Below are 144,179 nucleotides of genomic sequence, written 5' to 3'. Positions count from 1 at the left end.
AAATCCTCCATGCCTGCTATTGGATGAGCCACAGCTTCACAATAAAAGTATCTCCAATCAGAATGTTGGAATAACACATGATGACATTAAGGCAAGTGACAGCATCTCAAATGTCAGCAGACGTTATGGTCCAAAATCTAGAGCCACCAGTATTCGGACTTCAAGTTCCTCTACTACCTCCACTCGTGTTAGAGCTGAAGCTGACATGGCTGCGCTTCTCGCTCGTCAACGATTGCTTCAGGACAAGCATGATCTTGAGCAGGAGGAGGAGAAGATCAGGAAAAGGAAAGAGCGATTGGAGCTTGAAGTGGAGATAGCAGCTTCAAAGGCTAAAGTGGATGTCTTGAGAGCTTCAAGAAGTAGCGTGAAGGGCAGCATATCGCATAAATCTGATGCTATGCAATCCTATTTTGACAAAATGGATAGAAGTGCCCATGCTGCTGCTCTTAATGTTCATGCTGATACATTTGTGCCTTCTGGGCAAGGACAAAACAATCCAACCTCAGCCAGTGCTCTTCAATCTCATTTGACTAAGCCTAATGAAACAGACTGTACTGTGGGTGATCAACCTCAAATACTCCAGCAGACATCAACCAAGTTCAGCATGGCTTATGGTGTAACACCTGACATTTCAACATCTCAGTCTGGAGGTGTACATGTTCCTGTTAATGCTGATGATAACAACTTGTTGTCCATAATGGCACGGCAAAATGACATAACTGCTATGCTGGTGCAACAACAAAGTCTCTCATCTTTGCCAAATAGAGAAATTCAAGTGTTTGATGGAGATCCTCTAATGTTTCATGCTTTTATGAGAGCCTTTGTGCAGAATATTGAGCAAAAGACAACTGATGCAAGTGACTGCCTGCACTTCCTGGTGCAGTACACCAGAGGTCAACCACGAGAGCTTGTTAGAAGCTGTCAACAAATGCCTGCAGACAGAGGCTATATCAAGGCGAAAGCTCTGTTGGAACAACATTTTGGAAATGAGCAAAGGATCTCGTCAGCTTATTTGGACAAAGCCCTCTCATGGCCAATAATTAAAGCAGAGGATGTGAAAGCGCTCCAAGGTTATGGACTCTTTTTAAGAGGATGCTGTAATGCTATGGGTGAAATACAGTACATGTATGAGCTCAACATGCCTGCAAATATGCTGACAATAATAAAGAAGTTGCCATACAAATTAAGAGACAACTGGAGGACGGCGGCATGTGATATTCAAGAAAGGCATCATCGTAGAGCTGCGTTCCCTGACATTGTGGATTTCATTGAGCGTCAGGTAAAAATAGCAGCCGATCCTGTATTTGGTAATATACAAGACATTCAGAGAACAGTGCAAAGCAAAGACGGCAGCAAAGATAATTTTCAGCGTCGTATACGTGAGAAAGGAAGTAGTTTTGCAACTTCAGCCACTTCTATGGATGGTAAGGCCTATAAGAAGAATGAAGGAGGTTTACTGCACAAAAGGGCTTGCCTGTACTGCAAGGGTGAACATGCACTGGAGTTGTGCTCTCTATTGGGAAAGAGGGCACATCATGACAAAATGGCCTTCCTGAAAGAGCATGGAGTCTGTTTTGGCTGTTTGTGCATAGGGCACATGTCTAAGGACTGCAGGAGGCGATTGTCATGTAAAGTATGTGGATCCAGACATCCTAGCATGCTTCACATTCACCCAAAAGACAAGGAAGCAGAGAAGAATCATGCTGTTGCAGCTGATGTGACCACAGCGGTGGGCAGTGCTCTGGTGGCGGTGCAAACTAGTGCTCTCACTGGGGCCGGTGAACCGGACTGCAAACTCTCCATCGTCCCAGTCAAGGTCAAGTCTAAAAAGGGCCATACAATTGTCCAGACTTATGCCTTTTTGGACCAAGGTAGTTCAGCATCGTTTTGCACCACAAGTCTGATGAATAGGCTGGACATCTCGGGAAGAGGAACAAAGATTCTCCTACGCACTATGGGCCAGGAAAAGGTTGTGGGAAGTTGCATTGTATCTGACCTTGAGGTAGCTGGCCTGGAGAGTGGCCTCTACTGTGATTTGCCAGATGTTTTTACACAGAGGAAAATGCCTGTGAGCAGGAGCAACATACCACAACAACAGGATCTGTTGAGATGGCCATACTTGCATGGAGTAAATCTGCCTGAAATTGACTCGGATGTTGAGCTTTTGATCGGATTGAATGCACCTAGAGCTCTGGAACCCATAAAGGTGATTCCAAGTGAAGATGGAGGACCATATGCTATTCAGACCATGCTGGGCTGGACTGTTAATGGGCCATTGTGTACTGGTGGAGCAGACTGTGATCAACCTAGCATCACTGCTAATCGTATTTCAGCTGTGAGATTGGATGAACTGTGGAAGCAGCAGTTTCAAGTGGACTTCCCCGAGTGCAGCCAGGAAGAACAACTGGGTCCATCAAGGGAAGATTGTCAGTTCATGGAAATGGTTGAAAGCACCGTTAAGATGGTGGATGGTCACTACACCATTGCCTTACCTTTAAGAAAAAGAGATGTGTGCATGCCTGATAACCGCAAGCTAGCTGAGCAACGTGCCCTGAGTCTGAAGAGGAGGTTCCAGAAAGATGCCACATTTCATGCAGACTATGCTGCCTTCATGCATAATGTCATTGCTTGTGGTTATGCTGAAAAGGTGCCTGCTAAAGATCCGTTGTACAGTCATGGCAAAGTTTGGTACATTCCGCACCATGGTGTATACCATCCAAAAAAGAAGAAGATCAGAGTGGTGTTTGACTGTGCTGCATCTTTCCAAGGGACGTCATTGAACACACAGTTGCTGCAGGGACCTGATCTCACCAGCTCATTGATCGGGGTCATAACCAGATTCAGGAAGGAACCTGTTGTTTTGATGGCAGACATTGAGGCCATGTATCATCAGGTGCGTGTGCCAGCTGAAGATTCTAACCTGCTAAGGTTTCTCTGGTGGCCCAGTGGGGACTTTTCTCAACCCATGGAAGAGTACAGGATGCTAGTCCATCTTTTTGGAGCAACTTCATCGCCAAGCTGTGCGAACTTTGCTCTTCGAAAGTGTGCAGAGGATAACAGAGACTCCTTCAGTCAGCAGGTGGTGGATACCATTATGCACAGTTTCTATGTGGATGATTGTCTCACTTCAGTGCCCTCTGAGTCTCAGGCTGTAGCTCTCTATCGCAACCTTCGAGCCATTTGTGCCAGAGGCGGCTTTCAGCTAAAGAAATGGACAAGCAACAACCGAAATGTGCTTGCTGCTATACCTGAAGAGGAGAGGGGGAAGGAAGTGAAAGAGTTGGACTTGGATTATGACACACTCCCTGTTGAAAGAGTATTGGGCGTGCAATGGTGTGTGGAATCTGATGCATTCAAGTTCAAGATCACAATTCAAGATCGACCTTTAACTCGTAGAGGGATCCTGTCTATGGTCAGTTCAGTCTACGACCCACTTGGAGTGCTGGTGCCAGTGGTGTTAAAGGCCAAGTTAATCTTGCAAGAGCTGTGCAGGAAAAGCCTTGGGTGGGATGACGTCATACCTGAACCCATTGCAATGGAGTGGGCAAAATGGATGCAGGAGCTCCACCTACTGGAGGACTTCAAAGTCAGCAGATGTTTCAAGCCTGTGAAGTTTGGAGCTGTGACTTCTGCCCAATTACACCATTTTGCAGATGCAAGTGAGGTGGGTTATGGAACGGTTACCTACTTACTGATGCGGAACATCAATGCACAGTCTTGCAGTGTCCTTATCATGGGAAAGGCAAGGGTGGCTCCCTTGAAGCCAATTACCATCCCCAGATTGGAGCTAACAGCAGCAGTAGTAGCAGCACGCATGGACAGATTGTGGAGAAAGGAGTTGCAGATGCCACTACTCGACTCTATCTTCTGGACTGACAGCACCTCAGTGCTGAAATACATCAACAACGAGACGTCCAGATTCCGAGCATTTGTAGCTAACAGGGTCTCTGAAATTCGTAAAACATCTCATGTAACTCAGTGGAGATATGTGAGCACCTCATGCAACCCTGCAGATCTTGCTTCCAGGGGACTTGGAGTGGAGTTGTTCCTCAAGGATGAAAAATGGCTATTTGGCCCACAATTTCTGACGCTGCCAGAGGAGCAATGGCCTACAAATCCAGATGGTTTGAAAGAACAAGAAGAACTTCCAGAACAAGATGATCCTGAGGTCAAAACAAGTATATTGGCAAATGCAATCTGTGCCAAAGAAGAGATTGATTCAGTCTCTCAGTTGATCAATCGTACCTCATCCTGGAACCATCTGAAAAGAGTCATGGGTTGGGTCTTACGATTCAAGAACCTACTCCTAAGTCTCTCGAAGAAGAGGAAAGAGGTCAATGCAACACTGGCACAGACGAGGCCAGACGAGAGAAAAGGGAAAGATATTCTGAGGAAAGAGCTGCAGAGCGTCAAGGATTTATTCCACGTTTCTCTCACTGTGGAAGAACTAAGGGAGGCTGAGCTGGAAATAATTGGATTCTGTCAGAAGAAAAGATTCCCAGAGGAATTTTCCAGCCTCCAAAAGGGACAGAATGTGAAACAAACAAGCCACATATACAAACTGAATCCAGTGCTTGATAATGGTGTCTTGAGAGTCGGTGGACGGCTCAGCAGGGCATCCATGCCTGAAGAGGCAAAGCATCCGGTCATACTGGCCAAAGATCTGCATATCTCTGATGTCATTCTAAGACATGTTCATCAGGAAGTCGGCCACAGTGGTAGAACTCACATGTTGGCAAGGCTACGCCAGAAGTATTGGATTACTGGGGCCGGTGTGGCTATAAGAAAGATCTTGGCAAAATGTGTTGTGTGCCGACGGATACAAGGACGTCCAGGCAGCCAACAAATGGCAGATTTGCCTCGCAACAGAATATGTCCAGATGAACCACCATTCACTTCAGTTGGAGTAGATTGTTTTGGTCCATTTGATGTAAAACGTGGAAGATCTCAAGTGAAAAGATATGGAGTTATATTCACCTGCTTGGCTTTGAGAGCTGTCCATATCGAAGTAGCAGCATCAATGGATACTGATTCCTTCCTCAATGCCTTGCGTCGCTTTATAGCAAGACGGGGCCAAGTCAAAGAACTCTGCTCAGACAATGGTACGAACTTTGTCGGCGCTGATCGAGAGTTGAAGAGATGTATCGACCAATGGAATCATTCTCAGATCCATGAGGAACTCCTACAGAGAGGTATTAACTCATTCACTGCCAATATCTGACTGGCATTTTTGGCACAGGCCAAGTATTTCCATAATGTTTGGTCATCTTTCAAGACCCACAGTAAATTCTGTACTAGGACTACAGTGATGTCCAATACCTCGAAATGAAGATCTAAGTCTCTACTTTCACCCCCAAAAAGAAAGTTAGCTTTTAGCATGTTCTGTACTCTACTTATAACCCTTTTTATACACCCCATGTTCACCAAAAAAGCCTGTCTGGGAAGAGAAAAGGGAGAAAAAAGCATTTTTGTAAATGACACAATCTCAGGCAGAACTTGCTTTCAATCCTTTTATTTTGAACTGTATTGACATAGGATATGTAAATACTATTTGTTATGACACAAATGACAAAAAAATTAAATAAAAAATAAATACATAAAGTGTTTTTTTTTTACATAAACCATACATTTGCACTTTGTATTTACATTCAACAAAACAGTTTAGTGAGCAACGTTTTGGGAGCTGGTTGCCTCTAACCTTTCTGACATTCTTGAGATCACTGTACCCTGTTCGCCTGTCTCTCTTATTTTGAATGATTTGTCCAGCCTGGGATTTTTGTTTGTAATGCTGGTCCATTATGTTATGTCTGTCTTTTTCTTGTTATTTTCCTTTCTTATTTTGTGACTTCTATTTTATCTCGCTTTCATTTGTACATTTTGCTGTATTGCATTGAATGCTCATTGTTTTGAAACAATTGATAATAATAATAAAAAGAAAAATATTTGATCACAAAAAAAAAAAAACAGTTTAGTGCAGGGCCCATTATGACAACATACAGACTATCCTATGTCTGTCTCTACCCTTGGTAGTCCAGTGTGTCATGGTAGATCTCAAAGCAGGGGTTCCTGCACAAGGTGACACGGCAGTCGTTACACTGAAAACGTGACTCCTTTCTCTTATCGCTGGCCGCACACACCTTGCATTTCCTTGATGGCGCGTTGTTTCGGGTGGTGGGGTCCTGGCGGATAAGGAAGTGGTTTGCCCTGTTGGCAGCCAGCCTACTCGCACGGTCAGCATATGGAGCTCTGCATAGTTTTGTAGTGGTGGTCCACACCTTGATCAGGCTCTCCTGGAACGCATACATGTTCTTTACACTGCCCTGTGGGTTTTTTGCTCTGTACAGGACAAATGCGTTGTGGAGGCAGATTTGGAACATATAGAAAATAAATTTAGTGGTCCATTTATACGACTTCCTGACAAAAGGGTAATAAGAAATCATCTGATCTAGCCTGTCGACACCATTCATATTGTTGTTGTATTGGATCACCGAGACAGGCTTCTCTTTGACCACCCTCCCCCTCACACCTTTCTTCCATGTCAGGACCTCCCCCATGTCGTCCTGGTGAAACGTGGACACCATCCTCACTACATTTGTGTCCCGCCATGCCAAGCACAGAACACGGTCAGTGTGGAGGGCAATTTGGTTGCCTGGTTGCAGGGTGGCCTTCTCAGCATGGTGTATGGCTGGTGGCTCTCCTCTATTTTTCCTCAGTGTTCCACACACATGAGTACCCAGGTCTAGCAGCAGGTCACACATTTTTACTGAATTGTAAAAGTTGTCCATATACAGTTTGTAGCCCTGCTGTTCTAGCCCCACCAGGAGACCACACACTGTATCAACAAGGGATTTACCATCTCCACAATAAGGCATCAAATTATAACAGAACCCGGTCTTGGACTCGCACAAAACATAACTTTTGATGCCGTAACGCACAGGTTTCTGTGGGTTATACACTCGAAAAGACAATCTTCCTCTCCACAAGAGGGTGCCCTCATCGATGGAGATGTTCTGGCCTGGCACGTACAGTTCCTGGAACTTTTGCACCAGAAGATCTACGACTGGGCGGACCTTGTATAACCGGTCATCACCGTTTCTCACCTCTGAATTGTCTGTAAAGTGAAGGAAACGAAGGATGATCTGGAACCGGTTTCTCGCCATTGTCTTTCCAAAATAGGGGGTCTCCACCACCTCGTTTGTGGACCAGTATGCCGCCAGCTCAGGCTTCACAATGAGTCCAGTCAGGAAGAGCAAGCCCAGGAACGTTTTCATTTCGGGCACGTCGACAGGCTTCCAGGCGTCGACCCGAACACTTGTTCCGCCTGCCTCAATGTGCTGCTGAGCATAGAGGTTGGTCTGGTCGACTACCAGCTGGAGCAGGTCATCAGTCAGGATCAGCTCCAGGAAGTCGACAGGCTCTGTTGACTCCAGCTCAGCAGCACCGTTGAGGGGTCCAGGATCACCGGTGAAGGGGATCTCCCTCGGTTCCCATGCCGCTTCACCCATGGTGAACCATTTTTGCTCTGGATAGAGCATAGGACAGAAAAAAAAAAAAAATTAAACTTAGCATAAATAGCACACTCACACGCTTGTAGATCTATTTTGGGCAAAGTGGGAAAATGGAACATACCTTTACACTACATACATTACAATACATACACAAGCTTACACAATACATACCCTGAGACGTAGCGGGCCCTTTTGCCTTCTTCGAAGGGGCAGCAGCATCAGCTCCACGGCCTGTAAATACATAAATATTTATAATACACACACACGCTTGTAATAAAATACAACGCAAAGTGGGAAAATGGAACATACCTTTACACTACATACATTACAATACATACACAAGCTTACACAATACATACCCTGAGACGTAGCGGGCCCTTTTGCCTTCTTCGAAGGGGCAGCAGCATCAGCTCCACGGCCTGTAAATACATAAATATTTATAATACACACACACGCTTGTAATAAAATACAACGCAAAGTGGGAAAATGGAACATACCTTTACACTACATACATTACAATACATACACAAGCTTACACAATACATACCCTGAGACGTAGCGGGCCCTTTTGCCTTCTTCGAAGGGGCAGCAGCATCAGCTCCACGGCCTGTAAATACATAAATATTTATAATACACACACACGCTTGTAATAAAATACAACGCACACACGCTTGTAGATAAGCTATTTTTTGGCAGAGGTAAAACCTACCTTCTGAGCGCCTCTCAGACTTTCCAGAGGTAGACTGCTCACTGGCTGCTGGTGCGTCAATCAGCTCATCTGAAATATAAAACATAGCTGTGTTTCAATGATCATAGCACAGAGAGACAGTGTAAACACACACACACAGTGAGTTTACAGGCCACCACACTGTGTTGCAGGATGTGAATGACATGTGTCATTCAACCTATGCCCTCTAAGCAACATCACTGCAGCGTCACACACACACACTATTGAAATGCACCTTGAAGAGAGACTACTGCTAGCTACTATTTCGTTGTTCTGAAACCTCTTTCTGTGGCAATGACAAATAAAGCAATACATTCTCACACACTCACACACACACACACACACACACACACACACACACACACACACACACACACACACACACACACACACACACACACACACCTGATATGGCCGCAGAGAAGTAACGTTGCGCCATACCAAACAAAAAAAAAAGGCCATTTCATGCCTCCTAGCGAGCAGTATACTATGGCTATATGATCACATCAAAATGACTCTTACCGTGAACATCGGCATCTTGGCGCAGTGGAAGCCAGTCTTCCTCGAATTCTGGCGGGGCAATCTGTGGCGCCACAATCTCCTCCTCAGAAGACTGACTTGGTTGGGACTGGGAGTCGAAGTCACTCTCCGCATAATCCCTTCGAGTTGTTCGACGCAGATGCTCTCTCCCTGCCCTGGAAACCTCCTCTCCGCTCTCCTCGCCGTCACCGTCAGACAACCCAAACTCCGATTCAGTCTCCGGGTCTGGCTGGGAGACAGCCTCGGGGTCCAGCTGGGACACAGCGACGGGCGCTGGAACAGGAGCGAACAGCTCATCCAGCGTTCGCTGGCCTGGACCGACAGCAGGACCGCGCACCCGTGGAGCACGGCGCCGGCCGGCTGGGGGGTCCTTGCTCTTAGCGGAGGTTTTCCCCATGATCGATGATGATCGACGATCCCTACCCTAGCCCTAACCTAACCTAAAATGGACGACTATACTACAACTAAACTGACTATAGGCTACCACTAAGCTACTCTAAACGGACAATGCACCAACTAAACTATAAACTGACTAGGCTAAAACTAGACTAACTAAATCAATATCTAACACTAAAATATAACTAAATATAAACTACTAACTAAATGGAATAAACTATACTAAATGGAATAAACTATACTACAGGATCAGACTCAAAACTCGCTAAATTCTATAAGGCTCTTCAAAATCACAACTGGCTTCTCTCTTCTCTTCCTCCGCACACAAATCCTTTGTCTGCTAGTCCACTCCCCCAACACATCCAAGCAATGGCGTTTCTCCTGTCTGCACAAGGAAGCGTCACCCGTTCTCTGCTTTTCCTCCTGCTCAATTTCAAAACAACAGCTGCGGTATGTGTTTGATCGCGTGCTGTCGGCTACCCTTTGAAGGCAGGGACCTGTGTCTGTGTGACAGGCTGGGCAAGTGTTTGCTGCAGGCGCTGCACCAATAAAAACAAAAACACGTCAAACACGTCCTTGGCAGGGAAGGCCATTGCTGATAACACGTGAAAGACGTCATTGGCAGTGAATGAGTTAAGTGGACATTTAATCCCCCAACTGGTTCCCACCATGGAGGTGCTTGGGAGAGACTAATTCGCTCCATCAGGAAAGTCCTCAACTCAACTTTAAGAGTACAAACTCTTGACGATGAAGGTCTCCACACAGTGCTGTGTGAGGTTGAAGCTATTCTTAATAGCCGACCAATAACAAAGGCATCCACAGACCCAAATGACCTAGAGGCCCTGACTCCCAACCATCTTCTGCTCCTCAAAGGTCAACCATCTTTACCACCTGGTGTCTTTGTAAAGGATGATTTGTATGCTGTCCGCAGATGGAAACAAGTGCAATATATGTCCAATTTGTTTTGGAAAAGATGGACAAAAGAATATCTGCCACAGCTTCAGGAACGTCAAAAGTGGAACAGAGTCAAGCGCAACTTCCTTCCTGATGACATCGTACTCATTGTTGACGACTCTGCACCCCGGAACTCTTGGATCATGGGGAGAGTCATCGAGGCTGTTCAAGACAAAAGAGGACTTGTACGACAAGTGAAGATCAAGACCAGGACAAGCTGTCTTGACAGGCCTGTCACAAAGATTTGTCTTATTCAGGAAGCCGGGGAGTCCTGATGGATTACTCAATGACTTTGTTTGTTTTTTACCCTGATGGATTACTCATTGACTTTGCTTGTTTTGACGTTGCGTGACTTTAAGCATGATGGACAAGGTCGCTCTTAAATGGCTATGTGCTAGCAACCTCTGGCCTAGAGATTTGACCTAGAGACACTTGAAGATCGCGTTGAATCGGACATTGAAATCGAATCGGACATTGAATCATGTACTGATTTAAAAATCAGTTCCACTTGATCATATAAAAAAAAAAAAAAAAAGATCATTTGTATGTTTTCTACATGAATTATTCTGTACTGTAATTATTCTGTTATAATAATTAGGGGCCGGAATGTGGGAGCAAGGAGTATGTTTTGCTTGCACCTCTGTCACTCGGTCACTGGGGGGAGTTGTGGAGGTGTGTGTGTCACTGGGGGGGGGGGGGGGAGGAACAGCAGTAATTAAGATCACTTACACCTGCTTCTCATTCAGTTTTGTTTGTCAGAGAGAGGGAAGTAGGAGCTGATAATTTCTGTTGACCGCAACACAATGCAATGCTAAATGTTATATCTTGTTAAGCTTATGCAACAATTAGCTACTACATCTTGCAGCAGAGCATGTAGTGTTTTATGTGGGTTCAAATAAATACCCTCAAAATGCAGCTATGGACTCATGTCTCCTGTTTCTGGACTCAGCGTGTCGGACAGATCCCTATGTACCCTCTCAGCGACTGACTGGTAACACTCTTAAATAGTCGCACTTCAGTGCAGTCGACGCTGGCGATTTTGCGTAAACATAAAACCAGTTTAACAAGCAAACACATACACACAAGACTGGCTCCCTTTCTTCTTACATAGTGCGCTGTGAGCGGCTAGTGTATGACAGCTCAGCAGACTGTCTCTTCCACTGAATACACATTTCCTTCTGTTGCTCCCTCTAGGCCAGTGGTTCTCAATGTAGGGTCCAGGGACCCCTAGGGGTCATGTTTATTATCTTGTTGATGAATAGCTGTTTTGGTGTGAAATAATCAGTATTTGTAGCCTCTTGGCATCTTCCATTAATCAAGCAAATTACACTTAAAGGGAAAGAAAGTCTGAACGTATCATTAATATTCGTATAATAAAAATTATTATTATTATTATTAAAGGAACACTCTGCCCATTTTCAACCAGCTTTGTATCATTAGAACATCAGTAGTATATCAGAAAACTGTAAACTGTTTTGAAGTCTGTCATTTAATTTGACAGTTATTGAGTATTAAAGTGTGGACCAGTGACATCCCTGGTCCACTAACTCAAATAAATAACTCGTTAACTCAAATCAACTCTCAATAACTGTCAAACTAGATGAATGACTTCAAAACAGTTTACAGTTTGAGAGTTGATTTGAGTTAATGAGTTATTAATTTGAGTTAGTGTGACACTCAATAACGGAGTGTTCCTTTAACTGCACAGAGAGGAAGACAGAGTGAGACAATAATGTATGGATACAATCACACTATATGATGCACTTGTGCCCCATTGAACAAGACAGAGATGATAATTTAATGATTTTAGCCAAAGGACACAAGGCAGAAAGCCAAAACAATTATATAATTGCGCACTGTGCGTCTAGCTTCCCGGACGCATAGGCCAGGTTTTACGCACGATTACGCACAGTTTCACAGGTCTGAAAGAAGTGTGTGGAGCTGTCAAATGCCTCGAAGCGATGCAAAATACCAAAGTACTGGTCGTACAGATTGTGCGTAAAAGTGATATGGATCGCTGCGTTCTCGTCAGAATTGATATGAGAGAGAGGGAGAAAGAGGAAGTGCCACACCGACGCACAACAGCAACCAGCACCGCTGATACAAGATGCACCAGATTAAACCACTAAACCATAAAGCAAATACTGCCCTGCCCTACTCTGCAAACCTATCTCATAATTTTCCAGATTCCGTCACAAATCACAACCAGAAAGACTACAAACATGGGCCTACTGCACGGCGGCAGAAGTAAACAACAACAACAACAACATAATGGGGGCATATATGCAGGGGGCGGGGTCAGCATCTTACCTTATGAAGACGGTCAGCATCTTACCTTATGAAGACGGTAGCACTCCAAAGGTGGACTAACTTGCGCTCTGGAGTGATGCTGATAAATTCCCTCATAAGGCCCTGGGGATTCATGTCATCCAAAATGTCTTTGTGGACATGTAACGCTAGTAAAGCCATATGAGTTAGAGTTAGTCTCTTCTGAGTGACACTGTTGCGGAGAAAGATCTCGCTGAGGAAGCAGTGGAGGACACAGGTAAACACAGACAGGTGCTGCTGCTGCTGATGGGAGTGGGAGTGGGAGCGGGAGCGGGGACGTTGACGTTAGCTGAGGAAGAGCTAGCATTAGCCAGGCAGGTAACGCTAGCTGGCTGGATGTCCGAACTGCTGCTAGTGGCGCTGATGGTGCTAGTAGCAGTGAAGCTGCATCATTCCTCCTTAAAACTTTCGCTGGAGGGTTTTTGAAAAAGTCAGAAATACTCTTCTGCATTTTGAAAATCACGAGACGACTAGTAAACAAAGCGTGTTGCACGCAGACAGTGTGTGTATCAAAAATACGTCCCCCAGGCAACATGTGCCACAGAAAAAGAAGTCCCTCAGGTGTGTCATGCTGTCATAGACACTTTGAAAATAAGTAAGTCAAACATAAAAAATAACATCTCTTTAAACATAACATAACATAACATAACATCTCTTTGCTTTGCTCATAGTCTTCACCTAAACCCTAAATATCGCAGTATAAAACACATTTTAGTTATATCTAGGATTAACTATTATTAATTAATTATATATATATATATATATATATATATATATATATATATATATATATATATATATATATTCTCGTTGTAATTCCAATACTAAACAGCTGAGGATGCAGCATGTGAGTGCACCATGTGGGAGACTCAAGGTGAACTGAAAACAATGCCAGGTTTAAAGTGACACAGACAGTTGTAAGCAATACAAGTTATTTGCCGTTTCAAAATATTTGTTTTCGTGTTGAAAAACTGAACAAGTGCTTCCAATATCTTTCCCGATATGAGATCATGCATTTTTCCCACCTAAAACATGGTGTCCCTTTGTAGGCCTATTCCCTGGGTGAAACACACGTTTTTTTCCTTCTACTTAAGATAAATGTTTGACATCTTGTATACATTCTGATTAGTTATTTTTGAACACATGGCTTACAGATGCTGGCTAATCACGCCTTTTTCCGGGTTCTGCATACGACCTAAGGGATTTCATTCACCATTAATTTTTCCATAGACGTTTAGAAAAATCCTGATAAAAAGAGTTTTACTTTGTCAAATCAAGCAATTCAGCTATATTAAAATTAGGACAGACAACAGAAAATTTCACTCGGACCACCAAAAACGTTTTATTTTTTTATTTTTACCCTGAGTGAAATATTTCTATGGTCTCTCCTGATTCTGAATATAGTTGAATCACTTGGTTTGAATAAGCTAAACTCTTATTACAAGAATAAAAAAAATGTCTATGGAAAAACAAATAGCAGATTAAATCCCTTAGGTCGTATGCAGAACCCGGAAGAGGGCGTGACTGTGGCACTCTAAACAGAAAAATGAATCTGAAAATCATGTGTTCGTTAATATTCTTGTGTAAATATGGATTTCAAATATATTTTCTTTGCATAAGGGCTTCATGATCCGAGTCTTAACATCTTAAGAGTATTTACAATTATTTTTTGTTGATGTCAAATTGATAAAAGAAATTAATTCATGTGGATGTTTTAATAACACTAAACATGAGGGATAGAGAGAGCTCGATTTAAGTTGTGCAGTTTTCTAATGTGCAATAGAGGAGGTTAGAGGTGCATGTCAGAGATGTTTCCGGTGGGTTTATACATTTGTGCCAAAACACAGTGACCCAGCTTAATTAGTATGTGTTGAAATGAAAATAGAAAAGCAGCCAATTTGTGCAATTCTAATGACACAATACTGACTGTTATGGGACATAATTCTATAATGACACAATACTGACTGTTATGGGACATAATTCTATAATGACACAATACTGACTGTGATGGGACATAATGACACAATACTGACTGTGATGGGACATAATGACACAATACTGACTGTTATGGGACATAATGACACAATACTGACTGTTATGGGACATAATGACACAATACTGACTGTGATGGGACATAATGACACAATACTGACTGTGATGGGACATAATGACACCATACTGACTGTTATGGGACATAATGACACCATACTGACTGTTATGGGACATAATGACACAATACTGACTGTGATGGGACATAATGACACAATACTGACTGTGATGGGACATAATGACACAATACTGACTGTGATGGGACATAATGACACAATACTGACTGTTATGGGACATAATGACACAATACTGACTGTGATGGGACATAATGACACAATACTGACTGTTATGGGACATAATGACACAATACTGACTGTGATGGGACATAATGACACAATACTGACTGTGATGGGACATAATGACACAATACTGACTGTGATGGGACATAATGACACAATACTGACTGTTATGGGACATAATGACACAATACTGACTGTGATGGGACATAATGACACAATACTGACTGTTATGGGACATAATGACACAATACTGACTGTGATGGGACATAATGACACAATACTGACTGTGATGGGACATAATGACACAATACTGACTGTGATGGGACATAATGACACAATACTGACTGTGATGGGACATAATGACACAATACTGACTGTGATGGGACATAATGACACAATACTGACTGTTATGGGACATAATGACACAATACTGACTGTGATGGGACATAATGACACAATACTGACTGTGATGGGACATAATGACACAATACTGACTGTTATGGGACATAATGACACAATACTGACTGTTATGGGACATAATGACACAATACTGACTGTGATGGGACATAATGACACAATACTGACTGTTATGGGACATAATGACACAATACTGACTGTGATGGGACATAATGACACAATACTGACTGTGATGGGACATAATGACACAATACTGACTGTGATGGGACATAATGACACAATACTGACTGTGATGGGACATAATGACACAATACTGACTGTGATGGGACATAATGACACAATACTGACTGTGATGGGACATAATGACACAATACTGACTGTGATGGGACATAATGACACAATACTGACTGTGATGGGACATAATGACACAATACTGACTGTGATGGGACATAATGACACAATACTGACTGTGATGGGACATAATGACACCATACTGACTGTTATGGGACATAATGACACAATACTGACTGTTATGGGACATAATGACACAATACTGACTGTGATGGGACATAATGACACAATACTGACTGTGATGGGACATAATGACACAATACTGACTGTTATGGGACATAATGACACAATACTGACTGTGATGGGACATAATGACACAATACTGACTGTGATGGGACATAATGACACAATACTGACTGTGATGGGACATAATGACACAATACTGACTGTTATGGGACATAATGACACAATACTGACTGTGATGGGACATGACACAATACTGACTGTTATGGGACATAATGACACAATACTGACTGTTATGGGACATAATGACACAATACTGACTGTGATGGGACATAATGACACAATACTGACTGTGATGGGACATAATGACACAATACTGACTGTGATGGGACATAATGACACAATACTGACTGTTATGGGACATAATGACACAATACTGACTGTGATGGGACATAATGACACAATACTGACTGTTATGGGACATAATGACACAATACTGACTGTTATGGGACATAATGACACAATACTGACTGTGATGGGACATAATGACACAATACTGACTGTTATGGGACATAATGACACAATACTGACTGTGATGGGACATAATGACACAATACTGACTGTGATGGGACATAATGACACAATACTGACTGTGATGGGACATAATGACACCATACTGACTGTTATGGGACATAATTACACAATACTGACTGTTATGGGACATAATGACACAATACTGACTGTTATGGGACATAATGACAATACTGACTGTGATGGGACATAATGACACCATACTGACTGTTATGGGACATAATGACACAATACTGACTGTTATGGGACATAATGACAATACTGACTGTGATGGGACATAATGACACAATACTGACTGTTATGGGACATAATGACACAATACTGACTGTTATGGGACATAATGACAATACTGACTGTGATGGGACATAATGACACCATACTGACTGTGATGGGACATAATGACACAATACTGACTGTGATGGGACATAATGACACAATACTGACTGTTATGGGACATAATGACACAATACTGACTGTGATGGGACATAATGACACAATACTGACTGTTATGGGACATAATGACACAATACTGACTGTTATGGGACATAATGACAATACTGACTGTGATGGGACATAATGACACCATACTGACTGTGATGGGACATAATGACACAATACTGACTGTGATGGGACATAATGACACAATACTGACTGTTATGGGACATAATGACACAATACTGACTGTTATGGGACATAATGACACAATACTGACTGTGATGGGACATAATGACACAATACTGACTGTGATGGGACATAATGACACCATACTGACTGTTATGGGACATAATGACACCATACTGACTGTTATGGGACATAATGACACAATACTGACTGTGATGGGACATAATGACACAATACTGACTGTGATGGGACATAATGACACAATACTGACTGTGATGGGACATAATGACACAATACTGACTGTTATGGGACATAATGACACAATACTGACTGTGATGGGACATAATGACACAATACTGACTGTTATGGGACATAATGACACAATACTGACTGTGATGGGACATAATGACACAATACTGACTGTGATGGGACATAATGACACAATACTGACTGTGATGGGACATAATGACACAATACTGACTGTTATGGGACATAATGACACAATACTGACTGTGATGGGACATAATGACACAATACTGACTGTTATGGGACATAATGACACAATACTGACTGTGATGGGACATAATGACACAATACTGACTGTGATGGGACATAATGACACAATACTGACTGTGATGGGACATAATGACACAATACTGACTGTGATGGGACATAATGACACAATACTGACTGTGATGGGACATAATGACACAATACTGACTGTTATGGGACATAATGACACAATACTGACTGTGATGGGACATAATGACACAATACTGACTGTGATGGGACATAATGACACAATACTGACTGTTATGGGACATAATGACACAATACTGACTGTTATGGGACATAATGACACAATACTGACTGTGATGGGACATAATGACACAATACTGACTGTTATGGGACATAATGACACAATACTGACTGTGATGGGACATAATGACACAATACTGACTGTGATGGGACATAATGACACAATACTGACTGTGATGGGACATAATGACACAATACTGACTGTGATGGGACATAATGACACAATACTGACTGTGATGGGACATAATGACACAATACTGACTGTGATGGGACATAATGACACAATACTGACTGTGATGGGACATAATGACACAATACTGACTGTGATGGGACATAATGACACAATACTGACTGTGATGGGACATAATGACACAATACTGACTGTGATGGGACATAATGACACCATACTGACTGTTATGGGACATAATGACACAATACTGACTGTTATGGGACATAATGACACAATACTGACTGTGATGGGACATAATGACACAATACTGACTGTGATGGGACATAATGACACAATACTGACTGTTATGGGACATAATGACACAATACTGACTGTGATGGGACATAATGACACAATACTGACTGTGATGGGACATAATGACACAATACTGACTGTGATGGGACATAATGACACAATACTGACTGTTATGGGACATAATGACACAATACTGACTGTGATGGGACATGACACAATACTGACTGTTATGGGACATAATGACACAATACTGACTGTTATGGGACATAATGACACAATACTGACTGTGATGGGACATAATGACACAATACTGACTGTGATGGGACATAATGACACAATACTGACTGTGATGGGACATAATGACACAATACTGACTGTTATGGGACATAATGACACAATACTGACTGTGATGGGACATAATGACACAATACTGACTGTTATGGGACATAATGACACAATACTGACTGTTATGGGACATAATGACACAATACTGACTGTGATGGGACATAATGACACAATACTGACTGTTATGGGACATAATGACACAATACTGACTGTGATGGGACATAATGACACAATACTGACTGTGATGGGACATAATGACACAATACTGACTGTGATGGGACATAATGACACCATACTGACTGTTATGGGACATAATTACACAATACTGACTGTTATGGGACATAATGACACAATACTGACTGTTATGGGACATAATGACAATACTGACTGTGATGGGACATAATGACACCATACTGACTGTTATGGGACATAATGACACAATACTGACTGTTATGGGACATAATGACAATACTGACTGTGATGGGACATAATGACACAATACTGACTGTTATGGGACATAATGACACAATACTGACTGTTATGGGACATAATGACAATACTGACTGTGATGGGACATAATGACACCATACTGACTGTGATGGGACATAATGACACAATACTGACTGTGATGGGACATAATGACACAATACTGACTGTTATGGGACATAATGACACAATACTGACTGTGATGGGACATAATGACACAATACTGACTGTTATGGGACATAATGACACAATACTGACTGTTATGGGACATAATGACAATACTGACTGTGATGGGACATAATGACACCATACTGACTGTGATGGGACATAATGACACAATACTGACTGTGATGGGACATAATGACACAATACTGACTGTTATGGGACATAATGACACAATACTGACTGTTATGGGACATAATGACACAATACTGACTGTTATGGGACATAATGACAATACTGACTGTGATGGGACATAATGACACAATACTGACTGTTATGGGACATAATGACACAATACTGACTGTTATGGGACATAATGACACAATACTGACTGTGATGGGACATAATGACACAATACTGACTGTGATGGGACATAATGACACAATACTGACTGTGATGGGACATAATGACACAATACTGACTGTTATGGGACATAATTCTATGACACAATACTGACTGGGGACATTATGGACATTGTGCAAAGGCCAGTACACAGTCAGGCACAGGGTTGATTTGCAGCAAGACATGTTCATGTGCTGCACTCTGTTCAAGCCGGATCTGCAGTCTGGATGTAATGCTGCCATGCATGTGCAGACTTCTCCTTTCAGACACAATAGTGATATTCCAATGCTGCTTGGGGAATCAGACTGCACTGCTATTGTTTAACTGGACGAGAAATGGGATCTCTGCCCCGAGTGAAAGAAGGGACGTCTGACTGCTACTGTAAACCACTACAGGATATTTGCCTTGTAGTATCTGTCGTGCAGAGTTCTGTAAACAGATTATGATTTAGAGTACAGAAGTGTCATTAATGTATCAAGTAAAACCAATGTTATACTGGTGTAATATATGTAGCAAAAATATGTGCTTATTACAACTAAGCAATTTATTTCTACCCATAAATGTTCTTTGAGGATTGTTTATGCCACTTTTGAAGATGAAATATTAAAGATAAAATCACTGCCAGGCTTTTGGTTTTGACTCATTTCTGTATCAAAGGCTTGTGTTGGACGGGCATGATATTTGGCATATTTGATATGACTTGTAACATTGTTTCAGTGATGAGGAATACTGAAAGGGGGGAAAAGAGAATGAGAAGACTTAACAGCTATTAGATATAAAGCCAAGTAAAGGCTTTTCTCATCACCACTGCCATATCATACGTAAATATGGCATGCTAAGTTTTGAGAACTTTAGAAATTTCACCTCTGCCTGTCTAATATACAAAGTTCTACATGGACTGCCGCCGCCTCCTCTTGCTGACTTTATCAAATATCGTGCGACCGCCAATTCGACCCGTGTCACCCGGGCCATTACGAACAAGGTCTGTGAGGTCCCCTTTAGAAAAACTTCCTTTAGTCAGAGGACCCTATCCTTCATGGGAAGCACTCTCTGGAATAATCTACCTCCCTCGATCAGAGAATGCCCGAGTCTCGCCACCTTCAAAGGCCAGCTGAAAATATGGCTCAGATCAAACCAACAATGTGATCACAATTAACATTTGCCATGTTTTGCAGCATGCTCTGTGTGTTTTATTTATTTTAGGTTTTACTAACCTTTTATACTACTAATTTTTGTTGTTGTTGGTATTATTAACTGTGTGTTTTAATCATTTTTGGTTTTACTAACTTTCTGTACTTTTAATCTTTGTTGTATTATTAATTTTTCTTTCGCTTTCATGATTACACCAACCTGCCATGGGACTACAGGTGGAAACTAGCCCTTGGGCTACAACCTGACATATTTACTGTACGGCTGTACTGTTCATCAATGTGTAAAGTCCCATTCTTTAAATAAATGAATCTGAATCTTTATGTCGAGGACACTTTCATGGTAGTTACATTTTCCCAGGTGGTATTTGAACCGGTGACCCTCCAATACAGTCATGGACACCTCTCCACAGCAGCCCATACACAATGGAACGCAAAGAGATTCAAAAGTTATTAATGTTGTTTGATGTTCCATGATGGCATGAAAGTTGGCGATCAGTACTGTGCAGTGAAATTCTAGCTCCACCTTGTGGATGTTCTTGTAATTACATGAACTCAAAGTCATTGCCATCCTCTGTCAGGGAGACAGAGAAAAGAGACAGAAAACACACTGGACAGTCAATATTATATGGAAGCTATTTTTTGTATACATCAGTCATAACGCATCTTCTTACAGGTAAGCGTTCAGTACAGAACAATGTTGAAGCAATAAGGATGTTTTAATACCACAAATTGGTGAATAAGATGGTAAATATACTGTATGAGTAAGCTTGAGTATGTGATTGTAATACAAAATAGATTCATGATCACAATTACAACATCATAGGAAAAATATTAAAGTCGTAAACTCACAAAGACAGGTTTGCCTTAAACTGAGAATAAACAGGGAATAGAAACATTGCATGAACAAAATTACCCCCACACCCTAGCCTGGGTAAACCCAGCCTCCACGTGACCTGCTCTCAGACTGAGAGCAGGTCACGTGGAGGCTGGGTTTACCCAGGCTACCCCCACCCCAGAAGGGATTAATGTCCACACAACTAGAAAGTGAGGAAAGTGAATGGCACTTGGCATAATAACGCATGTACGTATATGTATCATTTACTATGCCTGGCTTTGCCATGTGATCATAAAACAAATTACTTCAAAGTACAAATCCTTCAAACGATATTCCATGTTATCAGACAAGGTTCCTCGATATGCATTAGCAGTCGCTCTTTGAAAACTGAACAAATTCTCAACATTATCGCTGAAGTAACAGAAACTGCAACTGCAGTTGTTCGGTGCGCCATTTTAACGAATTACAAGACATGATCCAGTGCTGTGTGGTCAAGTGTTCCTGAGTGTGTACGAACACCTAGATGAGTGTCACCTTGGATTTGGTCAAACTGTATTTTCCTGATACACTTAAACACAAAGACAAGAACCAGTAAAGGAGTTGTATTGAGTGTTGTGTTGTCTAGTTAAAATTCCAGTATTCCTTCTCATTTTCATCCACCCTAGCCTTACCCTTGGAGTGTCAGAGACAGTCATATTAGAGCACAAAACACAATACAAAGAGTGGTTAAAACACCAAGCAGAATAATTCAACACTTAAGTAGGAACTAGACCCGCCCCAGGCTCCAGGCTACAGAAGGTCCAAAAAAACAACACGAGTTTACATTCAGATGAACCTCGGCCCTTTGGGAGAGGAAGAATTCAATTATAGAGCAGTTAAAACATTTTAAAATATAGATTGAAGCATAAATTGCCCAAACAGCAAGAAAACTGTTATAAATTATAATGAATAGCATTCATGATAGGAAAGAGAGGCTCAAATCTCACAAGCCGCAAAGTGCACGATGTATACCAGAAATGATCAGGATCAGGATCAGGATCTCGCGCGAGCCTGAGTGAACGGCCATGAAGCGATGCAGACGATGAGGTAGGACTGGGCGATATGGACCAAAAATATCATCTCAGTGTTTTTAGACCAAATGGCGATACATATTTCTGTATTCTCTACGAAGTGGGCTAAATGTTCAGTTATAAGTAGGGCTGGCTGATATGGACTAAACCAAATATCACAATATTGTTTTTCCAAATACATATATTATATTGCAACTATATTGTAGGGATCACTATTGGTGCTTTCACAAAATATTGACAAAATGAGATTTTTGGATAAATAATCATACGTAATGTGGATATAATGACTTAAGTGGGTAAAGCCAAATAACAGAACAGCTAGAACAGTCTGGTAAGTTCAGAAAATGACATCACTTTACTGTAATGCGGCCTTTCAAACTAGGAAGAGACAACACTAATGCTATATCATGATTATTTACCATTATCCAAAATCTAAGATAATGGTATTGCCTAGCCGTATGATGAGGGGAGTAAAACTTCTGTGGCATCTTGTCTTCCTCGGAGGTATGAGGCTTCGCTCTCTGACGTTGTGTCACGTGCTTGATAACAGAAAGGGTGAAAGACAAGGTTGAGGTCCGGTAAGAGATCGTGTTAAGGCCGGGGGTATCGCAGGATCGCTCAGGCTTTTGCTGGTATATGAATTACTGCAAGGTAGGAGGTTTGGTTCACTCTCCGTCTTGCAAGCAGAAGTCAAGCACGAGTTACCACCAGCATGTACCAACTCAGATAAAAAGGAGATGCCGTATTTGTTACTAAAGTAACCTTTAGTGTGTGTATGTGCGCGCGCATGTGTAAAAGAGTTTTAAGCAGCTAAAACAAAACGACACTGTCACTTTGATCCGCTCCTGTCTGAGTCTGCACACGTCAATCCATGGTTCTTCACTTGTGGTCATCTCATTGTTAAACAAAACTACCATACTGACCTGGACTCACCATGCCTCTCTGAGTACCAAAGGGATCACACACAAATAAAAAATGAATCAGATGGACAGACGGATGATTATCACTGCTCCAATATCAGTATTCCCACTTTGTGAACACAGACCCAGAGCAGCAGATGAAATATCCTACCCAAGGCAGGTTTATAATTATTATTTTTTGTCCATCATCAACCGAGGCTGCCAATGTTATACCTCAAACCTCATATTTGTGGAACAGAAAGGGATGTCCAAAAGTGTCAGGTACAGGTAGGATAGAGAAACGTATCAGGGTCTGGCTGGTGGCTGCTGGTTAATTCCCACCCCTTAAATAAATAGACGGAACATTTCTTGAAGATATGGTTGTGCACAGTGCCATCTATCTCAAGCCGGTGAAGTTGTTGCCTCCAGGAGGAGATATGGTGATGGAGTCCAGAATGGGACGGAGAGCCTGGCCAAATGGCCTGGGGAGGCAAACACAGCAGACAGGAGTTATACTGCATGTGAACACAGCAGACAGGAGTTGACACAAAGACACAAAAACAAACTAAATGACAAAGACAGAACAGAATGAGACAGAGGCAAAGAGCCTGGGCAGTGTAAGCACTGGGCAGTGTAAGCACTGGGCAGTGTAAGAACTGGGCAGTGTACGAACTGGGCAGTGTAAGAACTGGGCAGTGTAAAGAGCCTGGGCAGTGTAAAGAGCCTGGGCAGTGTAAGAACTGGGCAGTGTAAGAACTGGGCAGTGTAAAGAGCCTGGGCAGTGTAAGAACTGGGCAGTGTAAGAACTGGGCAGTGTAAGAACTGGGCAGTGTAAGAACTGGGCAGTGTAAAGAGCCTGGGCAGTGTAAGAACTGGGCAGTGTAAAGAGCCTGGGCAGTGTAAAGAGCCTGGGCAATGTAAGAACTGGGCAGTGTAAAGAGCCTGGGCAGTGTAAAGAGCCTGGGCAATGTAAGAACTGGGCAGTGTAAAGAGCCTGGGCAGTGTAAAGAGCCTGGGCAATGTAAGAACTGGGCAGTGTAAAGAGCCTGGGCAGTGTAAAGAGCCTGAGCAATGTAAGAACTGGGCAATGTAAGAACTGGGCAATGTAAGAACTGGGCAGTGTAAAGAGCCTGGGCAGTGTAAAGAGCCTGAGCAATGTAAGAACTGGGCAGTGTCAGGTGTCACAACAGCCTCATGAAGCTTAGTGAACACAGTTGACTCACGTGGACAGAATCTCAGACGGAAGGTCGGTGATGTAGGCGGGGATCTTGGCGCCTGTGAGGAACTGAGCCACCTCATCGGTGAAGGTGTTGCAGTTGTGTTCAAACAGGTGGTACCTATCGTTTCTGTGCCGAGAGAGAGAGAGCAAATAGAGAGAGAGAGAAATTCAGAGAAAACATTCGAAGTAAGACAGGGTGGAGAAGTGAGACAGGGTGGAGAAGTGAGACAGGGTGGAGAAGTGAGACAGGGTGGAGAAGGGCGGGTGAGGAGCAGGAAAAGACAAGATAGTGACAGAGAAGATTTCGACAGGGAGATAAAGTGTTTTTTCTAACTAGGGCACCGGGAAGCTGTTGAAACAAGGCAACGCGTCAAAGACACTCGAGATGCAAAAATAGGTGTTCGATTGTTTCTTGCCCCATGGGAGAGAAGCTACAGTTTTCATTGGTACAATGCATTTAAGTGACATCGTTACAAGATAACACCGATGAAGAATTTTGTGTCAAAATTGATTTACAGGCATCTTGTCTAGGGTTGCAAAATTCCAGGAATATTCAAAGTTGGAAACTTTCCATAGAAGCTAACAGGAATATATGGCAATTAACAGGAATAAACTGTAAATTTTGGGGTAATTTATACTAACAATTTAACTTGTCATATACAGATAGAAATATAGTAAACATTTTGTTAAAAAAAATCTAATACAAACGTTTTAAATTATATTTTTGACTTAATCTATTTGTGAGTAGGACTTTGATGGATTCTTCATTGAACAACAAAAAATGGTCCATTTCCTCCATCACATTGAGGAGGATGTTGATGAAGTCCAGCGAGGCAGCTGGATTCACGCAAGATCACTAATATCACACGGGAAATACATCTTGGCACGCTCCAATCTATCTGTTTGAATTGGAAGCACCAGTGGTTTGTCATTTAGGTGTGATCAGAGCAATTTAGAGAGAGTGGCGTCAGCGGAGGACTAAATGCGTGACTCATTAGCCAATGAACAGCCAGGAAGGGGTCTCGCGCTACTTTTGGATGCTAAAATAAAGCTGATAATGCACAATTTGATTCTAAAAAAAAAAAAACTTTCAAAGTACAACACAAACTGTCCATTTTGCTGCAACTCGACAGTGCTGCTTAATCCAGGACCTTACTTCCTGGAACTCTTGAGAGTAAAAAACTGGTCCATTGGAGTGAATGGAGATGTCGCGAGTCTTCTAATACATGGCTCTGGGTGTGATGACAGCGAGAAGCGAGCCTGTGATAGACGCTCATCCAATCACCTGCCAGGTATTTTATGAAAGTGCCCGCCCCTTTGATATGGTTTCCCAAGCGACTTGTCAGATAGTTCCTTGAAACAAACCATCTCATCCGGCAGTGTCATGTTAGGGGGGATCATAGGGAATACATTTATTTTATTCAACATTCAGGATTTTTGTTGTTCAATGAATTGATTCGATCCATTAATGTTATACTCACAAATAAAGTCAAAAATGTCATTTCTGCATAATAATACTGTATGTTTAGTTATGACAAAACAAAATGTTTATATTTATGTCTGTATATGACAAGGTAAATAGAGTTAGTATGAATGACCCCAAAATTTCCAGTTTATTTCCATGAAAGGTTTCCAAATTTGAATATTGAGAACACGCCAAAGAAATCAAGGTTTCTAAAATTCCCAAGCTCCCCTTTGCAAACCCAAATCTTGTCATTTTACATGAGATGTATACCTCATAAAAATTGTATAGGAACTTATCAAGAGTGTAGGAGTTTGGAATCTCTGCTGATGTACTGTAAATGAGTGGGGGATGTTGTTATAAGTGATGTCTCTTCTGGTTAATTCTCTTTTTCTTCCTCCTTGAACTAAACTCCCATTGGCTGCTGCCTGCTTCTCTCTCAGATTCTGGGCAAGTCCCTGTACAAGTCCAACCAGACTGGACCAACTAGATCAACCATGTTGGAAAAAATCTTGTGGTGGGAAAGTCTCTTGAGTCTGCAGTGTTGTCGAGCCTGTTCACACTACAGGATAACATGCGCCGGCCGTATCAGGAATTGTGTTGAAATAGTGTAGTAGTGCGACTTAGCCTTTACCTGTATGTGGACTCTCCTAGTGAAGACAGGTACTCCATAAAGATCTCCTCTGTCACCTCAGTGTTGCCCAGGTCCACTATGGAGTTTGGCTGTCCCAGCTGGGTGCCACCCTATGACACACACACACACACACACACACTCAGAGGACACCTCCTTCCCGGCATTTTGTTCAAGTCTTTGACTAGCACTTTTTGAACCATCTCTTTATAGATATTTGTATTTTCCTGTATGCCAACTATAGAGCTTGCGGAGTTGTGCCATGTTTGTTGAATACCCTAAAGGTTGTTTTCAGGTGACGTCACATCTAGATGGCGACCGGGGCAAGACCATTGACTTGTTTGCCAACCACGTGATCGTGCTGGGGGGCAACCAGCAGCAGGCTACATAGAAAAGCGCTAGCAAAATCGGACAAGTAAGATTCAATATTTATTTGCCATGTCAACAAGTTGATTGGGATTTGTCTTAGTGAGCTCAGCTCACATACAAAGACAAGCACATAAAGTCATGCATTCACAAAACAACAATGGAAAGAGCATGATTTGACCATACTGCATCGTAATACATTACTGCAACACTGTAAACACCATAGAAAGGGGGGGGGGGCAACACTATGTAGTGTTTAAAGTGCGATGTAGGCCCCCTGGAAGTGCATTATCTGAATTGTACAGTTAGTGTGTGTGTGTGTGTGTGTGTGTGTGTGTGTGTGTGTGTAAGATTAAGGGTGTTTAGAAGGCAGACAGCTTCAGGGTATGTGCTGTTGTGAAACCTGGATGTTTTCGTCTGAACACTTCTGAATCTTGTCTGAGAGGGCAGGAGGTTAAAGAGGTTATTTGCTGGGTGAGACGGGTCTGTGAGTGCAAAACAGGTCCCATAAAACTTTCAGGGCCTTCTTTTTAAGCCTACCCTTGTATAGTTCTGCTAGGGGTGGGAGATTGCATCTGATGATTTTGGATGCACTGTGCACCACTCTATCTAACTGTCTCCTGTCCTCAGCACACAAGTTTCCAAACCAAACCATAGGTTGAGGCGATGCCTCATCATAGACGCCGGGTTAGCTGGCTCAGCCTGGCTGGGGGCGTGGTCAGGGTGGGGTAAATCCCCCGTTCTATCCATTCAGCAAAGTTAGAATTTAGCTGCTAGCCCAGCGCAGGCAGACACGATCGGGGATTTAACCACTGCAGTAAATGCACACCTGAGCAGACGTCTTGTGTTGCGTTCTAGAACCCCCAAACCTGTAGTTTAGAGCCACAGCACCGTCATTTGGTGAGTCAGCCCATTGAGATATATCGGCGGTTTTACCCCACTCGCGCGCCAGCCATATAACATTTTGTGGGCGTTCCCACACTTGCCGACTGTCTCTATACGTGAGGATGCTCTCCACTGCTGCTCTATAGAACTGCACCATGCCAATCACAGAAATATGATACTTCCGCTGTAAACCGCTTCTCTTCAATGTACCGTAAATTCCGGACTATAAGCCGCGGCTTTTTCCCCGTTTTTTGGCCTTTTTTGCCCCCTGCGGCTTATATAACGGTGCGTCTTATCTATGGATTTTTCCAGCAAACGGCCACTCGGGAACCTCCAAAATCTATGGATGTTGGTATGAGGCAGAACGAGAGCAAGACAGACATTATGAGAGCGAGACCCTGATTGGATGATGTTGCAAAAAATGTGCCCCCGCGACCTGATTGGAGCACTGTGCCACTACTCTCTCTCAGCCACTACGGTAAAACACCCTCCCTCCCTCCTCCCTCGCTCCGGGGGGAAAAAGGCAGCGATTGAGCCTGTAAGACAGTCTGAATGAAATTGAATGTAACATTCCCAATTCTATGTATTACATTCTAAAAAACTAACAGCAACATTTTGGAAGGCTAAGCCACACAACTAGCTCGTTGTAATCTAACATCATGCTTCAAAAGATGGAGAACTGGCTGTGTTACGACGATGGCGGCGATTGAGCCTGAAAGCCATGTCTGAGACAGTAGCGAGACAGGAACAACAACAGCAGCAGCAGCAAAGGATCATGCACAAACCCGAGACGAAAGGGACTGTCCGTCAGGGCGCGGACGACTGTGTGTCAGCAACTCCCTCCCGACTACCAGGAGAAAATTACAAACTTCGGCGAATTCACACAAAGAAAGATCAAGGAATATTCCATCGGACCGGAGCAGATCATAAATATGGATGAAGTGCCTTTGACGTTCGACCTGCCTCTCACTAGGACTGTTAACAAGAAAGGTGAATCGTCCATCACGTTGAGAACCACAGGTCACGAGAGAACGAATTTCACTTGTGTTCTTGGCTGCACAGCAGCTCCCGCCGATGGTGATTTTTAAGCATCTCACAATGTGTGATTTTGTCTGGGGATTAGTGACCTGACTTTTGTTTTGTTGAAATGTTAATAAATGGGAGCTTCCCCAAACAGCCATCTCTTTCCCGACAATCCCCTCTGTGCACGAAGCCTTACATATGGTAATTAAACATCAAAACACCCGCGGCTTATAGACCGGTGCGGCTTATAGAAGAAAAAAATAGTCACCTTTGAAGGTGCGGCTTATAGACCGGTGCGCCTTATAGTCCGGAATTTACGGTATATGGAATGGATCTATCCTATATGTTTCGTAATCTTCTGGCGATACCTGCAGCATGGAGTGGCATCCAACACTCTTGCATACTCGCTTTCCTCCATAGTAGCTCTGGGAGAGCTGCCCCCCAGCGACGTCATCGGAATCACGTGGTTGCAAACAAGCTATATGCTGAGAACAGCGGGAGGAGCACCATGTGGGAGGAGCACCATGTTTGCTGAATACCCGCCTATAGGTTGTTTGCAACCACGTGATTCCGATGACGTCGCCGACGTCACTGGGGGGCAGCTCCCCCATAGCTACTATGGAGAATGGAGAAAAGCAAGTATGCAAGAGGTTGGATGCCGCTCCACGCTGCAGGTATCGCCAGAAGATTGCAAAACATATAGGACATGATCCATATACAATGAAGAGAAGCGATTTTTCCAGCAACTTTGCTAATGCTTTCCACATAGCCTGCTGCTGGTTGCCCCCCGTTTGCAAACAAGCCAATGGTCTCACCCATGGTCTCGCCCTGAAAACAACCGTGTGATGTCAACTCTAATATACTGTCATACTGTACATGGCATGCTCCACATCACATGTAAAGAAAAGTATGAAGATGATTCTTACAGGTGGACAACTAGCGATGCCCTCTCCTCCATAAAAGAACTCCTCTCCATGGATCACAATAGCCGTGTGCCTGCAAGAGACCAAAACACCGTTTCCAATACAACCAACCATTGCCAAAGAAAACAGTTAATTCAACACAATCAGCTGGATTGTTCGGGAAAAGGCCGGACAACTGAACTCACCATATCCCATCAAGCTGTTTCCCTGTGATGATAAAAGCAAGAGTTGAGTCAGAGTAGGGCCTACTGCGTCTTACTTACTTCATGCATTAGTTAAGTTAATATAACGTAGTTAGCAAATAGACGGGCTCAATTGTTAGCTTGAATCCCCACTCCCTCCCTCCCGGTTGCCCTGGGCAGGGTGCTCTCTGCGGCTTGCCCGAGACGAGACCAACCACCGCTAGCCTCAACGCGAGACTCATCATTCATTCTTCTTTCGAATGATGAGTCGCGTAAACCACCTAGCAGCCAACGCTAACTCACCTAGCATGAGAGGACTGAGCTGGCGAGCCATGCCTCTTGACAAGTCGTAAATGTACAGTTTCACCGGGTACAACGGGCTGGTTTGATCCATGATTCAGAGGGTTTTCCTCAAAACGATGAGTTAATACAACTGCAGGGAAATTAAAAAAAATCTATTGGTAATACACGTTAGCCGCTAGCTAACAAGCTAGCTAGCGACCAAATTAAATTGTATGAAGTTGGCTAACCTATATCAGCCAAACAATACTGCACGTCAACAATAAATAATACACAAATAATTTCAAATAAACACGATAAAAATAAAGAAATTAATGAAGCTGCAGCTAATGTAAACACCGCAGTGACAGCTAAAGCTAGCCGGCTGACAGCTGTCTTCGGATGGTCTTCGGATGGTCTTCCTTCTTCTTCTTCTGTTTGGTTTAAGGGCGGTTGGCATCCAAAATGTTGCATTACCGCCTCCTTCTGGATTAATCCATTCACTGATTCCCTCCTCCGTCTCTCTCTCAGTCTTGTGATTAGTAGGCTTAGGCTATACTAAGTGTTCCATTCAAATTACTGTGAACAATTCTCAACCTACTTTATGATTATTTGTTCTTTCCTATTAGCCCTTACAGCCTATTTAAGAATGTATTTAAGAAGTGCATCCCAAGCCCCATTAGCATAACTCCACAAAGTAACCAACAAGACTGTAACCACAGACATTAACTGTTTGAATGTGTGACTTAACTCTGTCTGTCTACCATACAGTACTACCATACTTACACAAAGAGAAGGGCCACATATTGGACATCATACCTGCCAACACTCCTGATTTTCGTGGGAGTCTCCCTATTTTTAACCCTCTCTCCTGCTGTTATTGGTATGTGTGTGTGTGTGTGTGTGTGTGTGTGTGTGTGTGTGTGTGTGTGTGTGTGTGTGTGTGTGTGTGTGTGTGTGTGTGTGTGTGTGTGTGTGTGTGTGTGTGTGTGTGTTTTAGGACGTTGGGGGCCGGATTGAGATGGTCCAGGGGCCGGGCCGCATTTTGCCCATGTGTGAGTTAAAGTGTTTCAGATCTGTCACTGAGTATATACTGTAGGCTACAGCAATTTATATTGTAGCCTATTATCATTCCTAAATACAGTAACGATTAATTTTGTTGCAGAGCAATGCTGTAAAGGTTAAATGGTTGTGTGTAAATGGTCTTGAAAATGGTCTCGCATTTGCCTGGTCTTGGTCTTGGTCTTGGTCTTGGTCTCGCCCGCCCTCGCCCTCAACACTATTGTGACCCCTAGTGGCCACGCCGTTAAAAAAAAGTGTGAGCTGAGTTGTAGTGCTGACCTCCACATTCAAAGCTCCCAGCTGAACAGGCGTCACACAGCAGTGTTCTGTCCTGTCCCTCACATCCACCTGGTCCTCATCAATTGGTCTTGGTTGTGGTGAAGGAACCCCAAACACCCCTGTATCGAACGTCCAGAGATGAGCGATCCTGACAGAGTGCTGACAGCAGCTTCACAAAGGCCTTGTCCACACAGACCGTAGAAATATTGATCTCCTCCAATGCTGATTTCTTATTCTTTTTAACCATGGTGAGGAGCGTCAGGGCACCAGCGTGCGTCAAGGGGTTATGGGACAACCTGAGGTCCCTGAGGGTGGCGTTGGCCGCCAGGCCCTGGCACAGCAGCACGACGGCCTCGTCGTCCATGTTGTTGTTGCCGAGGTCCAGCAGCTGCAGGGTGGTGTTGTGCTTCAGCGCCTGTCCCAGCGCCTGAGCCCCTTGGCGGCCAAAACCGTTGAACGACAAATCCAGCTGCTTCAGAAACGAGTTGACCTTCAGCCCAGCAGACAGAGCCACCGCACCACTCATCTTAATGTGATTCCAGCTCAGATTTAGTACCTCAAGACCTTCATTACTGACTAGCAAGTGACCCAGATGCGCTCCTCCATTCTCACAGAACTTGTTGTGACTAAGATTCAGCTTCTTTAAATAAGTGTCACTCGCTAAAGCATCAGCCAAGTATTTAGCGGCTTCGTCGTTGAACTCATTTCCTGAGAGTTGGATGGATTTGAGGTAAAGATTATCCGCAAGTATTTTGGAGACTATGTCAGCTCCTGCGAGGCGCAGGCGATTGTTGGACAGATTAAGACTCTCGATGGTGCGGTTCTTTTTGAGCATCTCCATCAAAGGGTACATCCCTTCTGCCAGCAGAAAGTTCCCCTCCAGCTCAAGGCTGGTCGTGTGACTGTCATGCAGCAGGGCCATGGCTACAGCTCTGGCCCCCAGGGGTCCCAGACCATAGTTGCTGAGGTGGAGAGAGGCTGTGCCCAGCTGACGCAGACACGGGGATGCAGGAACAGCACCCGTCTTCCGGCAGGCCTGCAGGTACACCTCTCTGCAGGAGACATCCTGGCCAGTGCCACGTGTTTCCGAGGCATCTGCTTCCAGATCAGTGTCCCACTCGTCTCCACTGTCCACCTGTGGCCCTTGGGTCAGTTCCTTGACCTCGATCTGATCCTGGACTCTGGTCTCTATTGAGTTAGAGGCGCAGTCAGACGTCTGCTCAGACAACTGCTCAGACGACTGTGCCTTTTCCTCACCACTCTCCAGGACCATGCCTTCTTCCTCCTCATGCTGAGCCATCACACAGACCTACAACTCTCACCTGGACCAAAAATACCAATAAGCCCTGAGTTGTGATGTCATCAGTGAGGTCACAGAGTAATTGATGTCATCAGTGAGTGATATGTCACGAGTGATGGCACTTGAACAATTGTGATGTCATCAGTTATGCCACTCTAGCAAGTGTGATGTCATCAGATGTCATCAGTGATGTCACTGTGAGTGATGCCATCAGTGAGTGATGCCATCAGTAGGTGATGTCTTCAATAATGTCATCAGTGAATGACAGTTCAAGACCTGCCTCACATTCTGTGAGCCCACATTCTCCGGGGAGACCACCTCCGGCGGGCAGACCCCCCTGTGCCAAAAAGTGATTTGCGTTTTGAATTGGATTACCAGGGGAACGAGGGTCTGGCGGGGCGGGAGTCTGTGTGTAGCCCGGGGAGGGGTGGGGTGCACAGGTTCGGCTAGTGCGCCAGGTGCTGCTCCCCCAGAGGTGATCTCCCCGGAGAAGGTGGGAGCTGGTCCGGGTAGGCAGACTGGGTGGTGAGGTTGGGTCGGTGCCCTGGGTGTCTGGGGCCGGCCATGGGGCTGTAGCGGGCTATACCAAAAGCTGTGCGTGTTTCAGTCAGGGTGGCAAGTTCATCTGAGCTGTGGAGCTCTTAGCTTTCTCACAGAAATAAAAACCCAGCTAGAAAGAGACATCCTTAAATTAAGTAACCCTTTGACTCAAGCTCTCCTCTCTCTCTCTGGAGGAGCTGCAAGGCATTCTCTGTTCAGGTCAAAGTCCAAAGTTTAATCCAAAGGCTATTATTCATTTCCCCCCAGACCAATATAGCTGTATGCAGAAACCGACTGCATCTGTTTCAAGGGGATATTCAATATTGTTCATGTGGATTCAGAAAATGCTGAGTGGATTTTGAATATTCCTGATTTAGAAAGGGATTATAGCTTCAACAGATCATCACAAAGCAGAACCATATCTGGGGGACAAACCTGGTCCATTTTGGACCCCCTCCCAAAATACGGATTTGCATCTGCTACTGCATGATACACAGTACATAAATGTTTCACTGATTATTCATGAGATCATCGACTCTGTTGGCATTCCATCGCATCATATGGAGACTCATCCAAAGACAGCTGGAACTCATCGTGACACTATTTTTGAGGTACTGCGGAAATCCACTTATTGCCCAAGATGGCAAAATGACAATTTCTCCTTGCTGGTCTTAGAATAGTAACATGTCGTCACAGCCTATCCCAATAGTGTCATGAATCTGACCTCATAATCTGAATGTTAAATCCATATATACTCATAATTCATACATAAGACTTCAGCACACCATGTCAAACCAAAACAGGTGCATTACCAAATGATACGCCTACCTGAAATTCAGCTATACCAAGCCTAGAAATCTGTGCGCTCTTCTGGAAGTATTTGACAGTTTAGTCCATCTACATTAGCAGTAATCGGCTACACAACTGATAACTATAAGTAATTATAATAATATAATGTAACTCAGCAGTCAAGCACTCGTTGTAGCCTCGGACAGCAGTTAATGTTGTCAAGTAGCTTTGATTTGTTCAACTCATCAAGGCTGACAGTAACTGATGGGGTCGAGTTCCCTGTAATTAAAGCCATGCATCAGAATAAACCTACATAACAAACCTGATTTCCTTCACAGAAACAGACAATATAGCATTATTAATATATAATAATAATAGAGCATTGGCCAGTGATTACAGTTGAATGTTGATCACTAACGTTTTCAAGCAAGCAACCGCTTCCTAAAATAATTCAAATACATCATAAATATTGATCCCTCACGTCATTCCGAGGCATAACCTGCGTTATCAAATCATTCTTTGTGACCCTTTCAGAAAGTTGTTAAAATTACAGTATTACAGTCAGAATTTTTGTTACTTTTATTTTAGAAAATGTCCTTTTAAAGTGTGGCGTTTCAAGTCACATTTTGTTTAAAATACAGAAAATACAGACACTTGTAGAACATGGATACAGCAAAAAGGAAACGATGACAGAAAATCAAGCTAACAAGCCTTTCTGACTGCTCTAGTTTTCTCTTTGTGAAGAAATGGAATTGAAGGCAAAGGAAGGAGGGTGGAAAAGAAAAGGCTTTAGAGGACATGTAGGAGGGGAGGAGAGGGGGCAGAATGAGACAAGTTAGTTCAGGAAACTATGGTTGCTTTATGGTTCATGTTTAAATTATTCTTTATAAAGTCTAATTTAAGATTTAATCTTTCCTCTTTCTTTTTTGTCTTTTTCATTTAATGGTATTTTGATCTTCCGGACCCAGGGCCCTCAGCGCTCCTCCTCGTGGTCTCAGACTGAGACCTAGTCTGTGCCCGCGTGGCCTTCCCCGGCCGGGCCGAGCCTCACTGCCCACTCAAGAAGATAAAGTGGAGTCCTTGTGTGTTTGCTGTGCTTGTGTACGTTGCTGCATGGACTTCTGACTTTCCACGTCTCGAAAATGTTTCTCAACCTGCGGGGTGGGGGGAAACAGCATTTATGAATTAACGAGAAAAATACAACGCCATAGGTGCCACTTTGACAGAATGATTCATTACACTTCAGGTATGTTAATGAGGTCATCGGATAGTTCATGCATTAATTACCATTTATTTCCAAGGCAACATATTTGTCTTTGCATAACACATGGGTGCTATTAATATGAACTCGAGTTATAAATAAAAGGTGTCAAGGAAATGTGTTTCTCCCTATTTTTAGCAACACGGTGCTCCAAAATCTACTCTGCAGACGTTACCGTGGATTCAAGTATGACTTCCTGATCGTGTATTGCCCCGGGCCCCACCCGTTTTCTCCCCAATTAATACTTGGCCAATTCCCCCTGCTGTCACGGTCGTGGCTCCACCCCCTCTGCCCCTCTGGAGAGAGTTGTAGACGAGCACACCTCATACAGGGTTCAGATGGGGGCGTGTGCTGTAGGGCTGGCCTCTAAAAGCCCATTAGTCCAATCATCAGTGGAGAGAGCCGTGAGTCGACGGAGGTTCCTCAAGTCGAGCAGTCGTTTTTTTATTGCCCGTCTCATTATTCAGACAAATCCATTATCCAATAGCCCGACGTCGGCCATTCAAATATTGCACGATCATAACAGTCTCTTATTGATTTTTAAATACTCATGTCCCCATCACTCTGTTGCAATGACTGTTAATGTGGTCGAAATAATCACCGAAGATAATCTATACATTTGTCTTCATACAATTAGTCGAATACTCATATTGGGACAGTCGAATCCGATTCGACTGGCAGAATTCTGAGTCGAGGACAGCCCTAGTAGACTAGCATCCTTCCTCTGAGAAGATATGTGCAGTCGCCAGCCGCTTCTTTTCACCTGACCGCAAGGAGTTTCACCGGCAGGATGTAGCGCGTGGGAGGATCACGCTATTCCTTCCAGTTCCCCCTCCCCCGAACAGGCGCCCCGACCAACCAGAGGAGGCGTTAGTGCAGCGACCAGAACACATCCCAAGCCGACCAAGCCGGAGGCAACATGGGGGCTCAAACCTGTGACCCTCGTGTTGATAGGCAGGGAATCTACCGGTGCACTACGCAGACGCCCTATCATGTATTGTTCTTGAGTTATTGGGTTCACAAATACAAACGCACGTCACCATGACAACAGAATATCCCACATACAGTAAGATGTACCGTGGAGGAGGGACAGAAGTGTTGAGGTAGGAGTAGAAAGCAGTATACTTACTATTTTGCGTACATGACTTAAAGCGCTTCCCTCTTTGCCTTTGCAGTTCTCAACCTGGTAAGGCGGCGAGATTACAACGTCATCCATCACAATGATGTTCTTCTCCTGCCATTTACAGTCTTTGATGCTGCGAAGAAAAGGCATGATTTGATCTATAGTTGAGTAGACAGGAGGGTTTGTTTGTGAAGCCAACATCTGGATGGATGGACTTGAGAGAAGCCAGTCTCAAATCCATCCAGAGACACACCTGTAGAGTCTACAGACCTGTAGAGTCTACACACCTGTAGAGTCTACAGACCTGTAGAGTCTACAGACCTGTAGAGTCTACAGGTGTCCTGATATTTCTCACTTCTCTACATTTTCTGACACATTTCTATCAAACAATTTCCATGACTTCTCTATGACTAGTCGATGACAGAGAACAGTTTCCAATAATATCTGAATCTGAAAAGGTTTTGCATGAGTGTGCCATGTGGGGAAAAAAGTAGTGATACGGGTTAGAACGCTCTCTCTCAAAAATGATCTAAAAAAAAAACTCAAACAAAAAAAAACATGGCATGACATTTGTTGAAATTGCATCCGACCAAAAAATAGGGATGGGCCTATAGTGGTGTGCCATATGCAGCTAAAATAGGGCATCAGATATCTGAGACTTTTGTCACTGCTAAAATCTGTTACCATGAGACACGTCTAACATGTCAGAATTGAACACAAAGTGAATTTAACACCAAAGTGAAAGGGTTTTCTGCATTCTTTCATACATTGAACGAGTTTAGATGTCTAATAGAGTACGGTATATTCTTTTTCAAACGCATGACCTAACAAAAGCAAAAGCAAACCCTTACCCCACCAAATGAAAAGGTATAAATCTGCATTGTAAAAGAAATTGATTACGGTATTAAGAATTAGAGAGGTGTGGCAGGGGGAACTTGGCATTGATTTGTCTGACATTGTATGGGGTAGGAGTCTGTCTGTGATACAACTCAACAATAAGTTGCTTGCTCATGGTCTTCACTATTCTAAGCATAGGTTGCACAAGTTCTTCCCCTCTGTCTCACCACTGTGTGACAGGTGTCAGAGGGCACTCTGTCTCATGCCTTCTGGTTCTGCCCTTCACTGTCGGGATTCTGGGCCAAAATATTTGACTGGTACTCTAAGGTTTACAAAATTACCCTTCAGCCGGAGGCAGAACTCGCCATCTTCGGCTGCTCCGAGACCTCACTGGACTTCCCCCCCAGTTGTGCAACAGTCTCTGACACTGGGGGCACTGTTGCCAAAAACTTCATTCTGAAAGAATGGAAGTCCCCCTCTTCACCTTCTTTCCAACTGTGGTTGACGGACATGATCTCAGATCCCTGAGAACCAACTCACTTAAAAAGTTTCCAAGCATATAAGCACCTTATATGGATGGTAGCACCACTTTATGATAACTGTTGATATATGTATGTTTTTTTTTCTTTACTGTGTCTGAGCATGTTCATTTTTGTTCATATACAGATCCTTTCCCAAAAATTAGAATATCATGGAAATACCATGGATGACCGTGGCTTCAGCGGATTGTCAAGCAAAGACGATTGAAAAATTTGGTGGAGATTCAGAGGGAGTGGACTGAGGCTGGAGTCAGTCATAAGTGAGAAGTGACTGCTGATTTTCTTCACACTATTCTAATTGCTTGAAATAGTGTTTTGGGGGTTTTCTGGAGCTGTAGGCCAAAATTATGAAAAATGAAACAAATAAAGGCTAGAAATATTTCACTTTGTGTGTAATGAATCTATTATCTATGAAAGTTTCACTTTTTGAAAGGGATTATGGAAAAAAACTAACTTTTCCATGATATTCTGGAGGATCTGTACTATATTGATAACATTGAAAATAAAATATATATATAAAAAAAACATGCACGCCCATCTATCTGCATTTGCGGACACTTATTATGAGCCAATATCTCGCCTGGACATTGCCTTGATGAAAAAACAATGCAGCTAAAAGTAAGAAGTGTGACAGTGTCAGTGCAGACCGCGCACGACTTGAATTTCCACTATATCGGCCTAGGCTACGCACCTTCATCTCTTCCACTCCACACCTGCATTAGCTCTCCTGCACTCGCTCTCGCCTCCCATTTGGCTTTATTTTGTGGTAAGCATTTTGATTAATCTCCTGATATCATACGAGCACTTTTTACCTGCGCTAAATTGACAGCCTACGTCGGGCGAATCAATCAATCGCTCGCGCTTGTTGCCCGACTGCATTTCATTCCATTATCACGTTTGGTAGCCTATACGGGAGAGCCATTAAGGGCTTTAGTTGCCACTAAGCTGTGGATTAACCTGTGGACTAAACTGCGGATTACTTGGCCCTTGTGTTATTAGCGCTGTTGCAATTCTAATGAATTATCTGTGTCTCTGCTCGTTTGTGAAGCGGTAGTCTAATCTGCTTGACTCTGCGCTGGGCCTGGCAACATCTTATAGGTCACAAGATATTAGGATAGCCTCTAATATGTCATTCATGATTGCATTTAGGTCACACAAGATTAGGCTATTTAATATGCGGTTAATTAATTAATTAATTAGGCATATTTCCAACCGGCCACTTTGGCCGTTGACCTTTAAATCTGCCGGCTCACTGCACATGATACCGGAATCCCTGCTGCCAACAGAGTGAACTTTCTAGAACAGTAGAGCTGCACCGTACGGGATCTGCAGGTACTGTACAGTTAGGTCCATAAAAATAAACATTTGGATATATCGATCATCAACCCACTTTGTATCATTATAATTTCGGTAATATAAGCACATGCGCAGAGTTTACCTTCTTGCTCCGTTTTCCTCACAGAGAGCTCCCATTTCCTCCTCTGGCAAAGTGCTCCGTTGTGACGCGTTTTACGTCACAACGCCATCATCAAGACCTCATACTTTCATCTCCGCAATATTGCTAAAATCAGACAGTGCCTCTCCCCCCCTGCTGCTGAATCCCTCATCCACGCCTTCATCTCCTCCCACCTTGCCTACTGCAACTCCCTCCTCACCGCCATCACCTCCCGCTCCCTCCATAGACTCCAGATGTTTCAGAACTCAGCCGTCCGCCTGCTCACTCATACCCGGGCCCACATCACTCCTGTCCTCCACTCTCTCCACTGGCTCCCCATCAAAGAACGCATCAAGTTCCAATTACTCTTCCTCACATTCAAAGCCCTCCACTGCCACTCCTTATCTGACTGACCTCCAGGCAGAGAGGGGGAGCATTTTTCTCCGTGAGGAAAACCGAGAGAGAAGGTAAAACGCATATTACCGAGATTATATATGATACAAAGTGGGTTGATTATCGGTAAAGCCATCCTTTAAGCAGCATGAATGACTGTTAACTACAGTAGTACAGTACTTGCTCTCCTTAAGTACTCGGTCGCTACTTGTATTGATTCAGAAAAATTGCTATTGGTGCACTTTTACAGATGAGTGCTGGTTTCACAGAACGAAACGCCTCCGATTTTGACTGCTGCACACATTTGGGTCGGGATCTGTGGATGCTCTCTGAATGAACAAGTGGATGAAGTGCTCACGTTTTGTGAATGGTCTGGAATAGCTGCTGGCCCTCCACAGAAACCCCAGCACTGATTGCATAGGCTTGGGACAGCTTGTCCTCCTTTTCCGTCCGTGCTCGATTGGCAAGCTGTGGAAGCAAAAAAAAAAGATAAAGAATAAGAAAAGATGTGGCTCTCTTTACATCAATTTTTTTTGCACTACATTAAAACATTGTTTTGATTAGCATTGATAGAATTATTATTCTCTGCTAATTTCTTAACGTTACCAAGGTAAAACATCATCCATCCAGTCTTGGTTGAAGATTTCAACGACATGCTTTTTCAATTTCAATACTATTCGGATTAGAGGTGCACCGATCGATCGGCACGCGATTGGATATAATGTATATTTGAGGGCAGATATTGGCCTCAAATATGCGATCGGCGGATTTCCGATATTGCTTTATTGTTGCCGCTTGCATAGCCAATCATGATGCACGTGAGAAACATGAGACGGCCCTATCGTTTATATATTGTTGTGTTGCAAATCACTCTTTACGCCAATATTTTTGCATCATTTAGATGACACTTTGCGTTCGTCAGTGTTTTTCTTTACTCACCTCCACACACACCAGTCCGCACCAGACTGTCAATGACTCAACTCGCCCCTTGAGTCCCCATGAGTCACACAAATCAGCCGGTGAGTAAAGAGCAGGGAGAAGTGACCTCCAGTCCTCCACTACGTCAGCTTACCGAGGCATTTGCACTGTGTTCAGTCCGCGTTTGATCCATATTTGCGTGTGTCCTCGTAACGTTAAACCTGGCAAAACATCTCTCCTCCTCCCGTCATCTCAAGGAAATCCATTGAGGAGACGACAGCCAAACGTCTCCAGTCCAGAGACTTGACAACAGCTGTTCTAATCTTGTGATCAACTAGTCAACTAAATTAACTAACCTGAACTAACAACAGCTGTCACCAGCTGTGCGTTGGCAAAAGATGGGTGACCACGTGACAAAGCTTTGGGTTAGCTACGGTTAGCTTTAGCTTATATATCTATGAAATAGTTTCCTTGGGTTTGAGTTGTGTCTGTTGGATATCAGGGAAATCCCAGAGTGGAGTATTTTTGTTCCTTTATAAACTGAACTGAGGGAACTGGACTGAACTATAGAGAACTTTTTTTCTACCCGTTTTGTCTAATAATCTTTGAAAATGGAACTGGTGATTTGTCTTGTAAAGAAAATAACCAGGCTTCACCTGTCTTCTGAATGCATGGATCCTTTGTGGGCTTTGACATTTGCTCAAACTTTTGACTGGTTTAAACTTGGCCAAACCGCTACATAAATAAATGGCCATGTGGTCATTTTATATAAACTATTTATTCATTGAATTTGCAGAAAATATGCTATAGCTATATTGTGATATATATATGAAATGACCTATAGCGGGAAGGACATGAGATTTTGGTCATCTTGCCCAGCCCTACTCAGATTCAATCTTTTTGTTGGCGTTTATCCTTTTCAAACTCATGGTTAAAATGGTTTGCTGTCCCGCCTGCACCTGTTGCTCGCTCCTTTTCTCTCTCCCTCGATGACGGTCGAGAGACCAGCGGAGGGGCAACTGAAAAGTCTCATTTCTCTCTCTCTTATAAGTAACATTCACTTAGCCTACAAAGACTGAAACAGATATATTTTCGGAGTGTCTCCATTTATTTAAGTCCACTCAACAACACATGCACATGTCAACAGTCTTGTGCTCCAATTATCTCACACACAAAAATGTTGGTGGTTTCGCTTACACAATATAAAATATTGATGTAGAAAAAAGAAAACGTGCTGCACTTTCAATTTGATGGATGAAATGTAGGCCTATGTGTAAAATTGAAACTGTTCTATAATAGACTGCTATAGAGACACTGCGGAGCACGTCATCATTCAGAAACCACGCCCAAAACGGGGGGGGGGGGGGACGCCCCTCGCCAATCCTCTGCATTCTCCTATGTCACAGAAGATGAACACTCCAACTTACTTCCTTGACAGCTAGACCCACATTTTTCTTCTCGCCAATTCTCAATGGCTTCCTTGTTTTGCTCGGGAGTACAAAAAAAACTTTAATTGGCCATTTTTTTACATTTGCTGTCTGCCCAGCCCACCACACAACCGCTTTTAGCTGTTTAATTCAAGGAAAATGATGCTGGTGTTTGGAAGTGAATGGAGAGCTTTCCCCCGTGATGGGCGTGGCCTATTTCATGCAGTGTCTCAATAGACCCTTTTACGGTGGACGTCACAGGGTTACTTGCGCACGCATCGCGGTATCCAAAACTCCGCTGAACTCAAGCCGAAACGAGAGAGATCCCCAGAATACAGGAAAAAGACGTCTTGTGCGTATGCGTATAGACGCCGGACATTCCCACTAGGAAGATGACGATGTGCGGCACTGCAACTTTGGCGATGTTTGGATCCTAGACCCATCCTGACAGTGCGTAAGGGTCAAGAAACCTCACCCCATTGAAAGAGTTCGCTTATTTGTGTAAGGTAGCCTGTCTGTTGCTGGCAAAGCTTTAAAATACGTGGAGGAGGCGTCGGCATCTTTCATATTTCTATGACAGCTGAACCGCTAGTTGTAACTCTTTGCAGTGAGTTCGGTTCCACCCACGAAATATGTCATCACTGTTTACAAAGGGTCTATAGCTGCTTTAAAAAAAAGATGGGGATTGGTGATCGGTCGGGAAGATATTTCTCATAGGCGATCAGTGGCAAAAAACGTAATTGGTGCACCCCTAATTCAGATACCGTACATTTTTACTGACACTGAATAAGTCAACATTAACGGAGATGCAAACCACCAAGACACCAAGGAGAGAGATAGCCGATGAAGGACTTACCTTGCTAACATTCAGTGATGCTAGTGGAGGCGGAGTCTCAGTGCGGTCATTTATTGTTTCCACATCAGAAACATAGGCTAAGTTGATCAGGATGACGTCATTGAGGTTTGGCTTTCCGCTAGAGGAAGCACATTCTTTGGAGGAACTCAAGTCAAGGTAAAATTAATACTGCAGCATAACATAAAATGACATTAAAAACAAAACATGATCAACCTGAACTGGACAAGATTGCACAGGGTAGCCTCTGATGCAGAGAACACAGGGTAGCCTCTGATGCAGAGGACACAGCCTCTCTGGCAATGCTGACAGTGAGAAAGTAGTGCCAGTCACAGCATGCTGCAACAGCTATCAAGGGCAATGCTGCCACCTAGAGTCACCACGGATGAATAGATCCATGGAGCCATGGAACAATGTGTGGAAAGTAATTTCTATTATGGCTTTATATATATTTAGATATACATGACAGTCAGGGATAACAATGGCATCAATCCATGTGACTGTGTTTCTATTTGCTTGTGTTTAACAGGCTGGAGAGCTGTTGTGTTTAACAGGCTGGAGAGTCGTTCTGAATGGCTCTCACTGTTGAAAAACAAGACCAACAAAGCCCACTCAATTGTCTTTTTGTACTCTGAGCTTAGAATGACTAGTGGTTAATGATTACACTGGATGCCGTTTCAACTGCGCGACCCACGACCCCACCCCACCAAATACTTAGCCTGTTCACATACATCACACAAAGACGACCAAAAGACTAATTTGGTGAAATCTTGACTGCAGGGTTGCCACTCTTTATTGTAATGCTACTTTTCAAAGGCAAGCCAAGGAAAGAAAAGAGAGAGAGAAAAACAAAACAAAAATGTATCCACCGCAAGTTATGGTGGATACATTTTTGTTTTTTCTAGATCCTAGGTGACCAGCCGCATATTTGCTCTAAGAACGCCTACGAGAGAACACAACCGCCAAGGAACACAGCGCGGCGATTAGAAATAGTGATACTGTACAGGAAAGAAAGTGTATCAAGCTTGGCCCGGCACTACTGATGACATAAAAATGGTATCCTAGGTGAATTTTGAGATGACGGAGTGCAGAAGGGGAGGCTCAAACTCAGAGATTCCAGTAGGACCTCTTTATTCTTTTTTTCTTAAATCCAAACACTTAGTTTCAAGTACTTTCCAGACCTGTGGCAACCCTGTGACTGATTTTATGTAGTAACTGATATGAGGTTACCTAAGGCCTTGACGTCAAGTCAAGTCTTCATTATCCCTAGGAGGGGTATTGGGGTGATGGCAGCATCAACATTTAAAACATTTTTAAAATACAAGAACGAATAGAGAAAGACATAGAAATACTAAAAAACCTGACAGGTTATACCCAAAGAGATCAGTTTAGAGTAAAGGTGCATACCGTAAAACAGCATTTAATCTCTCAAAAACAGTAGCCAAAATGCTTAGTGCGTGTGGTTACTGGTTACCAACATAGGCACCCATACAGAGACTGCTGTGCTGTCATCCTGTTTGATTTTGTTGCTTTGGTGTTGTATACAGGTTTGTCACTGATTTTGGATTAAGTAGTTCACCAGTTATTTCGCTGGCATATTGAATGGCTGTTTTCCAATTTTGTTTTTGTTGTTTGCATTAAATCAGAAATACAAACAAGGTACAAGAACACTTGATGACAGCGTGACGTGATCAACATTAACGGACCTACAGTACATTTAAAGAAAATTAAACCGTTGCTGCAAAACACAAAGCTTCCTGATCGAGCTCAGATTTGGGGCAATGTTCCAAATGACTAAGGCCTACAACAGAGAACTTCATGAAATTATTCAGCACATGGCTTACCAAGTGCCTGACAAAGATGACTATTGAATTCACATTCGTCTGTAACGTTACCTCAAAGGCCTACCTTCCTTCAATAGGAAAACGGAACTGTCACAATTTCCAAGCAAACGGACAATTTTTCCAACCATCAATAGGCCACGATATTTGTATGTCCTTTCTACATTTCTTTACTGAAGTCATAGGTAATGATGGCACCCGGCATGTCACCCTGTTAAGGTCCATAACACACCCATCAAATGGGTGTAGTAGACACTGTCAGTCAATAGCTCACCAGTCACCAACTAGCCAACGGTAATGAATCGTACTATGATGCTTCTGTTCTAACAACCTCGAACTAACATGTTTAAAATAAATCGGGTTACAGCATAATTCACCCAACAGTTACCCAATAAGAACAATATCACCCTATTCAGACTAAAGATGGGAAAATGGAAGCTGCCACGCTGGTGAAGCTAACGCCGTTAAACGAGGTGTTAGCGGCAGTTGACTGGCCATAGCTAGCGAAGCTTAGCATGCTAGCTACGCTATCAGCAATATGACAAATAGTTGGGGAGGATATTGCCATTCATATTTCGCTTAAAAATACAATCCGTTACACTTTAAAGCAACGTCACGCAAAATACGTGAAACGACTCGCCATGGCCCAAAGCTAGATGCGTTACATGTCATTTTAGCTAGCTAACGTTAACTAGCAACGGATTGTGCCTGTGGATACCACACAGCCATGATGCCTTACTAGAATTCGTTGCCAGATAGTGATCCATGTTGAGGGCTGGCAATACAATGTGTGGAATCAAAACACATGCACGTCGTATTAACAAATGTGAACCACTGGAATAGCCCCGGCAACATCAACCATATCTACAACAGATGAAGGATGCGTAAATGTCTAAAACCGACACATTAAAATGTATTTTAATGTGCAAAGCTAAGCAACTCAGCTACCACAAATTACGCCTGCGCGGATCACTATTTGACACATTTTCGGTTACCCTACAGGCCCTTGCAGCCAGGGAGGCCAGCGAGTCATCCGTGCCCCCGAAACAAACAAAGGATACTCAAAGTTAACATCTTGGACTGGTAGTCAAATGCGACCACCTCTCCTTGTAGACGTTGGCCCAAGCAGGTGAGGCAAGAGACATGGCTCCCGACGCTAAAATACTCCCCCGGTCCAGGAGCCGCCATCTTCTCCGCCAGGAAACCGGAGCGCCTGCTTTACGTAAAGCTACGCGATGGCGTAGTCAGACGACACTTGGGCGTGTCATAGAATCACGTCGTCGCATTATGTCCATTCATTCTATCATAATGTTCGACGAGGATCTATATGCATATCATTCGATTTATCCATTCACGCTTCGAGTCTCGGTTCAATGCAAATGTAAATTATATATTTCATTCACCAAAGTGAAATATTCGCTTTGTCTACCACCTTTCAACGGAAAGCCATTGGTATTGCTCCCCCTGCTGGAACAAACGAGGTATTATGAGTATATGCTGCACTTCTGCTGCAGCGCCACTACAAAGCAGGACTGTATCCCGTTTCCACCATCACGCTTGTATTGCATTGTATTGGGGCATTAAGAATGGATGCATTTCATACCAAAGGCATTTGGATGGCCGAAAGTCTTCAGCTGAAGACGATGAGACAAGAGAAACTTTGGCAGACTGTCACTCATATGGGGGACCCAAAGGCAGCCTTCCTGCTCTTCTTTCCTTTGGCATATTTCATCAGCAGGCGAGCTGGAGTAGCAGTTCTGTGGGTAGCTGCTATTACAGAGTGGCTAAATTTGGTGTTTAAATGGTAAGGGTTGTCAGTCAGAAGAAGCGGTGTGCTTAACATGTAACGTGTGTATGTCCTCATCTCAGTTATCTTTAGCACTGGCATGTGAAGCTTCTGTCCACACCCATATGAATCAACTGCAATCATGATGCAATGGATTGTTGTCTTTATAAATGCAAGAGTGAAGATAGAAATAGTGGAAAAAGTGATTGACAACCCAGCTTCCGGGGTATCAAACGTTGTCCGACACTGATTTCTATCCGATGTGAAACAGTTGGCGGAACGTTTTAAGTAGCCCCTGGTAGTCATTACATTGCATCTGCTCTATGTATTTTTTCCAGGATGCTCTTTGGAGAAAGGCCGTTCTGGTGGATAGGAGAATCTCGTTTATTTGTCAATAACCCGCCCAGAGTTCAACAGTTTGCCTCCACCTGTGAAACTGGCCCAGGTAATGTATAAACAAGTCTTTGAATGGAAGCTTTCCTAACAGTAGGGGGAGAGTGTATGAGCCTCTTTTTTAATAACAGATTCTCCTTTTCAAAACGTATTTTCCACTAACAAAATGAAACTAACCAGATCGAAAGTTTTTCAAAATTTCTGCTTCTAACATACTAAGATAATAGGGACCCTTCCCCCCCAATTAAGGAAGATACATCTATTAGAAATCTAAAGGTGGTCCTATGGCACATTATCAGATACAACCCAATTTCTTCTGCATCATACTGTATACGTCTCTCCACAAGTGTTCCATATTTTCAAGTTATATGAAAAAGGATATCAGTTAATACATTGAAATGCATTTTGATATATCCGATATTTTGCCTGACACCTTAATTATGGGTAAGTTGTGAGCTTTTGGCTAATTTTACAGCCACCATAAAAAAAGAGGCACAGTAGTTTAGAACTAACCTTTCGCTAGTTAGTTCACAAATCACCAGGATGATGTACATATTTTATTACACCCTTATTCCTGTATTACACCCAGAACAAGCCTGAAAAGGTGAGTTTTTAGTCTCCACCGAAAGATGGGCAGCTATATATATATATATATATATATATATATATATATATATATATATGTCAGCCACTTTACTCAATGGCGCTCATCTCTTACCCCACTTGCCCCTACACTTAGAGAACAGTGAAGTAACCTTATTTTCAGCCACCTGATTCCACATTTGATAAGTTGCTGTGTCTCTCAGGCAGTCCATCAGGACATATGATGGTGACTGCAGCAGTCTGGTGGGTGATGGTGTCGTCCCTTGGTTCATTTCTCTACTCCCGTACTCACAGGTTTGCCCAATCAAACAGATATTACATGATTATATGTTGACCTTAAACAGATACAGAGATGCAGATATTAGCTAAGCACAATAAGCTGTATTCCAGTGTCTTCTGTGTTTGTTTCTCTTTGGTATTGTTACTTCTCTCTCCGTGCCTCCAGTATGCTGATAGCAGCTGTTCCATACCTGCTGTATGTTGTGATGCTGGTGGCAGTTGGACTCTCACGGATCTTTATCCTCGCCCATTTCCCTCACCAGGTCATCGCTGGCTGTATAACAGGTCTGACTGCAATTCCATGTTAGCACTCTGTTTCAGAGGCGAGGTTGATGCAAATGACCTTGATGTAAATAAGCAGAGCTATGCTGAGCTGACACACTTCATGGAGGTTCTTAGTATTGATCCTAATATTCATAGTGTTTTTTTTTTTTTTTTTTTACTGAATTTGCCAGGTTTCATTCTGGGGATCGTTCTGGGCCGCAGAGTGCCGGAAGGTCGCCCCCTGCTGTTCTTTGTTTGCTCCAGCATCGGCCTGCTGCTCACCGCCCTGCTGCTGCATGCTGGACTAGAGCAGCTGGGAATTAACCTCTCCTGGTGAGTCTGTTATAATATATACATATAGATAGATAGAGAGAGATCGATCGATCAATATCTGTAATGTGTATGATTTTACTCTGTGAGGTGAAGCTGAAAAAGGTTTTCCTGCCTCACCTGATGCTATTCTTTTCTATTGTGACAGGTCTATTGCTTTGGCTAAGAAGTGGTGCCACCATTCAGAATGGATTCGGCTGGACACGGCCCCCTTCTCCTCCTTGACACGGGACTGTGGGGCCCTCCTGGGTCTGGGACTGGCCCACTACTGGAAGCCAGGCGGATGGTCTCTCCCCCGGGCTCCGCGGGCTTTGTGTCTGGCCCTCTCTTCCATGGGACTGTACCATGTTAATCGCCTACCACTGCCGGTCCAGCCGCAAACCCTCTTCTACAGCCTGTTCTTTGTCAAATTCATTATCGTGCCTCAGGTGGTCATGGTGCTTGTGCCTGGGCTGGTTCACCTTCTTACAGACAAAAAGAAAAAGGACTAGAAGCAGCTTTCTCAGGACTCTACAGTACAGCAGGGAGGGAAGTGTCCTGTACTGTGTGTGGGTGCCAGATGAGACACCTCTTCCCCCCGGATTTTCCCCCAGTTTCTCCCCAATTATACTTGTCCAATTTATCCCCATGCTGCCCTATTGGCTGCCACGGTTGCTGCTCCACCCTCTGCCGATCTGGGGAGAGCCTAGACTAGCACCATGCTTCCTCCGACACATGCGCAGTTGCCAGCCGCTTCAGCGGGAGCTGTCAGGTGACAGCACGGTGACAACACGTCCTACCCACGTGACAGCACGTGGGTGGGACGTAGCACATGGGAGGATCACACTATTCCCACCAGTTCCCTTCCACCCCGTCCAGGCACCCTGATTTACCAGAGGAGGCGCTAGTGCAGCAACCAGGACACATACCCCCAATCCGGCTTCCCACCCTCAGGCACAGCCAATTGTGCCTGTATGGACGCCCGACCAAGCCGGAGGTAACACGTGGATATGAACCTGCGACCCTCATGTTGGTAGGCAGGGAATCTACCACTACACTACCCGGACGAGACATCTCTTCATGGATGTCAGTTGAATCATGAGACGGTCACAGTGACCAGGTCACTCCATTTTGTTCTTCTTACCATAATTCAACTGGCTGGGGAAAATCTTAATAAACCTACAACTTATTTCTGTTGGGGTGAGCATGTGGGCCTTAAACCTTGAGATTGTATCATAGCTGTTAAATTTACTGCACATGGATGTCATTTATTCAACTGCTGTTCCCAATGCTGTCGTCATACTTGCTAAACGGTGAGCTTGTAATTATAAGGTTGTGTCTAGCAGTGCAGTTTAGTATGAAGGGAACTGAACATCAAAGTTCCATCTGGGAAAACTTATGTACTTTCAAATGTTTTAAATATTTAACGCCAAAAATGATCTATACAGAAATAAGTAACACCACACAAGCATAAAGTTACATTCAAACATGATGAATATGTGGATAGCTCAATTTTGATAACCTTTTAATTCCAAGCTCACAAAATATATATTTTTTATCTGCTAGTACTATATATGAAAATATCACCATCTTTTGGTCAATTTGGTGCTCATAGTTAGGTTAAATATTCAACAAATGTAACTATTCATCATATAGTTATATTGTATTTTAACTTATTGTAAATGGAAAGTGCATTTGTGTGTTGGATACACATGATGGGCAAAGAGTAAATGACTGACATGCAGGGCGTGTTTCAGTTGGTAACATTTATAAATATGTTTTTTTTCTTCAATACATAGGTTTGACTGTACAGATTACAATCAGTTATCATGAGATAAAAACACATTCTTTTTATTGTTTTTAATTAAACTTTTTTTTATCACAGCGATCTGAAAGCTCACATTTACAGACAAGAGAACTCTGCTCAGCAAGCAAATACATGAAAATAAAATAAAATCATCTTGAGAGTTTTGCTTTTGTCTGGTGAGGTTGAAGGGAAATGAGGACATCCAGGGATAGCAGTCTCTATTGTAATCCCCAAATCCAAACAGTATGTCGCACACCAGAATCAGGACACTGCTATACATGTTTCGGCTCGAGCTCATGGTAAGAATAGAACATGCATCAGACTATTTACAGCAAACTAATATACACTGACAGGTTGAAACCATACACCCCCAAATAATTTATCTCCAACTTAGAAGTCTTGTTTAAATTAAGTATAGTACAGTTTTATACCTTCATTTCTGTAAAGATCTATTGGGCATCTCCCTGGCAGCAGATGGAACGGAGTGTGAAAAGTTAAGAGGCAGACACTCGTCAAGTGACCAGTGACCAAGCAACCATCTCTCCAAGATCTTCATCAGAGCAACCATCTCTCCAAGATCTTCATCAGAGGACAAAAATAAAGGCTTTTGGACTAGTGGTCTTTAGGCAACTTGGTCCACATTTACAAAGAACTTGTAAGTCCTATTTGTACTGCGTTGATCAGTACCACCCATACTCCAAATAAGGAGTTTCTGGATGTTGAAATTTCACAAAGCCTTCAAATTATTTTGTTGCAGTAGATTCTACTTCATTTTCCAGATGTGTGCGAGGCCAGTGTTTTAGTTACCGATGGGTTTAACATACTGAGAAATGCTTAGCGGTGCTGAGCAACAAGGCTATAGTGGAGATTCGAACCCAGAGGTGGAATATTTTACGGTGATTGGCCAAACGTAACCTAAAGCCTTTTGAAACAGACTTGCTTAACTGAAGATCCAGAGCCCAGGACTGAGTGGGATATTTGAGCTACAGTATATACAGCAGATACAACTTGTGCTAGAAAGTCTATACATCTTCAACAGTTTAAAAACATTGTTTACTCTTCGTATTGTCGTTATTTACTGCTTCGTAAATCATATAAGTGTCTATGATAGTCTGGTATCGTCTGTCAGCATCTGACCGACCACACACCCACTTTCTCCAAATTCAACAATCATAACAGCAAAGAAAGTAAAATACATAAAGTGCACCCTTAGTTAAGAACTTCACAGGCATTTTAGTGCAGAAGTGGCTTACTAATAAAAAATGTGGTATGGGTTAAAAGAAAGGGCAGGAAATGACGCAGAGAAAGGGAAACATCTGTAACAGTGGTTTGTGTATATATGCATTCACTAGCTTTTAGCTTTGTTAGCCCGTCATACTAGCCTCTTGTCTCTCAGCAACATGGCATCACATACAGAGGAGGGGCATGGCCAAACTTTGATACTCCTGTGCTGTGAGTATCAGAGAGCCTGCATCACAAAGCCCAAAGATGATCTCAAATTCCCGTAGCCAAAGATCAAACACGCAAAGTAAATGTATTGCACTCATAGCCTAATTTTAGTGTCTAATACAGTACACTTTCCTCTCAAAACCTTTGAGAATTCTGCAACTATCCTCATATGAGCTTGTACAAAACTATAGCGAATCACTTTTTTTTTTACAAGCACACAGTTAAGCAAGTATTCAAAGTTGTTTATTGATAGGGAGCTAGTCCAATATGTCAGAAAGGGTAAGAGAATTGAGCCTTGGCAGTTAGTTAAACTTCACACTAAGGCAGATCATGAGGTCTGTTAGAATACAGTAACCATACAAAAAAAAAGACAGTAGTGCATCATTTATCTGACCCTCGAACATCTTCAACAAAATGACTGGTTTGCCCAAAGAAAAGAAGAATCAACAAAAGCTGTTGATGCAAAGAATAGTTTGTAGTAATTGTGTGCGATAGCTGGACTTTTCTCGTTGATGGATGCAACTGAAGCACTGGAATACCAACTTATATGCAGGCTCTTGAAAGACGCGTACTACAGTACAGTACTACAGTACATGCACGTCTCATATTCTGAATAAGTTCTGGACCTCTATGTCTGTGCATGTAATTAATCCAAATATATCACTTTAATGTACCTCCATTTCAAAGGGGTTCAGATGAGCAAGGACCTACTGCAGATAAATATATATATATATATATATATATATATATATATATATATATATATATATATATATATATATATATATATATATATATGTGTGTGTGTGTATGTAATTTACTTTTTTTTCTTGCATTAGACCATGACAAAAGCAATTTTCTTGACACAATGGAGGTAATGATGTCATTCAAAGTTGGTCAACGTCCCTCCTTCCTGGCCCTGGTAGGTTTTTAACATGTTTCAACATCCATATGACTCGCAGTGGGACACAAAGGCAGGGTTTAACAGAATAGAATTCAAACGCAAACTATGCTTTGTTTGTATATCTATGTACAATATATAACTTAATTATAAATATTGTCATTTTTCTCTAAGTACTGAGTTGTTGAGCCATTTGTATTTTCTGAGCAATGTACAGTATTGAACATATAATATTGTATTACATAGAGCAGAGCCTACTAGCAACCTTGGTTAAGAGCACACTTTGAAAGAACAAAGATGGATACATAGTCCACAAGTAGAGAGAGTTCAATGATTAGTACTTAGAGTCACTCTCACCGTCCCACACAGTGTTCACCTGTGGGAACATTGTGCCACACAACCTTCTGGAAGTGCACTGGTCTTTGATTCAGTGTGAGATTAGAACATAGGACCCTCCTGGGTATCCTACTAGTGTGCAGAATATGATAATGAAATAATCCCTTCTCACATTTGTTAGTAGTATTTATCATATAAGTATGTCAAATACCCTAAGTGTGTGTGCCAACTGCGTGGTACTGTACTGTGTCTCATGAGTTCTTTAAGATGAGTCCATCCATGTCACATACACAAGGGTCAGCAGCAGCTGCTGTATAGCTAAATATTGTCTCCTCTCACTCCCACTAACAAGCCCCGCCCAGTCCAACCAGCCAACCAACCACAGACAGGCCATCCATCACACATTCGACTCCACAAATGGTCTCTTTGGTTTGATGGGGGAGGTGGGGCCTTGGGTCCGGGAGTCACGAGAGAGCTGGCGGTACATGTTGTCCTGGTAGGCCTGTGCCACGGGCAGAGTCCTGGCCACCTTCACATCCGGGTAGGTGGGCACCTGGCTGACACGCTCCAGGATGTCCCCGCTGCCACGGGAGCCATTGGCCAACTTGCCCAGCGAGGGGGGCGGGGACTGGGTGTAGTAGTCCTCCTCCAACAGGTGTCCGTTTTGGGCGTTGTTGGTCTTGTTGTAGTAGGCGATGTTGCCCAGCGAGGTGGGGGGGCTATAGGTGGAGCCTTGCTGGACCAGCTGGCCAGGCGAGGTGGGGCTGATGGCAGAGTCCATGGAGGTCATGGCCCAGGGCCGCGAGGGCTGGTGCAGGTACTGCTGAGTCCGCGCCGTCTTGTCTATGATGCCCATGAAGGGCGTGGTCCGAGAGCGGGTGGTCTCGCCCTGGTACAGACCCCCGCTGCCCCCCTGGGAGGGAGAAATGGGAGAGATGTCATCGCAGGTGCGCTCGTACGTGACCTGCAGGGGGATCTCCATCTGCTGAATGGAAGAGGAAGGCCTGAAACCCGGGGCTAAATTACAGGTGGATCCAGTTGAGATGTTGTTGCTGGAGGGGGAGAAGCGCAGGCCGACACTCTGGGAGTGGATGAGAGGCCTGGGGGTGGGCACGTGCTGCTTCATCTCAGTAGTATTGGCACTGACGGGGCGTCTCACCATATGGGGGATCTCGGGGGAGCCTAGCTGACACTGGGGCATGGCGTTGGCGCGCTCCAGCACATGCTCAGAGACGACTGGGTAGTAGGCGGCCGACTGGCTGCGGCTTATCTGAGGCGTCTGGCTGTAACGGATGCCTCCCGGGCCCCCGCTGCTGGCGCGGTAGGCAGAGGAGGGGCGCTGGGGTAGCTCATCCTTCAACAGGCCTGACTCCATAACCCCTCCTCGGCCCCCGTGCTGACAGAGGGCCCCAGCGCTGAGGCTGGCCTGGACCTGGGTCATGGGCCGTCCGTCCAGGGAGGGCTGGTACACCAGACGGCTCTCCACCTCTACCGAACCACCTTGGTAGCGGCCGCCCATCGGGTGACCCATCTGGCCACTGTAGCCGCTGTTACCCATCACATTACTGGGCTGGTTGGTGCGGACTATTTGGGCTATAGAGGGCTGCAGACGTAGGCCTTGGGCTTGGTGGTGCTGGGAGGACAGGGAGGGCTGTGAGCTCAGCTGGAAGGAGCGCTGGCTACTCATCTTAGATAGGGGGGACTTGGGACGGCCGGGCAGCTGCTCTGTCTGGTAGCGTACGGGAGAGCCAGACTGGGACCTGTACAGGCAAACGCTCTCCACTGGTGGACTGGCTCTATACTGAGCGGACCGACGCAAAGGGGACGGCGGCGGGCTCTGATGCTCCATCCCCTGCCCCCCACTACCCATAGGAGGGGGGCTGAAGCGATAGGACGGTTGGTGCACTGGGGAGGTATGAGGCGGGCTGTGTCGGTAGAGGGAGTTCTGGTGCGTTGGGGAGAGGGAAGGAGACGAGGGCTGGTATGTCCCGCGGGTCGGGGAGGACATGGAGGAGGTGGTGGGGTGGTACTCATAGGGCTGGCCCATGGGGGAACCTCCACCTTGGTAGTAGTGATCAGGGTGTGTGGGGGAGAGCGGTGGGCTCTGAATGACGGGCAAGCTGGAAGGGTTGGACAAGGACTCCGGTGGGGGCAAGCCCATAGACATGGCCTCCAGCTCCTGCTCCAGGTAGTCCTCATCCTCAAACAGGCCCTGGACGGGCTCCATGTCCTCCAAACGGGGCTCAGGGGGAGGAGGGAGAGGCATGGACAGGGACAAGGACAGGGACTCCTCCTCTTCTGGGGGAGGCGTAGGAGGAGGGGAGGGGGGAGGCTCCAGCTCTGGCTGCTGAAGCTCCTCCTGGCTGAGCTCGCAACACTCCTCCTCCACCCTCTGGAGCAGCCGCTGGATCTCTCGGTTGTTGGGGCACTGCTTCATGGCTTCATTCAGGTCCTCTAAGGCTTCAGGGAATTGCCTGGAAGGAGGAAAACACACACACACACACACACACAGAGTAGATTAAGTTATCAATCTGCCACCCGTATATAAAGATCATCTTACAGCAATGTATGGCATCAAAAGGACAAGTACAGTACTGAGGACATTTCTTGACACGCTATGCACACGCACGCACACACACACGCACGCACGCACGCACACACACACACACACACACACACACACACACACACGCACGCACACACACACAAAAAGGAATGAAAGTTTTGTAGGACTCTCCAGGCAGGGCTCTGGGAGCGGTCCTTAATAAGGTTAAGCTATGTAGGGATCTTGGTTATAAAACCTACACTCAGTTATTTAATTCTTGTGTTTGTCGTATTTTAGATGATGGCGCAGGGGTTTGGGGTTACTGTAAGCAAACAAAATGTGACACACTTCAGAACAGAGCTATGCGCTGTTATCTGGGTGTGCATAAAATGGCCCCAACACTTGCAGGATGTGGTGACATGGGATGGGAGCCCTGTGAAGTGCGGCATGGAGGTGACATAGTGCGACTGTGGAACAGATTAATCGATATGTCCGATAACAGACTTACTAAACCAAAAGTGAGAACGTACAGTCTGATCAAACGTGTTTACCATCCAGAGCACTATGTCACCCTTCACCTGACCAGAGGTCAGAGGTCAGTTTGTGCCCAGTTGAGATGTGGTACCCTGCCTCTGGCTCTGGAAACCGGACGCTTCCACTCAATCCCAGAGGAGGACAGAAAGTGTCACCTGTGTGATCTGGGTGAGGTCGACATCTTAGACATAGGCTTTTTTGTAAAATTTCATTTGAAGAAGGCCCTGATTTGTTTTCTGTGTCTGATGATTGTAGACTTAAGGACCTGTTTACTGAAAAAGTGTTGCAGGTAGTTCAGTTTGTGTTGAATGCCTACCAACAGCGTAGCATGGTACTTTATGTTTGATGTGTTTAAAACTTGTCATTGTCTAATATATATATATATATATATAGATATATATATATGGTGTGTGTATATATATATATATATATATATATATATATATATATATATATATACACACATGTACTATATGTGTATATATATATATATATATATATACACACACACCATATATATCTATATATATATATATATACCATATATATATATACACCGTATATATGTGTGTGTGTGTGTGTGTGTGTGTGTGAATACACACACATTGCTTTGACAAAATGTCTAACAATAGAAAACTATGGGCCATACAGACATCCAGCCTTGTATGAAAGTTTGTGTGGGAGTGCTGTGTGCATGTAAGCAAGTGTGAGTGACAGAATGAGTGGAGAGAAAGAATGTGTTTTCTCTAAAGCGGCAGGAGAGACTATTGTTTGGAATGTGTAGCAAAGAGTGAAGGAGAAGTAGAGTGAGCATTGCTCTATACAGAAGGAAGATGTGGTGTACCTGCTGCTCCGCTTGGCGCGAGCCCTGGCGTAGTACGCCTCATAGGATTTTGGTTTCAGTTCAAGCGCCTTAGTAGCAAATTCCTCAGCCATCCCAAAGTCCTGCAGAAATGAGATGAACAGAATAAAACATACAACACATCAGGATACGGGAAAATAGTGGCACAAGCATGATCCTCATATTTAGTTGTAGAACACCTATCAGGAAAATAACCCTATAACCCCAATTCTGGACAATCTTATCTGCAGTAAAGGTTTCTGTGATCTGTACCATTTAAAAAATGGCATGGCTGTCAGTCAACTTCAAAAGAAGGCTGTTTTTCCTCATTTGTGAGAAGTTGACATTTTGGTGGTCTTCACCAGACAGTCCAAGTGCCGGACCTCTGCCGACTGCCCACTTACGTTCATTTTCCTCCGACATCGGGACAGGTTGAGGAAGAGCGACACTTTGAGTTCCCTGAATGTCTTGAGGTCGTCACTGAAGCCCTCGCGGGGGAACTTTTTGAGGGCATACTGGTAACGTTGGGCTGCCTCCTTCACCTTCCCTTTCTGCTGGACAAACACAATGATGAACACTGAAGTAATAAAAAAGCTCACACAAAATGGTCAATATCACATTTACCACTAGATACAAATACAAAGATACATTCATTATAAGATGTGTTTACAATTTGTTTATGACGGAACTTGTTCTCAGAGAAGGGAAGCTTGTTTTTGTATGCATTTTACTTGGGTTACACCAACACACACTAATATCAGATATCAGGCTGACACCACAATAAGAAAAGGCTATCAGAGACGTTTCCAATACTACACCAAGTCAGCAAACAAAGAAAATTGATATTGATTTTCTGCTTTTTCCGCACATAAATGTTTGAACTCTTTCAAGAAAAATATAATTTTGTCCAGTGAGCCTAATCTAAGTCAATATTGTTCACTAAACCTAACATAGGATTAATGTAGTAGTTACTGGTTGATGATAAGTTGTATGCTTTGACTCAGTATTTGGCTGCGGTATCAATGCATCTGTACATTTGACATATAAAAGGACCTTGTAGAAGCTGTCCCCCTCCTCGATCAGTTTGCTGAGTAAGATGATCATGATGTCGGGTTTGGAGGTGGCCATGGCCCAGGTGGCTGGACCTGAGTGACACAGGAGGGAGCAGAAGAGCCAGAGTGAGGAGAAGCACACTACTGAGCAGGGAGGAGGGAGGGAGGAGCGACTGGGAGCCACACTACACACAACAAGAAGAACAGAGATGAGAACAACAACCACCGGAATGGGGAATGAGGGAGAAAAGACAGGCATCCACTGCAGAGAAAATATCCCATTGTTGTGCTCTGACTCCTCTGGAGCGCTGTGGCCTTGCTATGGGAGTGCTGAGAGCACATCAGACCGGGGGTCCAACAGTATTTGCCAATAATTATTAGTGTTCCTTTTCCCCTGCTGGAAGGCCCAGAGACCATGTTTGGGAAAGAAAGAGTGCAAGTATACTGTACGTCTGTGATTGACAGCTTGAACTGTGCTCAAGCACTAACCTCCAGTCAATTGGTGCTCCAAGTAGATTAACCCATTGATACCTGATGCAGCATTTGTGTGTCTATCCCTTTAAGACAGCAAACGGCGTATACGCGGTTCGCGGTCTTAAAGGGATACACACACAAATGAGGGATATACACGCAAATGCTCCATCAGGTATCAATGGGTTAAAACAAATGGCAACAATTATCTGCAGGTACTACTTGACCCAGGTCGAGAGCAAACCCAGTGTAGGTGTACAGTTACAGTACACAAAAACAAGTCACTCTGTCATGTCTTTTTGAGTTATTTTATGCGGTCTTGTCATGAACTGTAGATTGAATTCTTTGTAAGAATGACAAACTGATCAGGATGTGATCAGGAACACGGAAATGCAAGAAAACAGTCATCTCCCATTAGGAACAAATGAGAGTTGTGTATTTGAAAAAACAAATAGGGGGGGGGGAGAAAAAAACATTTCATCCTGCCGTTTGCCTGTGAAAAAACATGTGGCCGTGTCTTTTCTATATCCCTGCAACAGCAATCCTCGACACGTGTAACACACACCACGGAGACGACAAGGAGGTCCTCGACACGTGTAACACACACCACGGAGACGACAAGGAGGTCCTCGACACGTGTAACACACACCACGGAGATGACAAGGAGGAGGGGGGATCTTGCACGAGGAGACACGGGGCAGGTAATGGTGAGAGGAGGAGGCAAGCAGGACGGGTATCAAGTAAGAGCTCTGCAGGCGTTTAGCTGTGTCCTCGGAGGCGGTGGTAGTGGGGGGGGGGGAGCGGGGGGGATGCTGCTGACTGGCCTAGCTGACACTGAGGAAACGTCTGGGACGTATCGCCCCTTCTGCGGTGGCAGTGGTACAAAAGGCAAAGGCATTACAGACACATGCATTTCCACTGAATCACCACCCAGGGAGTGTTACTGCGGGCTTTCCCATCATGCATCTGTGGGATGGAAGGTCGACACCTCGGTACAATGTCACAGGCTGGTAGGCCGGGCATGCTGTCGTTAGCGACTTGGACGTTTAAGCATCTACCTCTATGCAGTCCCGACTGCATCTCTGTCAGTGTTAATGATACCTTAGCCTGTTCTGATTTGTCAGTGAGAGGGTTTTGGTAGCTAAGCTGGCTTGCCGACACTCAGGACGACACAGACAACACAGAGAGAGGAGAGAGAGCTGTCAAAATGCCTGCTGGGGTGAGAAGTCGACAGCCTTGGCTTTACCTCGGGGCCGACTGGGCAGCGTCTGACATCCTGGGGCCGGAGAGAGAGGCGGGGTCAGGGGAAGGGGAGGGGGATACAGGATGAAAGGTGAAGGGGAGGAGTGTAAGTGGGAGGGGAGAGCGGGGGGGGGGGGGGGGGGGGAGGTAGATTTGCCAGAGAAAACAGAAAATAGTGGTGTGGGAGTGTGTGGGAGTGAGAGGAAGAAAGGGAGAGAAAGAGCAGGAGGGGTGAGAGAGAAAGAGGTGATGATGAGGAGGAGTGAGAGAGAAAGAGAGGTGATGGATAAGGAGGAGTGAGAGAGAAAGAGGTGATGGAGGAGGAGTGAGAGAGAAAGAGGTGATGGAGGAGGAGAGATAAAGAGGTGATGGAGGAGTGAGAGAAAGAGGTGATGGAGGAGGAGGAGTGAGAGAGAAAGAGGTGATGGAGGAGGAGAGAGAAAGAGGTGATGGGGGAGGAGGAGTGAGAGAGAACGAGGTGATGGTGGAGGAGTGAGAGAGAAAGAGGTGATGGAGGAGTGAGAGAGAAAGAGGTGATGGAGGAGGAGTGAGAAAGAAAGAGAGGTGATGGAGGAGGAGGAGTGAGAGAGAAAGAGGTGATGAAGGAGGAGTGAGAGAGAAAGAGAGGTGATGGAGGAGGAGGAGTGAGAGAGAAAGAGGTGATGGAGGAGGAGGAGCGAGAGAGAAAGAGAGGTGATGAAGGAGGATGAGTGAGAGAGAAAGAGGTGATGGAGGAGGAGTGAGAGAGAAAGAGGTGATGGAGGAGTGAGAGAGAAAGAGGTGATGGAGGAGGAGTGAGAGAGAAAGAGGTGATGGAGGAGGAGTGAGAGAGAAAGAGGTGATGGAGGAGGAGTGAGAGAGAAAGAGGTGATGGAGGAGGAGGAGTGAGAGAGAAAGAGGTGATGGAGGAGTGAGAGAGAAAGAGGTGATGGAGGAGTGAGAGAGAAAGAGGTGATGGAGGAGGAGCGAGAGAGAAAGAGGTGATGGAGGAGGAGCGAGAGAGAAAGAGGTGATGGAGGAGTGAGAGAGAAAGAGGTGATGGAGGAGTGAGAGAGAAAGAGGTGATGGAGGAGGAGCGAGAGAGAAAGAGGTGATGGAGGAGTGAGAGAGAAAGAGGTGATGGAGGAGGAGTGAGAGAGAAAGAGAGGTGATGGAGGAGGAGTGAGAGAGAAAGAGGTGATGGAGGAGTGAGAGAGAAAGAGGTGATGGAGGAGGAGTGAGAGAGAAAGAGAGGTGATGGAGGAGTGAGAGAGAAAGAGAGGTGATGGAGGAGGAGGAGTGAGAGAGAAAGAGAGGTGATGGAGGAGGAGGAGTGAGAAAGAGGTGATGGAGGAGGAGGAGTGAGAGAGAAAGAGGTGATGGAGGAGGAGTGAGAGAGAAAGAGGTGATGGAGGAGGAGGAGTGAGAGAGAAAGAGAGGTGATGGAGGAGGAGTGAGAGAGAAAGAGGTGATGGAGGAGGAGGAGTGAGAGAGAAAGAGAGGTGATGGAGGAGGAGTGAGAGAGAAAGAGAGGTGATGGAGGAGGAGTGAGAGAGAAAGAGAGGTGATGGAGGAGGAGTGAGAGAGAAAGAGAGGTGATGGAGGAGGAGGAGTGAGAGAGAAAGAGAGGTGATGGAGGAGGAGTGAGAGAGAAAGAGAGGTGATGGAGGAGGAGGAGTGAGAGAGAAAGAGAGGTGATGAAGGAGGAGGAGTGAGAGAGAAAGAGAGGTGATGGAGGAGGAGTGAGAGAGAAAGAGAGGTGATGGAGGAGGAGGAGTGAGAGAGAAAGAGAGGTGATGGAGGAGGAGTGAGAGAGAAAGAGAGGTGATGGAGGAGGAGGAGTGAGAAAAGGAACACAAAAAGCAGCAGTGAGAAGCGGAGCCTCGGCAAAAGAAGAAGGAAAAAAAAGGAAAACCACACAAAAAATAACAAGACACCAAAAAGAAACACCACACACGCCAACAACCACCTGCCTCTGAGGAACCACTGAGAAATTGAGAGAAGGGATGTGATAGAGCGTGATAGAGAGCATGTGATAGAGAGAGAGAGAAAGAAAGGAGAAAGAACACAGTGGTAACAGTACAAGAATCAAAAGAAACACACATCAGAAGCATGAATAGTGGGAGAGAAGCAGCACGGTGCAGCAGTGGGTGGACCACATAGCAGGACGGCCTTTAAGTTACATGGAAAAACAAAGCTCAATGCATGGCCTATTGCAGTAAAGCACTACAGCATAGTTTACACCAGATCGGCAATACGTCATTTTGTAGGCGGCTGCTGTTCCCGCCCCCTTTTAGGGGGAAAACACAAGCCTATCCCCATTGACCTCAATGTAAAATAGCACTACCAAAAAAAAGTATAGAAAAATAACAGAATCAATCTCATTTATTAATGACCCCAAAACACCATGACATGACAATTATATTAAAATTCGGCTGGCCATAGAATGCGCAAGATACACCGGAAATATGACTTTGACCCATCTAAAAGCATGTGACTCATGACCCGTCTGTGACCTAGTTCCGGTGTCCGCCTGTTGCTACTTTAGTCTTCCGACATTAAATGCTGTTGTAGTGGAGCCCAGCGTCGTTGTAGGCTACTTGGCTCGGGGCTGTAGTCACATGAGTCACATGATTTTAGATGTGTCAAAGTCATATTTCCGGTGTATCTTGCCCATTCTATGGCCAGACGAGTTGTAATATATTGTCATGTCATGGTGTTTTTTGGGGTCATTAATAAACAAGATTGATTCTGTTATTTTTCTATAATTGTTTTGGTAGTGCTATTTTACATTGAAGTCAACGGGGAGAGGCTTGTGTTTCCCCCCTAAAAGGGGGCGGGGCCTAATTGCCGATCTGATGTATAATGACCAGCAGGGCATGGCAGGTTGCTAATTGCAGGGAACAGTGCACTTAAAAGGGAGTGTGTTTTGCATCTTTAGATTCTCCCTTGGTAGCCTTTCATGCAGCCCATGCTTGAACTACAATGCACGGTCTTTTCAGCCACAGTGCACAGTGCAATTTCAACGTGTATCTCATTCCATGGCAGGCAAATAAGCTCTCATTGTGGGGCTACAGGAGAAGGGCTGCTATATTTAGAAGAGGCCCTTTGTGCGCTAAATGCTAGGCTCTTCAGTCTGTCAAGATGTTAATTTAGGCCTTTACCTATCTTGGCTCCTTTCTTGAGCAGGGCGACCACCACGGATGTGTTTCTGCAGCCCACTGCCCGGTCCAGAGGACGCATCCCACTGTAGTCCACATGCTCGATCATGGCCCCGTGGTCCACCAGGAACTGGACCTGAAGAGACAAGAGACATGTTTCAGGAAATGTGGTGAGAATAGCTAGGGAACAATGACCGAATGCTGGATGAATTAGACTGAAATGTAGACTTTGCTATCACAAAGTCAGGGCAACACCATATAACCAACAAATAAAAACTAGGAGGTATCCTATTAACCATGAATTGAAAACTTGATCCTTAATTGTCCAATTCCATAACTGCATTTGAAACAAGGCTGTGATAGCTGCCCAGCCTATGAGCCAGGCCTGCTGGTTCAGCCCTGCTGGTTCGAGTGCTCTCTGAGGTGCTGAAACCCCATCCACTGCGGCGCCTAATCCACGCCGGGCTCTGAGAACTGTCGGAGGTGCTGAAGGCAGCAGCGCTTCAGTCCCATCCAGCACGGGGCAGAATCTGCCACATGGTTCCCCGGGGCCACGGAGGATTTCCAGGTGGGTTGCTGGCTCACTGCCGGTGGGAGACAGCGGCCTATACGAGATGGTAGCTAACAGTCTGCAATTATCTGTGATTTCTTACACCTGTGGTGTCCTCTCCCTACTTCTTCAGTCTGTACACTATTGATATCTGTTATAACACCAACAGCTGCACCTCCAGTCAAGCTCCTGAAGTTCGCGGATGATACCACCCTCATAGGGCTCATCACAGACGGAGATGAGTCGGAATACAGACAGGAAGTTGACCATCTGGTGACTTGGTGCAGTCAAAACAACCTGGTGTTAAATGCTCAAAAAACAATGGAGATGATTGTGGATTACAGGAGGAACAAAGCACCACCATCCCCCATCACCCTGGGGGACTCCCCAGTCAACACTGTGGAGTCCTTCCGCTTCCTGGGGACGATCATCAGTCACGACCTAAAATGGGAGCTGAACATCAGAGCTCTCACCTAGAAGGCACAGCAAAGGATGTACTTTGTATGGCAGCTGAAGAAATTCAAAGTGCCAAAGGCCACGATGGTGCCATCCTCACCTCCTCCATCACCGTCTGGTATGCTGCTGCCTCTCTCAAAGACATTAACAGACGTCAGCGCATCATCCGCTGCGCTGAGAAGATAATCGGATGCAACCTGCCATCCCTCCAGGACCTGCATGCAGTCAGGACACTGAAGCGGTCTCGCAAGATCATGGCCGACCCCTCCCACCCTGGCCACAAACTCTTTAAGACACTCCCCCACGGCAAGAGACTGAGGTTTACTAAGACCAGAACCACTCGCCACAAGACCAACCGCCATCAGCCTCACCAACAAGGCCCGGAAACACCTTCCACCAAGGACCTCACCAACAACACCCCCCCCCCCCCCCCCCGCACCCCACATACAAACTCACTACCTCCTCCGAAACTCAGCTGAACCCCCCCCCCCCCATAAAACTGTAACTCATATCTAATATAATGCCTGTTTAACTGGGACTGTAAATTCATGTAAATTCCCTGCACATTTAATGACTATTTAACTTGGACTGTAAATTTAATGTACATTCAATGTAAACTCTAATTTAACTCCGATTGTAAATTCATTGCCTATTTAACGCTTATTTAACTCAGTCTGTAAATCTCATGTAAATTCAACGTAAATTCATATTTATTATCCACGGAACACTTCTCCACTCATGTACATATTGTATATATTTACTCGATTTGATTGCACTTGCAACGTTGTGATTGTCTTTATCTAGCTTTCCTACTTCTTATCTCTGTATATTGATGTGAGCGCTATGCTGCATACAGACACTAAGACAAATTCCTCGTATGTAACTTGCATACTGTGGCAATAAAAGTGATTCTGATTCTGTTTTGTGGTTTATTTAACCTGTTGCTCCACAGACAGTCGGTGCTAAGTCTTGATTCTACAGACATCATCTCCTGCTTGTGCCTGCTCCAGCCTGCCACTCTGTTCTGTATCGTGACTTTTGTGTCAGAACGCACCTTGGTCGTGTTTTGACTCTAAACTTTGAATCTGAAAACCTGAACTCTGTTAGCCTGCTTTTCCCATGAGTGATGGAAGCCTGGATGCAAACTTTTAGTATATTATAACTGAAGCCTCTTGGTCTGTTTGGATTCGGAAAAGTCGGATTCATCTAAGTTTGACTTTGAACTATTGTTCCTGATGTTCTTCTGGGAATTGAACCTGCAACTGTATGTTCATGTGTGAATTTGGACTCAGTAAAGACTTGAAACATACCTTTGTCTCTGCTGCATCCTTGGGTTCAGGCTTTACACGGCTAACACAAAGGAAACGGTAAACATGCCCCCCCCCCCCCAGTCATATTGTATATCAACGTTTTTTGACCTGTAATTGCAGCGCCCCCCTTTGGGCCAATCGGTGTATTTTTGAAAATGCTGGAGTGCCTCATTCCCCAAAAGTTTTGTTAAATCAGATCAGTGGCTTCTGAAATATTGCGCCAGACAAACTAAGAATGTACTTTAAGCAAATCAATGTAATTTGCAACGCAGTAGTGAGATTCCCCACAGTTTAGTCAATATGTGATAAGCATTGTCTGAAATAGTGGGTGTGGCAGACAGATCAAACAAATTAATAGATAGAGATGATCTATATGGTACAGTGATGCAATGTCAATTTAACTTTGGAGAAAAAGATGAATGATGTAAAACTAAACTATGATCCTTGTATGCATCTTCATTTCTCCACTGGACACTTACCACTTCGGAGTCGCCATAGAAGGCAGCCAGGTCAAGAGGCGTGCGTCCATTCTTGTCAGCGTGGTCAGTGGCGGCTCCGTTCTCCACCAGGCAGCGGACGACCTGCAGATGGCCTTTCAGACAGGCCCAGCTCAGAGCGGTCAGACCCTCCTTATCCATCAGAGACAAGGAGGCACCTGGGAGGAGGAGGGCCAGCAGTGAGATGGACAAGACATACATGATTATTCATACTATTAATACTGCTGCGCATGCTAGCTCTGTGACTGGCACAGTGCCCTAACATTCATGTTCACTTTAACGGCCATTTTTGCTATTTCATGAGCCTTTTGATAGCTTAGTACATTGACTTTTTGCTGTATGAAACCAAGTATGCTAGTTCTCAGAAGGGAAGACAGATAATTCCTCAGTTAACCTACCACCTATTTCTGAAGAAAATGGTGAAAACGACATACCCAAACTAAAATGCTTACTGTGGCTGAACCGCTAGGGTTACAGACAACTGCCTGACCTTTTCTGAAAGGTAAGACTTTGAAGTTTCTGTTCCAAGTGTCAGAATGACTCTATGTTTTACTGATTCTGAGTAACACCAGCTCAAACACAGTGGTTGATTCTCGCCTAGAATAAAAAACACTTTTAGAGTGTAAACAGTTACCTGTGGTTGTTGTATTTATGGCTAGAAACCCAATGGAGACATAGCCACAGGCCTTACCACATCCCAACTCAAAGAAGATGAAAAAATACCAAAACATGAGTATTTGGCAGTGGTTTTTGTAGGGAGATACCTAGGCGGATTTCCAAAAAGCCATTTGAAAAAGCCAATTAATCTGAAATGTTGTCTTTGTACAAAGACAGCTATAACTTCCGCTGTGTTGATCTGATCCGAAAAAGGAAGACATGGTTTGATACGCAAGATTCAGACGATTAATTTGTACAATGCTGTACATTGCTTAGTCAGCAATGTACAGCAAAAGATGATTAGTACAATGTAGCCTGCTGCTCTGGTAGAACAGGATGTAAATACAAGTCTTTGTATGTGTAACCCATCAAATGTCACACATTTGCATCTTTTTCTATCACCTTCAACAAGGAGATTACTACTATATTCCTGAGCGGTCCTATTTGGCGACTCATCAAATCTCCAGGCTGATTAGCATTTAGCACAGCCTTAGAGTTGTGTTTGCCACTATCCAAAAGAGGGGAAGACACACAGACCAGAAATGATTGCAGAAAACAACAACAAAACAACAACCACCAACAGAGCAGCAGCATAGCTCCAATGTAAATGAGACATAACAAAGCAGGATGTACATCTTTCTTTCTAACTCACCTTGAGCTAGCAAGAATTCCACAGTTCCCAGGTGTCCCTCTGAGGCGGCCATCATTAGAGGGGTGCGACCCTGCTTATCAGCCAGGTTGACATCTGCTCCATGGGTCAGGAGAAGGTCCACTATCTAAAATAGCCCAAACACAAAATGCATGTCAGCAACAACAAACGTTTCAGCCCACAGGCCTTCCTTGTTCTCTCTTCTTGCTATACTTCTCTCTCACTCTGGACCTGGTCTAAAAGCCCAAACAGGTGATAAAACCATTTGAAAATATTACTATCAAAGCTTGATTTGAAGATTACGATCAAAGTTTGATTTGAAGTGTCATTACTGAGTGTTAAGGGGTGCATGCTGATGCTGCATAATTCAGCTCCTGACTGAGATGACTGAGCAGCATGTATGGGGAATAAATTACAAGATAATCACTGAATAACTGTAGATAGCCTACATATAGCCTAAGTAGCCTCCACTTCAACATCAACAAGAATTCTTTGTTTTCTATTTTGGTTTCAGGTGAACACAGCTTTGGACGCAAGGTGCAAGGTACAAGGGACGGATACCCCCCCCAAAAAAACTGAGCCCGCTACAGCCTCTGAAAGTAGATGTCCAAATCATGATATTTCCTGAATATCGCGATATTTCCCAAAATCGGCCCAAGCCTACTCCTCAGGGTTAACAGAATTGCAATGCTCTGGTGGACCACCAGCCGGAGCCCATAAATAACCAGGCTAGCGAGTGCTAAACTGGTGTGTTTTTGTGATATAAATTAAAGGAGAATTTCGTTTTTTTTAACCTGGAGCCCTCTCCTCACATTAATTATTAGACGACGACTCACCCAGTGTTCTCCGCAGCGTTTTTGTCCGTCTTAGGCGTTGTTTTGAGATCAATAGTGTCCAAGCCAGTCCTAGAATGGAGCTCCGTGGGGGCCACGTGGCAGCGTGCTTTTCATCCATGTAAATAGACAGTTTTATTCCCGTTTTTGACCCATATCGTCATAATCTGTTCCCTAAAGAACCAGACTGCTATTCTCCCCCGGGCTGGAGAGCCCCTCCATTCTCGATTCCCCCTCTATTCTTCCCGGATCCCATTTCCACCTGTCGGGTCAGTGAGATCAACTCTCGTCAAGTCAGTCCACAGGCCAGCGGCAGGAAGGTCTCGCGGGACTTGACGAGAGTTGGTCTCACTGACCTGACAGGAGGAAATGGGATCCGGGAAGAACAGAGGGGGAATGGAGAATGGAGAATGGAGGGGCTCTCCCAGCAGTCTGGTTCTTTAGGGATCAGATTATGACGATATGGGTCGAAAACGGGAATAAAACTGTCTATTTAAATGGATGAAAAGCACGCTGCCACGTGGCCCCCACAGAGCTCCATTCTAGGACTGGCTTGGACACTATTGATCTCAAAACAACGCCTAAGACGGACAAAAATGCTACGGAGAACACTGGGTGAGTCGTCAGATAATAATTAATGTGAGGAGAGGGCTCCAGGTTAAAAAAAAAAACGAAATTCTCCTTTAAATCTATGGCAATGAGTGGATGGATAAGCGGCTGTGCACACCAAATGTGTGTATTTCACATAAGAATGCTTTGGAAATCACGTCGAGAGCGCTTCCATTGCGCACAAAACACAGCGCACGGAGCGTTTTTTGTGTGTGCTTTGTTTTTCCCTGCAGTGGCGTGCAGTACAGTTCAGGACGCAACGATCACACGGACAGTAGCCAGCTAGTTTCGTCTGTTTGTTGTTGTTGATTGTTCGCACTGTAAACATGAAAGCCAGATTATTGGCAATTCTGGCAGCAGTGGAGGTTGACGATCCCCCTGCCAGGAGAAGAGGTAGGAGGAGTGACTGACGAGTAGCACGCTTTTCCTCCAAATGTATGAATTGCAGAAAGGCGATGGCACCTCAAATACACGCGTCCTATGTGCACGGCCACTAACTGTACATGTTGCAGTAGACAGTATGAAGGTCAAATCAAGGTGGAATAGATGAGAAGGCTGCTGACCTGCCAGTGTCCCTGTCGCACAGCGCTGAACAGCGGGACGATGCCTCGTCTGTTGGGTTGGGCCACTGCTGCCCCCTGCTCCAGAAGCAGACGACAAACATCCAGCTTCCCCCGGCCTGAGGCTGCAGTCAGGGCTGCGCGCGCACACACGCACGCAAACACACACACACACACACACACACACACACACACACACACACACACACACACACACACACACACGGAGAGATGAGGATGAGGAGGGTATGTACATACAGTGGATAGAAATCAGGTCATGCTCAAATAGGATTAAAAATCTAATTCTAAGTAGCAATGACTTATTTTGACCGTCAGATGCGTGGGTTGTACTGCAACAGCACAGATAGATAAGTTGTCAGTCGCAAAGAAGAATATTAAATTGACTTTTGAATAATTTCCTGTGATTTATTTCTTGATTCATTTTCTTAAGTGGCCAGTCACCCATCAGAGAAGAGAAGAGAAGAGAGCAGTTTGTTATAAAACAGTATTTGCCTCAAGATTTGTTTGTGTAGAATAATGTCAGCTGCATGAATACATTTGTTTAAGTTCAAGTTGCTGCCTCAATTCAGTCATTGTATCTGTATCAACCAATAAACACTCCCCTCAGTCTGTTGTAAATAAAATTAATTTCCAGTTGACCTATGTAGTAACATCAGGATTAGAAATTCTCTTCTAGAACAACTGCTATACATCATATCCTGTATAAACAGAGGAAATATGCTCGGATGACGGCAAAGAAAACGCCTTTTCAAAGCTGCAAAAGGGGTACAAACCCAAGCAATGAGGTTTCATAGCTTCAGGTTACAATGATACATGATTTCATAGTTGTTTTATAAATGATTTGATCTTATTTCACTTCAGGCTTTATGTTGCTAAATCATAGCTTTTATCCATGATGATTGATCACTGTAAAGTGTTGATGCATTTCAGGGTCACTGTTTAAAAACTATACTGTTGTACCCTGCCTAGCCACATTTTAATAAATGAAACTGAAACTGATAGCTTCAGGTTACAATGATACATTACATTTCTCAACACCCTGCCACAGTGCAATCAGACTAGTCATTTCTCAGGACCCTGGAGCACACTCATCCCCCCCACCCCCCCATGAGCCCTGCCCTGTCTCTCCTCCAATGACACCACTGCACTGCCATCAGCATCTGATGCAGCAGCAGACACCACTGTACTGCCTTCAGCATCTGATGCAGCAGCAGACACCACTGTACTGCCATCAGCATCTGATGCAGCAGCAGACACCACTGTACTGCCATCAGCATCTGATGCAGCAGCAGACACCACTGTACTGCCATCAGCATCTGATGCAGCAGCAGACACCACTGTACTGCCATCAGCATCTGATGCAGCAGCAGCAGCAGACACTACTGCACTGCCATCAGCATCTGATGCAGCAGCAGACACCACTGTACTGCCATCAGCATCTGATGCAGCAGCAGCAGCAGACACCACTGCACTGCCATCAGCATCTGATGCAGCAGCAGCAGCAGACACTACTGCACTGCCATCAGCATCTCATGCAACAGCAGACACCACTGCACTGCCATTAGCATCTCATGCAGCAGCAGCAGCAGCAGACACCACTGCACTGCCATCAGCATCTCATGCAGCAGCAGCAACAGCAGACACCACTGCACTGCCATCAGCATCTGATGCAGCAGCAGACACCACTGCACTGCCATCAGCATCTGATGCAGCAGCAGCAGCAGACACCACTGCACTGCCATCAGCATCTGATGCAGCAGCAGCAGCAGACACCACTGCACTGCCATCAGCATCTCATGCAGCAGCAGCAGCAGCAGACACCACTGCACTGCCATTAGCATCTCATGCAGCAGCAGCAGCAGCAGACACCACTGCACTGCCATTAGCATCTCACGCAGCAGCAGACACTACTGCACTGCCATCAGCATCTGATGCAGCAGCAGCAGCAGACACTACTGCACTGCCATCAGCATCTCATGCAGCAGCAGCAACAGCAGACACCACTGCACTGCCATCAGCATCTGATGCAGCAGCAGCAGACACTACTGCACTGCCATCAGCATCTGATGCAGCAGCAGCAGCAGACACTACTGCACTGCCATCAGCATCTCATGCAGCAGCAGCAACAGCAGACACCACTGCACTGCCATCAGCATCTGATGCAGCAGCAGCAGACATTACTGCACTGCCATCAGCATCTCATGCAGCAGCAGCAAAAGCAGACACCACTGCACTGCCTTCAGCATCTGATGCAGCAGCAGCAGACACCACTGCACTGCCATCAGCATCTGATGCAGCAGCAGCAGACACTACTGCACTGCCATCAGCATCTCATGCAGCAGCAGCAACAGCAGACACCACTGCACTGCCATCAGCATCTGATGCAGCAGCAGCAGCAGACACCACTGCACTGCCATCAGCATCTGATGCAGCAGCAGACACCACTGCACTGCCATCAGCATCTGATGCAGCAGCAGCAGCAGACACCACTGCACTACCATCAGCATCTGATGCAGCAGCAGCAGCAGCAGACACTACTGCACTGCCATCAGCATCTGACGCACAAGAACAATCTCTCATAGCCGCACTGCAGCGCTGCCTCACGGTGTTACACAGAAAATGAAGGAGGAGAAAAAAAATCCAACAAAACACTTTGATGGTTCTTAAAAAAGAATGATCTGGATTTTATATTACAGGGGATTCAAATGACAATCCATAAGGTATTTACATGTGAATTTCCAAAACTGCATAAGATTTGCAAAGTGTCAAAGTGTGACATCAATACATAAACATTAGGCATTTATGCTTATCAGTGTAACGTCCAGCGAGACGTTCCTACCTGTCTCTCCCCACAGGGTGTCAAAGTTATTGATCTGAGCCCGCTCCACCTCCTCTTCATCTTTCTCCGGCAGGTCCAGCAGGTAGGACACAATCTGACGGGTGAACAAGATGAAAGATGACAAAGATTAATGCCCAACTTGACTTTAGCAACTTGACTTTAGCTCGACTAGGATAAATATAGTAAAAAAAAACTAAATGGTCAAATAATCTTCTGGTAATGCTGCTTGCTTTCCTCAATCTACTTTCATTTTGATGAATACAAGAGTACAATGTAATTGATCTAATCTAGAAGGCCAATTTGCAGATGATTGACTTCCACAGCACTAATCAGCAGCTAGGAGATTGCTGCCCACCAGAATTTTGTTTTAAATATTTTGTTTTTCTTATGATTTTTATCCCATTCTCCTCAATTGTACTTGGCTCCTCCCCCTGCTGCTAGTTTGGGTGAACTCAAGCTGTAATTGTTTTTATTCTGTGGCCCAACAGGTCAATTAGGTCTCTCCAAACTAAGTTAGTCAAAGTGTTGTTAATTAATCAGACATGAAAGCATCAAACATGTGTTTTAGACTGAACCACCCCCATTTGCTCCGCTCCATTAAATTGTATGTATGTGACGCAGGCGTTATTGTTAACAAATATTGTGATTCGGTCTATTCATTTTCACATTAGACTGAAATGTCTAATCTCTCATCTGGGGCAAAAATATGACATCACTCTTGAGAGGACAATAATCACACCGATGTCATTACATCTCTTTCCTCCTCTATCGGACTGCCACCCTCCCCTCTCATACATCTGTGTAGCCCATGCTGGCTGCTACCCTCCCTTCCCCTCCCATACCTCTGTGTAGCCCATGCTGGCTGCCACCCTCCCCTCCCCTCCCATACCTCTGTGTAGCCCCTCCCCTCTCATACCTCTGTGTAGCCCCTCCCCTCTCATACCTCTGTGTCGCCCATGCTGGCTGCCACCCTCCCCTCTCATACTGTACCTCTGTATAGCCCATGCTGGCAGCAGCGATCAGGGCTTGCTGGACGGCGTGGCTCTTGGTGAAGGCTGTTTGTTGCTGCGTCTGTGGTGACTGCTCATGCTGCCCCATGCCCCAGTCACACTGGATCAGGAACTTCACCACCTCCATGTGGCCCCTCAGAGACGCATGGACCAGCGCACACTGGCCATTCTTGTCCAGGTGGTCCACCTGTTGGTGGGACAGGGATGTGAATAAGCACAGAGAACAGCTGCCTAATCTACCATCATAAAGGGATGGGATTTACAGTATATGTGTCAGAATATCCTGGAAAAAACCTACAAGTCATGCTCAGTGACATCGATGTATAAACGTAAGCGCAGGTGAGGAGCGCTTGCCAGCGCTATGCATTCTGGTCCAGTAGGACAATCGCGGCTGTGGAGAGGCGGCCACACCAAACTCCATTCATCTGGCAACTAAATGTGGCCCTGTCTATCTGTCTGTCTATCGGTAAATTGAATACCGCCAGAACATCATTTGCAAACCTTACGAATCATTAGATGCCACTCTCCAATTCAGCATACATATTATCTCCCAAGAAGCACTTTGTGAATATAACATCTCATGTTTGGAGCTGGTTCACTCTGCTGCTGTACTACCTCCCTCCACTGTGTAATTTGCGGGTAGAGCACTGTGAGAATCACTGGCGAAACATTTTAATATATTTGGAATGTGTGCTTCTTATCTGACTATGTGTATGCCGAATTAGAGACATGCTTACAAGTATTCATAAAATGTTCATGTTTCCATAAAAAGTCTCAACTTGTATGTTTAAACCGTAAGTCGACTTCAAAATCCTCGACGCGAGACTCATTCATTCTGAGTCTCGAAAGAGCTCCCTGATGGGGAGTTGCAGGCTCCGCTAAACTGGCCATACGCTACAAATACGTTAGCAATCACAATAAAACAGTACCTACACAATGTTGTTATGTGAAGTTTTGCATAATCAGTATTCCCAAATATTGCGTAGTTTCAGATACCGAGCCCTTATTCAAATGCCAGGCAGACAGCTGCTCTAAGGTCACATAACAGACATGAGTGACATTACTGAAGATGGATCAGATGACTATTTTCGATGCATCTTGCGCAATCTATGGCCGGCGAAGTTGTAATATATCATCATGTCATGCTGTCTTTGGGTCATTTATAAATGAAATTATTTCTTTTTTTCTTTGGTACCACAAGTGGCACTAGTGTACAGGAGTACAATTGGAGTACATTGGAGTTACCCACAATGCCTTGCATTGCTCGCCCAGAAGTGACGTAGTTGCCCCAGCTCTATTCCCCCTGCTGTCCCGGTCGTTCCTCCAGCCCCTCTTCCGATCTGGAGAGAGTTGTAGACTAGTAGCACATGCTTCCTCCAATACACGTGCAGTCGGCAACTGCTTCTTTTCACCTGACAGCGAAGAGTTTCTCCCGCAGGATGTAGCGCGTGTGAGGATCATGCTATTCCCTCCACTGCCCCTCTTCCCGAACAGGCGCCCCGACCGACCAGAGGAGGCGCTGGTGCAGCAATCAGGACTCATACCCCCACTGGCTTCCCACCGGCAGACACAGCCAAATGTGTCTATAGGAAGGTCTGACCAAGCCGGCAGTACCACTGCCGGGAATTTAACCCGGGTAGGCAAGTGCTTTTACCTCTACACTACCCAGACGCCCTACATGACATACTGTACATACTTCACACTCTCTCTCTCTCTCTCTCTCTCTCTCTACACGTGACTTCCTGTCACATACCTTGGCTTTCCTGCGGCAGAGCGCGGTGACGATGGCCATGTTTCCCCCGGAGGCGGCGTAGCCCAGTGGCGTGAGGCCGCTCTCGGAGGGCGAGTCAACGGAGGCTCCAAACTCCAGCAGCAGAGCTACCATGTCCATGTAGCCCAAGTGGGCGTGGACACACAGCACGGGGGCGTTGTTCAGCACCTCCGTACGGTAGTTCACATTGGCCCCGCCCAGCATCAGCAGCCTGCTCACCTGGACAGGTGTATGTAAAATAAATGTATGGGTTGAAAATTTGAAATACTAACTCATTTTTCATTTCACTGTCAAAGTAAAGGAAGAAAAAGCACATTTCAGTGATTAATAAAGCATGTTTTGAGAAGTACTGTCAATTTTGTTCACAGACTGGGCTGAAATATTTCTCAAGTCTTTTTCGTCTCAGTCAGAGCCGGCGCATGTACCTTGATGTTGGGAGTGTAGAGGTTTCGGAGTGAAGACAGTGCAGACGAAAGGCCCTCTGTGCTGTAGGAGACCCACAGGCCTTGCAAGACAGATGAGGAAACCCCCACTTTCTTGCTGAGACCCTAGAAAAAGAGATTCATCCATGACTTTTGCGCAAGAGCAGAGCTTTTGTGTGTGTGTGTGTGTGTGTGTGTGTGTGTGTGTGTGTGTGTGTGTGTGTGTGTATGTGTGTGTGTGTGTAGACAAATAATGGTATACCTTGAAGATGTGTGCTTTGAGAATGTGATGGCCCAGCTCAATAGTCTGTTGCCTGTTTAGCTTGTTCTCCACCCGAGAGAACCAGAAGGCCAGCAGGGTGTGTCCGCTCCTGCAGAGCAATGCAGAGTGAAGAGAAACACTGAAACACATGTCATCTTCATGTCATCATGTTGTTTGTCACATGATGCTAACATTCTACACACAGGCCTGGTTACATGATGCTAACATTCTACACACAGGCCTGGTTACATGATGCTAACATTCTACACACAGGCCTGGTTACATGGATGCTAACATTCTACACACAGGCCTGGTTACATGATGCTAACATTCTACACACAGGCCTGGTTACATGATGCTAACATTCTACACACAGGCCTGGTTACATGGATGCTAACATTCTACACACAGGCCTGGTTACATGATGCTATCATTCTACACACAGGCCTGGTTACATGGATGCTATCATTCTACACACAGGCCTGGTTATATGATGCTAACATTCTACACACAGGCCTGGTTACATGATGCTAACATTCTACACACAGGCCTGGTTACATGGATGCTAACATTCTACACACAGGCCTGGTTACATGATGCTAACATTCTACACACAAGCCTGGTTACATGATGCTATCATTCTACACACAGGCCTGGTTACATGATGCTAACATTCTACACACCGGCCTGGTTACATGATGCTAACATTCTACACACAGGCCTGGTCACATGATGCTAACATTCTACACACAGGCCTGGTTACATGATGCTAACATTCTACACACAGGCCTGGTTACATGATGCTAACATTCTACACACAGGCCTGGTTACATGATGCTAACATTCTACACACAGGCCTGGTTACATGATGCTAACATTCTACACACAGGCCTGGTTACATGATGCTAACATTCTACACACAGGCCTGGTTACATGATGCTATCATTCTACACACAGGCCTGGTTACATGATGCTATCATTCTACACACAGGCCTGGTTACATGATGCTAACATTCTACACACAGGCCTGGTTACATGATGCTAACATTCTACACACAGGCCTGGTTACATGATGCTAACATTCTACACACAGGCCTGGTTACATGATGCTAACATTCTACACACAGGCCTGGACACATGATGCTAACATTCTACACACAGGCCTGGTCACATGATGCTAACATTCTACACACAGGCTCGGCTCCAGGAGGAAGTGACTGAGGGGGCAGTCACAAATTGTGAGGGGGGAATTTGAAAAGGGCCATGCCAGTTTTTCCCTCCCGCAAAATGTAGCCTAACTTTGGGGCATTATTGCACCCCCTTCCCGACAGGCTAGCTGCTAGCCTGGCTAGCCTGTCATGGCTGGTACCAATAGATGCCTTGGTCTTCCAGTTTCATATGATAGCAGGATCTTCACTCTAGCCCAGTTTCCCAAAGACTGGGTCAGGACCCACAGGTGGATCGCAGGAGATTTAATTTGGGTCACCAAATAAATTTGCTAAATTTCTTCCAGTCTTTTATTTAAAATGTTTTACTGAGAGGAAATAAAAACAATGAGACAGCCTGTTAACTCCATCTAAATGCATTAATTTGGTCTCATTTATAAAGTATATGTTTATATAAAGTATACTGTATGTTTTCAATAACACGTGCATAAAACAAAGTTATGATTTACTAGACATAATATCTCTTCGAAATGGCTGGTTTACCTTTTCAAGGTAATATAACGTGATGTGGAACTGCCAGTAAAAATGCTCAGGAACGTTCGTTTATGCACAAATTCACTCTTCTCAAAATGTATAGATAAGGCCTGATAGAGAAAATTTACATCACATTAGCCTTTAATTGGACAATCACTAGTTATTAATATATTCATATACATTTCCATTTTAGTTACATATAGTTATGACACAGACAGACTTCATATTTAGATGACCTGTGTACATACACAGATACATATTTGGATAACCTGTGTACATACACAGGCAAGACGTATTTAGATAACTTGTAACCTTACATTTGCAGCTCCTCTCTATCGCACACTGTGCCCTGTCACCGTGCCACGGTGCCCTCTACAGGGCCAGAATAACAGATAGGTTGAGTCTACAGAGTAACCTTCAAGTGTGCGTCAAGACATGTAATCTGATGTGTGTCCTATAAGTATCTTTGACTTTCTGTTCAATGTATGTAAGCCTGTGTATCCATCCGTGAATATACAAGAGTGCATCTCATCATATCAGACGACTTCTTCTGACTCCTGGCTCCATCATTTCATTTCAACTGGTTTCCTTCAAGTGGTTCACTGTTTACCTTTTGGCTGTGGAATTTCATTCTCTAACAATTGGCGTCACGAAGGCCTATTGTGAATTGGGTGGTGACGGTTTGTTATTTTTTTAAAGTGGGTCCCCAGAAACAACGTTTGAGAACCAACGACTGCCAGAGCCAGAGCCCACTACAGCCCCTGAAAGACAGCAATGTCGAGCAGCGAGGAGGAGCACATTTAAACTCTGTGGGGGGAGACTTGATGCATCTGGCGGTGAGTTGAGGGTCGTTTAATTATTTAATATGCATGAGTGATCAATTAATATGCACGGACATTGATAGCGGGCATTTATTGCAGATTATGTATCGCGGGAGTGCGCGTAGGCTGGCTAATTGTTGTTTAACATGCAGGCCAACCGGCTAGGAGCGGGTTATAATACAGATTCCACTGCATGTTAAGAAGTGGCTTTACTGAAAATTGGTAATTAGTTAGTTACTAGTTACTTCTCTCAAAAAGTAATTTAATTACTTTACGCTCAGGGCAGCGTTATCAAACAATTCCACTCTGGGACCTGGTTTCACTTTTTTTTTTGCGTTTTCAGGCCCCAAGAACGCCGCATGTAAAAGGAAGGCAGAAATACAAAAAGGTTTGCAGTCTTATGCAGGGAGCTTTGCCATGTAAACAGATCCTAGTTTGCCTGCCCCCTTCCCCACCCTCCCGTATACAGGAGAGATAGGTAAACATGCTCTTTAGGAAGCAGAAAATAAGAAAACCAGTCGGACCTGACTGTATCACCCTCTGCCCTGAAGCACTGTGGTGACCAGCTGGCTCTGACTCTGTATCACCCTCTGCCCTGAAGCACTGTGCTGACCAGCTGGCTACAGTGTTCACTGACATGTTCAACACCTCACTGGAGACATGCCATGTAGCCTGCTTCAAGACATCAACTATAATCCTATAATAAGATATATAGATATATAAGACTATATAGATAAGCTATCTCGCAGGAATAATGAGTGGTCAAGATAATTTACTGGCTGTGTTACAGAAAGTGTGCCAGAAGGCAGCCAAAGTTTGCAGTAGTCGGCGTGGTGTGCGTTTGAGACATTTCGACAAATAAAGTTGATGTTTTCACCCGGGGTCGATTTAACTGATGCAAACATTCCGAATGCACCAGGTCCAGGTCCGTGGTTGGTCAATTCATATGTCTGTCACACATCCTTTTTTGTCTTGGGGGGCGGGCGTTAACCACTTTTCAGAGTTGTGTTCCAGACGTAGATACTGCATCTTCTACAGCTGGCTACTGTGAGACTACCTCCCCTCTGAACGAGCCTCTCTCCCCTCGTTCCATCTTCCTCACCCCCCTTCCCCCCAACTCACCTTGGATCACAGAGGAACTTGGTCTTCTCGCCCTCCTCCCTCCAGATCAGCCACTCCCTGAAGGAGGGATGGACGAACATCCTGGTACCGTCCCTCCTCTTAACCAGGAAGACTGACAGGTTGTCCACACGCTGCTGGAAGTCCTCCCAGTCGAGTGTGCCCTGCGGACCAAGACATTGTTGCATTGCGCTATATTTTGATGTTATTCGGGACACTCAAGAAGTCTGTTTTAAGAACTAGTCGTGCATAATGTAAATGCCATACCCGGCTTACAACAGCCTGGATAGGTTTATATTGCGGGTTATGAGAGAATATGAAAACGATATGTTGATATTAGCCAGGTTGCTATGATAAATTTAATATGTTGCATAGGAGTAAATAATACATGTAAAATGCTGCACTATGGATACAATACTGGAAGCGGCAATCAGTGTTCCTTGTTTTATTTACGTTTCGATGATCTATCCTGGTGTCTAGTTAGTACATGATGATCTATCCTGGTGTCTAGTTAGTACATGATGATAGTAGATGATCCATCCTGGTGGATCGAAATGTTGCAACAACAACAACAAAAACACTGATTGGAGCCTCCAGTGTGCGGACTTCCCTCTGTTTAATCCATAGTGACTATTTTGTCCAGCATTTGTACGTTTTTCTCCTGGATGTGCGCATATTTGTATTTTCCTTTCTAATGCACAGACAAAGTCTTGAACTTGATACCACTGTTATATTCATGACTCTCCCTGCACTAAAGGAATACAATGCGTGTTTGTTTATTCCCCACTAATAAAATAATTACACGGCCTCTTTATCAAATTGTCAAATAAACATAGCCTAAATAAACATGACTATGACTCTACAAAGTCATCCTCCCATTTATATAGGATGTAATTATGGATGTATATTGCAGATTAGCAAATGAAGATTATTTGTAAAGTAAATGGAATGTCTGAACAACACACAAAAAACGGTTCTCTCAATCCTCTGCTAATTGGGAGAGAGTTGTTTTGTAAATAATATATTCCAGAATGTTTCTTTCTGTACTTTTACATTGATTCTGGTGTCCAAAGGTGATCCTATTGCTCGTGTCGGAGGTGTTGCATGTTAGTGTCGGAGGTGTTGCATGTTAGTGTCGGAGGTGTTGCATGTTAGTGTCGGAGGTGTTGCATGTTAGTGTCGGAGGTGTTGCATGTTAGTGTTGCTACCTGCAGTGAACCGGAGTTGATGGCCTGATAGATCTGCTCGTCCGTCAGCGGGTGGAGCGAGGCCACGGCCACGTTCAGCAGGGGGAGCGCCCGCTCAAACGATGACTGAGTGGGGAAGCGCATGTTGCACTGCAGCAGGTACACCTCCGCCAGGTTGACTGGCACCACCTGAAGGAGGGCAGAATGTGATTTTCTTTAAATTATTATCATTATTGGCATTCTGGTAACCATTAGATATACTTCTAGTTCCCAATATGCACAGAACCACTTTTTTTTTCTTTCAGTTTTTGAACTACCTTAACAAACACAAAACAACAGGAGTCACAACTTGACAAACATGATACATTAACACAACAGAAAGAATGTGAATTTGAATGCACATTAGATTTGGACCACCTCTATACGGTGTATGAATTATGGATTGTTTGTACAGCACTTCTTCAGCTCTTCCTGAGGGAGGAGAATGTGGATGCATCCATCGTGTTACGATATGTGTTGTTGTTGTTTTTAGCTTCAAAGCACTTCTGAATACATGAAATTAAATGAATCTGGGGGTAGGGAAGAATAAAATATTTGATGATGAAATGCATACAAGAACAAATCAATTGTATTACAATATTGATAAAAAAAGGTGTGCAGTGTCGAGAATTATTTTTTTAAAGTCTTCTTGCTGTTGCTCAAATTATTTATTATTTTAAAAAGTAACTTTTCCAGCATTGGTCATAAGATTGAATTTATTTACCCAAGACATAACCATATGATGAATTATTTCTAATCCCATTTTGCATAAAGATTAAGATTGCATCATATAATATGTGAAATTTAGTCTACTCAAAATATTAAATATATATATGTGATTGATAACAGTGTAAATGCTAAAACATAAATAAGGACAAGCACACAGAATATATACAGAGCATGATACATTGTAACTAGTACATACGAAACAAAATGAATATGACATGACCCTGTCTCTCCCATGCTCATACTTTCCAATAAAGCAGCAGTTGCAAATGAAAACCATTACAAAGTAGATAACAAGTCCACACCTTGTAGCTGGAGCTCTTCAGGACCAGGTAGCCCTTCTCAATGAGGTCAAAGGTCAGCTTGAGGTACAGATAGGAGCCCTGGCTCAGGGCTTTGAGGTGGGCACTGAGCTTGCTGAAGGTGGTGTTGTCCATCTTGCCATTGAGGGAAATGTTGTTCTGGATCTCCGGGCTGCTGTGGATGCGGTGCAGGATGTAGCCCTGTAGGTCCTGGTCGATGGCATCGTTCTCCTCCAGGCCGTCCAGAGAGATGCGGTGGAACGGCAGCAGCTTGGTGATCTCCTGAAGACCACCAGCAGAGGCATATCAAGCACCAGGCACAGTGAACACAGAGGGATTTGCATTTGGGATAGTAGTCTAGAGATATGACGACAAATTTCACAGTACTGTACATCCAGACTCACGTGTTTTGAGTACAACAGGAACTCACATACAGTGCAAAGGTACAGTGTAAAAATGTATATTATATTACTCCCTTATAAATATAATACATATAAGGTAGCAGTTATATATCCAAAACAGACACTTTCAGCAGTATGGAGAGGAGATATGAACAGTACAAGGACAAAGAGGGTAGAGTTATTCAAAACAAATTTCAGTTGGTGGTCATAGCAATCTCCAACAGATCTAAAAATACCCAACTGAAAATGCAAAACCTTCTTAGCTGGCAGAAAGAACAGTACACTACATTTTGGGGAGGATGGAACATGAAACAGCAGAACAGCAAGTGCATAGAGTGGTATTTCTACTATGGTTTCATCTGAATATCAAAGGGATGAGCCTTAAGGCCTAAACAGACTCGTCCGTCCGCCTCGAATTGGAGCCGTCTCGCCGTCTGCCGGCGCCAGCGAGCCCTACACGCTAGGACGTCACTACACCCTCCCTCCTGGAAAATGGCGGCGATGAAATTGAATGTAACGTTCCCAATTCTATGTATTAAATTCTAAAAAACGACCCTCAACATTTGGGAAGGCTAAGCCACACAACTAGTTCATTATAATCTAACATCATGCTTCGAAGACGACTTTACGACGATGAGGACGGTAAGGACTGCTGACGTCACGCACGTATCGTCGCCGCTGAGTCACATTTTCGAGCAGCCCCCGTCAGCCGACGGCGCCCCCTCCCCGTATGACGGCGCTCCACCCGCCGTCATACGGGGAGGGCGGGGCGAGGCTCTGACGGACGAGTCTGTTTAGGCCTTTACTGGCCGGGAGGCGTGTCCTGTACCTGTAACGTGGTTCTGACTGTGACCAGCAGTTTGAGCCAGGGAGGGAACTTGTTGATGGTTTTGGTGAGGAAAGAGACGATGGTGTCTCCGTAGTCTGGCTTGTGGAACTCGGCCTCGTTCAGCCCATCGATGAGGATGATGAGGTCCTCCTCAGAGCTGATCTTCCTCTCTGAAAAACATTTGATGAACTTTGTTGTTCTCCAAGGTGATAGTGGGAACAGTCAACATAAAACACACTTTCTGGCCAAAACATAAAGTCAGAATTCTCTATATGACCAAAAATTATTGATCACACATAGAGTTGGTCGTTGGGACTTCTTCAAATCCCCTCAAGCACCTTTATGGAATAATAAATCAATTCTAATTGGAGACAAAACAGTGAATTGGACATCATGGTGGGAAGCTGCAATTACCGATGTTTTGCATCTGTTTGATAACCACAGTAACCTGCTTCCTAAGCTTCAACCAAATAGTAGATAAATATAAACTACCACGTAACCAATTTTGCAGGTATGTCCCAACGCACAGTACCCTATGTAAATAGGTTAGGAAGCCCTCGTACCTGAATTGAAGAATTGCTGGCCAGATCATTATCTTGTACCACTCCCAAGATCTACCAGTTACTACAGGAGCAATTATGTGACCCTTTGCTCAAGGTCAAGGAACACTGGTCAAGAGACCTGGTTGAGGACATACAGTATCTTCTGCGGACTGGAAGTCATGTTTGAACAACATTAATACATTTTCAATGAATTGGGCAATAGGTTTATCCAGCTGAAAACAATACACAGGTGGCATCGGACACCACAGCAACTACATAAATGGAACCTAATACTTGTCGATTCTTGCTGGAGATCATGATGCGGAGGAAATGGTGCCTCTATATTATATATACTTTGGACATGTCCAATACTTAGCTTCCACTTAGGTGGAATAATATCCAAGTGATTATATTCAAAGTCCTAAAAAAAGGTTCCAGATCTCTGCAAAACAGTCTATCTTGGGCTCCAACACTGAGCTCCAGGACTCTGACCTCTCCTCCTTTGAAAAGAGATGGACTATTCTGGCTCTTACAACAGCCAAACGGGTACTATTGAGACACTGGAGGAAGAAACACCCACCTCACTACAAAGAATGGTCCACAACAATGGCACAGCTAGCTGCTTACGAGAGAGTGACACATTCTCTACGGAATAAACTTGATCAATACACATTTACATGGGGTCCTTTCACCAGCTGGCTGTCTGTAACTTAGTGCTCAATGGAGTGCTTATAAATGGACTGTGGTGCTTCTTCTGGAGTAGGTGTCAGTGCGGTGGTTCGTGTTTTGTTTGTGTTTGTTTTGTTGGTTTTTGTCTTTATACTTTATTCTGATGGCTCTTCGATTAAGAGATTGATACCTGTTGTCTTATTCTGTGTTTAAGTTTTCAATAAAATGTGCATTACTATAGTGTATCACCTTTGTAAAGTGCATCCAGGGGCTCGAGGACCCCTCTCCTGAAGGAGGCCAGGGGGTCCTGGACGCAGGAGCGCAGACTCAGGATGCTCTGTAGGTGCGGCTCCCTCAGCAGCTGCTCCCTGTAGGCAACCAGGTGTGGCGAGCGGCACAGGAGAGCCGCTACATTGTGCACAAACTCCGGCACCAGACAGGTGTACGCATTATCCGCCTGGCAGTAGTGGTACGCCACCACCTGGGGGCGACAGAGAGAGGGAGGACAACGTCAGTCAGGTCTCAGAGACGGAACAGTGAACACTTCCCTTCCCCGCTACTGCTCTTAACCTTGACCATTATACTTGTATATAAATAAATAAATATATTACTGTGGATAATATTGCAAAACTGATGATCGCCGCCGCCGCTGGAAGCAGACGGCACGTTTTTACGATAATTTTCCCACAGGTTCTGTTGGCAAGAACCCAGTTTCTACAACATCCACTGCTGCTACAACTCATGTGGGATTGAGTTGACTTCATGGTGGATGACTGCGGTATAATGAAACATATTTCTTGTTTCGCTGCATGGTTTCAGCTATTAATAATTCATCATTGCTTCCTGCTGTCAAGAGCAGCTGATTCTGAGGTAGCTCAGGTTCACGTGTGAGACGACTGAGGCCCACAGGAGGCGAGCATTAAACCGTCGTCATGTTTCAAGGCCATTTATTTCCTACTTGGTTATCTGAAAGTAGAAAGGAAAAAAACAGAATAAACATCCGCAGGTCTCATTGCATGGCGATGCAGCACCACTAGAGGCAGAGCAGACACATTTTGGGAGAGGTGAATCATTTGGACAGTTGCACCAGGTGTGGACAAAGGCACACGGGGATAGAGATCAGAAAGAGTTTGGCTCCTGAATTACATTACTGGCTTTCCTTGGGAAGCTAAGCAGGTCTGGCCTAGGATACTCCTTGGATGGGAGACTGGTGCTGGAAGTGGTGTTGGAGGACCAGTAGGAGGTGCTCTTTCCCTCTGGTCCGAATGGTCTGATGAATAATCTGATCTGATGAATAATCTACCCAATGCCCCAGGGCAGAGACATGGACTCTGTCCTGTGAGTGAGCACCGTCCTTCGGATGAGACGTTCAACCGAGGTCCTGACTCTCTGTGGTCGTTAAAGATCCCATCGACACTCTTCGCAAGAGTAGGTGTGTAACCCCCCGGTGCCCTGGCTAAATTCTCACACAGGCCTTCCTTCAATCATGGCCCCCTAATCATCCCTTGTCATATTCAGTCCTCAACTCTCCACCATGATACGGACACTGCGGAGCGCGTCATCATTCAGAAACCACGCCCGAAATGGGGAAAAACACAAACTCCCGTCCAATCCTGGCGTTCTCCTATGTCGCGTGCATGGTCGGGTGTTGCCACAAAGATCATATACACGGAAGATGAACACTCCAACTTACTTCATTGACAGCAACATCCACATTTTTCTTCTCGCCAATTCTCAATGGCTTCCTTGTTTTCCTCGGGAGTACAAAAAAACTTAAACTGACGATTTCTTTTACATTTGTTGTCTGTGCAGCCCCACCACACAACAGCTTTTAGCTATGTTTAATTCGAGGAATATGACGCTGGTGTGTGGAAGTGAACAGAGCTTTTCCCCCGTGATGGGCGTGGCCTATTTCATGCAGTGTCTCTATAGCTGATGTGTGGTGAGTGTTCTGGCGCAAACTGGCTGCCGTGCATCACCCAGGTGGGTGCTACACATCGGTGGTGGATGAGTTGAGTTCCCTCCCCCTCCCTCCCCTGATATGTGAAGCGCTTTGAGTGTCTAGAAAGGCGCTATATAAATCCAATCAATTATTATTATTATTATTATGACCTGCCATGGCCTCTGAAAAGACAGGGGGCGCTGAGGAGACGAGCATGAAAGGAGAGGAAAAAGACTCATCGAAATGAAATGAAATTTCTTTGGCCACAATGGAATAAAGGGCTTTAAAACAAAAGGGGTAAAAAAGGGAGTGAGCTCAATTATTAATGCACAGAGTTAACAAGATCTAATAGCTTGGCTGGGAAACGGCTTTCTGCAGGTATACATATTTCATGACGCTCCCTGGCAAAGTTGTTTTTTCTTTTTTAAACACATCTGCATAATGCATCGGGGCAGGACTGGGGGTACAGATGGCTAAAGCAGCAGGGGGGAGGAAGAGAGAGGGAGAGGGACAGTTTCACACATCATATAGTAGAGGTGTACACTGCAGGCAGGTTAAGAGAAGTGAAATACTTCCACAACATTTACACAAGTCCACACTTAACGCACAAAAAATAACAGCAAAAAAAACCTTCAGTGCTCTAAAAAGAAAAACAAAATCCCAATTTATTTCAACCCATTTTGAAGAGTACCACCTCAGGAGTTTTCAAATGCATGTAAGCACATCATACTTCCTGACACAACCTGCGCCCGAGTTCTTTTCAAAAGAACATATTCATAAGGTCTCTTGCCACCCGCGTCGCCACTAATTGAAGAAACTAACCATTCAAGAAGTTGTTTTCATTTTTCAATTAGCGACAGACAGAGGCCTGACGAATTCACATCAAACAACAAACACTGTCCCGTTTGTTATACTTGATACTTGATACCTGGAAAAAAAAACGTAATTTGCATAGCACAGCAGACTGGACTATTGGCTTAAAAGGTCGGCGCTCTCCGAGTGCCCTAATAGTTTCCTATGGCTACTAGTTTCCTATGGCACGGCTACTAGTTTCCTATGGCTACTAGTTTCCTATGGCACGGCTACTAGTTTCCTATGGCTACTAGTTTCCTATGGCACGGCTACTAGTTTCCTATGGCTACTAGTTTCCTATGGCACGGTTACTAGTTTCCTATGGCTACTAGTTTCCTATGGCACGGCTACTATTTTCCTATAGTTTCCACTACAGCAAGCACTCTTATTGCTAGAGCTACTGACTAAACATAACATATCTTTTGCAGTTATAAAGCAAACCCTAGACTCAGGTCGTGCACAGCAGGGATACCAATGGGCCATAATGGAGTATTTTGACATCTTAATGGATACATCAGTCCATCTACCGTGTGCACATGTTCCACCTACTTTCTTTTGGAAGATTAAAGTGTTATTAGTGACAGGTGTCAGAGGTCAGAGGGCACTCTGTCTCACCACTGTGTGACAGGTGTCAGAGGTCAGAGGGCACTCTGTCTCACCACTGTGTGACAGGTGTCAGAGGTCAGACTGTCTCACCACTGTGTGACAGGTGTCAGACGTCAGAGGGCACTCTGTCTCACCACTGTGTGACAGTTGTCAGAGGTCAGACTGTCTCACCACTGTGTGACAGGTGTCAGAGGTCAGAGGGCACTCTGTCTCACTACTGTGTGACAGGTGTCAGACGTCAGAGGGCACTCTTTTCTCATGCCTTCTGGTTCTGCCCTTCATTGACGGGATTCTGGGCAAAACTATTTGACTGGTACTCTAAGGCCTACAATATAACCCTTCAGCCGGAGGCAGAACTCACTATCTTTGGCTGCTCGAAGACCTCTCTGGACTTCCCTAGCTGTACCCTCTTCCCAATTGTGGTTGACAGACATGATCTCTGTTATAAGGATGGAGAGACTCAGGTCCCTAAGGACCAACTAAAAAAGAAAAATCAAACTATTTGGGACCCGTTTCTAGCCTACCTCAATGAGGTTAGGGGCGGCAGGTGACTTGCCCGGCTAGTCCCCCATTGACCTCTTACACAACATCTCTTAGAAGCACATAAGCACCCTATCCAGCTGGTGGCACCATATTATATTACAAAACGGTCATATTGAGTGTCGTTGTGGCATGTGTGTTTTGTTTCCCCCCCGTGTGTCTGAGCCTGTTTGTCTTGTTCTTGTTTTGTTTCAAGAAAAATTGAAAAATAAAATACATACAATAGACAGCTGGAATGGAAGTGTGTGTGTAACAGTTACCTGAGATGCCAGCCTCCTCATGGCTTCTTCTTGTCGTCGCCTCATCTCAGGGGTCCCGGGACAGCTGCCTCCTCCCAGGGTGCCGTGCGAGGGCTGGGGCTGGGTGAGGGGAAGCCCCTCTCCATCTGGACACACCGCAACACACTCACTGATAGCTTTATCACCTACTGTATGTGAATTCTTCTTATGCACTGTTGCTCTCAGAACTCATACTGAAAAAAGATAAAATAAAGATAAAATAGTCTACACAGTACATTAAGAATTCACTTCAATGAACACGAAAACTTAGCGATGCTGAGCTGCGGGCGAGGCCACGCAGCGGGCAAGCTGCGTATGAGAGTCTGCTCAGCGGGCAAGCTGCAGGGTGGGCAAGGCCACGCAGTGGTCGAACTAGCCACCCTGCGCAGCGGGCGAGCCTAGGAATCAAGCGCGCAAGATTTCTAGTATATAAATATTTGACAATTTATGCCACAAAAATGGCAAAAAGATTTATTTTCGTTTACTTTTCTATCAAAAGGTCATTACCGTACTTTTACTTCTTGGAAAACTGAAAATCTTTAACGGTGACTTAATCGTGTACCAGGAGGGATAAATACAATTCCAACCAATAAAACCAAACAAACTGGCTTTCTCTCCCTGGCTCATATCCCATTGGTTTAGACGTTTGAATGATCTCCAACTACATTAAGCCCCATATACAGACAAGTATGCAGTACATATGAGTTGACACCTACGTTTGGGAGAGGCCTGGGGGCTGTCTGAGGCGATCTGTCTCATGCGGGTGCCGTGGCAGCTGAGCGCCACCAGGCGGGAGATGATGGCGGTCTTGCCGAAGCCGATGTTGCCCACCACCACCACGCCGCGGTTGGTGCTGGCGTTAGAGCTGTTGAGCTGAGCGTCAATCTCCTGGAAGAGCCAGTCGCGGCCGGTGAAGACGGAGTCCATGGTGATGCTGGGCACCTCGAACAGCAAAGGCTTGAGGGCGATGTCTTGAGGCCGATAGGGTGCAAAACGCACTGCCGTGTCACAACAAGAGAGAGTTGGTTATCAAGATCACATTTATGTGGCATTTAATTGTGGTCTCGCCCCTTCCTATTACCAATGACTGCATCTGCAAACTGAAATGATGTGAGTTACATGAGCAGCAGGCCCCTTCATTACATAAAGACACCTATACAAACATGATTAAACCTACATGTATGCACATACACACACACATAATACATACATAATAATTAAATAAATACACATCAATAAATGTGTGTTTTAATGAGAAAAGTGTGTTGGCAAAATTAATAGTTAAGATAAACTATTAATATAACATTTATGTACAGTACTATGTCAAATAATTCACCATCCCTGACACGTTGCAAATTCAAACACATTTATCTTGGATTACTGCTATAAAATCTGGACAAACCATAATTTTCTGATGTGGAGAGGCAATTAAATTTTACTTCCAATACATTCCTTTAAAGGATGGCTTTACCAGTAATCAACCCACTTTGTATCATATATAATCTCAGTAATATAAGCACATCGGCAGTGTTTTACCTTCTCTCTCCGTTTACCTCACAGAGAAAAATGCTCCTACTGCTGCCTGCAGAAACTCCGCCCCCACGAGTTGCAAGTCATTAAGGCTTGTTAAGGCTCTCAATGCCATTCTCCATGGATGTGCGCATACTTAAAAAATTAAAATAAACAACAACAGCCGCCCTCAGAGCAGATTCTGCCTCTCCAGCAGAACTTCCGCAGCTCCGTTGTGACATAAAACGCGTCATAACGGGGCCATTGGCAGAGGAGGAAATGGGAGATTTCCATGAGGTAAACAGAGAGAGAAGGTAAACATTGCACATGTGCTTATATTACCCAGATTATTAATGATACAAAGTGGGTTGACTACCAGTAAAGCCATCCTTTAATTGCTGGTCCACTTTGACAGAAAGGATAACAGACCAGATTTTACAGCAATGTATCTTTTGGCCAATCTAGCGCAACAAAAGTGCAAAAAGGCAAGGGAGCAAATAGGTTCCATAGCCACTGACGACTGTTGATTTTACTCACTAGGGGGAGTCATTAAACTAAATTCCTCCAGAGGTTGGGCATTTTTTTGGCAGAACATGTGGAACATTAAAAACTAATGAGAGTAAAATGAATCTGGTATGAACTTCTGAAGGCGTGTGATAAATTCAGTCTGCTATCTCATGGGCCTCATTTTCAATCAAACTGAAAGCTTTGAGAGAGAAAATGTGTCCTCTAGTCTATCTGGTGTCATTTCTTTAAACGTTATAGCAGCAGCTGGCAATTATGCTTGATCCAGGATGTGTGTTACACTTGATCCAGGATGTGTGTTACACGTGAATAATAATGTGTTTGGGTCACTTAGAGTTGAAAAGCGATTGTAAGCAGAACATGTTGCAAGAGACACCGGGTGAAAATTAAAGGAACTTACGTGACTGGGATTGCCAGGCATGGGTGTTATTAGCGGAAGCTGAGACAAATAGAATACACAAGCGAGAGAGAGAGAGAGAGAGAGAGAGAGAGAGAGAGAGACAGACAGCGAGTGTGAAAGGAGAGAGAGAGAGCAATGAGAGAGGGAGGAAAGAAAGGCAGTGAGGACAAGAATGGGTTCTGGCAGCAGTATGTTCGAGGTGTAGCTCAATGAAAACGAGGAAGCAGCAAATAGCATCAGCACATCATGATATCAAAAAATGGGGAACCGCCAGACCAAGGTCGATCACTAATTGAAATCCTTTGAATTATATTGAGCGCATTCTTCGGGGCTGTCTGGAGGGTAAGTGGGAAAGGGGTTGCACTTTTGGGACAACCTAATTGGTTCCATTGCGCCAGGCAAGAGCAATCAATCCCCAGAAAAGTAATTGAATCCAGCTCAAGTAGTAATTCAACCCGGCTTGGGATAGCACCGAGACTTGGCTCCAGCCTTAACTCCTCAGCCTATCGTACAGTATGTAAGACAGGCTGTTTCCGACAGGGTGCGGGTACACACCGAAAGTTACCATTGAGTAATTAGACCCAGCAGCAACAAATCTCAAGTTTGGAAATAGGAAATCAGGATTTTCACCTCAGTCTTTTACATTTCTGTGGGCTGAAATAGGATCAGAATCGTGCAGTGTGCTTACAGTACAACCCTGGACAGAAATAGCAGCCGGTCAAATGATATCCAGTGCGGTGGTTCAGGTGGCACTCTGCGACATATCAGCAATAAGCAGACAGACGGCCAGTGCTGTGGGAAACGTGTGATACAGTACAGTAGTGTTCCTGGTCTGTGTGTGTTGGAAGAAATTCCTCTACTCTACTGTGTGAAGATACAGCATTGCAAAAATCTATTTGGAGGTGTGAGTGTGTGTTGGATAAGAGCTGGGTATCTCTCCTGCACTTGACTTTAGCATGCTGCTGATTAAGAGGGCGGCTACATCATGAGTTGATATTGCGATTAAAGTATTCTTTCAGCACGTGTCCAAAGTGCTTTTGCAAGCATGATTTTCTCTTCTTCTGGGAATGCTAATTATAATAGCTGATTATGCTGAGAATATTCTTACTTAGCATAATATGTGCTATCAGCAAAAAGTCCAGGACAGATATACCTGGAATTGGGTGAAAAGTCGTTCTCGGTTTATATTGAGTACATGGCCACTGGCCAGCACTGCATTTTACTGCTCAAAGCACAGTGCAATATAATGCCTGCTGTAGCCAATATAATACAAGACATTTCATCCTTATTCCTTGGCTAGATTATATTAGTGCCAACTCAACAAATAGACAACAATAAGCATGCACACACACACACACACACACACACACACACACACACACACACACACACACACACATCGGAGAGAGAGCCAGGGAGAGATGGAAAGCAGCTCCTTTCTGCTCCCCATAATTCTTGGACTGATGAAAGACACTTCTCATTGGTGTAAAGCTGTGAATGTATGGACTGATGAAAGACGCTTCTCATTGGTGTTAAGTTGTGAATGTATGGACTGATGAAGGACTTCTCATTGGTGTAAAGCTGTGAATGTATGGACTGATGAAAGACGCTTCTCATTGGTGTTAAGTTGTGAATGTATGGACTGATGAAGGACTTCTCATTGGTGTAAAGCTGTGAATGTATGGGGCCTAATGAAACACTGGTAACAGGATATGCAAAACCACCCGATGCTGCCATCTAGAGGGCTGCAGAAAAGACCCAGGGCTAGGCCCAGTTTTAAGTGGTGCTGATCTTGGGCTGACTGAATGCCAGCCATGCCTGCAATGCTCCTCCCCCCTCCTTGTGGAGTTACAGTACTAGACACACCCTCACACTATCGGGCAGCATCTTCCAAATGGCAGGAACCATTAAACCGTTTCGTCATAGAGCTCCTCTGTGAGAGGTATTCCTGGAAAACATGGCAACCATGTTGTGAAGAGGGACTGAGGGAGTTGTTTCCAGGACTGAAGGTCCTGTGTGTGTGTGTGTGTGTGTGTGTGTGTGTGTGTGTGTGTGTGTGTGTGTGTGTGTGATGTGTGGGATGCAGTTGCTCACTGCACTCGCCCCAGCCAGACGGAGAGAGTCTCAGACGTTTTAATTATTCAGCAGGTGAGGATGACTCACAACGGCTGAACAGCTTTGAGAGGGGAGAGAAGACCTCCCCTCAAGGACCTCCCTGTGCCTGTGCCTGTGCCTGTGCCTGTGCCTGTGCCTGTGCGTCTGGTTTAGCGGTCTGCTCAGATTTGACTTTTCCAGACAAATAGTTAAAACTCCAGTCCTATCATATCTATTAAGAATGCATGGAAGGCTGCAGTGGGCATGGTTTTGTATAATCAAGGTTTCAAAAGAAAGTGTAGCGTATTCTGCACAATCAGCTAAAAGCAAAACAATGAATGTCTGGCTCGTATGACATATTTTTACAATATGTTCACATCCCCCTAAGGCTGCAAACTGTCATTGAACAAATACCCTGTCTTACTTTCACAATCAGATGACTTACTTTATGTCTTGCAGTCGTGCAGTATAGAACAATTATGTCAATATGCCTATCAGTCCAGCAGGAAACAAAGACAGAGCCCTTCAGACCAAATATCAAAGTGTAAAAATGGTTCTGTCATGTTTGCATCTTTGACAGACATTTTTCTCTTGTGGATTGTAAGCCTCTTTTTTTTAAAGATTATTTTTCGTACCCGGGTCGGCCGCGTGAAGGACTAAGCCTTTGCGGTACGCGTCCCACCAGGTGAGCCACCAGGACGCCCATAAAGCAGTGGCCCTTGAACTAGAGCCTGTATGATCATCCGAAACTCATCGCAGTTATTTAGTTGAGAAACACAATTGTGCGCTGTCATCAATCTAGACTGTTAACTAATGCTCGGGGCTAAGACAGACTGTTACCTAACGCTCGGGGCTAAGACAGACTGTTACCTAACGCTCTGGGCTAGGACAGACTGTTACCTAACGCTCTGGGCTAGGACAGACTGTTACCTAACGCTCGGGGCTATAGTCTAGGGAATCTGTGAGAAAAAATTACCCAACCTTAAACAAATTGCAACAGAAATTATTTGTGTTGTATTCAGCTCTTGAAACCTTCCAATTTAACATACTGAAAATCCCAGAAAATCCCAGTAGTGGAACATTCTCAAAATTGGCATTGTCTCCACAAAGGAGGTGATGTTTTCGGTGCTGTTTGTCTGACCGTTTGTCTGTTAGCAGGAGGATTACGGCAAAACTACTGGGCCGATTTTCATGAAACTTGGTGGAAGGGTGTAGCGTGGGCCAAGGAAGAACCCATTACATTTTGAAGCGGATCTGATCCGGGTCGGCTCAATGGAGGGGGCGGGGCTAGGGAAAAGAGTCTGTTGCTAGGGATAGGAAGGTCGTAGAGAGCCTGGATTCGAGAGGTGGGTAGGGGGCATGGACAGGTGTATCGGGGGGGAGTGTATGTGGGAGGTGGGAGGGGGTGTGGTCAGGAAAGGGGTGGGGCTAGGGAAAAGCTCTACCAAACATACTGTAACATAACAAAACAAAACATAAAAAATGTAAGTGTGGCTAATATGTTCTAATAGTTAGTGGAAAAGGGTGAGTTTTCCTGCACATCTTGTTCCCTCAGACAGCCATCGCAAACCATAACTTCATAGTCATGTCATTCACGAGTCTCGCATTGGAGGCAATTTGATTTCGGCAAGGCACAGCGCAAGTTGTAGCTCAAACATGCAGACGAGTGGACAGGTAGGCTAAGTCTCCATATCCGAAGGTTATGGGTAAGTTGACCGCCATTTATTGTCTGTTACCAATGACAGTCATTGTCTGTTACCATTCAAAGTAGGCTAGCTTATTAAGCACTTACTAGTTAGCTATAATAGGTATAGCTTAATAATAGCTTATTAAGATACTTGTACTATCTGTTATTCATTTTCTTTGTGCAAATAAACAATAAACAAACATAAATAAACAATAAACACTTACTCTGGAGATGATGTAGCCTACCACTTGTGCTCTTCTCCCTACTTATACTCCAACCACTTATAAAGCCTCAGCCAGGCGGTAATGCAACATAAAGGATGCCAACTGCCATAAAACACCACAGAAGGATTTATTACATCACTGATGACATCACAATTGCTCGAGTGACATCACTGATGACATCACAATTGCTCAAGTGACATCACTGATGACATCACAATTGCTCGAGTGACATCACTGATGACATCACAATTGCTCGAGTGACATCACTGATGACATCACAATTGCTCAAGTGACATCACTGATGACATCACAATTGCTCAAGTGACATCACTGATGACATCACAATTCTCAAGTGACATCACTGATGACATCACAATTGCTCAAGTGACATCACTGATGACATCACTGATACATGACAATCGTGACATCACAATCGTGGCACACACACCGCCCGCCCACTTATTGGACCATAACATCAGAACCATTGATGGCCACAACACATTCCATGTTATGGGCATTATAGCTGGAGTTACACCAGAGAGCCAAACCAGTACCTCTGATAGCTGTGACATAGCAGCAGTTGGACACATCAATATCCGAAATCAGAGACCCCCTGGCCTTTCATCCATGTCCTATGGGAGGATTGAGAATGCCACAGGTGTGTGATTCTCATGAACATGGTACAACTCATAGCAAAACTCAAAGACATCAAGTAGGATCTAATTTCACCATTCAAATTGAAATTATAATCCACTAGGCATCTTGCACCCTACGCGAGTTCGCCTGCCTTGCAGCTCGCTGAGCTAGCCCTGCAGCTCGCATAAGCAGCTGCTTTGCATTGGAGGCAATTTGATTTTGGCAAGGCACAGCGTAAGTTGTAGCTCAAACATGCAGACGCGTGGACAGTAGGGTTGGGTCGGTTTGAAAATTTTAAAACCAGTTCGATATTGCCGTCTAAACCGGATCTAACCGGTATACCGATTTTTTTTGTAATAATTTTTTTTTTTTTTTTTTTTTTTTAACACATTCACTGCCAGCCGTTTTTTCAATACTGTAGGTAGCTTCTGCCAAGGTTTTTTTTTGAGGATTCTGGCTCATCTTTCAAGAGCCGAGGATTATTTTCTGCTAAGATTTTGTGAACACACAATATCTCAAAAGAACTAATAGAATGTGTGCTTTCTCTGTCTAAAATAGTTAGTTTGTAGAGTTAGTAGTTATGTAAGCATTAGCAGTTGAATACAGCATGGTTTCAGCGTCAGAAAAATTATTCTGAGATAAACGGCTTTTTGTGAAATTCGATAGAACAGTCACTTTAACCATTCATTTTTGGCATCAGTAAGACGTCAGACATCTAAACAATAGTTTTGAACAGTAATTTCCTCCATAACAGCAGGAAACACGCCTCTACTTCAAACTCCTCCCTCCGTGTGTGTTCTTCTTGGCTGCAGCGGGCATGTCACAAGCTCGTTGCTGCTGCTGCTGTAACCTCACGTCACCAGGCTCACTGCTTCTGCTGCTGCTGCCTGCCTGCTGGCGGCCGCTGTGCAAGTCTGGATCGGCTCGCTCGTTTCTTGTGGTTTGTGTTGAGAGCTTTGATGAAGCTTTTGCGATTCTGGTCTTATTTATGCTGCGTGTTTCAAAGTGTGTTCCACCCGTAATCTATTATGCAAATTTGCAATCCCGCACCGCCAGCAATCAGCGCGAAAACAGCCATTTTCACGAGAATGGCTTCCTCACACTGCTTTTTGCTTGCCTTCCTCTAGTCTGGGAGAGCACTGTCGCCACTTAGTGGGTCGGTGGAATGGGTTGTACATGTTCGGTGGCTTCAATATTGATATAAGAGATGTAAAAGGGTTAGATGCACATCCCACGGTCAAAAAAAAAATAATAATTTTTTTGACGTAAAAACACGTCATTGGCAGTCAACCGTTGGATTCTGTTTGACGTAAAAACACGTCATTGGCAGTGAACGTGTTCCCGAGTGTGGCCCATAACTGTCTGTAGTGCAACTTCAGTCCACCTGATAGCGATAATACACCTCTAAGCTGGTATTGTCACTAGGCATGGGTCGGTTTGAACATTTTGAAACCGGTTCGATATTCCCCAAAAAACCGTATCAAAGCGGCTGCAGTTGGTGGCGATAATGCACCTCTAAGCTGGTATGCTGCCAACCAGCACGAACACTGAATACAAATAAGCAGAACCTTTTAACTGTAACAACACACTGTTTTTATTTCTCATAACTATTCAGCTTAACTTTTCTTCAAACATCAACATAATAAACAAAATAAGACTTTTGCCTACTAGTGCAACTTGAGAAGAGGCTAATACGAACAATAGTGCAATCAGAATGGACTGACAAAAAAAAAAAAAAAAAAAAAAAAAAAAATCGGTTCGCACGTGATCAAACCGGTTTGGGCTCATACACCGAACCGAACCGGTAAAACCGGAAATCGACCCATGCCTAGTGGACAGGTAGGCTAAGTATTCTCCATATCCGAAGGTTATGGATAAGTTGACCGCCATTTATCGTCTGTTACCAATGACAGTCTTTGTGTGTTACCATTCAAAGTAGGCTAGCTTAATAAGCACTTACTAGTTAGCTAATAGCTTACTAATAGGTATAGCTTAATAATAGCTAATTAAGATACTTTCTAAGGTACTATCTGTTGTTATTCATTTTCTTTGTGCAAATAAACAATAAACAAACATAAATAAACAATTATAGCTGCTGCGCAGCAATGGGTCGTGGCCGGGCAAGTCTCAAGGCTTTGAGCTAGAGTCCCCAAGTCAAGGCTGAAGTCTTTTAGCTATACTGCAAGTCAAGTCTCACGTCTTTGGTCACAAGTCCAAGTCAAGTCTCAAGTCTCTTATGGATGAGCGTTCTATCATCTGCTTCTGCTGCATGCCATCCAGTCTGCTTAGAACATTGCATAGCTAAAACTAAGGGATTCAAAGCAGGTTCAGGTTTCTTTGCAGCATGTAGCTTTTTCATCACAATTGCTCGAGTGACATCACTGATGGCATCACAATTGCTCGAGATGATGTCATCAGTGGGACGGACAGACAAACAGACAAACAAACAGAGCCCTAGCTCCCTTAGATAGATAGATGTGCTCATTTTTGATGTATTTCCAACACTTTTAGAGACACTGTGAGGGAATAAATTCATTACCGTAACACATTTTTAATTGGAAATATGAAACAACTTTTTTTTTCAATGGCAAGCACTTCAATATGCTCAAGGGTAATGGGTATCACCCAAAATGTGTATGATTAACAAATACGAAGTTGTAGCTAACATTGTGAGAAATTACATGTTGTATTACGACTACATACTTACATGAGAAAATAAAAATCTGTTCTACTTAGAGACTCAACAACCATTTCTGTGGATTCCTTGCCCCCAAAAATGTGGAAATAGACACCAAATTTGTAATTCTAGGTCTAGTTGGAGTCAAGATATGGCCAAAATTTTAATAATGGCAGCCATTTTGATTTTTTTTAAACATATTTCCACTAATGGGATTTTCTGGCATTTTTAATATAGTGTTTCGGGCATCAATATAAACATAAAAATGTGAAAATAAATTCTGTTGCAATTAGTTTAAGGTCAAACCTTATTTTCCCTAGACTACTAGGACAGAGTGTTACCTAATGTTCGGGGCTAGGACAGACTGTTACCTAACGCTCTGGGCTAGGACATACTGTTACCTAACGCTCGGGGCTAGGACAGACTGTTACCTAATGCTCGGGGCTAGGACAGACTGTTACCTAACGCTCGGGGCTAGGACAGACTGTTACCTAATGCTCGGGGCTAGCACAGAGTGTTACCTAATGCTCGCAGCTAGGACAGACTGTTACCTAACGCTCGGGGCTAGGACAGACTGTTACCTAACGCTCGGGGCTAGGACAGACTGCTACCTAACGCTCTGGGCTAGGACAGACTGTTACCTAACGCTCGGGGCTAGGACAGACTGTTAACTAACACTCTGGGCTAGGACAGACTGTTACCTAACGCTCTGGGCTAGGACAGACTGCTATCAAACGCTCGGAGCTAGGACAGACTGTTACCTAACACTCGGGGCTAGGACAGAGTGTTACCTAACGCTCAGGGCTAAGACAGACTGCTACCTAATGCTCTGGGCTAGGACAGACTCTTACCTAACGCTCGGGCTAGACAGACTGTTACCTAACACTCGGGCTAGACAGACTGTTACCTAACGCTCGGGCTAGGACAGACTGTTACCTAACGCTCTGGGCTAGGACAGTGCTCCATCAGCCTTTGTTTACTGTAAGCTTTGCAGAGTAATTCTAATTCATGGAGACATGTGGATAGGCTGTTTTCCCATCTACCCATGACCAAACTTGAATGTCTGATTAAATGTCAATTACAGAGGCATTATTTAGGCTGCCAGCCTGAATATCCATAAGCGGCGAAAATTCTGGACTTTAAAAGCCTTTCAGCAGCAAAAAAATCATCAGCTAACACAAAGACAGTTCTGTGTATGTTTGTGCGTTACTGAGGTAGAAAGACAAGACGGGGAGGGAGACAGAGAGCAAAAGAGACAAAGAAATAGAGAACCTAAAGATAAATAAGGGATGGGAAAATGTGTGTGCACTGTATGTGTGAGAGAGTTTGCAGTGAATAATAAGGTGGGTGGTAAATCTTCGAGGCAGGCAGGCAGGCAGCAGCAGAAGGTCCATTACCATCTGATCTGACTCACTCTCCTTAAATCGCCGCTGCTCTGGCCCCTGACAGCCTTGGAAGCATCAAAAGGGGCTGAAAAATCAACCAGCGAGCTGCTTCTGTCATCTGGCTACCACCTGACCAACACATAACCAATCAGAGAGCTGCTTCTGTCATCTGGCTACCACCTGACCAACACATAACCAACCAGAGAGCTGCCTCTGTCATCTGGCTACCACCTGACCAACACATAACCAACCAGAGAGCTGCTTCTGTCATCGGGCTATCACCTGACCAACACATAACCAGAGAGCTGCTTCTGTCATCTGGCTACCACCTGACCAACACATAACCAACCAGAGAGCTGCTTCTGTCATCTGGCTACCACCTGGCCAACACATAACCAACCAGCGAGCTGCTTCTGGCATCTGGCTACCACCTGACCAACACATAACCAGAGAGCTGCTTCTGTCATCTGGCTACCACCTGACCAACATATAACCAGAGAGCTGCTTCTGGCATCTGGCTACCACCTGACCAACACATAACCAACCAGAGAGCTGCTTCTGTCATCTGGCTACCACCTGACCAACACATAACCAGAGAGCTGCTTCTGGCATCTGGCTACCACCTGACCAACACATAACCAGAGAGCTGCTTCTGACATCTGGCTACCACCTGACCAACACATAACCAACCAGAGAGCTGCTTCTGTCATCTGGCTACCACCTGACCAACACATAACCAACCAGAGAGCTGCTTCTGGCATCTGGCTACCACCTGACCAACACATAACCAGAGAGCTGCTTCTGGCATCTGGCTACCACCTGACCAACACATAACCAACCAGAGAGCTGCTTCTGTCATCTGGCTACCACCTGACCAACACATAACCTGAGAGCTGCTTCTGGCATCTGGCTACCACCTGACCAACACATAACCAACCAGAGAGCTGCTTCTGGCATCTGGCTACCACCTGACCAACACATAACCAACCAGCGAGCTGCTTCTGGCAGCTTCTGCTTCAAAGTTCAATTATTACATTATCTGGAATTATCAATTACTAACTACAAGGATTCTTGTCATGCCATTTTCATCATTATAAATTGGTAAATAATGTACCTGATAAGTCATCTCTTGCTTAAAACAATCAATTAATCAACCAAGCAACTCTTTATTCAACAATCCCCTAGCTATAAGTCTATTACCTCAATACAATAAAATAAAAGTGGAATTTTGTCCTCATACCCTCTGCAGGAAGAAAACAGTTCCCCTTTGCCACCACTTCCCGTCTCGTCCCGTCTCATCCTGGTGAAAGCGCAGGAGCAGTGCACTCACTTCCTGTCTTGTCCTGTCTCATCCTGTCTCTCCTGGTGAAAGCGCAGGAGCAGTGCACTCACTCACTTCCTGTCTCATCCTGTCTCTCCTGGTGGAAACGCAGGAGCAGTGCACTCACTTCATGTCTCATCCTGTCTCTCCTGGTGGAAACGCAGGAACAGTGCACTCACTCACTTCCTGTCTCGTCCTGTCTCTCCTGGTGAATGCACAGGAGCAGTGCACTCACTCACTTCCTGTCTTGTCCCCTCTCATCTTGTCTCTCCTGGTGAAAGTGCAGGAGCAGTGCACTCACTTCCTGTCTCATCTTGTCTCTCCTGGTGAAAGTGCAGGAGCAGTGCACTCACTTCCTGTCTCGTCCTGTCTCTCCTGGTGAAAGCGCAGGAGCAGTGCACTCACTCACTTCCTGTCTTGTCCCCTCTCATCTTGTCTCTCCTGGTGAAAGTGCAGGAGCAGTGCACTCACTTCCTGTCTCATCCTGTCTCTCCTGGTGAAAGTGCAGGAGCAGTGCACTCACTTCCTGTCTCGTCCTCTCTCATCCTGTCTCTCCTGGTAAAAGTGCAGGAGCAGTGCACTCACTTCCTGTCTCGTCCTGTCTCTCCTGGTAAAAGTGCAGGAGCAGTGCACTCACTCACTTCCTGTCTCATCCTGTCTCTCCTGGTGAAAGCGCAGGAGCAGTGCACTCACTCACTTCCTGTCTCATCTTGTCTCTCCTGGTGAAAGCGCAGGAGCAGTGCACTCACTCACTTCCTGTCTCATCTTGTCTCTCCTGGTGAAAGCGCAGGAGCAGTGCACTCAGGGGGGCAGTGACACTGATCCGAGGAAGCAGAAAGCATGCTAGCATGCAGTCGGGTGGTTTGTAAACACGCTTGGCTGCCCTTAGTGGAGGCAGCTTGAAATTAGGCTCTGCCAGTAATGTTGACGCTCTGAGAGGCACTAGCCACTTGCCCTCCTTTGTGATTGTCTCTCTCCTCTTTCCTTCTCCTCTTCCTGTCTGTCTCCATCTCTCTCTCCTCTTCCAGTCTGTCTCCATCTCTCTCTCCTCTTCCTGTCTGTCTCCATCTCTCTCTCCTCTTCCAGTCTGTCTCCATCTCTCTCTCCTCTTCCAGTCTGTCTCCCTCTCTCTCTCCTGCTAGACCGGCGGAGGGGATTTGCACATGGAGGTGCCTGGTGAGGACTAGACTTGAAGAAGGTGGAGTGAAGCCAAGCGGCGAGACAAGCTTACAAAGTGCATGTTGTGCCCTCCTCCAAGTCTCTCTTTCCTCCAAGTCTCTCTTTTACACATACACTACACTCCTCCAAGTCTCTCTCGCTCTCTCTTTTACACACACACACACACACACACACACACACACACACACACACACACACAAGACAGACACGCCAGATGACTACTTTTGAGTCTGAAGGGCAGTTTAGAGTACAGCGATTAATGATCGCCCGACGCGATCAACGAGCAACGCTGAACGTTAATTATCGATGGATGCTGATTTTTGGTGCCGTCGCTCATAAAAAGCAGAAACACTAGGCGATAGGAGAACGCATGGCAGAGGCGCGGTTTCATTTCATTCGCTTCATTTTGATATTCTCTCAAGACATGGAGGTAGAAAAACGCAACCATCATCGCAAAGATGCCATATCGCCTGTCGCTGGAAGTATAAAACAGATATCGTTGCCACAGACGATGGAATATGATCATGGTCCGTCGCAACCACTATAAATCGCTGTACTATAAACTGCCCATAAGGAGGTTGTGTGTGTGTGTGTGTGCGTGTGTGTGTGTGTTCGGTCTCTCTGTGTACCTCTCAGGTCCTGCCCGGAGCGGCCCGGCCCGCAGGTGGTGCTCTGTCTGGGCATGCGCAGTGAAGTGCGTAATGGAGTGTGCCTCTGCTCATCCAGGTACGCCAGGTCCTCCAGGTGAGCCGAACTGGTAGCTGTGGTGTGTGTGTGTGTGTGTGTGTGTGTGTGTGTGTGTGTGTGTGAGTGAGTGAGAGAGAGACAGAAAGAGAGACACAGAGAGATAAGAGATTTTATCAGCAGAGAGAAGTGTAATAACAGGAAAAGAGAGATAGGGGACAAAGACAGATTATTGTTAGCATGGATATACATAGACACACACAAGCAAACAAACAAACCCACAAAGTACACACACACACACCAGCTCGTGCCAGTGTCCTGAGGCTGTTTGTCAGGCTGCAGTTTGCAGACATGCTAACTCCTACAGTAAGACAGCTCTCCTCCTCAAATCCCCTCCTCTCAATGTCTGTCACACTGCGAGGAGACAGATGCCATCCGTGCCCTCTCAGGAGTCATTAGCTCTGCAGACAAATGTCTTCTTCATGGAGCGACCTCCTTCTGACGCTGGCTGCTGCTTGTTCACACCACGCTGTGTCTTCAGGACGAGGGCGCGGGACCGGCCAATCCTAAATGAGATTTGACGACGTGAGCGGCTGGCTTCTCCATCGCACCTGAACCCCGTGGCTGAGTTAGACAGCAAGGAGGGAGGTGGAGGAAGAAGAGACAACTTTGAACTGCAGACTTTATACTGTAGCTATATATACTGCTATACTAGATATATACTGCAGACTATATACTGTATGCAGACTATATACTGTAGCTGTATGCTATATACTGCTATACTAGATATATACTGCAGACTATATACTGTAGCTGTATGCTATATACTGCTATACTAGATAAATACTGCAGACTATATACTGTAGCTGTATGCTATATACTGCTATACTAGATATATACTGCAGACTAAATACTGTAGCTGTATGCTATATACTGCTATACTAGATATATACTGCAGACTATATACTGTAGCTATATACTACATACTGCTATACTAGATATATACTGCAGACTATATACTGTAACTGTATGCTATATACTGCTATACTAGATATATACTGCTGACTATATAATGTAGCTGTATGCTATATACTGCTATACTAGATATATACTGCAGACTATATACTGTAGCTATATACTATACTGTATGCTGCTATACTAGATATATACTGCAGACTATACACTGTAGTTATATACTATACTGTATGCTGCTATACTAGATATATACTGCAGACTATATACTGTAGTTATATACTATACTGTATGCTGCTATACTAGATAGATACTGCAGACTATATACTGTAGCTGTATGCTATATACTGCTATACTAGATATTTACTGCAGACTATATACTGTAGCTGTATGCTATATACTGCTATACTAGATATATACTGCAGACTATATACTGTAGCTGTATGCTATATACTGCTATACTAGATATATACTGCAGACTATATACTGTAGCTGTATGCTATATACTGCTATACTAGATATATACTGCAGACTATATACTGTAGCTGTATGCTATATACTGCTATACTAGATATATACTGCAGACTATATACTGTAGCTGTATACTATATACTGCTATACTAGATATATACTGCAGACTATATACTGCTATACTAGATATACAGTATACTGCATACTATATACTGTAGCTGTATACTATAGACGGTTTTAACTTGACAACAAAAACATTCTAAATTGAACCCCCGCTCACTTCCTGTTGCAGTGTTTGCTATGGACATAAAAGAAAAAAAAACATTCAAGTGCAGGACTGACCATTCCGTGAAAACCGTCTATACAGCTGAGCAGCGAAAACAAAAGTAACGATGTCGAGTGAATATTTCTGCAGTTTGCCGAATGCTGAGAAAAAGGAAGTGCTGTGGGGTTGCGCTCTGGTGAAAACCGTCTATATACTGCTATACTAGATATATACTGCACTGCAGACTATATACTGTAGCTGTATACTATATACTGCTATACTAGATATATACTGCACTGCAGACTATATACTGTAGCTATATGCTATATACTGCTATACTAGATATATACACTATACTATATTATAGTATAGCTGTATATAGTATATAGCTACATAATATAGTCTGCATTATATAGCTATATCTAGTATAGCAGTATACTATAATATAGTATAGTGGTATATAGTATATAGCTATATACTGCAGACTATATACTGTGGGACTTAGGGAAGCACAGCCGTCGCTGCCCGGTCTCCACATCAAGAGGAGATGATCTCAGTGAGAGAGGAGGGGATCATTGGTCACTTAAAAAGAGACAACAAAAAAACAGAAAAGAAAAGAAATGCTTTAACAGGAAATGTGGTTAGTCTTAACAGCAAATGTGGTTAGTCTTAACAGCAAATGTAGTTAGTCTTAACAGCAAATGTGGTTAGTCTTAACAGGAAATGTGGTTAGTCTTAACAGGAAATGTGGTTAGTCTTAACAGGAAATGTGGTTAGTCTTAACAGCAAATGTAGTTAGTCTTAACAGCAAATGTGGTTAGTCTTAACAGGAAATGTGGTTAGTCTTAACAGGAAATGTGGTTAGTCTTAACAGGAAATGTGGTTAGTCTTAACAGGAAATGTGGTTAGTCTTAACAGGAAATGTGGTTAGTCTTAACAGGAAATGTGGTTAGTCTTAACAGCAAATGTGGTTAGTCTTAACAGCAATGTGGTTAGTCTTAACAGCAATGTGGTTAGTCTTAACAGGAAATGTGGTTAGTCTTAACAGGAAATGTGGTTAGTCTTAACAGGAAATGTGGTTAGTCTTAACAGGAAATGTGGTTAGTCTTAACAGCAAATGTGGTTAGTCTTAACAGGAAATGTGGTTAGTCTTAACAGCAAATGTGGTTAGTCTTAACAGCAATGTGGTTAGTCTTAACAGCAAATGTGGTTAGTCTTAACAGCAATGTGGTTAGTCTTAACAGCAAATGTGGTTAGTCTTAATAGGCAAAATGAGGAGACAGTGATGGAGGGCAGAATGATAGTGAGAGAGGGATACACAGGAGATCAGGAGGCGGTAGTTTATGCTTCTGGAGGTGAAACATAACTACAGTAGTTGTAGTTACGTTAGTTAGTTTACATGGGTACATTTTTCAGAGTAACATTCATTTTCTGTGTTGTTTTTTTAATGTCTGCACATGACTTGTCCATCAGTAACATGGAGAATTTCTCTGAGACTATACCTGAAATACTGTTAGGTCCAGAGATCCCAAAACGCATCAAAGAGTGGGACACGCCATGCTTCTTCCCAATGATATCCTCTCTCTCTCCAATCAGTCCAATAGCACATCTAGCATTTCACAGGTGACAGACGAACTGCTGTCTCACTCTCAACATTGATCTTGTCCTCTCCTTCCTGGATTCAACATCAGAGTGCTTTCTGTGCAGCTGCAGCTAATGCTCTAGCTAGCTCACTGAAGTACTAAGCGTGTGTGTGTGTGTGTGTGTGTGTGTGTGTGTATGTGTGTGTGGGGGGGGGGGGGTCTGTGTGTGTGTGTGTGTGTGTATGTATGTATGTGTGTGTGTGTGTGTGTGTGTGTGTTGCTGACTGACTGAATCACTCCAGCCGTGGAACCAACAATGAGGCACACGGCACGGATTTCCCAAAATGGAGGGAAGATGGCAGCTGAGAATGCTGGAGGCTTGGCTCTGATGGGAATGGGGGGGCGCTGGCCATCCAGCTGAGCTAAAAGCAGAGACAGTGGAGGCATTAAGCCCACTGCTGAAGCCCTGCTTTGACTCACTGAAACGAGTCTTTCAACTGCGTTTGATTCTGACGACTCAAATATGTGCGCTCCTCATCTCTATCTGCAATGCAGCAGGCTGGTGAGGATCACATTCACTGTGCCTGTGCTGCCAGTGTGCTAAGACTGCACACACAGTGGAAAGATGTAGAGAATAGAGGGGAGGGGGTGTGTGAGAGAGAGACAGAGAGAATGTGTGAGCGTGTGTCATGCGATGACTCGGAGCCTGACTGTGCAGCAAGGAGCTCGGCAGCAGTGGGCAGTAACAGCTACATCACACACTTCCTGTTTTCAACACACACACGCGCACACTAGGACTGTCAAAGAATATTCTATATTTGAATATTAAAATTAAAAGAATAATAATAATAATTATTATTATTATTATTATTATTATTATATATATTTTTTTACATTTAACCAGGTAAAAAAAATGGCCAAGAGGGCAATATAAAAACATACATCGTTTGCCTCGTTATTTAAAAGCATTATAAAAGTGTAGGCTACTACTAATGCTGACTGAATAAATATGGGGGGGAAACAATGCTTATGTTGAAATAAAAAAAATGTTTATGTTCAAATAAATATACCAAGTAGTAATATAAGCTCTCTCTGGTCGTATTGGTTTGCCTGGCCACGCACGCTTAAAAAAGAAAAAGTATTCCAATATATTAAAATTAATATGTCCTGTTAGAGGGAATATTCAAACATGATTTGGGGGCAATTTTGTCAGCACGCACACACACACACACACACACACACACACACACACACACACACACACACACACACACACACACACACACACACACACACACACACACACACACAGCTGGGCTGCCGTCCAGAGCCAGAGTCACAGTATGAGCCAGCAGGCCCATCAGTCATGTCAGATGTGAGGTGACTGAGCTGCAGGTGCTCTAAAAACATGACCGCACTCCTCTCCCCTCCTCCCTTTTCTTCTCCTCTCTTCCTCTCCCCTCCTCTCTCCACTCCTCCTCTCCTCTCCTCTTCTTTCCTCTCTTGTCTTCTCCTCTCTTCTCCTCTCCTCCTCCTCTCTTCCTCTCCCCTCCACTCGTCTCCTAGTCTCTTAAAACAGACTGTCTTATCTACATCCGGCAGATGCAGCTATATACAGTCTGTACTTCGTGGGGGAGAATCATGCACCAAACGGAAGAGGAAGTTGAAAGGCGGGACTTCCGCTCATTCGTCCAATCAGAATTTAACATTAGCTAACTAGCTGTATACTGCTGTAGCTATCGTTAGCTAACGCTGATTAGTAAGACGAACGATAAGCTCAGTAACGTTAGCAACTTACCTCATCACTTTCGTTTAACTCTGGAATAAGTGCACGTCTTGCACGAGGTTCCTCCAAGCCGCGGATACATCGTTTACGTCTATCAGGGTCTTATTTCACCGGTTTCGTCGGCGTAGCTTCCATGGTAATTCTAAAGCACTGCTAGCATTAGCAACCTGCATCGGTTTAAGTTTCCGGGGGGAACATATTTTTCGTGGACACGCGTGTCGTGATTGGTCAGATTCCGTCGAACTTCCTTCCGGTCTGAAGGTTTTTTTCACTACTTCCTTGTGCATGTTCTGGGGGTCTAACGTACAGACGGTATGGCGAGAGCATTTGAAAATTGCGGAAGCCAACTCGTCTGTTCTAAGAGACTACTCGTCTCCTCTCTCCTCCACTCCTCTTCTCTCCTCCTGTCTCCTCCCCTTCCTTCTTCTCCCCTCTCCTCTCTTCTCCTCTCCTCTCCTCCTGTCCCCTCCACTCCTCCACCACTCTCCTCTCCTCCTGTCCCCTCCACTCCTCCACCACTCTCCTCTCCTCCTGTCCCCTCCACTCCTCCACCACTCTCCTCTCCTCCTGTCCCCTCCACTCCTCCACCACTCTCCTCTCCTCCTGTCCCCTCCACTCCTCCACCACTCTCCTCTCCTCCTGTCCCCTCCACTCCTCCACCACTCTCCTCTCCTCCTGTCCCCTCCACTCCTCCTGTCCCCTCCTCCTGTCCCCTCCTCCTGTCCCCTCCACTCCTCCTGTCCCCTCCTCTTCTCTCCTCCCCTCCTCTCCTCTCCAGATGACTTGTGATGAATAGACGTCTTGGTACTTCACAGACCAGGAAATCAAAGGGGGGGAAGCAGGTAAAGGAAATCAATGGGACCCGTCCGCCCCCGTCCAAATAAAAGAAAATCCCACTGAGCTGTGTTATCTTAATAAAATGACTCCAAGGGAATATAGAGAATGTTGCCTAGCGCTCAGCTGTTATATAGACAGTGTGTTGTCTTTAGTTGGCTAGTGATTCCTCAAGCCATAGGTGAAGTTACTGGTGCATTCTGAAGATCTTCCTCCTCCATGGCTCCATGGCCATGTCTTAACAGTGGCTCCTCCTCCATGGCCATGTGTTAACAGTGGCTCCTCCTCCATGGCCATGTCTTAACAGTGGCTCCTCCTCCATGGCATGTCTTAACAGTGGCCGCTTTAGGAGGCGGTGGGTCCCCAAACCCAACTACAACACTCCATGACAACTAAACCTGGATTTCTCTTAATTTCACCGGATTGGAGTACGTGCTTCTTTTCCAAGGCTGAACGTTTGTATGGATGCCAGCATTGAATGACTAAGGTACATTTCTGCTTTTGTACTTTAAGGCCATGGAATGAATGATATACAGTATATATATATATATATATATATATATATATATATATATATATATATATATATATATACACAGTATATATACTGTATATACAAAAATTGATGGAAAGGAAAGGCTGGTCTATCAATTCTGTTCAACTCTGCTTGCATCAAGTGAGCGGAAATAGCAGTGAGAGTGGAGAGAGAAGAGGGATACCCACTGTCAAGATGGTTTCTCCTCCCATCATCTCAAGCTCTTCCAACACACAGGGCCTCATTAGGTCATAGCCTCATTCCTCCTCCTTCTTTCCTTCCCCTGTCGTCTTCTGCTCTGCCTCCATATCTCTCTCTCTCTCGTCCATCTCTCTCCCTCTCTCATCAATCCCTCTCTCCTTTTCTCTCTCTCTCTCTCTTCCAACATCAAAGCAGGCCTCTCTGTGACTCTGGGGGATAGAAACAGTTAATGCCAGGGGGCGGGGCTTTGATGTTCCACTGCCGTGTGAGCCCAGCCAATCCTCAGCCTCCCATCCCTGCATCATCTATCATTCTTTGTGGAGGAAAGGCAGAGGGAGAGAGAACGAGATAGGAGAGAGAGAGAGAGAGAGAGAGAGAGAGGGCGAGAGAGAGCGAGAGACTGCCAGGGACAAATCTAAATGCCTTCATAAAAAATCACCTCTAATTTTTTATCCTCCTCTCCCTCCCCTACCTCACTCGCTTTGTGTGTGTGTGCACGCGTGCGTATGTGCGCGCGCGTGTGTGTGTGTGTGTGTGTGTGTGTGTGTCTTATCTGCAGGTGATGTTATTTCTTTTAAGCGGTCTCCAGCTAACTCAGTCTCCTTTGAAGGCCTGCTTATTGAGGGGAGGAGATTGAGGCTGAATGTAATCTGTGGCTGTGCTGCCAGACAGCCGGAGTGTCAAACAGCAGAACATGACCAGCATAAAGAGAAGGTCATAGCTGCAGTGACGCGCCTCCTCAGGCGTATCACAGCGCTTAGCCAAATAGACACGCACGCACAAATACATACGCACTTTGCAGGAGGGAGTGGGAGGAGCACATAATAGAGCTCATCTTCGAGAACAGCCACTCTGACCATGAGAACAATAATGCAATCAGGCCCATTAGGATTCCCTCAATTCCCTCAGTTATGAATCTGACATTTATTTTTCTGATGTGTTTACCATTACTTTTGGGAGCCTATTTGAGGCGAGCCATAGTCTACAATTAGACACACTAATCGATGAGACCTCTTAACTTAAAGCAATACAAAGGCCAGTTGTCTCATGTGATGTTCTTTGGTCTGTGTTCCTCTGCCACAGCCATTTCCCTGACTGCAGTGTTCTGCTATGTGCTTTGAATCCATACCACCAGAGAGCTGTGATGTGAGAGTTGCACAAAATACCACCGCCCATTTACAGCCATCCAAAATGGCAAGATAATTGGATGGACTTTTGAAAACAATAGCTCTTCCTTGCAGAAAATGTGAAAATTAAGAACCTAAATTGCGTCACAGGAGTCACACAAGTGAAGAGACAGGGAATCAGTGTCCATAAGGTCATGTAGGAAGAAAGCAAACAGGGAGAGAGAGTAAAGAGGGCGTTAGTAGCAGCAGAGGAGACAGACAGAGTAAAGAGGGAGTTAATAGCAGCAGAGGAGACAGAGAGAGTAAAGAGGGAGTTAGTAGCAGCAGAGGAGACAGAGAGAGAGAGTAAAGAGGGAGTTAGTAGCAGCAGAGGAGACAGAGAGAGTAAAGAGGGAGTTAGTAGCAGCAGAGGAGACAGAGAGAGTAAAGAGGGAGTTAGTAGCAGCAGAGGAGACAGAGAGAGTAAAGAGGAAGTTAGTAGCAGCAGAGGAGACAGAGAGAGTAAAGAGGAAGTTAGTAGCAGCAGAGGAGACAGAGAGAGAGAGTAAAGAGGGAGTTAGTAGCAGCAGAGGAGACAGAGAGAGTAAAGAGGGAGTTAGTAGCAGCAGAGGAGACAGAGAGAGAGAGTAAAGAGGGAGTTAGTAGCAGCAGAGGAGACAGAGAGAGTAAAGAGGGAGTTAGTAGCAGCAGAGGAGACAGAGAGAGTAAAGAGGGAGTTAGTAGCAGCAGAGGAGACAGAGAGAGTAAAGAGGGAGTTAGTAGCAGCAGAGGAGACAGAGAGAGAGAGTAAAGAGGGAGTTAGTAGCAGCAGAGGAGACAGAGAGAGTAAAGAGGCAGTTAGTAGCAGCAGAGGAGACAGAGAGAGTAAAGAGGGAGTTAGTAGCAGCAGAGGAGACAGAGAGAGTAAATAGGGAGTTAGTAGCTGCAGAGGAGACAGAGAGAGTAAAGAGGGAGTTAGTAGCAGCAGAGGAGACAGAGAGAGTAAAGAGGGAGTTAGTAGCAGCAGAGGAGACAGAGAGAGAGTGAGTAAAGAGGGAGTTAGTAGCAGCAGAGGAGACAGAGAGAGTAAAGAGGGAGTTAGTAGCAGCAGAGGAGACAGAGAGAGTAAAGAGGCAGTTAGTAGCAGCAGAGGAGACAGAGAGAGTAAAGAGGGAGTTAGTAGCAGCAGAGGAGACAGAGAGAGAGAGTAAAGAGGGAGTTAGTAGCAGCAGAGGAGACAGAGAGAGAGAGTAAAGAGGGAGTTAGTAGCAGCAGAGGAGACAGAGAGAGTAAAGAGGGAGTTAGTAGCAGTAGAGGAGACAGAGAGAGAGAGAGTAAAGAGGGAGTTAGTAGCAGCAGAGGAGACAGAGAGAGAGTAAAGAGGGAGTTAGTAGCAGCAGAGGAGACAGAGAGAGTAAAGAGGGAGTTAGTAGCAGCAGAGGAGACAGAGAGAGAGAGAGTAAAGAGGGAGTTAGTAGCAGCAGAGGAGACAGAGAGAGAGAGAGAGTAAAGAGGGAGTTAGTAGCAGCAGAGGAGACAGAGAGAGAGTAAAGAGGGAGTTAGGAGCAGCAGAGGAGAGAGAGAGAGTAAAGAGGGAGTTAGTAGCAGCAGAGGAGACAGAGAGAGAGAGTAAAGAGGGAGTTAGTAGCAGCAGAGGAGACAGAGAGAGTAAAGAGGGAGTTAGTAGCAGCAGAGGAGAGAGAGAGAGTAAAGAGGGAGTTAGTAGCAGCAGAGGAGACAGAGAGAGAGAGTAAAGAGGGAGTTAGTAGCAGCAGAGGAGACAGAGAGAGTAAAGAGGGAGTTAGTAGCAGCAGAGGAGACAGAGAGAGTAAAGAGGGAGTTAGTAGCAGCAGAGGAGACAGAAATAGGGCTTAGTACAACTACACATTAAGAGTTCAATCCAATTTTGGCAGAAAGGTACAGAATAGCTCGACAAAGTGTGTGTGTGTGTGTGTGTGTGTGTGTGTGTGTGTGTGTGTGTGTGTGTGTGTGTGTGTGTGTGGGGGCGATGGGGGAGACTCACCAGCCACAGAGTTAGGGCGGGGCATGAGGTACAGGGGGATGGAGTGGGCGGAGTGGGAGGACATGCTCTCCAGGTTGCGCTCGGGGATTTTGTTGAGGCTGTAGGTGGAGGCGGTCATGTTCTCGTCCACCCGGTACAGGAACGAGTCCATGCCAGATTTCTGGGACTGCCACAGCTTCAGGTTGCCGCGGGAGCCCTCGCCATATTTGCCGCCTCGCTCCATGTTCTCCGAGTAGCTGGTCAGGGTGGCTGCAACAAGCAACAAGCACACAGTAGCTGGTCAGGGTGGCTGCAACAAGCAACACGCACACAGCAGCTCGTTGGGGTGGCTGCAGCAGCAACACGCACACAGCAGCTTGTTGGGGTGGCTGCAGCAGCAACACGCACACAGCAGCTCGTTGGGGTGTGGCAAAGAGGGGAGGATTTGAAGAATGCAGACCTGCCTCATTGTTGTGATGCTGCATGCATGCTGCATGTATGTAACTCACCTAAAGTTAACTTTCAAACGTCATGTGTCTACTTTTAGGGCACAGACAAGTCTGGCACCAAGCAGCTACATCACAATCCTTTGAACCCTCATACGAGTCCCTCTGGCAGCCTGACAGCTAGATGTGACCGGGCCTCTGGCATCAGAGCTCCTAGGCTTTGGAACAAACTGTCTGAGGAGCGTAGGCGTTGACTCATTCCGTTAATTTGCTTCTTAAAACTCACTTTTATAGACTTGCTTTTATTTTGGCTTCTTGTTTTGCTTTTCACTTTTACTGCTATAAATCTACTTTTACATCTTTGTTTTCACAATCTAGCATTCCCCGAGCTCCGATGCAGAAATAATTATATACTGTATATATATTATGTATATATATACTTGTACCATGAAGTGACAATAAAGTACTGTCTACTGTCATATTAAAAAAACACCAAAATATATGGTCCAATGGTGGATTGTATTGTATTCTAATGACCATTGTCAACCAAGTTTGCGCCCGCCGCCCGCATTCTCCAATAAACATGAATATGGTCATGTGTGTTCTACATGCACACAGTACTGTACATGTATGTGTTAGAATTGTTACTGTGCCTAGAGTATGTTCTGTGTGTTCTACATGCATATGGTACATGTATGTGTTAGAATTGTTACTGTGTCTAGGTGGTGGTCTCACCTATGATCCCGCTGTCCCTGCTCTCCAGGGTGGAGGTGGGACTGGTGACGGAGCCGTAGGCACAGGCCTGGCCGGGCATGGTGGGGGGCAGGGTGGAGCAGGGGCTGCCTGCAGGTGGGGAGGCAGTGCTGCTGGTGAGGGTGGAGCAGGGGCTGATCCTCTGGTTCTGACCCTGGGAGGCACGGAAACAAACATTTTAAATGCGTTGTTTTGTCCCAACTTTTCCATCAGCGCACGCTGGTGTAAATGTACAATGCCTGAGCATTTGACGTCTGAGCCATTTACAATAGAAAAATGCCACACAAAAGCTCAAACTCCAGCTGCGATACCCACACAGTGAGTACAGTCAGAGAGTCTCCACCACACATATACCAACCTATGATAACTAACCCTTGTATTTGTATAGCATTTACCTGAAACATAGCTTACAAAGGGCTTCACAAATAAGATAAATAAAAGACTCAAAAACAAGGTTACATAACAGAAGCAGAGGACAGCAGCAAGCTACACACACACACACACACGTCACACACACACACACACACACACGGGTGGGAATTACATGGAGGCCATGGCCTCCTCCCTCTGGCCGTGATGCCCTGAGATTCCTAAGGCCACCTTGGCAGTGCCCTGCTAGCAGCCTGCTACTGTCAAGTTGCTTGAGAAGCATCAGTGGTCTCAGTTCACTGTAGCCCGCCCTATGCAAAGGATGTGTCATTGGCTCTACCAATTTTAACCAATTGATACCTGATGCAGCATTTGCGTGTATATCCCTCATTTGTGTGTGTATCCCTTTAAGACCGCGGTTCACGGTCTTAAAGGGATACACACACAAATGCTGCATCAGGTATCAATGGGTTAACACGCATTTCAGAAACATCGCTCTTCACGATGTCAATAGAGTAATGGTCTTTGTGCCCTGGCATGTGGTCTTTGTGCCCTCAAGAAATTGCGACACAGAAGGACAGATGGCCTTGCCCCTAAAATGACCAAATTCCCACCCTGACACATACACACACACACACACACACAAACTCAACGACTATTACTGTGGCAAACTCAACAACATCAATAGCACCTGCAAGTTGCACTTGTAGTAAACTACAATGTCTTTACAAAATGTACTTTTCAGCAAGTTTCTTTGAGCACAGGTAAGGAGTGCGAGGGAATACGTTTGCCTTCATCTCTACAGTAGCAGCACACTTGCAAAGACAAAGAGATAGCAGAGGCTACATATCAGGGATGTGAGGCAAACCGCAATCCCCTAGTGGAAACAAACAGAAGTGTGGCATTTCCAAAAACAAGTTCAACCCCTGTACACATTATGGCGATGACGTATAGGCCTTCCTGAATACGAGAGGGGGTTGTAGGAGATGTGTGAGAATTGATTAGATTGTTTACGTTAATTAGATACGGCTCAATAAAGAACATTATTTGGAGGGATTGATTTTCTGTAGAGCTGTAGGCTACATCACCATAATGAATTTTGATGGTGCACAAGATGGGTGTGAAGTGTCTCGCCCTCGCTGACGGAGCTCAATTTGCCTCGTGATCGTTCATGGCGCTGTGTGGCAATAGCAAGTGAATCAAACTGTGAAATCACACATCGTGCTATATCCAGTTGTTGCTCGCTTCCCTTCAGTGGCTGGTGGCTGTGGCAGCGTTGTTCGGGCACCCTGCAGTGACCTTCTTCTGTGTGGGGCTCAGGTCGGGAGAAAAACACACCACAGGGGACAAAAACACTGTGCTGCGTGCAATTTGCTGCTGTGTGCAGCACACTCACACACACGCAAACGCGCGCACACACACACACACACACACACACACACACACACACACACACACACTCAAAATACATGCATGCACCATAGATATGGACAAGACACACACATCCTCATCAGTCCCAGTTGGCCTTGGCGTGAACACTTGAGCCCCTTTTATAGATTGGCCCAAAAAGCCACTAATATCCACAAACTAAGGGATTTTTCTTTGGTGTAAACGTGACAAGGCGGGCGGTGACAGCCAAACCACATGGCTATTTATTGGATCAGCTGTTAATGGCACGTGATATAAATAGCACAGCCGCTGGGAATGGTCATTTAACGACGTCAGTGCTTCCCACAGGCTAATTGCTTTAAAGTCCCTGGAAACGAAAATCCACAAAAACCTTCTAACTATTACATTTAGGGTCTTATGTGAGTAATTGTGTGCCTCAGAAAGTAGTAGGGGTGGGGGAAAAAATCGATACACCACAGTATCGCGATATTTTGCCTGACGATATTGTATCGATATTTGGACGCCAAGTATCGATATTGCAAAAAAAAAAAAATGCAGGCCATGCCAGGCCACCGGGCTACTATAAACTTTAGTTCCAAGGCCAGCAGTAAACAAACGGTAGCATATTTTCATTTTGTTTTAACAGTAACAGTTTTGTCATAACAGTCATTTACAAATTCCCCAGTACTGAATGGGCTGCACAAAATGTTTTGTGTAAGTGAAGTGAAGTTGCAAAAACTACATAAGTACAGTAGTCCACACACACATCCAGTTAAGGTGGACTGTAAGTAGACTGTAACAAACAGTTCAGTTTGTCAGGTGCATGCAACTATGACATGACTTTATGAAAGTTGTTGGTCTGTCTACTTGACAATGTTGCTCCAATATAATGGTTGAAGTCAGATGTACAGACTGAAAAATTGTTCTTATATAAACCAGATGTTGACAAAGTTTTCCTTTGGGGACATCATTTGCAGTTGAAAAAGTAAGAAATCGCAATATATCGAAATATCGCAATATTCAATATACCGCAATATCGATATATCGCAATATCGAAAATATCGCAGTATCGCAATACTATCGTATCGTGACTCAAGTATCGTTTCAGTATCGTATCGTGGGCATCTGGTGATTCCCACCCCTAGAAAGTAGTTTACATTACTTTCAACCCTAACCCCAAAAATCGACACTTTTCTACAAGGTCTGGATTTCCATTTCCTCATTGAAGAGAGCGGTGCGCGCGGTGCTAAAATGCATGATCTTATCACATCATAAGATTTAATCGAATCACACACACGCATGCACGCGCGCGCGCGCGCACACACACACACACACAGTAGCGCTGTGCACTCGCAGCGGCAGAGATCTCTTCCTCTCTGTCAGCGCCGAGCAACACGCGAACACACACACACACTCCATCTCTCTTTCCTTCTCTCTCTCCTCTCTCTCTCACCGTTTCCCTCTCTCTCGGAGGAGACCTGCTGCAGACGGGACACGCCCACACAGTCCGCGGGAGAAAATACACTCTAAAATCGAATTGATTCTCATGACTTTTGCCATGACTGTCAAACCTAAATTCATATACTTTGCGACGTTCATCATCGTTCAAATTTGGCTGGTGGCTTGTTAACATAGGTTCCTGTGATGTGATGAACTCAAAATGATAAATAATAAAAAAAAAAATATTCTGGTTTCCAGGGACTTTAAAGTCGAGCTGAACCCAAAAATGAATTTTATTTTATTTTAGTTCAAATACCTGGGTATGCAGTGCACCTATTTAATAATGTATGCCAGTTTAGTTTTTCACATCAAAAGTTCATTTTTCAAGATTACATTCATAACAGTAATCGTTACCTGACGTCACCTAGGCTAGTACTATCAAATTTCTACCCCATTTCAACCAATCATATCACGACATGGCAGCTGTCAATCAAATCTTCATTTCAGGATAATTTTCTCTTCCAAATAAAGGAGAAAATGGCGGCTAGTGCCTGTCATCTGACAGAATTCCTATCCCATAAACTAACTACTAACTTGGCCAATTGTATGGAACATACTAAATAAATCAAACGGTAATGTCTGAGAATGCAAAGAAATGTAACTGGCTCATTAAAACACGCATTCCAGGAATATTGTATTTACCGCAATAGCGATAATGGTGCGCGCCTGAGAGCCTGGTTGTCAGGGGTCGCCCCTTGGAGATTCCAGGCGGACGGGCAGCACCCATGCATCGGATTGTCCGCTCGTTCCACACAGAAGTAGCTGGCTGCCTGGTACTCGGCGGATCCCACTCGCGTAGCACGACAACACGCTGAATCCCACTCGATTTTGGGGTGGAACACGCCAGGATTGGCCAATGCCAAAGCCAGTCCCCAGAATTGTCAAATCAAATCATCAACATGCTACTATGACCCGCCTCTCAACCTGTCATCTCAGACAAGTTATTATTATTAGACAAGTTATCAGTAAGTTTTCAGTCTCCGACCCACGCGCCACTACGGGTTCAGTTTGACTTTAAATTGTCTTTACATTGTGTCCAATGGAACCCAAATGACAGAATATGCCAAGAGAAAAAAGAAAAAAAAACTCTCTCCTAGGATGAGACGACTTTCCAACATCGAGCGTCAATAATGTAAGAAGTAGGTCTTCCACTTTAGGGCTTTCAAAATAAAATCCGTATTGTAGAGTTAACCTTAATATTCATTTTGAGCAATGCTTTACAGCCACAGTTTCACTCCATCCAACAGGGTCAGAAATTAGCGGGGGCTCGGGGCAAAATGCCTGTAAAAAACAAAAAGTAAAATTCCCCATTGTAACTGGGATGACAGGGCTTTAAATGCAGCCGTAAAATAAAGGATGAACTTTCTGTATTTTAACGTTACTTGGAAATGGCTAGCTAGGCACCAGTACCTGCACAACCCCTACCCCCTCCTACTACTAGCATTATGTACCTCAGTGACAGGCAGCACAAGCTAGTTGACTAGCTAACATTAACATGGAGTGTTTTTTAATACACAAAGCACCCACTGAGTCACGACTAGAAACACTAGTCTCTCAAGCTGGACTGTCTCTTCTACATTCTGCAAATGCACCATAAACAATCTGTAATTCATGCCCACAGAACATGGACACAGGAAGTTGGGGGGGGGGGGGGGGGGGGGGGGGGGGGAGGGGGGGGGGGGGGGGGCGACGACACATCAGACCAGAGGAAGTTCGAACCGATGCAGGCGATTGGAGAAACACGAGCGGATCATTAGGGACATTAGGGACTGCTCACTTGTTAATTCTGCCTATGTCAATATGATCTGTTCAAAATAAGTTCTGTGACGATTGATTTCAACATGTTGAATCGGCCGGGAAAACCGCCAACCAGCCTCCGTCAACGCTGACTAGATCAAACGGTGCGCGACATAATGCAAATACTAGAGCGACTGATGACCAGACATGGCCGGCGGCCGACTGTCAGGGGCTCAAGTCTCGAGGGAATGAATGTAAGTCTATGTCCCAATAAGTGACGGTGATCTGATATGCAATGCGTGTGTGTGTGTGTGTGTGTGTGTGTGTGTGTGTGTGAGAGAGAGAGAGATTGGGTGAGTGAGTGTATGCGAAGAGAGAGTGAGAGAGATTAAGTCAGGCCCTCTTTTGAGTCTTTTGACTCATTGCTGTCCAGGAGCCACTAAACTGCCATATCCACAGGAGCTTGACCCCAATACAAACAAAGCCACACACAAAGCTCTATGTCCACCCACACAAAGCTCTATGTCCACCCACAGCAGCTCTATCTGTTGGGCTAATGAACCCCGCCTGGTGGTGCTCTGGGGGATTGGATTCAACTTGGAGCGTTTCCTCTATTCAGGGAGCGAGTGAGCGAGTAGGAGGCAATTAAGCGCACTCTCTGAGAGTTAAGGTCACCTTGTTCCCTCAGCTGGCCAGGGCTTGCAGCAGAGACACCAGCTACTGCAGGAATTCAGCCACGCCAAAAGCAAGATGGCAGCACTCGGGGCGTTTGATAGATAGATACCGAGACATGAAAACACGCTCTAGTGGGGAAAGGCCTCATCCCATGCTCATCCCAAACATGCATTTTTAGATCACTGATAAACCAAAGTCTTCATAGGAGACAGAAGTGGGGCTCAGGCCCAAACTAATCCAAGCCACATATTTTTGTTGCTAAACCAATTCTCAACCTACATTTTTTATTTCCCAAAGTGTCTTTGATCAATGTGGCTGTCTCTGCTGTCACCTGACTGTAAATAGTGTGAAGAATTAATAACTTGGATATGCTGACGTAGGCATCAAGAGGGACTGCTAGCATCTCTAGCGATCACTTGCGAGCTAGCAGCCCCCTGCAAGTGCCCAGATGGCCTGTGTATCTATTATTACTCTCTCTCGTGCTGCCTGCTAACATGTTAGTCTGTGTATCTATTATTACTGTCTCTCGTGCTGCCTGTTACATTACATTACGTCATTTGGCAGACGCTTTTATCCAAAGTGACTTACAATAACACATTTTTGTCAGCAATAGAGCAACCAACTATGGAGCACAGTCTATGACAACTACAAATTCTGAAGCAACAGTGGTAAGTTTAGTTTAGGTTAGTATTTTCTTTTTTTTTAGAAAGAGAAAGAAGTTAGATCAAGAAGGGCCCAGATGGAGCCTGAAAAGGTGAGTGTTTAGTCTTTTCCGAAAGATCGGCAGTGATTCAGCTGTCCTGACCGAAGGTGGAAGCTCGTTCCACCATTGAGGTGCCAGGGATGAGAAGAGTCGAGATCGGGATGAGCGACTTTTGAGCCCCCGTAGCGAAGGAGGGGTGAGGCGACCTGCACTGGTGGAGGAGCGAAGGGAGCGCTAAGAGGTTTGGAACCTGACCATAGATTGCAGGTACAGGGGAGCTGACTGGTGTACTGCCCTGTAGGCCAGTACCAGTGTCTTGAATTTGATGCGAGCTGAGATGGGAAGCCAGAGGAGGTCCTGGAAGAGGGGAGTGACATGAGAGAATTTGGGTTGGTTGAATACCAGACGGGCTGCAGCGTTATGAATGAGCTGAAGCGGTCGGATGTCGGTGGCAGGTAGGCCGGCCAGGAGCACGTTGCAGTAGTCCAGGCGAGAGATGATAAGTGACTGGACCAGGAGTTGACCTGTTAGCATGTTAGCCTGTGTATCTATTATTACCGTCTCTCGTGCTGCCTGCTAACATGTTAGCCTGTGTGTCTATTATTACTGTCTCTCGTGCTGCCTGCTAACATGTTAGCCTGTGTGTCTATTATTACTGTCTCTCGTGCTACCTGTTAGCATGTTAGCCTGTTTATCTATTATTACTGTCTCTCGTGCTGCCTGCTAACATGTTAGCCTGTGTATCTATTATTACTGTCTCTCGTGCTGCCTGCTAACATGTTAGCCTGTGTGTCTATTATTACTGTCTCTCGTTCTGCCTGCTAACATGTTAGCCTGTGTGTCTATTATTACTGTCTCTCGTGCTACCTGTTAGCATGTTAGCCTGTGTATCTATTATTACTGTCTCTCGTGCTGCCTGCTAACATGTTAGCCTGTGTGTCCATTATTACTGTCTCTCGTTCTGCCTGCTAACATGTTAGCCTGTGTATCTATTATTACTGTCTCTCGTGCTGCCTGCTAACATGTTAGCCTGTGTATCTATTATTACTGTCTCTCGTGCTGCCTGCTAACATGTTAGCCTGTGTATCTATTATTACTGTCTCTCGTGCTGCCTGCTAACATGTTAGCCTGTGTGTCTATTATTACATGCATCCCATCTAAGCAAAAAAAAATTACAACAAAAGTCCACTCTCTTATCTCTTAATAGGTGGCCTCTTGCGGAAACTCCCTGTCCGTTTTGGTGGTGGTTAATAAAGTACATCAAACCATTTTTAATAGGGAGGACGGTATTTGGAAAAGTAATAAGTTTGTACTGTGGGAACATGACGCAGCAGTAGGGTGCTAGCATGACTCACATCTCTAAAAGGAGCTGCTCGAATAAAGCTCTCTCACTCAAAACACCCCCACTGGTCATCAAGCATGGTCAGTGCATCAGTCTACTCGCTGATCCAGGCTGCTTTAGTGCAGACCCATACGGGCTTTGCCTTCAATGCCTCAGCAACAGGTCCGCCCCTCTGCCTTCCTATCTGTGTCTCTCCGCCACCGCTGTTTTTCCCCCCGTTCGGCAAATTCATACCTGTCAAATCAAGTTAGGTGGAGGAAACAGGGCATCTGCTGCCGAGCTTAGAGCAGGCCTGTTGTGCCAAGAGCTGTTTGAGGCGGAACTGCCAAAGACACAAATACTGTAGAAAGCTTTCAGCAGTGCAGAGAAATGTGAAGCTTAACCCGCTGCATGTCAGCGCAAGAAGAATGCTGGCAATAAGCAAAGTTTAAGCTACACAGAGTATTGGTTATATAAAAAATCTGAATTAGATGGGCAGACATTTAATGCTCAGCGCCGACACACAGAGGGATTCTGAATCCAAAACACTTTTGTGTTTGAAGGCAATTTACTGAGCTGTCTTTTGATCTCGCTATCCTGATTTCCAAAGATCTGTCAAAGCAGAGACGGATATTAAGAAGATAGCTGTCAAAAGCACAGTAGATCAAATCAGATGACGGCTGTGTTTGTTCAAGTTTCAAATTGCAAATCTCTAAAAATCAAAAATGTGTCAAATTGACAAATACCGTAAGAAAATATGATTCGGGTGAACCATGTCAACAGCATGAAAGGGGTTAATGCATACAGGTTCTCTGACAACAACCATTCATCTAAGGCAGGGGTTCCCAAACTTTTCAGACCAAGTAGCACGTACTAACCAAATTTCCCGGGGACCACTTCTCTCTGCCGACTTACATAGCTAACTCATGTTCTCATAATTATATAACAACCATAATAAACCGAGACGTGACAGAAAATACGATATTTACAGTGTGAAGGACGTATGCCCCATTTACGCCTGTTTTGGCCAGTTCCAGGACTCTACTCGGATCTGAATATCTTCTAGGGGGATCAGAATGAAACCAACCAAAGTTATTTGGGTGAGTAAAACATCATATTTTAAGCTGGAAATAAGGTCTGGGGTATAAAAAACAGGAATTCTCCTTTAAGAGGGGAAAAAAATATACGATACAATTGTACGCTAAGGATTTTGTTTACCATCTGAAAGCATTAGTTCTGCCTGCATTGTTGCTACTTGGTGCTTGTCTACAAAAAATGCAAATTGAACTTGCTTGATTAACCAATACTGTGTGGAGGGCCACATATACAGTGCACTCCTCTTATAGTGATCACCTTGGGGCGGGTCAAATTGATCATTATAAGCGGAAGATCATTATAACAGATTTTTTTAAATTTTTCTTTAATTATCATGCAGATTACCATCTAATTGACATTTGTATTTGTATGTATTACATGAATACAGTACATATAAAGTAAAGGAATGTTATTGACTTTAGAAATCCATACAGTAAGTTAGGCCTTCAGTGTAGACCGAGACGCCGCCATCGCTCCACAGACAGACATGCGAGTATCATTCACTACTGTATCACTACTGTATCACTACTGTATCTCCTTGGCTCATTTTTGGCAGTTTGTAAGTCAAAACATAATACAATTACTGTAGTAAAAAAAAAATCCATTGTTCTCAGGTGGGAGAAGGCCAAAAATGTTCACTGTAAGCGGAGTATTGATCACTATAAGTGAACTATTTAAACAGTATGTGTATAGGAATGATTCGGGACCAATGCTTTTTGATCAATATAAGCGGTTGATCACTATAAGGGGATTCCACTGTATTATATATAATATATATATATAATATATATATATATATAATATATATTTTGAGAGACAAGCCGAGGGCCACTTAAAATCAGTCCGCGGGCCGCAATTGCTCCCGCGGGCCGGACTTTTGGACATGCCTGATATAGTGACACCATAAGATTCAAATATTTTTGGCCTCATCATTCAGGCTCTTTGTCTATAAAAAAAAGGAAAAAAGAAAAAAGTGAAATGTTGAATTCTGTAGGGGGGTTAAAAGCTTCAAGATTTTTTTATTTTTTACAGCTTCAAACACATTTAAAACTCACAATCAGCGATTACATCATCAAAGCAGATTTTTGGATGTGATGAAATGTCTTTTCTGATGATGTGCGCTGCATTAGTGAGCCCGTTACCTGTCTCGCCTCGGGTTCTTCCATGGTGTACTGGGGCCCGGCTGGCCCCTCGCTCACTTTGTCTCCCAGAAGGAAGCCCAGGCGCGTCATCAATGTGTTGGCTGCCTCATCCACCGAGGGAGGGGGGCCCAGCTCCTGGCTCGACTCCCCTGCAGAGGCAGAGAGACAGAAGGAACGAGGTGTGTGGGGAGAGAGAGAGAGAGATTGCGGGGGAGGGAGAAAAGAGAGAGAGAGAGAGGGAGGCGCAGAAGATGAGAGGAAAAAGAGAGAAAAAAGAGAATGAAGTATGTGTGTCAGTGGTGGGCAGACTCAGAACAACATGTTCATGTTCACACACACAAAAAAGTCCTTGAAAAGAATTAAACTCAAAAGGAGTCCACCTCGGAAACCAAAAACGCCTCCAGGTCCACCATCATTTCCCCCCTCCTCCCCCCATTACCTGAAAATGTCAAGCATGTCCATGTTAAATTTGCTTTGCATGAACCCAGAAAAGCCCGGGTACAGGAACAGGATATACCTGGAACATGAAGCGCACTACCTGAGGTTTCCCGGAGCTCTGCACCGTGCATTACACATTCCACAACGACTGGCAAAAAGACCGCACAACTACCCTCCACAAAGATCCTCTCTCACCCACTACACAGATCCTGACGCACCACTCATCAGCGATGCACACTGCACTGTGCTCGTGTGAGGTAAGGAGATACGCCCTTCACCTGTGTGTGTGACTGTATGAGAGAGAGAGAGAGAGAGAGAGACAGAGAGAGAGAATGGGCGTGTATCTATCTCACTATCCTGTTTACAGACACTCCTAGCTCTACGGAGAGAGAAAAAAACTGCCAAGGTAAGCCTACATTATGATCAAAATACACACACACACACGCGCGCGCACGTGCGCGCGCGCACACACACACACACACACACACACCTAAGGGATTGTAGATGGCAACTTTGCAACAGGAGACAAAGCTAAATGCTCTCATCTTGTCAGCATGTGGCCTGGTTAGGCTCCTCCCATAACAAACCCTCCAGCGGGATCAGGTTTTCCAGTAACACTCAACCTGACGCTACTTTCAATTTCACTTTATTGGTCGGAATGTTGCTCTTATTGCTGAAGCAGTTCACTAATTACTCCCTCTGTTGGTTGCACAAATAATAACTGGTAATTGGATATGTGTGAAGCCACTGGATTGGCGAGGACGTAACATCAAAGCCAACGGAGTGTCGTTTAAATAAACAGCAGTGAGATAAAGACAGCTAGCGGCAGGGCCAGTTCTCCGCTCTCTCCTCCTCCCTGTTGGGCAGGTCGGACCTGACTGGCAGGTAGCTACGCTAAGTCCTGACTGACGACCGTTAAGACAATCCCAGCCACCACGCCAGCTCTCTGAAGACAGACAGCTCATCTAAAGCCTGTGGCCACTCACTCATCTGTTCAAAAGGCCTGAAGACAGACAGGAAGGCAATCTAAAAGCGAGGCTGCCTTCTCCGCTTGCTCACAGAATGACAGGCCAGTCACTATCAGGATCCGTGTTTGATGGACTCCCAGTATCTGAGTAAGGGGGAAGATGGGCACCTGCTGAAGGAGAGAATGGCTTGGAGGGATAATGTCGCCTGGTTGTGCTGAGCCTCCATAAAGACACATACAGCGGAAACCTATAACGAGCTAATCGCAGCACACATTAGGCCCAGAACATATAACAAGCTAATCGCAGCACACATTAGGCCCAGAAGAGCCTATAACGAGCTAATCGCAGCACACATTAGGCCCAGAAGAGCCTATAACGAGCTAATCGCAGCACACATTAGGCCCAGAAGAGCCTATAACGAGCTAATCGCAGCACACATTAGGCTCAGAACCTATAACGAGCTAATCGCAGCACACATTAGGCCCAGAAGAGCCTATAACGAGCTAATCGCAGCACACATCAGGCCCAGAAGAGCCTATAACGAGCTAATCGCAGCACACATCAGGCCCAGAAGAGCCTATAAGGAGCTAATCGCAGCACACATTAGGCCCAGAAGAGCCTATAACGAGCTAATCGCAGCACACATTAGGCCCAGAAGAACCTATAACGAGCTAATCGCAGCACACATTAGGCTCAGAAACTATAACGAGCTAATCGCAGCACACATTAGGCCCAGAAGAGCCTATAACAAGCTAATCACAGCACACATTAGGCCCAGAAGAACCTATAACGAGCTAATCGCAGCACACATTAGGCTCAGAAACTATAACGAGCTAATCGCAGCACACATTAGGCCCAGAAGAGCCTATAACGAGCTAATCGCAGCACACATTAGGCTCAGAAACTATAACGAGCTAACCGCAGCACACATTAGGCTCAGAAACTATAACGAGCTAATCGCAGCACACATTAGGCCCAGAAGAGCCTATAACGAGCTAATCGCAGCACACATTAGGCTCAGAAACTATAACGAGCTAATCGCAGCACACATTAGGCCCAGAAGAGCCTATAACGAGCTAATCGCAGCACACATTAGGCCCAGAAGAACCTATAACGAGCTAATCGCAGCACACATTAGGCTCAGAACCTATAACGAGCTAATCGCAGCACACATTAGGCCCAGAAGAGCCTATAACAAGCTAATCGCAGCACACATTAGGCCCAGAAGAGCCTATAACAAGCTAATCGCAGCACACATTAGGCCCAGAAGAACCTATAACGAGCTAATCGCAGCACACATTAGGCTCAGAACCTATAACGAGCTAATCGCAGCACACATTAGGCCCAGAAGAGCCTATAACAAGCTAATCGCAGCACACATTAGGCCCAGAAGAGCCTATAACAAGCTAATCGCAGCACACATTAGGCCCAGAAGAACCTATAACGAGCTAATCGCAGCACACATTAGGCTCAGAACCTATAATGAGCTAATCGCAGCACACATTAGGCCCAGAAGAACCTATAACGAGCTAATCGCAGCACACATTAGGCTCAGAACCTATAATGAGCTAATCGCAGCACACATTAGGCCCAGAAGAGCCTCGATCAGGATGAGACGGATGCAGCCGGTAAGTGATGCAGCTGAATACACTTATGGAATATGCAGCAGAATGCACTCACGAGGGCCTCCAAGGTCATTCCATCCCTGAGCGCGGTAATGGAGAAGATGTTGAAGAACGCTGAGAAGATGTGGGTTGATGGAATTATAGTTCCACCTCCTTACATCTAACATCACAGGGCACTCGGCAAAGGCAGCAAGACACAAAGCCATTTTGCAGAAGAAAATTAGCCACAGCAAACACAAGCAAAATGTCTAGAATCCACTGGACAAAACTGGAGCCTTTTGTGTAGAGATACGCGTGCACATGTTTGAGTGTGCGTGTGCATGAGGTGAAATGTGCGTGTGTCTGGCAGAGATGCTCACAAGTCATTTTTTGCAAGTCCAAGTCAAGTCTCTGAGCTCGGCTCCAAGTCCAAGTTTGAGGGACAAGTCCAAGTCAAGTCTCAAGTCTCTCATGGATGAGCGTTCTATCATCTGCTGCATGCCATCTGGTCTGCTTAGAACACTGCAGAGCAAAAACTAAGGACTTCAAAACCATGTCTTCACTCCTTTATTAGCATACAGTGTCAGTATTGATGAGTTGACATTATTAGTAGTAGACATTTCCAGGGGGAAACAGTGGATGGATACATTCAGGAGGCGGTAATGCAACATAAAGGATGCCAACTGCCATAAAACACCACAGAAGAAGAAGAAGAAATGTCCTTAATATGCCACAAAAAATATAAAATAAAAATAAAGATTGTTCACAAGCCCAAAGCCCAAATCCCTCATCTGGATGCCGTCTGCAGTAAGTCCCTGGAGCTAAACATAGACAATCCCTTTGTACATAGACCCACTGTCACAGTCACACTACCATGAAGCACCCAGTCAAACACACACCACCAAGACCCAGTGGTTTGGGCTAATACATCCATAGACATATATAAAGGCTAGATGGCTTAAGGCGGAGTCACCAGCGTCGTTGAAGCGCCGCCATCTTGCTACGGCAGGCTTTCTGGTACGTTCTATGGTAGCTGTTGGAGGGTGCACAGACAAAAATACTCATAACTCGCTGAAATCTTGACGGATTTACAAACGGTTTGGTTTATTACAAGCATATTCCGTTCCCGAGATACGGCAACAACAACAAAAAAAACACTAAAAACACTATTTTTTTGATGGGCTCCAAATTACACCAAAATTAAACCGAAGCATCTATGCCATGAGAGGGATTCAGGCACAAAGTTTCATGCGGTTTCATCCATTTCCCTAGGAGTTATGATCATCTGATGTGATAATACTAACCCAACAACAGATGCTCATAGCTCCTAGCAAAATGGATGAAACTGCATGAAACTAGGTGCGTGAATTCATCTCATGATGATGATGCTTCGGTCTAAGTTTGGTGTAATTTGGAGCCAAAAATAATAATAAAATGTTAGCGTTTTTTTAACCCATAGATATATATAAAGCTGTGGTGCCGTAGCAAGATGGCCACCATGCGACGACGTCGCTCTCCATTGACCGGCAGCGCGGGTAAGCCATCTAGCCTTTATATATGTCTATGAATACATCACTGAGTGTGTTACTGCTACTGATCGCTTCCTGTAAAAGTGGCTTCAGCCTATGACTGAGTGTGTTACTGCTACTGATCGCTTCCTGTTAAAGTGGCTTCAGCCTATGACTGAGTGTGTTACTGCTCTTGATCGCTTACTGTCGTGGCTTCAGCCTATGACTGAGTGTGTTACTGCTCTTGATCGCTTACTGTCGTGGCTTCAGCCTATGACTGAGTGTGTTACTGCTACTGATCGCTTCCTGTAAAAGTGGCTTCAGCCTATGACTGAGTGTGTTACTGCTCCTGATCGCTTACTGTAGTGGCTTCAGCCTATGACTGAGTGTGTTACTGCTACTGATCGCTTACTGTAGTGGCTTCAGCCTATGATATCCAGCAATATCTCCCATCTTTGATTTAGTCTACATCTCTATTAATTTTTTTTTTTAAATATCCCCCTGCTGTCTGTAACTGATACTAATGAGCTGCTATCAAAGGGGATGTATACATTAGCATAATGTACGGCTGGTATGTATGCATGTAATTCTGCTGCTTATAGCTCTGCTTTCTGCTCTTTCAAGTACAGATTAGCACAATGGCACACGCTGTCTCACACTGAAGCCACTGAAGCCCTACATCCAGATAGCTTCACAGCTAAGCTGAAGCCCTACATACAGATAGCTTCACAGCTAAGCTGAAGCCCTACATACAGATAGCTTCAAAGCTAAGCTGAAGCCCTACATCCAGATAGCTTCAAAGCTAAGGCGACAGCACCGACCATGTAACATGCCTTAAGTGGAACTTCAGGCAATTCTCACATTAAACACACCATGCTGTCCCTGACGCTAACATTTGAATATGGGTGGGGGGACAAAATAAATCTCATGTTTCTGAACCAACCCCCAAAAGCACAGATACACACACACACACACACACACACACACACACACACACACACACACACACACACACACACACACACACACACACACACACACACTCCTCTCCATTGGATTCCTGAGCTGCAAAGGAGACAGATGGTTGCCATAGCAACTATCTTTGCGCGCGGCTAGGAATGTGTTCCTGTGCGAGCGCATCTGTTTCTCCCTGGCTGTCCACAGATCTGCCCTCGCGCACTGAGAGGGAGAGCGAGCCATGTGTGCTGCAGGGAGAGCGAGCCATGTGTGCTGCAGGCAGGGGACAGGACAGGACAGCAGAAGGTATTAATAGGCCGGGCCGACAGGTAAGACACAGCGGCGACCCAAAGGCTGCTCATATCTCACCTGTACTGCAGGTACTTTGAACACGGCAAGTCCTCAAACAACACGTCCTTAGTTACAGATAAACAACACCTTCCCAAGGGGGAGGGGGGGGGAAGACAATATGGATGCTCTACATCATGGTAGGCTTAAAATGACGAACACCTCAATGAGAGACAACTGCCCTGTTTGGAATCGGTCCCTATGACAGAAATAGTGGACTATTTAGTGTCGCCATTTTTTTTTATAGTGTCCGAATTCTAAACTGATTCACTATTTAGTCCACTATAAAATACCCACAATGCACAGTGATTCAGTAAGTCCACTAGATGATAAACACTATATGGGGATAATGAGTGAGTGAGTGAATGAGTGAACGATTTCGAACGCGCCTAGTATGGATCAGCAAGTGAAAAGGATAATGACTTTGCAGAATAGCAGCTGAGAGCCAAAGGAAATGAAAACAGGGCACAACTCAGTTAGCACATCAAGACAGCATGAGCACATACACACACACACATGTGCACACACAGGCAAAGACATTATCCTCAAGACGCCAACAGATCTTCTCAAGAGTATCTTGGAGTATCTTAGGACAGGAGTTCTAATCACAGATCTTCTAAATCAGGGTGAATTTCACATTCCTGGTGTGCGTGCCAGCGATGTTATCCGGCGCGACAATACTCAGAAGCTTCCTACATAAAAGCAGAACAGAGGTGTGCAGGGAGGTCTAGGTAATGACTGGAGCTTCCACATCATTAGAGGAGATTTCACACCATGATATGAGCAGGATGGCTAATGCAGAATCTTACAAGCTATCTCACTAAATATTCAAGAGACCACGGTTTCACCCGTGGGTTATAATAATCAGCTGATACCTGATGTCCCCCAGGCGACGGTGTCAGTGGCACAGCGCGGGCTGGCGTGAGATCTGATGTTTGAGTCACTGTCCTGCCGCTCCTGGTTCCCGGGAGCCCTTGTTAAGAGCTAAGACAACCATCTGTCCACCTGGGAGGTGTGGAGCCTCGTCCCCTGAACCGGAAAACTCATCTCTTCCCCTGGTTCCGCTCCAAATTCCTGCTGTATCGCACGGAGCATTCCTGTTTGAAATCGCCTCGTTTAGCTGCCTCAATCACAGCCCAGTTTACCAGTCCAAACCGCAATTGTCACATCTGCAGGAGCTTCTACTCATTCATTGCCACAGATTTTTCGATTCCACTTTCTATTTCACTGGCTTGATATGAAACAATGCCAAAGTCAAGGAGTCAAGGACATTCCATCCGCGAGCTACAATACTAATCCAAGTGGCAGAACCAAATATATTATCTTAAGATATTTTCTAGTACATACTACATAAACTGATACTAAGCTAAGGAACACTATATAAGGCTCTATTATATTCTAGTATATCTCCATAGATAGATCACCTACTTAGAGCTCCCATAGAGCAGAGAGCCAGCAGAGGCTGACAGACGGAGAAGGCTGGTAGCACTCTTGTCGGCCATTTTTGTCCTAAATGACACCAGTTAAGCTCGACTACCCCCTAGCCCTATTTGCCTCATGTCTTCCTCCGGCGCTGCGGTGTTGTAGCATTGGTGTGCTAGTGCTACGCAGAGAAGTCCACACAGCCAGCGGTACCCAAGCCAACAAGATAGGTCAGGAAGCTAACACTGCGTTTCCCCAACAGGAAAGGAGAGGCGAGATGAGAAAGCCGATATACTAGAACCCAATCTAAGCACAGCGCTGTCCTTGAGTGACCCGTATTACCGTCCTCCCTGTGCAGCGCGGATAGAGAGATAGAGAGGATGGAGCGAGGGAGGCAAAGACAGAGAGAGAGAGAGGGAGGGAGGGAGGGGGTAGACAGGGAGAGATGGGGAGGAGAGGGATCCGGACTGTCCGCCGGATTACCGAGGAAGCGCCGACCGTGAAGTGAACAGAAAACAGCGCCAGCGCCTAAACAAGCTCACAGTACAAGAACCAGAGCGGAGTGAGAGAGCAGCGAGGAAGGATTAGAGAGAGAGGGAGGCAGAGATAGTGAAAGGCAGTGAGGATGGACAGGGTGTGCACCAGCAAAGCTATTTGGCTAATGACCTGAGGAGCAATGTTCAGTGTCTGTGAAAGATGCTGCAGTAGCCCACAGAATCACTGACAAACGCAGACAAGCGCTCAAATTTGCCCGGACGCGCACTCTCCGTCTTCTCGTACGTTCACACATATCCAGACAGAAACAAAGGTGCAAAAGTAACGTAAGAAAATGAAAAATGAACAAAAAGAAAAAAGAAAAGGGGAAAAAAGAAAAAGAGTGAGAGCAGCTTGGGGGGATGAGCTGGCCAGAACTTACCAGGGCACTGAGGGCAGTATGTGTCCAGGTCTGGATTCTTGGCAGTGCTGGAGGTGTGTGTAGGGGAGCCAAGCTCCGATTGTGGAATGCGAGGGCTCTCCACAAACTTTGCTTTCCGCAGAGGTGCTGGGAGCAGAAAGCACACATATACACACACACACACACACACACACACACACACACACACACAGAGGGCGACAACATGTACACAGATACACACACAAACACACAGAACCAGGAGATGGAAGAAGACAAGGAAGAGAGAGAAGAGTGACAGAGATAGGGACAGGGACAGGAGAGGGAGGGAGGAAGACAGAGAGTGTGTGAACTTGTGAAGACATCAAAAGGCCTTCTTAGGCAGCTAACAGTCTGAGGAAGATAGAGAGCTTGTGAACTTGTGAAGACATCCTAAAAGGCCTTCTTAGGCAGCTAACAGTCTGAGGAAGACAGAGTGTGTGAACACATCCTAAAAGGCCTTCTTAGGCAGATAACAGTCTGAGGAGGACAGAGAGTGTGAACTTGTGAACAACACATCCTAAAAGGCCTTCTTAGGCAGATAACAGTCTGAGGAGGACAGAGAGTGTGAACTTGTGAACAACACATCCTAAAAGGCCTTCTTAGGCAGATACCAGTCTGAGGAGGACAGAGAGTGTGTGAACTTGTGAACACATCCTAAAAGACCTTCTTAGGCAGATAACAGTCTGAGGAGGACAGAGAGTGTGTGAACTTGTGAACACATCCTAAAAGACCTTCTTAGGCAGATAACAGTCTGAGGAGGACAGAGAGTGTGTGAACTTGTGAACAACACATCCTAAAAGACCTTCTTAGGCAGATAACAGTCTGAGGAGGACAGAGAGTGTGTGAACTTGTGAACAACACATCCTAAAAGGCCTTCTTAGGCAGATAACAGTCTGAGGAGGACAGAGAGTGTGAACTTGTGAACACATCCTAAAAGGCCTTCTTAGGCAGATACCAGTCTGAGGAGGACAGAGAGTGTGTGAACTTGTGAACAACACATCCTAAAAGACCTTCTTAGGCAGATAACAGTCTGAGGAGGACAGAGAGTGTGTGAACTTGTGAACACATCCTAAAAGACCTTCTTAGGCAGATAACAGTCTGAGGAGGACAGAGAGTGTGTGAACTTGTGAACAACACATCCTAAAAGGCCTTCTTAGGCAGATAACAGTCTGAGGAGGACAGAGAGTGTGTGAACTTGTGAACACATCCTAAAAGACCTTCTTAGGCAGATAACAGTCTGAGGAGGACAGAGAGTGTGGACTTGTGAACAACACATCGTAAAAGGCCTTCTGAGGCAGCTACAAGTCTTTGGTTTGGCTTAACTTAACGAGATTAAAGGTGGAATCGTGAAAACCTAGCGCCTCTCAACTGGAAAGATGTGCAAGATCTGCTTGTTGGGTGGGTTTGTTCAGTGACACCATCACAGAAGCAATGTCTTCACGCCTGACTCCAGCAGCAGGTCTGAGCCATCAAACCAGGCCCAGTTCTACCAGACGTGTGGAGAGACTAGAGAGTGGTCAAAGCCATGGGTCAAAGGCTGTGACATCATCTCTATTTAGGGGTTCTACAGTACCAGCATGTAACATTTGGCGCTATCCAAACCTTACAGTACCATTGTATGTACATGTATGTATGTATGTATGTATGGATGTATGTATGTATGTATGTATGTATGTGTGTATGTATGTATGTATGTATGTATGTATGTATGTATGTATGTATGGATGTATGTATGTATGGGTGGATGGATGTATGTATGTATGTATGTATGTATGTATGTATGTGTGTGTGTATGTATGTATGTATGTGTGTATGTATGTATGTATGTATGTATGTATGTACTAGGCATTGATTCCTTCGCTAGCCGGGCTCACATACGCATCGACGGCAGCTCGGCTGCTGTGGGGCCTCGCGCAGCGCATAATTGCTCAACTTCGCATCACTGATGCCATCACTCACTGATGACATCACAATTGCTCGAGTGACCATCACTGATCACATCATGGAGTGCTCGAGTGACATCACTCAGCGCACAATTGCTCAACTTTGCATGTCATACACATTGTGACATCACCAGTGACATCACAATTGCTTGAGTGACCATCACCGATGACATCATTGAGTGCCTCGCCCGCAGCTCAGCATCACTGATCACATCATGGAGTGCTCGAGTGACATCACTCAGCACACAATTGCCCAACTTCGTATGTCATAGACATTGTGACCTCATCAGTGACATCATTACTGACCAAAATCATCACAAATCTCACAATGTTGGAGAGAAACTGCAGAAAAACAAACAGAACCCACTTACTACTTACTCCCTTTTTTTATACAGTATATGACGATGATGTATGTATGTATGTATGTATCAGCAGCATGATCTACCCACTGAGCTGCAGGACTACTAGGCTTTGTGCTGCTCTGTACTATACACCAGCACCACCTTTCCCAATGCAGAGAAGAAGCCTTTAATACCGACACCCACCTGTTATGCAACTCCATCACCAGGAAGTGATGCCAGAGAAGCTGCCCATCTATCTATCATCTAGGATTTTCTTTTCAATATTTTCTTTTCAACTTCACAGACAAGACAAACGAACACGCTCAGAGACACAGGAAAAGAAAAGGTAAAACATAGGATGACATTCAATATTACATGATTACCAGCCGTATAAGGAGCTTATTGATGTGCTTGTGGGAGATATTGTTCGTGGGATCCCACACAAGGGGTCCATGAGAAACCAGCCAGGCGAGTCACCCGTCACCCCTAACCTCATCAAGGTAGGCTAGATACGGCTCCCAAACGGTTGAGAATTTTTGAAGTGAATTGGTCCTCAGGAACCGAAGTGTAAAATCATTGATTGTGTTGGCTCTCCAATGCAATTACACTGATGTCATATAATGTTGTCTCCGTTCTCTGTCTCTCACAAACAAGAACATGTGAGGAATGGAACCTTTGGGTTTCAACCATTAACACAAGCAAGCGTGCTCTCCGCTGAATGTCGAGAAATACAGGAGACAAGGGCCGACTTTTGTTGCACAGAAAACAAAACTCAGAAACGTTCCATCAGCCTGAACAGGTGTTCATTCCTAAGCAACTGGAATCACGGCAAAGTTTTCACTGTATTGAAATGGATACTGTGATGAGTTGGACATGGACACATCAACCATTCAACCAAATCATGTGCCGTGCTGTTTAATCACATTTTGTTGACTTTTGCAGGGTGAGGGGGTGGCTAATAAACAGCTCAGCACAATTTGTTCTTAATTAAGCGCGTTGGTTAAATAAAGGTTAGGAATAGATTAGAGGGCTTATGCACTGCGACTGTTGGCCATTCTGATTATGGGTGAGTGCACACGTCTCAAACTATCTACTGCAGCAATGCTGCTTGGGTGAAAGACGGTAGGGAGGCCGGGGGTGAGCCGCAAGTCAAGAGCAGCAGTTGAAACATCTGCTCCAGCAACGATGCCCCACAACAACTGGAGAACAACAAGAACAAGCTGGCCACTGTTGTGTGGGCTCGGGCTTCATGTTAGCATTCAGGCGTGTATAATGAAGGGGCTGTGTGGTGGGCAGATGGCAGCCACTCCAACACACCCCTCAATGTAATTCTTGTGGGTAGAGTGAGCTGTCTGTGTACGTCTGAGCACACTTGCAGATGAACAGAATTTTGGGTACATCCAGTATTTATACAATGTGGTCAATCATGTTTGGCTGTGTACAAGAGTCTCGACGCAGGGGACGACTGTCGCCAAGAGACTCATTCTGAAGGAGTGGAAGTCCCCCTCTCCACCTTCTTTTCAGCTGTGGCTGACGGACATGGTCTCGGTTATACATATGGAGAGACTCCGGTTCCTGAGGACCAATTCACAATGATCTGACTGGGACCCATTTCTAGCCTACTTAGATGAGGTTAAGAGCGACGGGTATTTAACTTGCTCAGCTGACTTCTCATGGATGCCTTGCACGGGATTCCACGCACATTTCTCACAAGCACATAGGCACTTGACGCGGCTGGTAGTGCCATGTTGTAACATTAATGTTGGTATGTGTCTGTTTTGTTTGTTTTGTCTGAGCCTGTTTTTGTTTTTCATGTTCTGAAAATTACAAAATAAAATATGGGGGAAAAAGTCATGTTTGGCTGTGAAGTAGATGTGGGTGTGACTGTTAAAAGATGAGTTGGTCGAGGCCTGGAAACTACAACGGAGGGTGCTTTCTCACTGGGAACGATTGCTTTCGTTCCGTTCCGTCCCGGAGTACGATTTTCCCCTCATCCCCCTCTCCCCTGCTGGTCATCTTTCACATTACAACAATTCTTCCGTGCTCGGGAACGGAACGGAACACTTGCAGAGTACATTTGTGTCATCAACTATGCCTGGAGTGTATCCTCGCCCGTGTGTATCCTCGCCCGTGTGTTGTCTACGTGGTTCGGTACGGCTGCCGTTCACATTTGTAAGTGTTTTCCGTCCCCCGGGCACGCCAAAGCGGTACCCAGACCACCTTTTCAAGTGGACCCTGTCACGGAACGCTGTTCCGCGCCCCGAACGCAACGTTCACACTCATGAAACGAACCGCACCTGGGGTCAATTTCGGGACAAGTTTGCTCGGTTCCGCTCCCGGGACCCCAGTGAGAAAACACCCAAAGTCACAGACCTGTTCAACCACTATCACCCACCATCCAGCACAGAGATTCAGCCACACTTACATGATACACTGGCTTTGGAGTCAACTCTTGGTTTGAAACTCATTTTCTTTCTCTCGTTATTTCTGTTTTCTCACCTAAACCTTACAAGCCAAGTTTCATTGTCAGCCAAGCAAGGCAAACAATAACAACCAATACTGTGCTAAACAACACTCACGTTTGACTGACAGCATTCCGCATATTATTAGGAGGGAGAAATAGAACAAATAAAATAGGGACATACATAAATAAATAAATGATGATTGATGAATGACTATAAATAATTTCTTGTAAAGTCTTTGTCTTACTCATTTATTTATCCATCATCTCTAATTATGTCCAGTTCCATCCTCCATAACGATCTGCCCTACTTCAATAATGTCACTTGTTTGGGGAAAATGCTAAAAATGGGTGAAACTACATTGGAAACAAGTTCTCTCAGCCATCAGCACATTTTGTGAAAAGACGTGAAGACTCACGACACTGGGATAAAGTCATGTTCCCATTTAGTTCTTTGTTGTTGTTGCTGTAAACAGTTGACTTCAAAGCCTGTTTGGTGTTTAGTCAGCTTCTTCTCCTACAGAGTACCTGTCTCATGTGCTGCAGGTTTGCATCATCAGCAAATGAACAAGTAGGAAGATGGTAGACAGAGCAGAGCAGCCGGTGGATATGAATGGGAACTGGTTAGGCGTGCTTGGCATGAGTGGTGCATCGGACTATGACCTGTAGCCCTGGGTCCACTCCATATTGGCACCACCTTCTAAGTTCCACACAGTCCATAGCCTTACACTACAATGCACTGTATGGAGGCACATTAGACTGGGTTAAGAGACCTGCACATGGATGTCTGTCATGTGATAGATTGCTAATTGTTTAGCTAGGCTAAATCCTTTTGTTGCTTGTTGCTGCCTGCTGTCTCGTTTAACTGCAATACTGTCCTCATTTTATGTCAATTAACCTTTTTTATAATAGCTCTTATGCTACATTCCTAGACTGTTCTTTTTATACTGCATGTTTTGATGTTTCTCTCTATAGCTTTACCTTTTTTTTTTCTCAGGGTGACCTCTTAAGACCAGTCCAGGGACAGCAGATGCAAAATTGCCTTCTGGCTAACTCTGGTGCATTTACATTTTATGTTAATTAATGTGTATTGTCCCTGTTAAATAAACCTGAAATAAATAAAATAAATAAGATCTCTGTGCAAAAAATTTGCATTTGTTCCTGAATTTAGCCTCACACCCTCAGTATAAAAAAAAAATGAAAAATCAGGGAAGTGAATTTCCTCTCTCTCACTCCAGAATATCCGTTTTTGGATATACCAGTCCCCCCCCCCCCTTTTTTTTTTACCAGTCCCCTTTCTAATGGGAGATTACCGTTTTTCTGCTTTTTCGTCTTCTTGAGCTCACCCCCATAAAATGGCGAAGTGATCGACACTGTCTATTGGAGTAAATCCCCTCTATAGCAGCAGCTCCACAGACTAAATCCCTGGGACTTCTCTCCTGCAGCTCTGTTGTCGGTGCATGCCAGGCTGAGGCTGGCTGACAGTCTGATGGATGGCAGCAGGCAAAGCCACTCTTCTAATGAGCTTATGCATAGAAAGATCTAGTGTGTTTGTGCTGTGAAAGAGATATGTGTTACATGCTCTGCCTCTGGATGTGAATGTGAGTATAAATATGAATATGCATATGGTATGTGTTACATGCTCTGGAGGTTGAGTGTGTGAGTATAAATACAGTGTTTCCCCTACCATTCTACAGGCCTGGCGGGTCCGCCAGGCCAACAGCGCCCCCGCCAGGCCAGAATGTTTTTTGCAAAAGAAATATATAGATAAGATAGATTTTCCCCCCCTGCTCTCCCCAAAATTTCAATAAACCTTTATGGCATACTATTACAATGCAACAATACTGGTGTTGACAGTGTTGACTAATAGAAGATGCCAAATCATTCAAAACAATAAGCATTTTGCTTTTAGGAGCATCGTGCCAGCGTGCGGCGCTGTTCCAAAACGTGTCAACGTGTGTCGTTGCCTGGGAAACGCGCGTCCCATAATACAACTGTTCGCATCGCATCCCATAATAGTAGGATGATACGTGGGATGCCATTGCGAACATAGATGCGAACAGGTTAGCTAAAAGTTTAGCGTTGCCAGCGAGGGCCCCCACCGTTGCGGTCGGGGTACGTTTCTAAATCCCTCCAGGCCTGAACATTTTTCTAGGGGAAACACTGGAATATGAATATGCATATGATATGTGTTACATGCTCTGGATGTGAGTGTGTGAGTATAAATATTAATATGTACATAATGATATGCGTATGGTTGTATGTACTGTATGCAAGTGTACATGTGAGATTAGAGCGAGAGGGGAGGGCGACAATAGATGAACTACAGGACAGACAATAATCAAAAAGCTGCTCTCTATTCCCAAAACTGTCCGCATATACACAGCTTTTGGTGACATTATCCAAAGAGAGTTTTCAAGCCAGCCAGTATTCTGATTCAAATTCATGCGCGCAGGGTGCCGTGCATATGAAAGAGGAAAGCTCCTTTTCAACGCGCCAGTCCCCTCAGACACAATCTGGGTTTGGAGCAGACAAATGGCAAAAGAGCTGAATATGAAATGGAGACTCCAATGTGCCAATGCCCAATTTCTCATTTACCGCACCTAAATGAGGCAAATGAAAGGAGACATTGCTGTAGCAATAAAGCATCGTCTGCACCCCTGTGTCTCAGTTACATACAACCAACCTCGGGCGCTCACACAGACAAAGACATACGCTGCCCCCCCCCCCCCCACACACACACACTAATGTGGGTGAGAACATACATTGCCCTGCTGTCTACAAAACAAGTGGAGCTGAGAGAGACTGAGCACGTGGCCCTGGTCACTATAGCAACAGTAGAGCTGAGGGAAACGGCAAGTCTAGTCCACCTTTCTAAGGTGCTGGTGGTGCTCTCACACACACACACACACACACACACACACACACACACACACACACACACACACACACAGAGAGGATGATTAGACTGACCCCAAAAAGCTTGAAGGTTGAACATGTTCTCTTTTCAGACTCCTCTCACCTTGACGACAGGACCAGATCTTCCCACCGGTCTCTCAATTCAAGGCCTACCCTCAGGTGTGTATCAGATCATACTAAAATAGGATTCAAATTCATCCATGTTGCTTTATGATCCCATCTCCAGGTTAACATTCACTTCAACGTTTTATGTCTTTTTCAGCATTTGTTTTTTACATGCTAACCATGCTTAAATGAGACAAGTCTATATGTGATATTTCATAGCAATAACTTAATTAACTTAATTAACATAATATAATTTTCATGGAAAATGGCATGCCACAGCTCTGAAAAGGTTAGAATAACTTGAATATGACTCTTTTAGACACAGCAGCCTCTCTGTATGCAATTTGGATGATCAAAGTCAAAGAAATATTCTCCAAAAATAATTTCACCAAATCAAGAGGAAAGGTTGACTCTACTTTGATGCAAACTCTACAAAGAAGCCTATGAAGCAAAAAAAGATTAAAAAATGATTGCAAAAGTCAAAGAGGACACAAAAAATGTTACAGAGGTGCGAGAAAGAAAATGATACATCTATACGAGAACATATATGATCATATTAGAGATGGGCCGATACCGATACTGGTATCGGTACTTGGCTCCGATACCGTACTCAAGTACTCGTATTGGTATCGGGAGAACGTCCCGATACTCTGGCCCGAGTACTCAGTTGTTAGTTGTACACATTTCAGAGTATGTTTATTTTATATTTTTATATTTTTATTTATTTTTCTGTGGACCTCCTTGGTTTAAAACTCAGTGAAAGTTGTTTTATATTTTGTACCTTAATGTATTACAATTAATACAAAAACTCAGAGAGTTACAGAGAGAGTTACAGAGAGTGACTACTAAGCATTTATTTGACTGTTTACTATTATTTAACATACTGTTGTACTCAATTCTGTTTTGGGTTTTGGCTGTGCTGGTGTGTGCTGCTTAAAGAAGGCAAAGAAACTGTAAACAAATAAACAGTATCTTAAGAATCAGCAGTGTTATTATTTTCATTGTGGTAATTGAACATTACAGTATCATTAAAAGTACAAGGCATGACAATGAAACGAAATTGGGGGAAAAAAGGGGGTAAAATAAGTGGTTACTCAACAAAAACAAAAAGTACTCGTATCGGTACTCGGTATCGGCGAGTACCCAAAATTAAGTACTCGTACTCGTACTCGGTCTGAAAAAAATGGTATCGGCCCATCTCTAGATCATATATAATATATATATCTATATATTCATCTAAACGATGAAGTAACTTCAGTTACTCTTGGTTAGTTTGGTTAATCTTTGTTAGATCTCTGTGTGTGGATTTACTTAGAAAATGACAGTTTCCAGTAACTTTGGATTATTTTTTCATCGTCCTCTTGCGTCTGTCCACACTGCAGCTGAAGAAGCCCTTGGTTTGTGGAGGACTCTGCCTGCATGACTCAGCTGTAGCAGCAGAGCAGCTAACGTTAACACGGAGCGGCTCCGACACCGTGTGACCTTTCTGTTCTAATGGCCTCGCCCCTTCAGTGGGAGAGGGTGACACGGAGGTGTGACCGCATGCTTTTCACAGAACCACCCACAGCAGGAGACACAGAGGTGTGACCGCATGCTTTTCACAGAACCACCCACAGCAGGAGACAGAGGTGTGACCGCATGCTTTTCACAGAACCACCCACAGCAGGAGACACGGAGGTGTGACTGCATGCTTTTCACAGAACCACCCACAGCAGAAGACACGGAGGTGTGACCGCATGCTTTTCACAGAACCACCCACAGTAGGAGACAGAGGTGTGACCGCATGCTTTTCACAGAACCACCCACAGCAGGAGACATGGAGGTGTGACTGCATGCTTTTCACAGAACCACCCACAGCAGGAGACATGGAGGTGTGACCGCATGCTTTTCACAGAACCACCCACAGCAGGAGACAGAGGTGTGACCACATGCTTTTCACAGAACCACCCACAGCAGGAGACAGAGGCGTGACCGCATGCTTTTCACAGAACCACCCACAGCAGGAGACAGAGGTGTGACCGCATGCTTTTCACAGAACCACCCACAGCAGGAGACAGAGGTGTGACCGCATGCTTTTCACAGAACCACCCACAGCAGGAGACAGAGGTGTGACCGCATGCTTTTCACAGAACCACCCACAGCAGGAGACAGAGGTGTGACCGCATGCTTTTCACAGAACCACCCACAGCAGGAGACACAGAGGTGTGACCGCATGCTTTTCACAGAACCACCCACAGCAGGAGACAGAGGTGTGACTGCATGCTTTTCACAGAACCACCCACAGCGGGAGACACGGAGGTGTGACCGCATGCTTTTCACAGAACCACCCACAGCAGGAGACAGAGGTGTGACTGCATGCTTTTCACAGAACCACCCACAGCAGGAGACAGAGGTGTGACCGCATGCTTTTCACAGAACCACCCACAGCAGGAGACATGGAGGTGTGACCGCATGCTTTTCACAGAACCACCCACAGCAGGAGACAGAGGTGTGACCACATGCTTTTCACAGAACCACCCACAGCAGGAGACATGGAGGTGTGACCGCATGCTTTTCACAGAACCACCCACAGCAGGAGACAGAGGTGTGACCGCATGCTTTTCACAGAACCACCCACAGCAGGAGACAGAGGTGTGACCGCATGCTTTTCACAGAACCACCCACAGCAGGAGACAGAGGTGTGACCGCATGCTTTTCACAGAACCACCCACAGCAGGAGACAGAGGTGTGACCGCATGCTTTTCACAGAACCACCCACAGCAGGAGACAGAGGTGTGACCGCATGCTTTTCACAGAACCACCCACAGCAGGAGACAGAGGTGTGACCGCATGCTTTTCACAGAACCACCCACAGCAGGAGACAGAGGTGTGACCACATGCTTTTCACAGAACCACCCACAGCAGGAGACATGGAGGTGTGACCGCATGCTTTTCACAGAACCACCCACAGCAGGAGACAGAGGTGTGACCGCATGCTTTTCACAGAACCACCCACAGCAGGAGACAGAGGTGTGACCGCATGCTTTTCACAGAACCACCCACAGCAGGAGACATGGAGGTGTGACCACATGCTTTTCACAGAACCACCCACAGCAGGAGACAGAGGTGTGACCGCATGCTTTTCACAGAACCACCCACAGCAGGAGACACAGAGGTGTGACCGCATGCTTTTCACAGAACCACCCACAGCAGGAGACATGGAGGTGTGACCACATGCTTTTCACAGAACCACCCACAGCAGGAGACAGAGGTGTGACCGCATGCTTTTCACAGAACCACCCACAGCAGGAGACAGAGGTGTGACTGCATGCTTTTCACAGAACCACCCACAGCAGGAGACATGGAGGTGTGACCACATGCTTTTCACAGAACCACCCACAGCAGGAGACAGAGGTGTGACCGCATGCTTTTCACAGAACCACCCACAGCAGGAGACACGGAGGTGTGACCGCATGCTTTTCACAGAACCACAGCAGGAGGCAACCATCGGCCCAAGCATGCTGTCACACTGCAGAGTTAAAGGAGATACTGCATGAAGAAAGTGAGAGGAGCATGATTGCCAGGGACTCCATTGGGTACCGCCGCCCACTGGTGGCCTAATAATAGCTAAGCAGCCTTGACCTCTGTCCCAGCTGGAGTTCAACCCCTAGTGGGGATATTTATAGCCTCGTGGGCACGGTAACGCAGTGGTAGCACTGTCGCCTCACAGCTAGAAGGTCCTGGGTTCGATTCCCGCCGATCCCCGTTTGCATGTTCTCCCCGTGCTCCCCTGTGGTTCATCCACACAACATCGGTATGGACCCCCACTAAGAATATGCAGAAGATCGTCATCTGACCAGTGAGGTCAACGTTTGAAGATGGTCTCCGAGGGCTGTACACTAAAGCCATTTCTAAAGACGCAGTGAATTCCTGAACATTTCCAGACATTATCCAGACGGCCTGCATGTTTAGCAACAAATGCCTGTTATGAACGTGCTCCCGCGAGCACGGACCTTTCCTACCCAAAAGCCCCAAGTGCAGCATCCACATCGCTGGCAGAGCGGGTCTAGTTTAGCAGCAGGTTAGGCTGTAGATTAGCTAGATTATTTGGTTGCTATATGGTTTGGTTACATAGGTTAGATTAGGTTAGGATAGCGCAGGTTAGGCTGTAGATTAGCTAGATTCTGTGGTTGCTATATGGTTTGGTTACATAGGTTAGATTAGGTTAGGATAGAGCAGGTTAGGCTGTAGATTAGCTAGATTATTTGGTTGCTATATGGTTTGGTTACATAGGTTAGATTAGGTTAGGATAGAGCAGGTTAGGCTGTAGATTAGCTAGATTGTTTGTTTGCTATATGGTTTGGTTACATAGGTTAGATTAGGTTAGGATAGAGCAGGTTAGGCTGTAGATTAGCTAGATTGTTTGTTTGCTATATGGTTTGGTTACATAGGTTAGATTAGGTTAGGATAGAGCAGGTTAGGCTGTAGATTAGCTAGATTCTTTGGTTGCTATATGGTTTGGTTACATAGGTTAGATTAGGTTAGGATAGAGCAGGTTAGGCTGTAGATTAGCTAGATTATTTGGTTGCTATATGGTTTGGTTACATAGGTTAGATTAGGTTAGGATAGAGCAGGTTAGGCTGTAGATTAGCTAGATTGTTTGTTTGCTATATGGTTTGGTTACATAGGTTAGATTAGGTTAGGATAGAGCAGGTTAGGCTGTAGATTAGCTAGATTGTTTGTTTGCTATATGGTTTGGTTACATAGGTTAGATTAGGTTAGGATAGAGCAGGTTAGGCTGTAGATTAGCTAGATTCTTTGGTTGCTATATGGTTTGGTTACATAGGTTAGATTAGGTTAGGATAGAGCAGGTTAGGCTGTAGATTAGCTAGATTCTTTGGTTGCTATATG

At 44.8% G+C, this 144,179-nt stretch overlaps 4 protein-coding genes across 5 annotated transcripts; 1 reads left to right on the top strand and 3 right to left on the bottom strand.

The window, feature by feature from the left end:
* Positions 1 to 21,814: 21,814 nt before the first annotated feature.
* On the bottom strand, positions 21,815 to 30,992 carry LOC310774777 (desumoylating isopeptidase 1-like). 2 transcript variants are annotated; one of them, XM_083634914.1, is made up of 6 exons: positions 30,612 to 30,992; positions 30,312 to 30,333; positions 30,130 to 30,199; positions 26,933 to 27,042; positions 24,841 to 24,963; positions 21,815 to 24,099 (listed from the first exon to the last, which is right to left on the bottom strand). In XM_083634914.1, exons 1-6 carry the CDS (start codon positions 30,700 to 30,702, stop codon positions 24,015 to 24,017), a joined length of 501 nt encoding a protein of 166 aa, XP_083491040.1. In that variant the 5' UTR covers positions 30,703 to 30,992; the 3' UTR covers positions 21,815 to 24,014. The 2 variants fall into 2 exon arrangements, with proteins under 2 accessions (XP_083491040.1, XP_083491041.1); XM_083634915.1 differs by lacking the exon at positions 30,312 to 30,333 and having other exon boundaries at positions 30,590 to 30,992.
* Positions 30,993 to 35,121: 4,129 nt separating this feature from the next.
* Positions 35,122 to 46,383, bottom strand: lsm12b (LSM12 homolog b). The gene is made up of 5 exons (XM_083634904.1): positions 46,246 to 46,383; positions 43,347 to 43,480; positions 40,504 to 40,613; positions 36,948 to 37,074; positions 35,122 to 35,711 (listed from the first exon to the last, which is right to left on the bottom strand). Exons 1-5 carry the CDS (start codon positions 46,370 to 46,372, stop codon positions 35,616 to 35,618), a joined length of 594 nt encoding a protein of 197 aa, XP_083491030.1. The 5' UTR covers positions 46,373 to 46,383; the 3' UTR covers positions 35,122 to 35,615.
* A 345-nt stretch (positions 46,384 to 46,728) lies between these two features.
* g6pc3 (glucose-6-phosphatase catalytic subunit 3) lies at positions 46,729 to 51,192 on the top strand. Its single transcript, XM_083634750.1, has 6 exons — positions 46,729 to 46,988; positions 47,309 to 47,415; positions 48,170 to 48,260; positions 48,412 to 48,530; positions 48,701 to 48,842; positions 48,988 to 51,192. Exons 1-6 carry the CDS (start codon positions 46,771 to 46,773, stop codon positions 49,328 to 49,330), a joined length of 1,020 nt encoding a protein of 339 aa, XP_083490876.1. The 5' UTR covers positions 46,729 to 46,770; the 3' UTR covers positions 49,331 to 51,192.
* Positions 51,193 to 52,885: 1,693 nt separating this feature from the next.
* On the bottom strand, positions 52,886 to 123,955 carry tanc2b (tetratricopeptide repeat, ankyrin repeat and coiled-coil containing 2b). Its single transcript, XM_083634576.1, has 26 exons — positions 123,880 to 123,955; positions 123,342 to 123,490; positions 113,393 to 113,564; positions 112,233 to 112,481; positions 102,402 to 102,533; positions 90,570 to 90,608; positions 88,852 to 89,133; positions 88,118 to 88,242; positions 84,167 to 84,398; positions 82,707 to 82,876; positions 81,480 to 81,758; positions 80,431 to 80,598; positions 79,226 to 79,386; positions 75,583 to 75,691; positions 75,324 to 75,446; positions 74,881 to 75,117; positions 73,108 to 73,314; positions 72,118 to 72,211; positions 69,261 to 69,394; positions 67,259 to 67,382; positions 65,932 to 66,107; positions 63,140 to 63,272; positions 58,285 to 58,376; positions 57,636 to 57,782; positions 57,235 to 57,335; positions 52,886 to 55,785 (listed from the first exon to the last, which is right to left on the bottom strand). Exons 1-26 carry the CDS (start codon positions 123,908 to 123,910, stop codon positions 53,709 to 53,711), a joined length of 5,943 nt encoding a protein of 1,980 aa, XP_083490702.1. The 5' UTR covers positions 123,911 to 123,955; the 3' UTR covers positions 52,886 to 53,708.
* Between the last annotated feature and the right edge of the window lie 20,224 nt (positions 123,956 to 144,179).

The sequence above is a fragment of the Poromitra crassiceps genome (genome assembly GCF_964638095.1).
Source record: "Poromitra crassiceps genome assembly, chromosome: 4".
Classification (NCBI taxonomy): Eukaryota; Metazoa; Chordata; class Actinopteri; order Beryciformes; family Melamphaidae; genus Poromitra; species Poromitra crassiceps.
This window is presented reverse-complemented; position numbering and strand designations above follow the sequence as displayed.

Excerpts from the sequence above, each read along its gene's own strand:
- LOC310774777 (XM_083634915.1), bottom strand. The coding sequence starts at position 30,702 with ATGGATCAAACCAGCCCGTTGTACCCGGTGAAACTGTACATTTACGAC. Across the intron at positions 30,200-30,589 it reads GAGTTAGCGTTGGCTGCTAG|GCACACGGCTATTGTGATCC; the intron begins GTGGTTTACGCG and ends GGTCTCTTGCAG. Across the intron at positions 27,043-30,129 it reads GCATCGCTAGTTGTCCACCT|GGTGGCACCCAGCTGGGACA; the intron begins GTAAGAATCATC and ends TGTGTGTCATAG.
- lsm12b (XM_083634904.1), bottom strand. The coding sequence starts at position 46,372 with ATGGCGGCTCCTGGACCGGGGGAGTATTTTAGCGTCGGGAGCCATGTC. Across the intron at positions 43,481-46,245 it reads GTCCAAGATGTTAACTTTGA|AATGTGCTTCCTCTAGCGGA; the intron begins GTATCCTTTGTT and ends GTTCCTCCAAAG. Across the intron at positions 37,075-40,503 it reads TTCCAGACCATTCACAAAAC|CATCAAAGACTGTAAATGGC; the intron begins GTGAGCACTTCA and ends TTTTCTTCGCAG.
- g6pc3 (XM_083634750.1), top strand. The coding sequence starts at position 46,771 with ATGGATGCATTTCATACCAAAGGCATTTGGATGGCCGAAAGTCTTCAG. Across the intron at positions 46,989-47,308 it reads CTAAATTTGGTGTTTAAATG|GATGCTCTTTGGAGAAAGGC; the intron begins GTAAGGGTTGTC and ends TATTTTTTCCAG. Across the intron at positions 48,843-48,987 it reads CTGGGAATTAACCTCTCCTG|GTCTATTGCTTTGGCTAAGA; the intron begins GTGAGTCTGTTA and ends CTATTGTGACAG.
- tanc2b (XM_083634576.1), bottom strand. The coding sequence starts at position 123,910 with ATGCACGGTGCAGAGCTCCGGGAAACCTCAG. Across the intron at positions 90,609-102,401 it reads CTCCGGGCAGGACCTGAGAG|CTTCCGCTAATAACACCCAT; the intron begins GTACACAGAGAG and ends TATTTGTCTCAG. Across the intron at positions 84,399-88,117 it reads TGAGGAGGCTGGCATCTCAG|GTGGTGGCGTACCACTACTG; the intron begins GTAACTGTTACA and ends TGTCGCCCCCAG.